Raw genomic sequence first — 144,179 nt, forward strand, 5'->3', positions numbered from 1 at the left:
CAGAGATAGCAATATAAATACAGTAGACTACAAAAGAGAGATACAGTGTCTACACCAAGACAGAGATAGCAATATAAATACAGTAGACTACAGAAGAGAGATACAGTGTCTACACCAAGACAGAGATAGAGATAGAAATAGCAATAGAGACCAGGGGAGAGATACCTAATGCAGTATGTTTACAATCTAAACCAAGACACTTGACCTTCTTCTCCTTTACCATGTCACAGAAGTAATATATTGTGTAAAGAATGAATGGCCGTTTATTCAATTAAATAACACAGTATGTGCTGTATAGGTGGTAGTTTTGCTAACACAACCAGATTGAATCAGTACTGTATTGGTATAAACCACTATACTGTACATATACATTTCTATATTGCATGATCACACAAAATAGACTGTGAAAACTGTAAATGCAACAAACAGACATGTTGGTTATTTGCCATAAAGGAAGCAGTTGTTATAAACTAATGACAGAGTACTTCTAATAAAATATATGTGCCAAATTTCACAGTATATAAATGATTTACCCTAGTTTAGCTCATTAAGATTCACAGGCAACGCTAATGATAACAGTCATCACAGAAAGAGGCACCACCACATGTTTATTCATTCACAGCAGTCACATTATTCACAGCAGTCACATTATCATTCACAGCAGTCACATTACAGATTCAGGTGTCAAACTGCCTCTGACTCCCATTACAGTGACAACAGGAGAGCATGGACCTTTTCCATTTCTCCCAATGCTTCTTGGTTTCACTATTCCTCAGCCTGGCTGCCACTAATATTTACATGAAATAAAATAGCTAACAGGATCCCTTCATATCATCTAGGTTGTGTTAAAGACAGTGTTATGCATTTCTTTTGAAGTGTGGCACGGCAGATAAGCCTCAACTGCTTGAAGCGTGCAACTTTGAAGTTGTCCTCCGTTGCTTCGCCTTCTTATAAGTGGTGTTTATTCAGATGCGGTGATGAAATCAAATATATGCTGAACAGTAAACGGCATGGTGGATAGACTGTCTGCCTCGGGATATCTGAAGTTATAGATGTGTTTAGCTACAGTCTATTTTGAACCTTCCTGATTTACTTACATGAGGTATATAGTTGGCTATGTTGTTGAAGAAGTCAACGTGCATTTGAAAGAAAAGATTGCACCCTGTAGTTTAGACGTTCTTGAATTCTAAGTTCTGTATAATACAGGAATAATGTCGTGGTAATTGTACAGCTTTGGGCATAGTACTTCAGAGGAGAGATGGGAAGTATCTCTGTTACATGTATTTAAGATACGTATTTTAATTACTTCTGAGTATTTTCTATACCATTTCTTTATAGCGGCCCCGTTCACCCTGTATTGCTATCAAAAGTCTGGTGGCAGGACCAACAGGACCCTGAACAGCTTATACCCCCAAGCCATAAGACTGCTAAATAGTTAATTCAATAGTTAACCAACCAGGACCATCTGCATTGACCCTTTTTCCACTAGCTCTTTTTCTGCTACTTTTTATTATCTATCCTGTTTCCCAGTTATCCCTAACTATACTGTATGTACATACAGTATCTACCTCCATTACCTCGTACCCCAGCACATCAACTAGGTACTGGTACCCTGTGTATATAACCAAGTTATTGTTACCCATTGTGTATTCATTCCTTGTGTTATTATTTATATATTTTTTGTCTCTGCATTGTTAGGAATGCAGTAAGCTTTTCACTGTTAGCCTACAGTCGTGGCCAAAAGTTTTGAGAATGACAGAAATATACATTTTCACAAAGTCTGCTGCCTCAGTTTGTATGATGGCAATTTGCATATACTCCAGAATGTTATGAAGAGTGATCAGATGAATTGCAATTAATTGGAAAGTCCCTCTTTGCCATGCAAATTAACTGAATCACCCAAAAAACATTTCCACTGCATTTCAGCCCTGCCACAAGAGGATCAGCTGACATCATGTCAGTGATTCTCTCGTTAACACAGGTGTGAATGTTGACGAGGACAAGGCTGGAGATCACTCTGTCATGCTGATTGAGTTCGAATAACAGACTGGAAGCTTCAAAAGGAGGGTGGTTCTTGGAATCATTGTTCTTCCTCTGTCAACCATGGTTACCTGGAAGGAAACACGTGCCGTCATCATTGCTTTGCACAAAAAGGGCTTCACAGGCAAGGATATTGCTGCCAGTAAGATTTCACCTAAATCAACCATTTATCGGATTATCAAGAACTTCAAGGAGAGCGGTTCAATTGTTGTGAAGAAGGCTTCAGGGCACCCAAGAAAGTCCGGCAAGCGCCAGGACCGTCTCCTAAAGTTGATTCAGCTGCGGGATCGGGGCACCACCAGTACAAGGCTTGCTCAGGAATGGCAGCAGTCAGGTGTGAGTGCATCTTCACGCACAGTGAGGCGAAGACTTTTGGAGGATGACCTGGTGTCAAGAAGGGCAGCAAAGAAGCCACTTCTCTCCAGGAAAAACATCAGGGGCAGACTGAAATTCTGCAAAGGGTACAGGGATTGGACTGCTGAGGACTGGGGTAAAGTCATTTTCTCAGATGAATCCCCTTTCCCGATTGTTTAGGGCATCCGGAAAAAGCTTGTCCGGAGAAGACAAGGTGAGCGCTACCATCAGTCCTGTGTCATGAAAACAGTAAAGCATCCTGAGACCTTTCATGTGTGCGGTTGCTTCTCAGCCAAGGGAGAGGGCTCACTCACAATTTTGCCTAAGAACACAGCCATGAATAAAGAATGGTACCAACGCATCCTTCGAGAGCAACTTCTCCCAACCGTCCAGGAACAGTTTGGTGATGAACAATGCCTTTTCCAGCATGATGGAGCACTATGCCATAAGGCAAAAGTGATAACTAAGTGGCTCGGGGAACAAAACATCGATATTTTGGGTCCATGGACAGGAAACTCCCCAGACCTTAATCCCATTGAGAACTTGTGGTCAATCCTCAAGAGGCGGGTGGACAAACACAAACCCACAAATTCTGACAAACTCCAAGCATTGATTATGCGAGAATGGGCTGCCATCAGTCAGGATGTGGCCCAGAAATTCATTGACAGCATGCCAGGGCGGATTGCAGAGGTCTTGGAAAAGAAGGGTCAACACTGCAAATATTGACTCTTTGCATCAACTTCATGTAATTGTCAATAAAAGCCTTTGACACTTATGAAATGCTTAAAAATATTATTCAGTATTCCACAGTAACATCTGACAAAAATATCTAAAGACACTTTGTGAAAATTAATATTTGTGTCATTCTCAAAACGTTTGGCCACGACTGTACACCTCTTGTTTACGAAGCATGTGACAAATATTTTATTTGCATATTTAATGTAACGACTCTCGTGGGTTGAAGAATGAGACCAAGGTGCAGCGTGGTAGGCGTTCATGATTTTTTATAAAACTGAACACCGCAACAAAATAACAAAGTAGAAAAAACGAAAGCGAACAGTTTTGTCAGGTAAACAGATACTAAACAGAAAATAACTACCCACAAAACACAGGTGGGAAAAAGGCTGCCTAAGTATGATTCCCAATCAGAGACAACGATAGACAGCTGCCTCTGATTGGGAACCACACTCGGCCAAAAACAAAGAAATAGAAAACATAGAATGCCCACCCAAATCACACCCTGACCTAACCAAATAGAGAAATAAAATGGCTCTCTAAGGTCAGGGCGTGACATTTAAAGACATGGTATATGGGGGTGTAGTGAGATATCCAATGGGCTGGACGATTCTCTTCTCATCACTCATCTTGAAAACATATACTAAAAACGTGGAAATCAATCAAGCCGCCATCATTAACACAATGGAAAAATCGAATGATTTATTGTTGAAATATTGAAAGTGCGTGGGCTACGAAGAGAAACAAAATGGTTCAGTTTCAGGCCATGTAGCGGAAAGTGAAGCGGGCGCTAGAGATGGGGTTGTGTACTAGTGGGTCTGGGCAGCTGTGATGTTTGTATGATGTTGTTATTTGTATTTGTTGTATTCTCTATAAAAGATCAAATCAAATGTATTTGATAAGACCGTCTACTAAATGAACAAAACAAACTAAACAATTGCAAAGCATGCTGAGTTTTACTTAAATGAGCTCCACCCCAAAACAAGGCCAATGGCAGTACCCAGTGTGCTTTGCAGTTGTTCACTTTCACATATACTGAGTGTACAAAAGATTAGGAACACGTTCCTAATATTGAGATGCACCCCCTTTGCCCTCAAAACAGCCTCAATTTGTTGGGACATGGACTACAAGGTGTCGAAAGCGTTCCACAGGGATGCTGGCCCATGTTGACTCCAATGCTTCACACAGTTGTGTCAAGTTGGCTGGATGTCCTTTGGGAGGTGGACCATTCTTGATACACACGGGAAACTGTTGAGTGTGAAAAATCCAGCAGCGTTGCAGTTCTTGACCCACTCAAACCGATGCGCCTGGCACCTACAGTACTACCATACCCTGTTCAAAAGCACCTAAATCCTTTGTCTTGCCCATTGACCCTCTCAATGGCACACATACACAATCCATGTCTCAATTGTCTCAAGGCTTAAAAATCTAACCTGTCTCATCTACACTGATTGAAGTGGATTTAAGGTGTTTATTCTGTTGTACGCTCAGTGTTTGCATTAACGTTTTGGTCATTTAGCAGACACTCTTATCCAGAGTGACAGTGCATTCAACTAAGGTAGTTATAGCAAGTAAGATGTTTCTGTAACCGTTACTGAGAATGTTGTTGCTGTTCGGCCGGCTACTTGCAAATGTATTTTTGTATTTTAAAATACAAAATACATGTATTTTAGTTAAATACAATACTTTGCAAAATTATGTTTTATTTTACTTAGATACATTGGTCTTTAGTGTATTTTGTAGTTGTATTTTTGTAATAGTAATTTGTAATTGATGCCCATCCCTGCTTCAGAGAAACATAATGTAAGTATTTTGCCTGTGTCATGGACAAAACATTATCCATATTTATGAAATATGTTTAGGTACCAGAATCTCAGAGTCATTTTCAGTAGTTCTTATTTATGGTGAATGATTTGCAGATAGAATGATGGTGTCGTGTCGTAAGATTAAAAGTTGAACGTGTTTTGATGAGCTTTCTTTTCATCCTCTTTTTTGTTGAGAAGAAACCTCGAGAGGAACCAGAGAGACTCAGAGGGGAGTCTCATCCTGGATACAGCCAGATGTTGTCAATCACGATCTCAACCCTTTCATGTTTTAATTTAGTCCCGTTTCAATTGGACCATTGGGGAAGTTTCTGTAGCACACAAACACGCACACACACACACACACACGCACACACACACACACACACACACACACACACACACACACACACACACACACACACACACACACACACACACACACACACACACACAGCTCATTAACTGGCCCTGGCGTATACAAGTTGATACCCAGTTAGCTTAGCCCCCACGTAGGGGAGATGGGACAGAATGGAGCCCACAACAGAGAGCCATTTCCTTTGATATCCAATTCTGCATCATGTTGTATGCAGTGACACTCCATCAGATTCTTCAGACAAAATAATAGTAACCATTTTTTGCAAAGGCAGTCGTTACACAGTTACAGCTACACAGCATTCAGAGGTTTATAAATCATTGTGATAAGGAACTTATCTGAGTCTTAGGGTTTCTTTCAATACGCGCACAGTGTTTGAGTCCCAAATGGCACCCTATTCCCAATATAGTGCACTACTTTTGACCAGAGCCCTGTGGAGAGCAGTCAGTGATGTCAATTGACTAACCCAGGTTATGGAATCAGATACCTTTCTCTCCAGGTGTCTACTTGGAATCACAGTATGAGTAACAGACAGAGACCCAAACTTACTGTATAGCATGACAGGCCCAATAATGCAAACGACAGACAGACAGTTGCGTGGTACTTATCATTAGTTCTGCCACAGCCTTAACGGATGCTGACAGGTGCTATGGCTGTGGAAGCCAAATGAGTCAGATCAACACACACACAGACACAAACACACAAACGCACACACACACACACACTGTAATGAATTGTTGTTTTACAGGGTTAATGTAATTCCAACAGCTGGATGTCTGTGAGAGATGAACACTATCGATTTAGTTCCTGCTTATGAACAGTGGAATATATTAGAATACATTACAACAAATAAACAAACAAACTAACAAATAATAATAATAATACAGTAATATGTAATCTGTAATCTGAAAATAGTGTTAAAATCATATGAGGCTTAAAACCTCAAAAAGTCTTAGCCATTGAATTTGTATTGAATTTGGCTTTTACTACTATAGCCCAGAGAAATGCATTGAATAACACATTCATAAATGGCAAAGAATCATAAGGAATAAGGTTTTGAAGTGTCTGTCCTATATCTAGGAGATATAAGAAAGCTCAGGAAATATTGTAGTTTTTTCAGACATATATTTAACCCATTATTTTTCTTGTCACAAAACTGTTGTCACGCCCTGACCATAGAAAGCCTTTTTATTCTCTATTTTGGTTAGGTCGGGGTGTGACTAGGGTGGGTAATCTAGGTTGTTTTATTTCTATGTTGGCCTGGTATGGTTCCCAATCAGAGGCAGCTTTTTATCGTTGTCTCTGATTGGGGATCATATTTAGGCAGCCATTTCCCCACTGTGTTTTGTGGGATCTTATTTTTGTGTTGTTGCCTGTGAGCACTTCAGAACGTCACGTTTCGTTTGTTCTTTATTGTTTTTGTGCGTTTCATTGAATAAACATGTGGAACCCATATCACGCTGCGCGTTGGTCTGAGTATGCTTACGCCGATCGTGACAACTGTGATGAGAAGTGAAGGGGGAAAAAATGTAACAGCAATGGGTTGTGGTACTTGGAATATTATTTTTTGCAGGATAGCACTTCAAAAAAAGTGGCAATATTTGGAGAATAAAGTGGCAGTTATATTTCTAGATTAAAATAGGGGATTTGGTTAACTGTTGCTATACGCACCATCGTTGAAATTTCTGCAGTTAGATGATTTGGTTAACTGTCACTGTGTGCGCCACAGTTGAAATGCCTGCAGTTAGATGACCTGGTGAAATTATACTTTAGAATTGGCTTTAGTAACCAGGAAATCCTTTCTCTTTTGGCACATAATAATTGGGGACCTGACCGCCACAAGGAGTCGCTAGAGCGCGATGAGCCAAGGAAATCCCCCTGGCCAAACCCTCCCCTAACCCGGACGACGCTGGGCCAATTGCATGCCGCCCTATGGGGCTCCCGGTCACGGGATCGAACCCCAGGTTGCAGTGGCGCCTCAGTGCCTTAGACTGCTGAGCCATTCGGGAGTCAAACTTCCATTACTATAATCTAACAACCAACCGGTCTAGCCTCTAGCCTCTATAAGGTGAGTAAGTGGTAGCCTATGTTAGCGGTGTAGCTGAGACAAATTGCCTATGACGAAGACGATGCCCCTGTTGTGGGATAACCTATGCATCCTTCATTCCCCCTATCCTTGAAGACATCACCGATAGATGGATTGTGAAAGGAGATACAGTATTACGCTAGGCTATCAACCAAGTCATGCCAGATCAGTGATTATTTATTTATAGCCGACAGTTGAAGTCGGAAGTTTACATACACCGTAGCCAAATACATTTAAACTCAGTTTTTCACAATTCCTGACATTTAATCCTAGTAAAAAATCCCTGGTTTAGGTCAGTTAGGATCACCACTTTATTTTAAGAATGTGAAATGTCAGAATAATAGTAGAGAGAAGGATTTATTTAAGCTTTTATTTATTTCATCACATTCCCAGTGGGTCAGAAGTTTACATACACTCAATTAGTATTTGGTAGCATTGCCTTTAAATTGTTTAACTTGGGTCAAATGTTTCGGGTTGCCTTCCACAAGCTTCCCATAATAAGTTGGGTGAATTTTGGCCCATTCCTCCTGACAGAGCTGGTGTAACTGAGTCAAGTTTGTAGGCCTCCTTGCTCGCACACCCTTTTTCAGTTCTGCCCACACATTTTCTATGGGATTGAGGTCAGGGCTTTGGGATGGCCACTCCAATACCTTGACTCTGTTGTCCTTAAGCCATTTTGCCACAACTTTGTAAGTATGCTTGGGGTCATTGTCCATTTAGAAGATCCATTTGCGACCAAGCTTTAACTTCCTGACTGATGTCTTGAGATGTTGCTTCAATATATCCACATAATTTTCCTGCCTCATGATGCCATCTATTTTGTGAAGTGCACCAGTCCCTCCTGCAGCAAAGCACCCCCACAACATGATGCTGCCACCCCTGTGCTTCACCATTGGGATGGTGTTCTTCGGCTTGCAAGCCTCCCCCTTTTTCCTCCAAACATAACGATAGTCATTATGACCAAACAGTTCTATTTTTGTTTCATCAGACCAGAGGACATTTCTCCAGAAAGTACGATCTTTGTCCCAATGTGCAGTTGTAAACCGTAGTCTGGCTTTTTTATGGCTGTTTTGGAGCAGTGACTTCCTCCTTGCTGAGCGGCCTTTCAGGTTATGTTGATATAGGACTCATTTTACTGTGGATATAGATACTTTTGTACCTGTTTCCTCCAGCATCTTCACAAGGTCCTTTGCTGTTGTTCTGGGATTGATTTGCACTTTTCGCACCAAAGTCTCTAGGAGACAGAACGCGTCTCCTTCCTGAGCAGTATGATGGCTGTGTGGTCCTATGGTGTTTGTACTTTTTGTACTATTGTTTGTACAGATGAACGTGGTACCTTCAGGCGTTTGGAAATTGCTCCCAAGGATGAACCAGACTTGTGGAGGTCTACAATTTATTTTTCTGAGGTCTTGGCTGATTTATTTTTATTTTCCCATGATGTCAAGAAAAGAGGCACTGAGTTTGAAGGTAGGCTTTGAAATACATCCACAGGTACACCTCCAATTGACTCAAATGATGTCAGTTAGCCTATCAGAAGCTTCTAAAGCCATGACATCCTTTTCTGGAATTTTCCAGGCTGTTTAAAGGCACAGTCAACTTAGTGTATGTAAACATCTGACCCACTGGAATTGTGATACAGTGAATTATAAATTAAATAATTTGTCTGTAAACAATTGTTGGAAAAATTACTTGTGTCGTGCACAAAGTAGATGTCCTAACTGACTTGCCAAAACTATAGTTTGTTAACAAGAAATTTGTGGAGTGGTTGAAAAACAAGTTTTAATGGCTCCAACCTAAGTGTATGTAAACTTCCGACTTCAACTGTATATAGACTATCATCATTTATCTAATAGTTATCTAATAATATCTCACCTATATTTCCATAAAGAAAGAGAGAATCCATCCATTAATATATTCGGTAACACTTTACTTGACACCCAGCGCCATATTAGCACCATACACATTATGACACGGTCATAACCATGTCGTAGTATGTCATTACAGCTGACATAAACTGTCATAATATGGTCATAACACTGTCAAGACAAATATATTTACACCTCTTGTGACATATATTGCGTTATTTTATGGCTGGTTATGACACCTGCATAAGAGTGTCAAAACCCACATTTATTTAAATGTGTTTTTTCCCTGCCAAGAAGTTTCCTTTCATTTGAAAGTTTGTTTCTTAAGTCCTTTGTTGCTGTTGTAATTCACTCTTTAAAGTCCTGTTTGTTTTTCATCATGTTTGAAATAACTTGGAGAAAATACACTTCATGACACTGTCATAAAGCATTATGATCATCCTGTGTCACTTTACTTCGACAAAGAAAATACACTTAATGACACTGTGAAGAAGCATTATGACCATCATAATCATATAAGCCAGATAGGCCTATCAGTCAAAAAGAGGGTGTCTTGTCCTGCTCCTGAAATCTGCTCCATTCATCTCAGTCATCAGAAATAGAGCATTGAGGTAGGTGCATACACATCAATGTGTATGCAATTACAATGATAATTTAACATGGTCAATTTCAGAAATGTTTTAAAAACATTAACATACTGTTGACAAGTACGCTATGGTGTAATTTTTTGCCTTGTGTGGTAGGTTTTGTGGGTTTCGACACTCTTATGTAGGCGTCATAACCAGCCATAAAATAACGCAGTATATGTTACAACAGGTCTAAATATATGTGTCATGACAGTGTTATGACCATATTATGACAGGTTATGACACGTTATGTCAGCTGTTATGACATATTATTATTATATTATGACATGGTTATGACTGTGTAATAACGTGTTATGGCGCTGGGTGTCAAGTAAAGTGTTACCATATATTCAAACAGTGCCTCAGATTAGCTAGTTTGCGCATGCAGGAGTGGCCCTTGAGTTGCCTCTCCTCCCACAGACACCTGCGTAAAACCCCTGCTTCATTGTTCATTCCTCCCACAGCCATTGAATAAGCCATTGAATAGGCCTATAATTTACTTTCACTATAACGTACGATTAGCCTACAGGTTACTGTTCTCAGTTTAGTGGGCCTCTATAGGTTTATAATGTGTTGCAAAATAGAAGTGTTGTAGCGAATTTGGAGAGCAGCTTGACATGGGACACATACACACGCATAGCCCCCGGTCTCCAGGATCCCAAGATAATTTGTTTTATTGGGTGTGCTCACGTAACCTACAGTACGTGGCCTTTGTTTGTGCTCATAACACACCATGGCTGTTAAAATAGTGTATGCCTATAGTTTGAAATTGCCAGGGGGGAAACTTGGTGTGTGTTGTTGTGTGTGCGTGCGAGTTATTAGATAATTAGATTGATAAGCGTGAGTGAATAGTGAAGCTTGTTTGAATGAGTGTTTTAGATCATTGGATTGATGGCCATCTGTTTGTTTTGTCCCTACTTTTTACTGCCCACACACACACACACCTGCAATCACATACACACACAACCCGGCTGTCTCTACCTATGTATGTAACCATGGTTCCTCCTTCTGAAAATATTATTATGTGCTAAAAGAGAAATAATTTCCTTGTTACTAAAGCCAATTCTGAAGCATAGTTTCACCAGGTCATCTAACTGCAGGCATTTCAACGGTGGCGGGTGTGCACAGCAGAAGGGAGCCAGGGAGACATGCACTTCCCTTACGTTTATCTTGAAATATAACTGAGACTTTATTCTCTAAATAAAATGTTGACTATTCTATAAATAAAATGTTGACTTTTTTCTCTAAATATTAAGTTTTTTCTAGAAATGTTGCCACTTAATTCTCAAAATGTAATTTAGACTTTATTTTCAAAATATTGTCACTTTTTTAAAGTACTATCGTGCAAAAAATAATAAGCCAAGTACCACCACACGTCGCTCACTACTTGGCCCTAATACTCTTCCGTACAAAACTACCTCTATACTTCCATTCGATTGTATGGGTTACCTTCAGATGAGTCCAGTGACACTTGTGGGGGTCATAGTGTTGTTTTTGTTATTTAGTGTTCTGAGTTAAATAAATTTAACATGGACACTTACCACGCTGCGTTTTGGTCCGATCTTGACTACTCTTCATCAGACGAAGAGGAATATCGTTACGGTTATCGTTATGGTGTTCGTGAGAGTCTCCCCTTTCCATAGAGTGGTTCCTAATAGTTAGGAATCTACAGATGTTTTCGTGAGAAGACCCATTTTCGGGATGTCTCATGGTCTGACAAACATCGCTGTAGCTCGGTCACTTTCCAACGCAGATGCGGAAGGCCGCCATGGGCGGATGCGGTGGATTGAGACGCAGGTCATGCAAAAAGCCTGATATCTAGCTTACATTGATGGATTTTTAATGGGGATTTTTTTATTTTGGCACTTAGATTTACTCACGGGTGCATCAATAGACTCTTAAGGATTTTAAATAACTAAACGTCCTACTCTATCTTTACCCCATTTCATACAGGATTTATTGTGACCTTAGACCTCCCAACTTAGGAGGAAATCAACATTGGAACAAAAACACTTCACTCACATCTCTGGAGTGACAGATGGACTGTGGCCCTCAGATGGTGCTTTTCGTAAACACGACACCTCAGTGCCTCAGAGCTGACATGTGCTATCCCGATCAGTAATTGGACAGATTTGTAGATCCTTCCGCATGATTGGATCCGTGGCAGCGGTGCGATGATGCGGCTCAAGTAATGGGCCACTGTGAATCGCCTGGCACATATTGTCTGGCCTCCCGTGGAGAGTTTGATTCGGACAAAAAGACCCCTGATCTGTAATGCACATTGGTACATATGGAATAATGGGTGGATATTGGGAAGGCTAAACACTTTAAAAATGGTAAATAAAAATGAAAGATTGGCCCCACATTTTTTGCCCATGAGGCTTAGCCATAAGATAGCCTCAAAGTTTGAGCACATTCAGAAATGTCTGTTTCTTTGAGACTGTAAAATCTGCGTTAGGCTGGCATTAATGGTAAAGGATATACATTAGCTTTGATGGCACTATAATCACCATGGCACACAGCCTTTCCCTCCCCTGATCCAGACAATACAGACAGCTAGAGAACAGATATGTCATAGTCCTGCTTTAAACTGGATATTTTGACATCTCTCCATCTCCTCTGTGTACCTTTGATAGTTAGATCTTTCCGTAATTACACCCAAACTGAATGGTACCATTAGAACCATGGATGGAGTGTCTAAGTGTTTGGTGTGTTTGTCCTCATTGACTCATATGCCATGACTGTAGATTAGAATAGAATAGACAGGAGAGATACATTTCTCGGCATCCCACGGCATTACGATACTGGTCAAAATGTTGTCTTGACTACACAGGAAAATCGGAAGTGTTAAACTAACTCGCTGTTAATGTAACGCTTGTCGTGGTTGGAAGAAGAGGAGGACCAATGCGCAACATGCTAAGTGTCCATATTGTTTTAATACGAATAATGAACACTGAACAAAAACAATAAAACAACAACCGAACACTCCTGTACGGTGAACCACAACACAGTACAGAAAATAATCACCCACAAAACACAATGAAAAACAGGCTACCTAAATATGGCTCCCAATCAGAGACAACGACTGACACCTGCCTCTGATTGAGAACCATACTAGGACAAACACATAGAAATAGAACAATAGAACAAAACATAGAAAAAAAAACATAGAATGCCCACCCCAACTCACACCCTGACAAAACTAAAATAAAGACATAACAAAGGAACTAAGGTCAGAACGTGACAGTTAAACTAACTCGCTGTAGTGTTAATTTTAACACTTTTGCAGTGCGTATATGCATCCACTCTCAACAGAGTGAATTTCACGCTTTCAAAAATGTTAACATTTAGACAGTGTTTCTGTAACCCTATACAGAATAGAAACCGTACACTGGCTGTGTGAAATTCACAATACACTGGAGTGAATGAATTAGTATTTCACTCTACTCTGGAGTGAAATATAATGCAATGGCGTATGGAGTAAAGCCAAATTTGCATATTTCCCAGGATGCCTTTTTTTTTGTGAATTGTGGAGTTACCACCCATGGCTGTATTTGTTAGTGGCACAGACATGGTTGTTAAAAACTTTACTTTTAAAGGTCCTAGGTAAATGTTATAAGTAAAATTAAACTATAAAAATACACTATACATTACATACTGTATATCATAAGGACTTTGTTGCCCAGTTTATCCTAACTCAGTGGTGTTAGGAAACTCTTGGCTTAAAGGCCACATCAGGTCTGCATATCACTTTATGCTGGATTGCAAAGTGATATGATGTGTAATTCCTATTGGAATCCAGATAGTGTTAGGGTATCCAAACGTTGGAATTTTTATTATCCCGCAACCCGCATTCAGAATGACTATCAAGATTGGTAAAGGAGACTACCTAAACCCATTTAAACTGGAACAACCATTTCAGTAATGGGTATAATAAATCAAACTAACTGATTGGATTAGTTTACAAACATTTTTGCTATTTATCTTTGTGTAGCATAAGATTAATTGATTGACTAATGTACATGCAAAAACAGATATGAAAATAAATCCAAAAAAATAAACCCGCAATAGAGCATGCTGGGAAATATGATAATGACGGGCTTGGATTTGATGGGACTGTTTTATGATCCACAATGTAAAGGAATAACTCTGGTTATTAACACCAACACTGGTGGTTCTTTTACACCACTGAGTCTTAATTTCAATCTTACAGAGTGAATTTAACTCCTGAATCAACACTAGAAATGTAACAATGAAAAATCAACACTGGCCAATTCCTATTCATTTTCATTATGTGAACCTAAAGACTCCAACAACAGAACAGTCGTTGACATCAGCTTTGATTGATAATTTGGTGGAGTCTTTGGAAAACACGTGCATAAAATTGAATTGAATATGAATGTTGCATGCATATCTCTCCAAATACTTCCAACAAAATTACAATAATATAGATATCTGGACTGCATGGACAAGAGTGTAGAGTAGACTGATGTGGTTGACGTCAGCTTTGATTACTGTGTTCTGTTGTAGGAGTCTTTAGGACACATGCAGGCGTTCACATAATGAAAATGAATAGGAATGGTGCGTATCTCTCCAAAGGGCACTAAAGCTGACGCACGACTCTGACTGCGGTGAAGATGACTTGGAGGCGAATCTAAAGCTCGAACAAGTTGCTCAGAGTCATTCACTGCGGATGCTGAAAGGAGAGATGAAAAGCAGCAACGTGCGTGCGTTGTCACTCCTCTTTCCATCATTTGCTGCCCACGGTGAAAAGCGGCGCGGCTGCTGCTGCGCACAAACACACAGACCGCCGCGTGCGCTCCCTCCAAACCACACGTTTTCATCTCTATCTCGTTCATTCCGGTTCCAGTGACCAACCGGGGGTGACAGAACACGGCTCTGTGAACATCACCATTCAGCAATGCCTTATAACGAGCATTAGTGGCAGTAGGAGAAATGTGGGGCTGACAGGAGCTATGGTCAAGCTGCTGCGCTAGGCTAGGGGCGAAGAAGGCGGAATGAAAACAGGTTGCGGGGCTTTCTCTCAGTGAAGTGGATTGTTAAATGTTCCTTTCTCTTCCTTTGACGAACATGCTTTATTTTCAGTTGGTGATCATGGCGGGGACGGTCATGCTGGCATACTACTTCGAGTACACGGACACGTTTAACGTGCACGTCCAAGGGTTCTTCTGCTATGACAATGCCTACGCGAAGCCGTACCTCGGACCGGAGGAGTCCAGCGCGATCCCTCCCGCTCTACTGTATGCGCTCGTGGCAGGGGTCCCAACACTTGTGGTGAGTTTGTCTATATTCACTATTTCTATGACGTGGGTATATTTGAATCGGCTCCTGATTTATACTGTTAACATTTTTCTGAAAAAACTCTACCAGAGGTTAACGTTCATTGGCTAATTTCAGTTACAATTGTTTAATTTGCTTGTCTATTGGAAATTAACTTGCATAATGCAATCGATGAAAATAGACTGTGCTTAGAATATAAATCACAACACTTGCAGACAGCAATTGATTCCTGTCTCGAGTTGCCATAGCAAGCAATTACTGTAGCTTATACAAGTTGCTTTAGACTGGTATTTCATGTTACTGGCCCTCAAGAAACTGTACTCTGTATCTTTAAATCAGGATCGATTAATTCATAGATACATAAAGGCCTAGATCAAATATGCAAATGAGTTATAACGTCAGCACAATGCTAGAAGTCTTACATCAGTGGTGGCACAACACACATGTATAGGGGCAATAATACTCAAACATATTTAGGTGCCTACATATGATTAAACTTTCCCTAGGCTCAATTATACCACCTTGGGGGCCATGCCGTCTTTGATGCCAGACAGGCTTTATTAGAATGTCCTGCTCTATTTTATGGTTTCATTAACTAGATTATGTCCTCATTCCATTCAAGCTGTCAACATGGAGCTTCTGCACTTTTGCAGACAGTATTGTGCGCCCCAGATGTCACCCTATTCCCTATATAGTGCACTGCTTTTGTTTTGACCAGAGGGCTCAAGTGTAAAGTAGTGCACGGGAATAGGGTGCCATTTTAGACCCTGCATAGGTCTGTGGTCTATGGCAAGGGTGTTCTAGTCCAGGAGTATTCAACTCTTACGAAGGCCGGAGCCTGTTGGTTTTCTGTTCTACCTGATAATTAATTGCCACCATCTGGTGTCCCTAAATCAGTCCCTGATTAGAGGGGAACAATGAAAAAACACAGTGGAACAGTCTTCTAGGTCCAGAGTTGAGTTTGAGTGTTCTAGTCAATAGGTGATGTAGTTCTAGTGATACTTTTTTCTTAAAAAACACCACTGACTATTTATTGTATATTTATTTTATTTTATTGTATATTTTATTGTATATTTTCCAGTAATAAGTCAGGCTATGGCTATAGTCCAGTTATTTTTATACAGTATATGCATGCTTGGTACTGACTGTACACAGAGTTCTTCCTTTTTTGACACCTTTACCTGACTTTTCTTGCATAGACAAATAACAACACCCACATGCTGCGTCCCACACACTTCCAGAACAGTCAGGAACCTAATATAGAAACCATAGATAATATAGCAGGCTCTATGACAGAAACCCTCTCCTTCAAAGCACTGCAGAATGCAGGCTAATACATCAGGTGATACAACCATGATAATTCTGTAGGCTATACTTAATTATAATGTAACCTTTATTTAACTAGGCAAGTCAGTTAAGAACAAATTCTTATTTACAATTACGGCCTAGGAACAGTGGGTGCGGGCGGAACGGCAGATTCTTGCCTTGTCAGCTTGGGGATTCGATCTAGCAACCTTTCGGTTACTGGCCCAACACTCTAACCACTAGGCTACCTGCCACCCCAAGTATTGCACCCTATGCTTGACTCTTACCACCCCAGATATTTGGTGAAGGATTGTGTCTCAGGCTAATGATCACAATTTGTAATCTATTTAATAACAAGGTTTAATAATGCTTTAGAGCAGCGCCTCAAGTCTTGATTATAAGGTGTTGGGTGTCAAGTTTCTGTATTTGAAAAGTGTTGAAAATGAAGAAGGGTGGTTCTTTCTGCAAGCCAAACCCAATATGGTTTCTGGCCACTGTTCTCCATGCACAATGACATTCATGCCTCTGCAGATGACAAGTATTTGATTGACAGGATGCTCATAGGGGACATTCCCTCTAGCCTACAATGCTGTGGTTGTTCCCTATTCCTGAAAGAGGTTATCACTTTGGAGACTCACTGGCATATTTTAGAGGTTGCTGCTTGTCAGGATTCCCTGTTGGACTGAGTGTGGTTGTAAGTGACTCTTCTTTCATGTTATGTTTTGACTTGGGGCGTCTCCAGTCTCCAATGCATTCAGATGCATTGTGCTTTCATTTAAATATTTCAGATCCCATCTGCCATTTTTCCATTTGTCTGACATTTTTTACTCTTTGTTATGTGGAGGATGGTGTTGAGACATATGATTATGTCAGTGTTGTAGTGTAACTGTGATGCTCATGAACAACCTTATGTGCTTACAGCTCACTTATGTTGAGGTTATCTAAAATATACAATTGTATTATACTAAAAACGTTTTTTTGATAGATTCTATGTTGAAAATCTAGTCGTTATTTGAGATAGCACTGACCGAATATGGGATTTTGTGGTAACAGGTACACACACGTACTCATGATGCACACACACACACTAAGCCAACTGACTGAAAGTGTCTGTAAGACGGATGATGACCTAAGCAGATTCACACATTCAGTTCCAGCCCAGGCTGGATGAAAACCTCTCTTGCTGCCACATAGTGTGTGTGTGTGTGTGTGTGTGTGTGTGTGTGTGTGTGTGTGTGTGTGTGTGTGTGTGTGTGTGTGTGTGTGTGTGTGTGTGTGTGTGTGTGTGTGTGTGTGTGCGTGCGGGGGATCTATTACAAAGTAGTGTTGGCAGAGAAGATACTGCCTCCTTAAAATGTGCTGCTCAGAAATGTCTTATTGGATTTACAGTGGAAGTAAAACCAGAGGATTCTGATTGGTCGGCAGAAGGTGTACTGAAGTTTAATAGACGTGGGGTTGCCTATATATTGTAATTGGTATGTACAGCAGGTAGACACTGAAACTGTATATGCTGCAGACTTTCTTGCCACCTTATTCCCTATGCAGTGCACTAGTTTTGACCAGGGACCATTTGGGATAAAAAGCAGTGCACTACAAAGGGATTAGGTTGCCTTTTGGGACACAGCATAGATTGAGCAGGGCAGTTTCAGTGCGCTATAGTTGTTACGTCTACCATACATAATCCCACATACAATATCCCTTTAAATTGATCTTTTGAATTAAGAAATTGGTCCACTGCCATTTGACATAATCAAAACCACCCAGAAATATTAATGTTTTAAAATGATCAATTTGTTTGATAATCGCCAGACATGTAAACCACATTAAGATGTAAATACTCTTATCGTTTAGATTAGAAGTATCAGGTTATAAGTATTTATAAGTATGGTGTGTGTGGATCATATATTGGAATGTGACTATTAAGAGTTTATAATCAATGTTTGATTAATGTCTTTACATGGGATTAGAGAATGTTTGCGCTTTTGAATTAGACAAAAAAACATGACCACGAACATTGTGGTCGATTCTAAACAAAAGAAAACAACACACACACACACACACACACACACACACACACACACACACACACACACACACACACACACACACACACACACACACACACACACACACAGCCATTGTTAGTGCCTAATTTAATGACATTCAGCGGATAAACTGATGAGAAATTTGATTGATTGCAGTTTAGCCAACACTGCATATTGGCTATTGAAGTCTGGGGTAAGTTTAAATCCAGTCGTGCTTTGGCCTGGAACACTACATCATGGTACATAGTGCACATGGTATTCAACAAATGTCTGCAGCACTAGACCTGTTGCAGTTAAGTTTTAATTAAACTTGTACTTGTTATTCTACTTACTTATCCAGAGGTGCAACACAGTGTAAGATACTGTATTTCTACAGACACGACAGCACAGCCACTAATAAATACTGCATTCTCCCTACACTGCAAAAGTTTGATCTCAGACGCAGTTTACTCAGAACTTCTCACCACTTGAATAGAAGTGGTGAAATTTGTAGTGAGGTTTTTTAGCAGAGCATAGCTGAGTGGTGGTGAATGTCTTTAAAACAGTGCTCGCTTCTTGACACACCACTTAACGAGACAGCATGAGTAATGTAAGGTAGAGATACAGTGCAGTCCTTGTGCTTATTCCTACCGCCTGATTGAAACATTCTGCAATTTCTGCTAAATGGGTTTGAACTTTTTGGGTGAAAAATACAAGTTCTCTCAAACTCTCACCGATTTCTTTATGATGTCATTCATTCAAAGAGAGTACTACTGTTCTAGTTGTTGATTTAGGCCGCATTGAATGCTTTGAATTCCGCGTATTTGGTATGTAGGGCAATGTTATCTCCTTCTTCATAGCTCATAATTTCAGTTTGATGGTGGATTGATGAGTATCATGGTATGTAGGTTGGCTGTTGGCTACTGAAAATAAATAAATCATTCTCATTTTTCTTCCAAGCCGATCAGTGATTCTGTTCTGCTGCAAGTCCTATTAACCCCTGGGGTTTGGTTGTAGTTTAAAAAAAACGTACGCTCAATCTCAACCGCCATCTTTTATTTATGACCCATATGCAAATCTCCATCTTCGTTGAAGAACATGTGATTAGCATTTCAGGGCACACAATGGTTTAGCTTAGGGCTATGAGATATCATTGTGTGGTGGTGATGTGCTTAAAAAGTAATGAGAGCGAGAGAGAGATGGTGGGAGGGGAGGGGACTTAGCCCAAGAGCAAGGAGCAACAACACCCACAGCTAGCTAGCTAACTTTCAAAGGATTAATATTCAGAGTATATATATCCTTCCTCATATGAAACACTTCAATAACCCTCAATAATAACCTCCAATGTGATGGATCTGGCTCATCAATATGGAATACAGTTGGACTGATGGCTGCCTCGAAGCCTGCCTGCCTGACTGTCTGACTGCCTGACTGACTGCATGGACAACTTCAAATATCCTTCGTCCAGCCAGTGACTTAGCCTCTCAGTGCCAAACGTATTAGGATACAATGGACAAATTGGTCACACCGGGTGTACTACTTCAGGTCTACATGAAGACATATTGAGTCATACTGGCCTCTTAAGCCATCAGAGAGAGGGCTGGTTAAAACACCATTTTGCTCTCCTCTCACCCTGGACCTGACAGGCTTTAGAAGTCACAGGGAAACTGGGACAAATGGCCTAAGTCGCTAAGGGAACAGTAGTTGGCATTTAGCGGCTCCTCTATGTGTATGTGTGTGTGTTTGTTTGTGTGTGTGTTAGTGCTGAGAAGGACGTCTAGATGGAGACGTGGGTGGCCTGTTAGGCCGTGGCGGTCGTGCTCCCATGTCAAGGTGATGTGATGCTAAGTGATGTTACTGGGACGGGGTAGCAAAGTGACCGTTACCCATCTGCATCTCAGCTCACAGCTGTGTGTGTGTGTTTGTGTGTGTGTGTTAAACTACATACCTCTGCATCAGCATGGGGCAATGTTAGTATTGGAATCCACATCAATGGTGGCGCACGCACGCACACACACACACACAGCACAAGGGTCAGTTTGATAGTGTTAAAGACAGTATCGATTCAGGGCCAGGCCGAACACCAACCAGGAAATAAATACATTCACATCACATCAGCAAAACGTAGAACGCCAGCTGAGCAAAACGCCATAAAACAGCCTAGTAATGTCAGTCTAAGCAGACACAGACAGCCACACTAACTCGTTTAACTGCTGTCCTCATAATACTTAGAGACTGTAACATACTGGAATTGCTTTTGTTTGTAATTTAAGCTTTAGGCACTGTGGTTATGGAATAAGAAGTGGTATTGTGATTGTGACAGGGTGAGCAATGCAGTTTGTGTCATATCTTAGCATGAAGCCAATTTAACTCAGAGAATTATCAGTAAATGAAGATAAGCTGCTCTACAACATAATGTCTGGTTTCAGTTCTATCAGCCAGTTATATGTACTACATACTAAGTCCCCTATAAGTTATAAGTGCTATGTGCAGTGCCTTCAGAAACTATTCACACCCCTTGACTTTTTCCACATTCATTTTATAATGACTTCCCGATCTCTGTACCCCACACATACAATTATCTGTAAGGTCCCTCTGTCGAGCAGTGAATTTCAAGCACAGATTCACCCACAAAGACCAGGGATGTTTTCAGGCCAGGCCAGGCTTCCAATGCTTAGCAAAGAAATCAAATTAAATAACATTTTATTTGTCACATGCGCCAAATACATCAGGTGTAGACTTTACTGTGAAATGCTTACTTACCACCCCTTTCACAAGAATGCAGAGTTAAAAAATAAGAAACATTTGCCATTTTTTAACGGAAATAGTAACACAATAAAATAACAATAATGAGATTATATGCAAGGAGTACCAGTTCCGAGTCAATGTGCAGGGGTATGAGGTAGTTGACGTAATATATACATGTAGGTAGGGGTAAAACTGACTAGGCAATCAGGATAGAAAATAAACAGAGTAGCAGCAGTGTATGTGAAGAGTGTGAAAGAGTGTGAAGGTGTGTCTATGTGTGAGTGTGTGTGTGGCGTCAATATGCATGTGTGTTTTGTGTGTGTGAGCGGTGCATGTAGTGTGTGTGTGTGTGTTGGAGTGTCAGTGTAGTATATGTTATAGTGTGAGTCCTGTGAGTGTTCATAGAGCCGGTGAAAGACAGCCAGTGCAAGTAAAAAGGGGGTCAATGCAAATAGTCAGGCTAACCACTTGATTAACTGTTAAGCAGTATTATAGCTTGGGGGTTGAAGCTGTTCGGGAGCCTTTTGGTCCCAGACTTGGCCCTCTGGTACTACTTTCCATTTCGGTAGCAGAGAGAACAGTCTATGACTTGGGTGGCTGGAGTCTTTGACAATGGGCCTTCCTCTGACCTTGCCTGGTATAGAGGTTCTGGATGGCAGGGGGCTCATCCCTAGTGATGTGCTGGGCCGTACGCATTACCCTCTGCAGTGCCTTACGGTCGAGTGCCAAACAGTTGCCATACCAAGCGGTGATGCAGCCAGTCAAGATGCTCTCAATGGTGCAGTTGTAAAACTTTTTGAGGATCTGAGGGCCCATGCCAAATCTTTCAGCTTCCTGAGGAGGAAGAGGTGTTGTCGTGCCCCCTTCATGACTGTGTGGTATGTTTGGACCATGATAGGTCCTTAGTGATGTGGACATCGGGGAACTGATGTGGACACCGGGAAGCTCTCGACCCACTCCACTACAGCCCTGTTGATGTGAATGGGGGTGTGCTCGGCCCTCAGTTTCCTGTAGTCCACAATTAGCTCCTTTGTCTTGCTGACGTTGAGGGAGAAGTTGTTGTCATCGCACCACACTGCCAGATCTCTGACCTCCTCCCTATAGGCTGTCTCATTGTCGTCTGTGATCAGGCCTACCACTGTCGTGTCGTCTGCAAACTTAATGATGGTGTTAGAGTCGTGCGCAGCCGTGCAGTCAGGAAATCCAGGATCCAGTTGCAGAGGGAGGTGTTCAGTCCCAGGGTTCTTAGCTTAGTGATGAGCTTGGTGGGCACTATAGTGTTGAACGCAGAGCTGTAGTCAATGAACAGCATTCTTACTTAGGTGTTCCATTTGTCCAGGTGGGAAAGGGCAGTATGGAGTGCAATATAGATTACGTCATCTGTGGATCTGTGAATTGGAGTTGTTCCAGGATGTCTGGGATAATGGAGTTGATGTGAGCCATAACCAGCCTTTCAAAGCATACATATGTGAATGCTATGGGGAGATTTAGACATGTTTTTAGACAGGTTACCTTTGCGTTGTAGGGCACAGGGACTATGGTGATCTACTTGAAACATGTAGGTATTACAGACTGGGTCAGGGAGAGGTTGAAAATATCAGTGGAGACACTTGCCAGCTGGTCAGCTCATGCACTGAGTATGCGTCCTGGTTATCTGTTTGGCCCTGCGGCCTTGTGAATGTTAACCTGTTTAAATGTCTTACTCACATCGGCTACGGAGAGCGTGATCACTCAGTCGTCCAGAACAGCTGGTGCTCTTATGCATGGTTCTGTGTTGCTAGCATCGAAGCGTGCATAGAAGGCATTTAGCTTGACTGGTAGGATCGACTGAGCAGCTGAGAGCTGGGTTTTCCTCTGTAATCCATGATAGTTTGCAAGCCCTGCCACATCAGATGAGCATCAGAGCTGGTGTAGTAGAATTCGATCTTAGTCCTGAATTGACGCTTTGCCTGTTTGATGTTCCATCGGAGGGCGTAGCAGGGTTTCTTATAAGCTTCTGGATTAGTGTACCACTACTTGAAAGCGGCAGATCTAGCCTTTAGCTCAGTGCGGATGTTGCCTGTAATCCATGGCTTCTGGTTGGGATATGTACGTACGGTCACTGTGGGGATGACGTCGTCAATGCACTTATTAATGATGCCGGTGACTAATGTGGTAAACTCCTCAATGCCATCGGATTAATTCTGGAACATATTCCAGTCTGTGCCAGCAAAACAGTCCTGTAGCTTTGCATTCGCTTCATCGAACCACTTCTGTATTGAGCGCGTCACTGCTACTTCCTGTTTGAGTTTTGTATGCGTCTCTGTGTGTGGAGTAAAGGTGATCTAGAGTTTTTTTGCATCTAGTTGCACAGGTGACATGCTGGTAGAAATGAGTTAAGACAGATTTCAGTTTTCCTGCATTAACATCCCTGGCCACTAGGAGCACTGCCTCTGGATGAGCATTGTCTTGTTTGCTTATGGCCCAATACAGCTCGTTGAGTGCGGTCTTATTGCCAGCATCGGTTTGTGGGGGTAAGTAAACAGCTACAGCATTATTTTATAGTATGAAGAATGCAATTGAACATATATTAATAAAATAGAAAGGATATGTAATGAGAATTTTTTATGTTTGTGTTTTTCTCATTTCTGTGTTCTATTTATGTGCTGTTCTAATAACCAATTTCTGTGTTCATGCAAGTGGCTGACTGAAAGAATCCTCACTATCAGTAGCTGAAATTTGGCAGTACGCCCAGACCTTGTTTTGAGAACGAGAACAAAAGATATCTCAGTTTCAAGGTCTCAGCTAAGAGAGAAGAAGCCTCGTGAGGTATTGGTCTGTCACATGTTATGAACCAGTATTGGTTGGTCACATGAATGAAACAAAACGTTAATGATGAATTAATTATGCTAAATCATGCAAATATAACGTTTCTGTGTATAGCCATACAGTGGGGAGAACAAGTATTTGATACACTGCCGATTTTGCAGGTTTTCCTACTTACAAAGCATGTAGAGGTCTGTAATTTTTATCATAGGTACACTTCAACTGTGAGAGACTGAATCTAAAACAAAAATCCAGAAAATCACATTGTATGATTTTTAAGTAATTAATTTGCATTTTATTGCATGACATAAGTATTTGATACATCAGAAAAGCAGAACTTAATATTTGGTACAGAAACCTTTGTTTGCAATTACAGCGATCATACGTTTCCTGTAGTTCTTGACCAGGTTTGCACACACTGCAGCAGGGATTTTGGCCCAATTCCGAGGTGCATATTGAAGAACTGTCCACATACACATACTTTTCGTGAGCCAACACGATGAGTAGGCCTACCGAACAGCAAAAGCCTATGTCAATCTACTATCCCCCATAGTACAAAAGTTGACCTATTCTATTCTGTGTGAGATTGTCTCAGACAGTTGTGGGATGCGATAGATCCCAAATTAATTCAACCACTAGCATCAAAAAAACTGTTTTAAGCAATGAGCCTGACACAACAGATTAGAAGGTTTAGCTTAAAATGTTGATAAACTATTTCGCTTATATGCTGCGCTTATAAGCGCAGCAATGCGCACACGGTAGTAGGCTATAAGCAACAATATTCCATTAGCAGGAAAACACCATTCTCAAAAGTGACCACGAATGCGATTATGTATGTATTGCTATAATTATAAAGGTGCATTTTTATGGTGAAAAATATCTTCCCCAAACTTGAAACTCACGAGCTGTGTATGTATGCCACTTAGGCTCTACACTCGTTGTAAAGCAGATTAATGTGCTTGATTTGAACCTCTACAGTGTCGGTGGGTGCACAGTTATGAACTTGAAAATGTATTAATAAACCAATTAGGCACATTTGGGCAGTCTTGATACAAACAATTTTACAGAAATGCAATGGTTCATTGGATCAGTCTAAAACGTTGCACATACACTGCTGCCATCTAGTGGCCAAAATCTAAATTGCGCCTGGTCTGGAATAATACGTTATGGCCTTTCTCATGTTTTTTTCTTTGTATTATCTTTTACAAGATTTAATGTGTTATATTCTCCTACATTAATTTAACATTTCCACGAACTTCAAAGTGTTTCCTTTCAATTGGTATCAATAATATGCATATCCTTGCTTCAGTTCCTGAGCTACAGGCAGTTAGATTTGGGTATGTCATTTTAGGCAAAAATTGAAAAAAGGGGGTGCATCCGTATGAGTTAAGAAGTTATTTGGCCTCTTCACAGACCTTATCAAAGCATATAGGTCTATGGGCTAGGCTACATGATGTGTGCGACTATGATTTGGGTATCATTCACAAGTGATAATATATCATTCACAAGTGATAGGCTAATATTGTCACGCATCACACTATTCTTGATTTAATCTTGTATTTACATATATTAAATAATATATGTGTGAGATTTGTTTTGATTTAGAATTGACCGTTATCATGCACCTGTCTCGAAACAGGGGCCACGGAAAAAAAGACATGTCTTCTATGCCCTTAAATAGTGAACAGAGGACGCTTTTCACGTGGTTCATTTTCATGCCAACCAGATAGGCTATACTCCTGTTGTAAAGAGAAGCAATGTGCTTAATATTAGGAAAGTTGAGAAATAAATATAGTAGGCCTAGCCCATAGAAAGCTTATAGGATCCTGCTCTTTTTAATAGAGGCCATCACTCTGTTTTCTCACGCAATTGCATATCCTATAGAAATGTTGCGCAACATGAGCTCATAGGCTCTCATGAAGTGTTTGATTAGATTTTCGATTACATTTGCAGTGATGTCAGAGTGATTAGAGGAACAATAGAGTCCGGAGTACCAGGCAGTTAGCAAGTTTGGTAGGCTACCAATGACCATATAGCAGCATCAGAGCTTGGAAAAGCCTAATTACCGTGACTAAATGATCACGTGGAATCGCTTGCCATCAAGACTCGTGACCGCCCACGAGGCGGTAATACAGTCACCGTAACAGCCATAAACAGGACAGTAAGTACAGTCATGGCCAAAAATATTTTTTCAAGTAACTCACAATTTTCCTCAAAAATAAGTTGAAATTGACCAAAGTACTTAGTCTCCACAATTCTTTATTTCACTGTTAATATTACAGAACCTTTTTTTTTTATTCAGAACTTAATATATCCATTTAATCAGAAAATAAACAGAAATGGCATTCACAAAATTATTGACACGCTAGACTTAATATTTGGTAGCACAGCCTTTTGTCAAAATAACTGTAATCAAGCGCTTCCTATAGCCATCGATGAGCTTCCTGCACCTCTGTACTGGCAGTTTGGCCCACACTTCTTATGGGAACTGCTCCAGTTCTCCCAGATTTGAAGGGTGCCTTCGCCCAACTGCTGTTTTCAGATCTCTCCACAAGTTTTCAATGGGATTTAGATCTGGACTCATTGCTGGCCACTTCAGAACAGTCCAGCGTTTTATCTTGAACCATTCCTGGGTGCTTTTTGAAGTTTGTTTGGGGTCATTGTCCTGCTGGAAGACCCATGACCTTCAACGGAGACCCAGATTTCTGACACTGGGTCTGACATTGCGCTCCAAAATGCTTTGGTATTCTCCTGATTTCATGATGCCATGCACACGTTCAAGGCACCCAGTGTCAGAGGCAGCAAAGTAACCCCAAAACATCACTGAACCTCCTCCATGTTTGACTGTAGGGAAGGTGTCATTTTCTTTGAAGGCTTCATTTTGTTTTCTGTAAACAGAGATGGTGTGCTTTACCAAAAAGCTCTAATTTGTTCTCATCTGTCCACAGGACATTCTCCCAGAAGGATTTTCTCATGTTTCGGTGTGTTTTTGCAAATTGCAGTCTGCTTTTATTATGTCTCTCTCTCTCAGCAGTGGGGTCCCCCAAGGGTCTCCTACCGTATAACCCCCTTTCATTGAGTTGACGACGGATGGTGCGAGTTGAAACTGTCGTACTTTGCGTCTGAAGGTCAACTTGAATCTATGTGGCAGTTGATGAAAGTGCTTTCTCCACCATTTGAACAAGGATTAAGCTAACATTTAGTAAATTATTCAGATTTGTTTGTCTTGTTCAACTGCAAACCAAAGACATACATACATGGATACCAAAATATGTTTTAATTTCAACAGTTTTCTGGAAGAAATGTTGCATTATCTTAAAAAAGTGCAAGGGTGCCAATATTTTTTTGCCATGACTGAATAAATAGAATAAATGCTAGGATCAAACCAAACTCTACATTATTTCAAAGATGTGACAATTTTTTACTTCATGTATGCTTTTTAATGCCTGTTGTAGGCAGTGGATGTTATTGCCTTGATGATGACAGATTGTAAAGTAGATAACAGATAGCAATGATTCAATACCATTGGATAAAACTATCCCCAATGGTGGTTAATATCAGACCAGGGTTCACATACTATTTCAGGTATTTCAATTACTTTTCAATACATTTCAAAACAAGTATTCAGACAACCTTTATTTAAAAAAACAAGTAGTTAAATAGTAAAATGCATTTGGAAATAAAATTGGAAAGTATTTGAAAATACTCAAATACACTGACTCAAATACACTCCAATGCATTTAACCCATGTATTTGAAAATAGTATTTGAAATAAGTATTTTAAAATACTTTAAAATACAATTGTGTTTTTTTTTTTTACAAAACAAACATTCAAATACTCAAGTTAAAGTACTTGTTTTGGGCCTTGAATTTGAAAAGACTCAAATACACAGAAAAAAAGTATTTAAATAACAAATACATGTATTTGAACCCAGGTCTGGTTCATACCAGTTCAGGTCACAAGGATCACAGTGTAGTAATAATACTGTGTAGTATAGTCAATGAAATAGCTATGCTGCTGTAGCATAGTATTTTATATCCTCATTAATCAGATTCTTTACTATACACCCTTAAAGAGATATTTTGAAGCAAACAAAAGAAACATGAGACAGTGAAGCACATAAAGAATGTTGATGAAGTGGCGTAGTTGGCCTCGAGAGCAGTACAATGTGTGTAACCTAGATGTAACCGATTCTGGTAGTGCTAGGCCTCAGTAATGACCTGGGCTGTTTTGTTCCCCTGAGAGGAGGAGGAGGAGCAGGAAGAGGAGGATGAAGGCTCTTTATCACTGTATTCTTAACTGGGACCTGATACAGCAGACCTTAGCTTTTTCCTCCTCTCTCTTTCTTTCTTTCTTTCTCTCTTTTTCTCTCCCTCTCTCCCTCACTCCCTCCCTCCACCAGAGTAGTGTTAAATAAATCACTCATGGCAGCAGCACCTGTGCTAGGGGGGAAACAGTACAACCCTAAGCTCCGGTGTTGAACCCTTTCACTCCCTGGCGGCCCGGCGGCCATTCAGTACTGGACTCCCTGACAGGTCCTGCTGCATCTGTGTGGCCAGTGAAGCGGAAACAGCAACCTGGGAACCTGTGTGTGTGTGTTTGTCTGCGTGCATACGTGTGTGTATGGTCTTTGGAGCCACAAGGTTGCAGGTTTAAAGGGACAGTGTGAGATTTCTGAAATCAAGCACTTTTTCTACTTACCTAGAGTCAGATAAATTCATGGATACCATTTTTATGTCTCTGTGAGCAGTTTGAAGGTAGTGTAGCTTTGCGGTCCATTGCTAATTAGCAGTAGCGCAATGGCTGGAAGTCTACCGAAACAGACTGGAAATGTATTTATAGCTATTTAAAAAGTGATGTGCCCAATTGATACATTTTAAATAGGACTACAATGATAGCAAACCAAACACTGCAAACCCATATACTAGGGATCTAACAATTCACTGATATGCATTATCCCCTGTTCAAATGTTTAAGATATGTGTGTCTGCGGAACCCAACATATATCCAAATGTAGCATGCATATGTCAGAAAATTGATTCAAATGTTACAAATCGCCAGTTCACTAAAATGTTTTGCTCATATTACTTTCTTACTTCGTTTCTGAAAATACTTCTCATCTTGCGTCCTCTCCTTCAGTGTCAAACTAAGCATGTAACTGTGTTGACAATCTTTGATCTACAATTCATTTTGCATGCTGAGCTTATTCAAACTGCACGCTGTGCACAACTTTGTGTGCTGACCAATGAGAGGTAGGCCTGTACCTGATCTTGCACATCTGCGAGTCACCTACAGGATTCAGATTTTTGTTAAATGGCTTGCGCGATAGTAGGCTTTATTAGTTGATTGACAACCAATGTAATTTTCTAGGTTATCAATATCAGATGTACTGTTGAAAATTGTGCTTTAAGTAGCCAAAGATACCTGCAAGACACAAATCTAATCTGACTATACCTGCTGATTGGGGTTTACTGTCGTTAGATTTTAGATATACAGAGTAAAGGTGATCATTTCATAACAAGAAGAGTCATCTCTTTTGCTACCCACACTGCATGGCCGAAGTGGAGGAGAAGAGAAGCTCACTCCTAAAGACTTCCAAACATCTACAGTCGTGGCCTAAAGTTTTGAGAATGACACAAATATACATTTTGTCTGCTGCCTCAGTGTCTTTAGATATTTTTGTCAGATGTTACTGTGGAATACTGAAGTATAATTACAAGCATTTCATAAGTGTCAAAGGCTTTTATTGACAATTACATGAAGTTGATGCAAAGAGTCAATATTTGCAGTGTTGACCCTTCTTTTTTAAGACCTCTGCAATCCACCCTGGCATGCTGTCAATTAACTTCTGGGCCACATCCTGACTGATGGCAGCCCATTCTTGCATAATCAATGCTTGGAGTTTGTCAGAATTTGTGGGTTTTTGTTTGTCCACCCGCCTCTTGAGGATTGACCACAAGTTCTCAGTGGGATTAAGGTCTGGGGAGTTTCCTGTCCATGGACCCAAAATATCGATGTTTTGTTCCCCGAGCCACTTAGTTATCACTTTTGCCTTATGGCAAGGTGCTCCATCATGCTGGAAAAGGCATTGTTCGTCACCAAACTGTTCCTGGACGGTTGGGAGAAGTTGCTCTCGGAGGATGCGTTGGTACCATTCTTTATTCATGGCTGTGTTCTTAGGCAGAATTGTGAGTGAGCCCACTCCCTTGGCTGAGAAGCCACCCCACACATGAAATGTCTCAGGATGCTTTACTGTTGGCATGACACAGGACTGATGGTAGTGCTCACCTTGTCTTCTCCGGACAAGCTTTTTTCCGGATGCCCCAAACAATCGGAAATGGGATTCATCAGAGAAAATGACTTTACCCCAGTCCTCAGCAGTCCAATCCCTGTACCCTTTGCAGAATTTCAGTCTGCCCCTGATGTTTTTCCTGGAGAGAAGTGGCTTCTTTGCTGCCCTTCTTGACACCAGGCCATCCTCCAAACGTCTTTGCCTCACTGTGCGTGCAGATGCACTCACACCTGACTGCTGCCATTCCTGAGCAAGCTTTGTACTGGTGGTGCCCCGATCCCGCAGCTAAATCAACTTTAGGAGACGGTCCTGGCGCTTGCCGGACTTTCTTGGGCGCCCTGAAGCCTTCTTCACAACAATTGAACCGCTCTCCTTGAAGTTCTTGATAATCCGATAAATGGTTGATTTAGGTGCAATCTTACTGGCAGCAATATCCTTGCCTGTGAAGCCCATTTTGTGCAAAGCAATGATGACGGCACGTGTTTCCTTGCAGGTAACCATGGTTGACAGAAGAAGAACAATGATTCCAAGCACCACCCTCCTTTTGAAGCCTCCAGTCTGTTATTCGAACTCAATCATCATGACAGAGTGATCTCCAGCCTTGTCCTCGTCAACACTCACACCTGTGTTATCGGGAGAATCACTGACATGATGTCAGCTGGTCCTTTTGTGGCAGGGCTGAAATGCAGTGGAAATGTTTTGGGGGCATTCAGTTAATTTGCATGGCAAAGAGGGACTTTGCAATTAATTGCAATTCATCTGATCACTCTTCATAACATTCTGGAGTATATGCAAATTGCCATCATACAAACTGAGGCAGCAGACTTTGTGAAAATTAATATTTGTGTCATTCTCAAAACTTTTGGCCACGACTGTACTCAAAATTTTGAGGTGGGGGTGAAATCCAATGTTGTGCTAGATATTCATTAGCAATGTCATTGACAAATATTGGTAGAGTACTAGCTCAAACAGTTTTAATCTGCAAAAATGTGAAATGTATTAGTGGGTGATTTCAGATCAAAATTGGGTGGACAAAAAGCAAACATTGCACCCCCCCCAAATCAGATAATGGGGTGGTAGATGCCCATTTTCCCTTATGGCTCAGCTCAGGTGCCTAATTATACCATAGACATACATCATACATCAGATCCAGCTCAGAGAGGCCCAGCTCATGAGCTCCATCAGTAGTAGATTTTAATTTAGAATGAAAAATGTATGTGTTTATGCAACAAATGTTAATGCCTCAAATAGTATCGTATCGCATTGAACCAAATCGCATCGATTTGCTCTCTAATCAAACCGAATTGCACCAAATCGTTTCAAACTAAAACGTATCTTTCCTGTAACCTATTGGAGCCCATGCACCTAGATACGTATCAAATCATCTTGAAAGGAAAGATGCATACCCCTACCATCTACAGTATTTAATGAGTTTAGCACTCCATATCTCTCTCTCTCTTCCTCCTCTCTCTCTCTCTCTCTCTCTCTCTCTAGCTTCCTCTTCACTCTCTCTCTTCCTCTTCTCTCTTTCTCTCTCTGTTCCTCTTCTCTCTCTCTCTAGCTTCCTCTTCTCTCTCTCTTCCTCTTCCCTCTCTCTCTCTCTCTCTAGCTTCCTCTTCGCTCTCTCTCTCTCCTTCCTCTTCTCTCTCTCTCTAGCTTCCTCTTCTCTCTTCCTCTTCCCCCTCTCTCTCTCTCTCTCTCTCTGGCTTCCTCTTCTCTCTCTCTCCCTCTCTAGCTTCCTCTTCGCTCTCTCTCTCTCTTCCTCTTCTCTCCCTCTCTCTCTCTTTCTTCCTCTTCTCTCTCTCTTCCTCTTCTCTCTCTCACTCTCTCTTCCTATTCTCTCTTTCTCTCTCTGTTCCTCTTCTCTCTCTCACTCTCTCTTCCTATTCTCTCTCTCTCTCTGGCTTCCTCTTCTCTCTCTCTCTCTTTTCCTCTGCTCTCTCCCTCTCGCTCCTCACCGTCTGTCACCAATGGCAACTGCAAATGTGATTATAATTATACAGTTTTACTCCTCTGTAAATGTTAACAGCTCAAGGATATCACCTTTTTAGAATAACCTCTCATCCCAACCCATGGATTGAAGAACCAGGCATCGACAGGAATTATCTTTTTGCCTTTAAGCTATACTGTAAATTCCACCAATGAAACATACATGCTATCATTAGTTTTTGTTTTTAACAGTGTTGGAATCATATTATTACACCCACTCTAGATCATCAGTGTTGAATTAGGGGTATTTTGTATAACTGACAACACCCACTGGGTTGTAATTCTGTTGATAATCAAGTGTACTGTGTCAAGCTCTGGCTTTAAATAGGAATTCACCTTCTGCCCACCTTTTAACCCCAATGACCACACACACAAACACACTCACATGCACGCACGCACGAACACAACAGACACACCAAGACACGTGCACACACGCACGCCCACGCACATACACAGATGCACACAAACAAGTGTGTTCTCATCTCTCAGTAACTAGAAGTGCCTTAAGTAGAGCCCTCCTCTCCTTCAATATGTTTTCCGTTAATACCGCGGGTGCTTTGCAGATGTCAGCCATTGAGAAGTGTACATAGTCTCTCAGAGAGATTATGGTGCTGTTTTGTTGTGTTTGTATGTGCGTGTGTGTGTGTGTGTTGGGAGTTACAGTATGTATGGATTTACCGACTAAACCATATTTGATTCATGATTCAACACTTATAAGAATATACTCATTTGTTTATCATCCATTTGTCTTCTCTGTTCCCCTTTCTTTTCTAGATCATGATCTCAGAGACCGTCCTGTTCTTGATACAATACTCGTCCAAAGAGCTGGACAGTCAGGAGAAGACCATGCTGACAGGAGACTGCTGCTACCTCAACCCTCTGGTGCGCAGGACCTTTCGCTTTCTGGGTACGTCATACAGACTAAATATTATCGAAACATTAGTCAACTTTGTGGCTCAGTTGGCAATTGTGCAATGGCAAGGTTGTACTTCGGATAAAAGCCTCTGTGTCACGCCCTGACCGTAGAGAGCTTTTTATGTCTCTATTTTGGTTTGGTCAGGGTGTGATTTGGGTGGGCATTCTATGTTCCTTTTTCTATGATTTGTTTTTCTGTGTGTTTGGCCGGGTGTGGTCTCTGATTGAGAACCATACTTAGGTTGCCTTTTCCCACCTGTATTGGTGGGTAGTTGTCTATGTGTAGTTGCATGTTAGCACTAGTTGTTTATAGCTTCACGTTCGTTTTGTTATTTTGTTAGTTTGTTTAAGTGTTCTTCGTTTAATAAAGAAGAATGTATTCCAATCACGCTGCGCCTTGGTCTCATCGTTACGACGAACGTGACACTCTGCTTATTGACACATATTGCATATATTAAATTCTCTCTGTCTTGTCCTTGAAAACTAGCTCCTTATGTCCAGTGTCTCCTCGTACAGAAACGCACACTGTCACGTGCCCTGAGGGGAAAGAGTGGGATCCTTAGGAAAGGAATGGTACAGTACTGTATGTAGTCTCCTCGCCTATGCTCTCACGCAAACGTTCCTGTTTTAGATAAGACTACAGAAACCAAGAGGATTATCACGCTGATCCCCGAGGGAATACTCCTCCCTCTCTCACTCTTTCCTGTTAAATCTTCAATTTACACCACAATTCCTCTCACTGTAACAATTCCTTAATGTTATGAGCTTTCAGTCGCAGCTAAACCTCTCTTTACTCACTATACAGTGAGTAAAGGGAAAGTGAATTAATGTTGCTCTAAATTACATCTACAGTTGAAGTCGGAAGTTTACATACACTTAGGTTGGAGTCATTAAATCTCTTTTCAACCACTCCACAAATTTCTTATTAACAAACTATAGTTTTGGCAAGTCGGTTAGGACTTCTACTTTGTACATGACACAAGTCATTTTTCCAACAATTGTTTACAGACAGATTATTTCACTTATCATTCACTGTATCACAATTCCAGTGGGTCAGAAGTTTACATACACTAAGTTGACTGTGCCTTTAAACAGCTTGGATGATGATGTCATGGCTTTAGAAGCTTCTGACAGGCTAATTGACATAATTTGAGTCAATTGGAGGTGTACCTGTGGATGTATTTCAAGGCCTACCGTCAAACTCATTGCCTCTTTGCTTGACATCATGGGAAAGTCAAAAATAAATCAGCCAAGACCTCAGAAAAAAAAATGTAGACCTCCACAAGTCTGATTCATCCTTGGGAGCAATTTCCAAACGCCTGAAGGTACCATGTTCATCTGTACAAGCAATAGTATGCAAGTATAAACACCATGAGACCACGCAGCCGTCATACCGCTCAGGAAGAAGACGAGTTCTGTCTCCTAGAGATGAATGTACTTTGGTGCGAAAAGTACAAATCAATCCCAGAACAACAGCAAAGGACCTTGTGAAGATGCTGGAGGAAACAGGTACAAAGTATATATATCCACAGTAAACCCAGTCCTATACCGACATAACCTGAAAGGCCGCTCAGCAGGTAAGAAACCACTGCTCCAAAACCGCCATAAAAAAGCCAGACTACGGTTTGCAACTGCACATGGGGACAAAGATCGGACTTTTTGGAGAAATGTCCTCTGGTCTGATGAAACAAAAATAGAACTGTTTGGCCATGATGACCATCGTTATGTTTGGAGGAAAAAGGGGGAAGCTTGCAAGCTGAAGAACACCATCCCAACCGTGAAGCACGGGGGTGGAAGCATCATGTTGTGGAGGTGCTTTGCTGCAGGAGGGATTGGTGCACTTCACAAAATAGATGGCATCACGAGAAAGGAAAATTATGTGAATATATTGAAACAACATCTCAAGACATCAGTCAGGAAGTTAAAGCTTGGTTGCAAATGGGTCTTCCAAATGCACAATGACCCCAAGCATACTTCCAAAGTTGTAGCAAAATGGCTTAAGGACAATAGAGTCAAGGTATTGGAGTGGACATCACAAAGCCCTGACCTCAATCCTATAGAACATTTGTGGGCAGAACTGAAAAAGTGTGTGCGAGCAAGGAGGCCTACAAACCTGACTCAGTTACACCAGCTTTGTCAAGAGGAATGGGCCAAAATTCACCCAACTTATTGTGGGAAGCTTGTGGAAGGCTACTCGAAATGTTTGACCCAAGTTAAACAATTTATAGGCAAAGCTATCAAATACTAATTGAGTGTATGGTAACTTCTGACCCACTGGGAATGTGATGAAGGAAATAAAAGCTGAAATAAATCATTCTCTCTACTATTATTATGAAATTTCACATTCTTAAAATAAAGTGGTGATCCTAACTGACCTAAAACAGGGTATTTACTAGGATTAAATGTCAGGAATTATGAAACACTGAGTTTGAATGTATTTGGCTAAGGTGTATGTAAACTTCCGACTTCAACTGTAAATATCACATAGGATGTTAAATGGATAACTCAGTCTAACAGGACAACTTTGCTTTTGTTAGACTGTCCGACAGTAACCCATTGGTGTTATGTTGGTGTTACAATTAGTTCTGCAGATTATGTCTGCTCCAGTAGGCAGCAGTACCTACCACAGCCACCTGCTGTAGAGGTATGGATGACTGAGGTACCTAGAGCAAAGGATTCGTGTCAGATGTTTTAAAGACATTATCATTTGGGATCAGATAGGGATACTACTTTCATCTAGGGATACTACTTTCATCTATGCCTCCCTGGCAGACTGCAGTGGGAAGGTGATAATTTCAACACAGGTCAAAGACACCTGTCTGCAGAGCATGGTGGTGCACTTCTCCAGCCCAGTGCATGTTTTACAAAGAGATTGCATGTACTTACTAATGTAAGATAGAGGTACTGTATCACAGAAATATAACATTGTTTTATCTCATGTACTATAGCTATCATGCTGTGGAAGATTACTTTCTGATTGACAGCTCTTAGATTCTGTCTCTTTTCTCATCTCTACCCTGTCCATGATTTGTTTAGTCAGTTCATATTATAGAGATGCGAGAAACACAGGTGTGTGTGTGTGGGTGCGTGTGTGTGTGTATGTGTGCGTGCGAGTCATCTCACTAGTCATCTCACGACCTGCCGTCTTCCATCCCATCTCTCTGTTTTATTTAGAGTTCCAATGATAATGACTCACTTTGCAATGCTCTGTGGGAAAATCCATTTTGAACATGCCCGAAGGTCATGACAACAAGCTCGCTCTTAACTCTTAATCTTACTTTTCCACCTGATTTGAAGTCTTTGCATTTCTCCACCCTCTCATGAACCTTGATTGTGAAAGGATAAGCTATTTAGAGTGCACCCCTCTATTGGAAGCTAGATGGAGGGGTGTTAGGAGTATAAATGCCCAGCGAGATGAAAGGCACCCTGGAGAGACACTGCTGTTGTTGTCTCACCAGGTATTTAAGGTTCAAAGCGGAGCGTTGATGTGCACTTGTTAGAGAACTCCTTAAGACATACTGTTACACAAAGGAAGACTTTGTAGTGCATATAATAACTTCACAAATAAGCCACTTCTGTTTGGAGAAATCCAACGTATTATTTCTCACTGCATCACTATTGGTCTTTGTGCGAGGTGTTGATGTTCAAGCAGTTGGCACACACTTCAGACACACATCGGTACCACACAAGACATGCAGCCAGTGGTCTCTTCACAGGCCCCAGGTCCAGAACACAGGCTGGGAGTCGCACAGTTTTAAATAGAGCCATGAATATATGGAACTCTCTGCCACCCCAGGTAACCCAAGCTAAAAACCTGATTAAAAAAACACCTAACAACACAAAGGGACTGTGAAGAGACAGCCATTTTGATATATTTTGTATTGTAATTTACACTCTATTATGTGTTGTATCATGTAGGTGGGTGGCCTTGCACGAGCCTTGGCTTGCAGCAGGAACAGCTCATAGGGTAGGAGCCATCTCCTCTTTCAAAAGCGTGAGGCAGAGGCAGGAGATGATGTAGTATTATGTAGTGTTACACTATGTATATTATGTATTTTCCAGTTGTTGTTTTTTTCTTTGGTGCTATTTTCACAAGTATGTGGTACATTTTCACAACTCTTAGTACAGAACTCCAAACTGGTCACACTTTCCTTCAAAACCAGTCATTGTGCATTCATTTGGATCGTAAACATCTCTCACCACACAACTTTTGATAAAAAATATACGTATATTGTGAAATGTAATGAGAACATTGGTTTAATCACCAAACAATATAATTATATATTTTCAATTTAGTCATTTTAACTACCAGTTAATCCAATAGCAAACAATGCAAGAAGAAGCAAATAATGTTTGGGGGGGAAAAGATGGCGGACTGAACACAGCAGTGTAGATCACCTCAAGATAAAAACGTAATATTCAATATCGGTAAGTTAGACTAAATATTAGTACTTCACAAACTGATGGGTTATAACCTTCAATCTGAATAACAAAACAAAACAAATCATAAGGCTAGAGAAGTGTATCGACAAATATTACGAAAACAAGCAACACCCAAACATGACGGAGACTAAAAAAAGAGAACCAATCCCGAAAAGAAAACCCAACTCTTCGACAGACACAGACGGTTTAATCTTTTCACCACCGGGAATGGTAAGGGTGGAAACCGATCTGTTAAAATCGATAAATGACAAACTGGGCATACTTGAATTAGTCAGTAAGGATATAAAGGAGTTGAAGGCAAGCCTCGAGATGAGTGATGAAAAAGCTGCGACATTGGAGAAAGATACAAACAAGCTACAGTAAAAGGGACAGTCAATAAGATTGAAACCGATGTTAATGAACTTAAAAAGGAGAACATCTTTCTGAGAGAAGCCTTACTTGATATACAGACTAGATCCATGAGAGAAAAACTGGTACTTGTATCCAAGAGAAAGAAGGAGAAGTTCCTGAGGGTGTAGTTAGGGAGTTCCTCCTTACAGCGCTTCAGATCCCACGCGAAGCTGTTGACAAAATCAAACTCGAACGTGTACACCATTTCAGGCAGAGAGGGCAGAGATGTGAATGCCCAATCGTTGGCAAATTTGCTTTCTTTAAAGATAAAATAATGGTTAAAAACCTGGGTAAAAGACTTGCACGAAAATAGGCATGACTGATCAGTTCCCGAAGGAAATTGCAGAACTGCGCAAAGTTCTGTATCCAATCTTCAAGGAAAATAGATTAAAAGGGAAACGTGTAGCTCTCGTAGTCGATAAACTGTATATTGATAACCAAATGTTCCGAGACACATAGCCATAACTTGGCTATTCTAAATATTACAAAGTTCACATAGAGGAGTCAAATAATGGAACACCCAATACTATCCATGGTAGGGATTGTAATAAAAATATATAGAAAAGCAATAAAATAAAACAATTGTTAAGGAAATAAACTACAACTACACTATACCATTCTAGATAGGGAATGTTGGAAAATAATTTGTTTTAGACTTTCCATTTATAGTATTTTATAAATTAATAAGACAGCATTAGAAGAAAGGATAATTAACTAAATAATACATCTTCAAATATAAGGAACTGGAACACAAAAGTACTCAATCAACATGGTAAAGATAAAACACAGAGGACATAGAAGGCACAGTATGTGGGTATGTGCGCATGTATTGTGATGGAAGGTGGGGTGTGTTTTTTTGTGTTTGGAAAAGTGTGGAGTTAAGTGAGTGAAAAATGATAGGGGTTGCAAATCCCAGAGCCCATGTGTGTTTGTGAGCAGGGGTTATGAGAGAGAGCTTTCAGTTTTGTGCAGATATGGGATATACATTTTGAAATAAATTACTAATATCTATTTATTTACTGTCCTATCATGATGGAATGGTCCCCAACCTTATACAGTACCCTGGACACCCACCTGAGAGACCCATACACTAAGGAGAAATCATTATCTGTTTTATGGGTCTACTGTAAGTAGCCTATACGCAGCCAAATGAGAAAGATGAATGTGGTCAGAGACCAACTAAAGCAGCACCGCCCCATCAAGATTCTGAGCCTGCTTGGCAGGGTTGGTCCTGCGAAGCCACAGCCCCCTGATGGGAGAGCATAATATACAAGGAAATTCTCAAAACTGCCAATGAGAACCTTGACGACCTTGTATCTAGCCGGTGGGGATTCTGGTGGGGTGACCCCACCTAGGCAGTGCTGGCAACACTAGCTGCAGTAACCCATGGGGAGGGGGTCACACTCTGACATTCTGAGAGGGGGCATGTTATTGTGGCCCTCGTGGCACACAATCATCAAAGGTCTGACTGCACAGAGATGCTTGGGAATATGGTCACAATGGGGGACCACGTGTGGGTGTGTCAGGGGACCTGACAATTTTAATAAAATCTCCCCATTTTTGCTCAATTTTGCAGGCCTTCTCATACAGCTGCAACTGTATATGCATTCGTAAATCAAGGCCTTTCTTGATTTGGACTCTGGGATACTGTTGAGCATCTGAGTTTATGGTTGTTTGTGGGGGAAAGGGATTGTGTGTGTGTGTGTGTGTGTGTGTGTGTGTGTGTGTGTGTGTGTGTGTGTGTGTGTGTGTGTGTGTGTGTGTGTGTGTGTGTGTGTGTGTGTGTGTGTGTGTGTGTGTTGTGTGTGTGTGTGTATCCCATAACTGTTGCTAGGGAGTAAAGATGTTAATGATAATATAGGATGAATCACAATAATTGTTTGCTAAAATAATAATTGCTTGCCAAAATGTAATTTTTATAATGGCAATACTGGTAAGAGGTAACAAAACTACCTACACTATTACAAATATTTGTTGGTACTTATGGAAGTTAAGATAAGCAGTTGTTATATATATATACTGTATATATATAATTTTTAATAGCTTTATAAAATACAAGTCGAGGTGAGGGCGATGGAAAAGCTGATCTGCTTCTGTTCTGTGGGTGGCACTGTGTGCTCTTTTCAAAAGGATGGGTCCCGGTCTCTCGGGGGCCATGGGATCCAGGGGGTCGGGGGTGGTCTGTCGGTCACTGGGATGACAACCCAACTCGGGATGGGGAGGGGTTTTAGCGGCTAGAATAGCGGGGACAAATTGGAGGTTTACTTAGTAGCAATGCAAATATCATGTTATAGCTATATGGACACTCAATCACTATGGTACTTTTTAATGGTGAGTTTACAAACATATATTATGATAAATAGATTTGAAACTTCTATTTCATAATGGTAAATGGTGAAATAAGTATAGCCAGTTATAATTGTAATGGTTTAGTAGATAATAAGAAAAGACGGTCAGTATTTACCTGGCTAAAAGAGAAGAAATATAATATCTATTGTTTCCAGGAAACTCGTTTTAGTTGTGTAGGAAACTGGGGGGCGAAATATGTTTCTCCCATGGGAACAGAAATTCAAAAGGGGTGATGCTATTAATTAACAGTAATTTTGATCCAAATGTGCAAATTGTCCAAACAGATCCTCAAGGTAGATGGATGATTTTAAATATATTATTGGACCATAAACAGATATGGCTTATTAACCTTTACGGTCCAAATAATGATGATCCATGCTAATATATATAATAATTTATCAACCCTACAAGCAATACAAGACCATATTATGGTGGGAGATTATAATATGGTTTTAAATACCGCTATGGACCATAAAGGCAATCACACAACAAACTATCACCCTCATGCACTTAAGGGAATCATGAATGTCATGGATATATTGGAATTAGTGAATATATGGAGGCTTAAATACACTGACCTAGTGAGATATACATGGTGGAGGCTCAATCAAGCTTGATTACTTTCTTATGTCATTCTCTCTGGCACCAAAAGTTTAAAAAAAGAGTGTTGATAGGGGACAGAATGCGGTCGGACCATCACATAATTGGCATACATATTACTCTTACAGAATTTCCACATGGGCAAGGATATTGGAAATTTAATCAAAGCCTACTAGATGATACGTTGTTTTTAACTAGGACAGAATCATTTATAACTGACTTTTTCCGACATGACATAGGTACAGCAGATCCTATTATTGTATGGTACACTTTTAAATGTGCCTTTAGAGGCCATGCACTCAGTACTCATCTATAAAACAAAAGCAATTTAGGTCAAAAGAGTCCATATTAACAAAGGAAATGCAAGGACTAACAGTACAGATAGATAGCAATAAAAACTGTACCACAGAGGCTCAGAGTAAGTTAGAGAAAAAAAACTAAAAGAAATGGAGGAACTTATTAAAGAAAGATCCAGTGTAATATATTATTAAAAAATTAAGCGAACTGGATGGAATATGGGGAAAAATGCACCACATTCTTTTTTAATCTTCAACATAGAAATGCTACCAAAAATAATTTACTGAAACTTGTTACAAATGATGAAGTCACCCATGATTCACCAAATGATATGTTGAAAGAGGATGTAAAGCACTTTAAGCATATGTTTTTGTTTCAGTCTCCTCTATCTCCACTAACCGTAGCTGATTGTATGAATTTTTTCCTTATTAATAATGTAAAATTAACATCTGTACAGAAAAACTAATGTGAAGGCCAAATTACACAGGAGGAACTTCTTGATGCAATTAAAGCCTTTAAGTCAGGGAAAACTCCAGGGCTGGATAGCATACCAGTGGAGGTATACCAAACTTTTTTTATATACTCAGAGGACTGTTATTAGCATGTTTTAACCACTCCTATATAAATAGTAGACTATCGGACACTCAACAAGAAGATCTGATTTCATTATTACTGAAACAGGATCCAAGTGGTAAATATAAAGATCCAATCCATAAAATAAATTGGAGGCGTCTTACACTTCAGTGTTGTGATGATAAAAGTCTAGCTAAATGCTTAGCGCATAGAATTAAAAAGTTATTGTCGGATATTATTCATCCTAATCAGGCAGGTTTTTTACATGGACATCATGTACATTGGACATAATATAAGACAAGTGTAAACAATAGAACACAATGACATTTCTGGGAAACCAGGCCTGGTATTCAAATCTGACTTTGAAAAGGCCTTTGGTACGACGAGTTTATATATAAATGCCTGGAATATTTCAATTTTGGAGAATCTCTTATAAAACTGGTTAAAGTTATGTATAATAACCCTAGGTGTAAAATAGTAAATAATGGCTACATCTCAGAAAGTTTTAAACTGTCAAGAGGAGTAAAACAAGGTTGTCCACTATCGGCATATCTATTTATTATTGCCATCGAAATGTTAGCTGATCAAAATCAGATCCAATAATAATATTAAGGGATTAGAAATCCAAGGCTTAAAAACAAAGGTGTCATTGTGCAATTGATGTTTAGAGGATCTAGATACTTTTTCTAACCTCTCTGTATTAAAAACAAATTATGATAAGTGTACTATATTACGTATTGGATTCTCAAAAAATACAGCTTTTACATTACCGTGTAGTTTACCAATATGATCTGATGGGGATGTGGACATATTCGGTATACATATCCCTGAAAGAAAGAAATTATTTCACTCCAATACATTTTAATAGAAAGTTAGCAAAAATTGATAAGATCTTGCTACCATGGAAAGGAAAATACCTGTCTATTTGTAGAAAAAACACTCTGATTAACTCTTTAGTCATATCACAGTTGACCTATTTGCTTATGGTTTTGCCTACACCTAGCGACCTTAAATTACATGAGCAAATATATTCTATTTGGAATGGCAAGCCAGACAAAATTAAAAGGGCCTATTTATAGAATGATTATGAATTCGGATGGCAGAAATGATGAAATATTTAAGCATTAGACCTCTCATTAAAGGTGTCAGTCATACATAGGTTATACCTAAATCCGAATAGGTTCTCTAGCAAATTAGTAAGAATGTCATGTTCAAGAATGGCCTTTTTCCTTTTATTCAGATTACAATCGCTCACTTTCGGTAATTTGAAAATGAAATTATCTCCAAAATATCTTTATTTTTAAAGAAGCCATAGAAAGTTGGTTGCAATTTCAGTTTAATCCACCAGAAAAGACAGAATAAATAATACAACAAATATTGTGGTTAAACTCAAACATAATTTTATTTTTTTTCGATTAAAAAAAAAGGTTTAATCTTTGTAAATTATATCATAAATAGGACTGGTGGAGTTTTGTCACACTTGCAGCTATTACAAACATGGAAATGTATGCTCTACCCAAAATTGCAACCAACTAATTGCAGCATTACCGCAAAAATGGAAGAGGCAAGTGGAAGGGGGAAAAAGTAAGGAACTTGTCTGTCTTAAAGACCAAAATTGCATGAAAGAAAATTGTGCTAAATAAAAATATATACCAGTTTCATTTAAGGACCAAATAATTGACAGCAGTGCTATATAGATTGCAAAATAGTTGAGAAGAGATTTTCGATGTACCAATTCCATGGCACATGGTTTATAAATTGACACACAACATGATGCCAGATTCGAAACTTAGAATTTTTCAATTTAAATTGTTATACTAAATTCTTGCAACCAAAAAAATGTTATACAGTATATATGGGTATATATATATATATATATATGGGGGATACAACCTTCCCAGCTCTGCAGATTTTGTTGCGAGGAGGCAGAGTCATTTGGATCATTTATTTTGGTACTGTCCATATGTAGCTTGTTTTTGGTCATAGGTCCAGGAATGGCTGAAGAAATACAACATTTACCTGGAGCTAACGCTACAGATAGCACTACTGGGTGATTTGAAAAGTCATAGTCAATCGATCAATAATATAATAATACTTTTATCAAAAAATGTTTTCTTTAATTTACAATCTTTATAAACTATGAGAATAGAAAGGTTCAGAACTTTTGTGAAGCAACACAGCATGGTTGAAAAATATATGTCAAATAGAAATCTAATATGGATGGTGTTGTCATGACGTTGGCCTAGGGGTAGGTTTATGACAGTCATAAATACCTCTTTCCCCCCTTTTCCCTCTCCCTACTATAACTGATGTGACATAAGAAAACCCCTTGGTTAACATAGAGATTCTGGGAACATCAGAAGTGGGGGGAAATGAACTATATTCTGGTAATCCGACCAACTGAACATATGCGGTGGTACTTAAGGTATATTATGTCAGTTCGGTTGCCCTCTGACACATTCTCATCAATGATAGAATGACATAAACTCTACTGTGGAAAGTCTAAACGTCAGAGGTATCGGATTCACATGGAATTGTTGTTTAATTCAAATGTTTGAATATGAAATTATTTGTGAAGAGATTAAATGTAATTTTAGCTTCCAAATGAGAGATTTGGATTTTCATAAATTTGGGCTTCTGCTCAACTAGGGGCCCGCCCCTGTGAAGAGACATGGGTTATAAACTTTTCAGACACACCCCTCTCCCTCCACTATAAAAGCCATTGACAAAAATATAACTTCCTGTTCCGGGTACATTTAGGATGACGATCCGATGTCAGAATGGTTCAGATAATAACTACAGAACTAAGCCAACATCAGCATGGACTTTGGTTGTAAATGGTATGAACTTTGAACTCGTATTCACTACAGAAGTGATACCTCCTAGCCGTTGAGTTAGCAACAGCTGCTACAAACGTAGGTTAGGAAGGACAGTCAGAGTATCCCGTCTACTACACACGACGTTACTCCAACGTATCCAGTGACCACCAGAGACATTCTTCAAAGGACAGAGGACGCGGGTTGGCGATACGGTCTTCCATCTACCACCAACCTACTGAAGCGCAGCTCAGAGTAAATATTTATTGCATTTTCCTTTTTCAAATGGGCGGTAATTTAGAATGCATAAGATACGGTATTTACGATGGTACAGCTTCGCCTATGTTCCAGTCTCCCGCTCTTTCACTAAAACTCAGCCCATTCCCTTTGTGTAACAAGCTGTCATATCTATTCCGCCCGCTAGGGACGTTTTTCTTTATGACGGCACTTTGTAATCAAGTTATGATTTAATTGTGTATGTGTGTTTCTGTGTGATTAGTTAGGTATTTAGTAAATAAATAATTAAACCCAATTTTGTATTGCTGATTCAACTTGTTAGCCAGGATTCTTGCAGATAACCAAGGATTTACCACTTTCAGATGAGACTGAATAAAATGACGATTAATGTGACTGCTATGGATGTAAAATATTACTAAATCTTTAAGAGTTTATTCGGAAGATAACAGCTCTATAAATATTATTTCGTGGTGTCCCTCTCTAGTTAATTACATTTACCTGATTAGTTCAATCAGGTAATATTAATTACGGAGAAATTATTTTATAGAATAGCATGTCATAGCAATTAATCTGGCATAGCCAAAGACACGACAGTGTTAAGAGATAAATGGGAGGGGTTGAATGGAGCTGAAGGGTGGGACTAATAACAACAAGATAACAAATGTAAAATATACTGTGTCTTTAAAATGCATATAGGTTCAGAACTTTTGTGAAATAGCACAGTTAAAAATATATGGAAAATATAAATCAAACTGGATGGACATCAGAAATAGAGGAAGGCTAGGTCTGAAAACAAACAAAATATAACTATTGTAAAATAGGTTGTGTCCGTAAAATGTATATAGTATGTATAAGCTGGAAGTAGAAGCCTAAGTGTTATTGTTTATTAGTTTACTCCAATAACGGGTGGGGTGGTAGGGTGTGCGGGGAATAATAAAGGAAAATATATTTTAAAACAATATGTATTTATATATAGGTATGTATATTTGTATATGTATATGTATGCATGTTTATATATATATATATATATATGTGGGTATGTGTATGTATATAAATATATATATATTTACCCCAAAAATATATGGGGGATTGGAAATGATGCAGACAATTACATTGATGGAAGCTACAATCTATCCGCAATATTAAAGCTGATCCACCCCCTGAATTAATAAATAAATAAATAAATATAACAATGTTTGATCCGCGTTTCATTTCGCCCTTAGAAGTGCTGAAAGTGATATGCTACAGTACTGTACATTACAGTAGATTACACCGTTTTCCAATTAGGCAATACACTTACGTTACCCAACAAAATTGACAGAAAATATGTAATTCCATATTATCTATCCAATGTGTAATCAAAGATGTGATCAATGAAGACATCCTCTACAATCATTTATTCCCCCAAAATAATTCTGATATAATTGCAACATAGGTGTACTGTCTGTAATCAAATGTAAGAAATGAAATTAAACAAATTAAATGAATGAAAATAAAACATAAGCATTTAACATTTAGCACGCATTACGTGCTACCTGTCCCAGACCTGTTGTTTTCAACTCTCTAGAGACCGCAGGAGCGGTAGAGATACTCTTAATGATCGGCTATGAAAAGCCAACTGACATTTACTCCTGAGGTGCTGACTTGCTGCACCCTCGACAACTACTGTGATTATTATTATTTGACCATGCTGGTCATTTATGAACATTTGAACATCTTGGCCATGTTCTGTTATAATCGCCACCCGGCACAGCCAGAAGAGGACTGGCCACCCCTCATAGCCTGGTTCCTCTCTAGGTTTCTTCCTAGGTTTTGGCCTTTCTATGGAGTTTTTCCTAGCCACCGTGCTTCTACACCTGCATTGCTTGCTGTTTGGTGTTTTAGGCTGGGTTTCTGTACAGTACTTTGAGATATCAGCTGATGTAAGAAGGGCTATATAAATAAATCTGAGTTGATTTGATTTGATTAATTTGCTTCAAGCCTGTCTTGAGCATTTGGCCATCAATTCTCAACCACATCGCAGTGAATGTCCTCAATGTTTATGCACCTTTTGGCATGGCGAATCCAAGCTTGACATTGGTCTGCATTGATGTTGTCGCATGCGTCATCCATGGCCAGTAGGAGGGTGGCACTCTCATGTGGACGGCAATCGTACACCTTCCACCTCCATGCTGCAAAAAATTCCACAATAGGGTTGCGGAAAGGAGAGTATGGGGGCAGGTTTTCTGGTCTGATGAAACCAAGATTTAACTCTTTGGCCTGAATGCCGAGCGTCACGTCTGGAGGAAACCTGGCACCATCCCTACGGTGAAGCATGGTGGTGGCAGCATCATGCTTTGGGGATGTTTTTCAGCGGCAGGGACTGGGAGACTAGTCAGGATCGAGGGAAATATGAACGGAGTAAAGTACAGAGAGATCCTTGATGAAAACCTGCTCAAGAGCGGTCAGGACCTCAGACTGGGGCGAAGGTTCACCTTCCAAAAGGACAATGACCCTAAGTACACATCCAAGACAACGCAGGGGTGGCTTCGGGACATGTCCCTGAATGTCCTTGAGTGGCCCAGTCAGAGCCCGTACTTGAACCCAATCTAACATCTCTGGAGAGACCTGAAAATAGCTGTACAGCGACGCTCCCCATCCAACCTGACAGCTTGAGAGGATCTGCAGCGAAGAATGGGAGAAACTCCCCAAATACACGTGTGCCAAGCTTGTAGCATCATACCCAAGAAAACTTGAGGCTGTAATCGCTGCCAAATGTGCTTCAACAAAGTACTGAGAAAAATGGTCTGAATACTTATGTAAATCTTATATTAAAGTTTTACATTTTTTATAATATTTGTGTAGATTGATGAGTGAAAAAAACGATTTAATACATTTTGGAATAAGGCTGTAACGTAACAAAATGTGGAAAAAGTCAAGGGGTCTGAATACTTTCCGAATGCATTGTATGTGACCCCTTCACCTTGACAGGCCTGCTCAATTTCATTGGTCTATGTCTTACCGCACCATCTTTAGACATACTGTAGCTGTTCACATGTAGATGTTTCCCCCACGTTGTCCAGGCACTTGGAAGGTCGCGCGTTGGCCGATGAGTTTCCGCCCACGGCCTGAGTTTTGGCCAGGTTGAAGCCTGCTTCATCAACACATATATACTTGTGATAGTACAAAAGTAGCATGTACTTCAAATAGTAACAGTAATACAGTATATGGTGCTGTACCTGAACATACTCGGCCCGCAGTTGTTTCACCTGGTCGCTGTTTCTCTCAAAAGGCACCAGGTAAATGTGTTTCATACATACCTGGTGCCTCTTCAAAATGCGGCCGATTGTTAGTAGGCTGATGGATGCCACATTGGCAAAGATGTCATTGTTCTCCTCAATGGCCTGCTTTGTTTTGGACAGCTATTATGCAACGGGGCCTCCCACTCTTTCTATTCTGGTTAGAGCCAGTTTGTAACAACTGTTCTGTGAAGAGAGTGGTACACGGCGTTGTACGAGATCTTCAGTTTCTTGGCAATTTCTCGCATGGAATAGCCTTCATTTCTCAGAACAAGAATAGACTGACGAGTTTCAGAAGAAAGTCCTTTGTTTCTGGCCATTTTGAGCCTGTAATCGAACCCACAAATGCTGACGCTCCAGATACTCAACTAGTCTAAAGTTGGCCAGTTTTATTGCTTCTTTAATCAGCACAACAGTTTTCAGCTGTGCTAACATAATTGCAAAAGGGTTTTCTAATGATCAATTTGCCTTTTAAAATGATAAACTTGGATTAGCTAACACAACATGCCATTGGAACACAGGAGTGATGGTTGCTGATAATGGGCCTCTGTACGCCTATGTAGATATACCATTAAAAATCAGCCGTTTCCAGCTACAAAAGTCATTTACAACATTAACAATGTCTACACTGTATTTCTGATCAATTTGATGTTATTTTAATAGACAAAAGATTTGCTTTTCTTTCAAAAACAAGGACATTTCTAAGTGATCCCAAACTTTTGAACGATAGTGTACGTGTGTGTGTGTGTATGTGTGTGTGTGTGTGTGTGTGTGTGTGTGTGAGAGACAGTCAGTGAGCCATTGCACCTGCACCTTTGATCTAATTCCAGAGCCTGTCCTATTGCTGCAGTCTGATGCAGTGAAACCTCAGTCAGCATGAAAGTTTTCAAGGCTACACAGCCTTTACCCACCCAGCCTTCCTATTCACCTCCCACCCACCACACGCATGCTGATGACAAGAAATGGGATCAATGACACTGAAAAGATAAAGCCTTTGACGTTTTTGCTTTTTTATTGAACCGTGCAAATCGAATTTCATGTATCTGCTTAATAAGAGTACGATTTCCGCCCCGTCTACAGTGCCAGCTAAGGAATTAGTTTCGCTAGCTACGTATTTCTGTCATTAAACCAAACTCCAAACGTAGCCATTTCCATGGACAGTCAACCCTGCTTATTTTTTGCTGCTAAGTGGGACAATGTCAGGCTAATGTCTTCTAAAATCCTCTGCCAAATGCTCATCTAGTGAGTCACTGTTGAAACAATACATCTGACTGAAGTATAAATGTGTCTGTCAGCATCTTCTGTCACCCCCTCCTCTCATCTCAGCTCCCTCGTTCCCTTTAAGAAAGAGTAAAGAAGAAGAGACTGAGGTGACTGGAATATGACAGAGAAAAAAACAGAATGACACTCTCAACAATAACGAAGACTTGCCTCTCTGCTCTTCCAGCTAAGTGGGTTTCAAAACTGAAAGACACATTAAGATGCAGAAACACAGAGTCTTGACAGTGATTGCAAAAGCTCCCCATTGTTGCTGCAGCATATAATGCGTCCTCCTGCCGGCTTTGTCTCTGGCTGTGTGTCTAGCGAGAGCTTGTTTGTGGAGATTTAGAGTGAAAGACAGAGCTATAAGGATCTCCTCTCCTTTGGAGAGCCCTATGACACACTGACTCTGCCTGTGTTGGTTTAAGAGCAATAGTCATGGGCACTGGTGTCTCCACATGTCTTTTGGCTCAGTGACACATTTCCGTTGTGTGTGTGTGTGTGTGTGTGTGTGTGTGTGTGTGTGTGTGTGTGTGTGTGTGTGTGTGTGTGTGTGTGTGTGTGTGTGTGTGTGTGTGTGTGTGTGTGTGTGTGTGTGTGTGTGTGTGTGTGTGTTGGTAGGTTCAGCTGGGAGATGTGCTTTGAGGATATTGTTTTATTAAGGGATCTGATGTCACTCCTGTGTGTTTGAGCATCACACTGCTTTATGCGTCCTCACACAATTCTAGAAACAAAGCTCTGTCGTGAGGAGAATGTCGTTTTGCTTATGTTTGGCACACAGGGTTGTTGCTAGCGTGCTAGGAATTTGCATCTGTGAGAAGAGACTAGTAATTTCTACTCCTACTTTCAGACATAATGTGATATTTACAGCATTTGGAATCATGCAGGGGTTGTCTCAAAATATAAGAAAGGTCACTTTCATTACAGCATGTTATTTAACCATCTCTCTGTCTCCTTTTATTTAAATATCTCTCTCCACAGGTAAAACAGTGTTTCATTACCCATTGTTATCGCTCTCTCTCTCTCTCTCTCTCTCTCTCTCTCTCTCTCTCTCTCTCTCTCTCTCTCTCTCTCTCTCTCTCTCTCTCTCTCTCTCTCTCTCTCTCTCTCTCTCTCTCTCTCTCTCTCTCTCTCTCTCTCTCTCTCTCTCTCTCTCTCTCTCTCTCTATATATATATATATATATATATATATATATATACACTGCTCAAAAAAATAAAGGGAACACTTAAACAACACAATGTAACTCCAAGTCAATCACACTTCTGTGAAATCAAACTGTCCACTTAGGAAGCAACACTGATTGACAATAAATTCCACATGCTGTTGTGCAAATGGAATAGACAAAAGGTGGAAATTATAGGCAATTAGCAAGACACCCCCAATAAAGGAATGGTTCTGCAGGTGGTGACCACAGACCACTTCTCAGTTCCTATGCTTCCTGGCTGATGTTTTGGTCACTTTTGAATGCTGGCGGTGCTCTCACTCTAGTGGTAGCATGAGACGGAGTCTACAACCCACACAAGTGGCTCAGGTAGTGCAGCTCATCCAGGATGGCACGTCAATGCGAGCTGTGGCAAAAAGGTTTGCTGTGTCTGTCAGCGTAGAGTCCAGAGCATGGAGGCGCTACCAGGAGACAGGCCAGTACATCAGGAGACGTGGCGGAGGCCGTAGGAGGGCAACAACCCAGCAGCAGGACCGCTACCTCCGCCTTTGTGCAAGGAAGTGCACTGCCAGAGCCCTGCAAAATGACCTCCAGCAGGCCACAAATGTGCATGTGTCTGCTCAAACGGTCAGAAACAGACTCCATGAGGGTGGTATGAGGGCCCGACGTCCACAGGTGGGGGTTGTGCTTACAGCCCAACACCGTGCAGGACGTTTGGCATTTGCCAGAGAACACCAAGATTGGCAAATTCGCCACTGGTGCCCTGTGCTCTTCACAGATGAAAGCAGGTTCACACTGAGCACATGAGCACATGTGACAGACGTGACAGAGTCTGGAGACGCCGTGGAGAACGTTCTGCTGCCTGCAACATCCTCCAGCATGACCGGTTTGGCGGTGGGTCAGTCATGGTGTGGGGTGGCATTTCTTTGTGGGGCCGCACAGCCCTCCATGTGCTCGCCAGAGGTAGCCTGACTGCCATTAGGTACCGAGATGAGATCCTCAGACCCCTTGTGAGACCATATGCTGACACATGCACATTTGTGGCCTGCTGGAGGTCATTTTGCAGGGCTCTGGCAGTGCACCTCCTTGCACAAAGGCGGAGGTAGCGGTCCTGCTGCTGGGTTGTTGCCCTCCTACGGCCTCCTCCACGTCTCCTGATGTACTGGCCTGTCTCCTGGTAGCGCCACCATGCTCTGGACACTACGCTGACAGACACAGCAAACCTTTTTGCCACAGCTCGCATTGATGTGCCATCCTGGATGAACTGCACTACCTGAGCCACTTGTGTGGGTTGTAGACTCCGTCTCATGCTACCACTAGAGTGAAAGCACCGCCAGCATTCAAAAGTGACCAAAACATCAGCCAGGAAGCATAGGAACTGAGAAGTGGTCTGTGGTCACCACCTGCAGAACCATTCCTTTATTGGGGGTGTCTTGCTAATTGCCTATAATTTCCACCTTTTGTCTATTCCATTTGCACAACAGCATGTGAAATTTATTGTCAATCAGTGTTGCTTCCTAAGTGGACAGTTTGATTTCACAGAAGTGTGATTGACTTGGAGTTACATTGTGTTGTTTAAGTGTTCCCTTTATTTTTTTGAGCAGTGTATATATATATATATATATATATACACTACCGTTCAAAAGTTTGGGGTCACTTAGAAATGTCCTTGTTTTTGAAAGAAAAGCACATTTTTTTTGTCCATTAAAATAACATAACATGTATCTGAAATACAGTGTAGACATTGTTAATGTTGTAAATGACTTGTAGCTGGAAACGGCAGATTTTTAATGGAATATCTACATAGGCGTACAGAGGCCCATTATCAGCAACCATCACTCCTGTGTTCCAATGGCACGTTGTGTGAGCTAATCCAAGTTTATCATTTTAAAAGGCTAATTGATCATTAGAAAACCCTTTTGCAATTATGTTAGCACAGCTGAAAACTGTTGTGCTGATTAAAGAAGCAATAAAACTGGCCTTTAAACGAGTTGAGTATCTGGAGCATCAGCATTTGTGGGTTCGATTACAGGCTCAAAATGGCCAGAAACAAAGGACTTTCTTCTGAAACTCGTCAGTCTATTCTTGTTCTAAGAAATGAAGGCTATTCCATGCGAGAAATTGCCAAGAAACTGAAGATCTCGTACAACGCTGTGTACTACTCCCTTCACAGAACAGCGCAAACTGGCTCTAACCAGAATAGAAAGAGGAGTGGGAGGCCCCGGTGCACAACTGAGCAAGAGGACAAGTACATTAGGTGCGGCAGGTGCGGCAGGTAGCCTAGTGTTTAGAGCGTTGGAGTACATTAGTACATTAGAGTATCTAGTTTGAGAAACAGACGGCTCACAAGTCCTCAACTGGCAGCTTCATTAAATAGTACCCGCAAAACACCAGTCTCAACGTCAACAGCGAAGAGGCGACTCCATTAAAAGTCCACAAAAAATGTGTTTTTCTTTCAAAAACAAGGACATTTCTAAGTGACCCCAAACTTTTGAACGGTAGTGTATATCTTTCTGCCTTTCAGTGTGCCTTCAATAATGTGTGATGAGTGTCCTTTTAGACCTCCTTTCCGTTGCAGACTTCATCAATCTATCCACACAGTATGACAACTGATAACCAGAATCTAGGCCAAATCCATCGCCCGCTCTCTCTAGGAGTGTACACGTTAAGCATCTAACAGGTGTCTCTCTCTCTCCAGGAGTGTACATTTTCAGCCTCTAACAGGTATCTCTCTCTCTCCAGGAGTGTACACGTTCAGCCTCTAACAGGTATATCTCGCTCTCTCTTCAGGAGTGTACACGTTCGGGCTGTTCACTGTGGACATCTTTGTAAACGCGGGCCAGGTGGTGACGGGCAACCTGTCCCCCCACTTCCTGACGGTGTGTAAGCCCAACTTCACGGCCCTGGGCTGCCAGCACGCCCTGCGCTACATCAGCCACCAAGAGGCCTGCACCGGGAACCAGGAGGATATCCTGCGTGCACGTAAAACCTTCCCCTCCAAAGAGGCTGCTCTCAGCGTCTACGCAGCTCTCTATCTCGCGGTGAGTAGGAACCTATGTACCAAAGATACATGTTGAGAGAGTGAGTGAGTCCCTGTTACAACTGCTCACTAATTACATGTAATAACTATGGAATACATATTAGGATTATATAGTAGTAATAGAAATACAAAGTAGGCTTTCGGAACTGTATAGACATCGCTGGGACATCTAGGCGTGAAAGGGTAATTCCAAGATTCTGTGAGGGACAGGCTTTTGAACATCTTAATGATTGAAGTGGATTTAGTGAGTAGGCCCAATAGATGCCGGTCTTGGATGAGCTGGAGTTCTTTGATGGCTATGAGTCAGACTAGATGCGAAGAACACTGCAAAATATATCCTGGTAGTCTCTAAACCTGTGTAATCTGTTCATCAATTCTTGTCAGATTGGCCTAGGCTGTCATGTCTCAAAATGTTGTTTTTGTTTTGGACGCTGGTTTCGAGTCGCAGCCTTTCATTGGTCGAAGAGTGTCTGAGGGTAAGATGCAATTGTTTGAAGATTTCACATTTGATATTTCACTTTTTTCAATCAAATTTGTTCCATTACCCACACAGTATGTAGATCAACTTTCTCTATATTGTTTTGGTCTGAAGGGTGGGTGGGCTGTTTACAGATGGACTATGTACAGCTGCAGCGATCGGTAACCTGCTCAGATAGCTGATGTTTAAAGTTTGTGAGGGAAATATAAGTCTCCAGCTTCAGCGATTTTTGCAATTCGTTCCAGTCACTGGCAGCAGAGAACTAGAAGGAAATGCGGCCAAAGGAGGTGTTGGCTTTGGGGATGACCAGTGAGATATACCTGCTGGAGAGCGTGCTACGGGTGGGTGTTGTTATGGTGACCAGTGAGCTGAGATAAGGCAGAGCTTTACCGAGCAAAGACTTATAGATGACCTGGAGCCAGTAGGTCTGGTGACGAATATGTAGCGAGGGCCAGCCGACTAGAGCATACAGGTCGCAGTGGTGGGTGGTATAAGGGGCTTTTGTAACAAAACGGATGGCACTGTGATAGACTGCATCCAGTTTGCTGAGTAGAGTATTGGAAGCTATATTGTGTTGATGACATCGCAGAAGCCAAGGAACGGTAGGATGGCCAGTTTTACTAGGGTAAATTTGGCGGCGTGAGTGAGGGAGGCTTTGTTGCGAAATAGAAAGCCGATTCTAGATTTGATTTTGGATTGGTGTGATCCGATTTACAAAAATGAAGTAACTGTAATCAGCCTGGATTACAATTTTTTAAATTAGGATTACAGTGACATTCTTAAAAACAGCTGATTACATTTGGGATTACTTTATCAACTAAAAAGAGGACATTTGTGTCACGATCGTCAATGGGAGAGAGAGAGGACCAAGGCGCAGCGTGTGGAAAATACATCTTCTCTTTAATTGGAAGAAGGACAACGAAACAAAACAACAAACAGACGAACGTGAAGCTATCAAAAGACTAAGTGCAAACATGCAACATAGACACAGACAATTACCCACAAAAACCTAGTGCCTATGGCTGCCTTAAATATGGCTCCCAATCAGAGACAATTAATGACATCTGTCTCTGATTGAGAACCATTCAGGCAACCATAGACACAGCTAGACTTCTATACTAAACATAAACCCAACTACTCTAATAAACCCCCTAAACCTTACAACCACCCTAGACACTACAAAAAACACATACATTCCCCATGTCACACCCTGACCTAACTAAAATAATAAAGAAAACAAAGAATACTAAGGCCAGGGTGTGACAATACCCCCCCCCAAAGGTGCGGACTCCGACCGCACAAACTGACATAGAAAGGGGAGGGTCCGGGGTGGGCCCCATCATGGCGGCGGCTCGGGTGCGGGACGTGGCCCCCACTCCACCATTGTCCATACCCGCTTTGGTAGCCTCCTCCAAATGGCCACCCTCCAAATACCCCCACCTAAAATAATAGGCCTCAGCAGGACAAGGGGCAGCACCGGGACAAGGGGCAGCACCGGGACAAGGGGCAGCACCGGGACAAGGGGCAGCACCGGGACAAGGGGCAGCCCCGGGATAAGGGGCAGCCCCGGGATAAGGGGCAGCCCCGGGATAAGGGGCAGCTCCGGACTGAAGGACGGCAGCTCCGGACTGAGGGGCGGATCCTGGCTGGCTGGCTCTGGCGGATCCTGGCTGGCTGGCTCTGGCGGATCCTGGCTGGCTGACGGCTCTGGCGGATCCTGGCTGGCTGACGGCTCTGGCGGATCCTGGCTGGCTGACGGCTCTGGCGGATCCTGGCTGGCTGACGGCTCTGGCGGATCCTGGCTGGCTGACGGCTCTGGCGGATCCTGGCTGGCTGACGGCTCTGGCTGGTCTTGGCTGGCTGACGGCTCTGGCTGGTCTTGGCTGGCTGGCGGCTCTGGCTGGTCATGTCTGGCTGGCGGCTCTGGCTGGTCATGTCTGGCTGGCGGCTCTGGCTGGTCATGTCTGGCTGGCGGCTCTGGCTGGTCATGTCTGGCTGGCGGCTCTGGCTGGTCCTGTCTGGCTGGCGGCTCTGGCTGGTCCTGTCTGGTTGGCGGCTCTGGCAGATCCTGTCTGGTTGGCGGCTCTGGCAGATCCTGTCTGGTTGGCGGCTCTGGCAGATCCTGTCTGGTTGGCGGCTCTGGCAGATCCTGTCTGGTTGGCGGCTCTGGCAGATCCTGACTGACTAACGGCTCTGACGGCTCGGGACAGACGGGCGGCTCTAATGGCTCTGTGCAGACGGATGGCTCAGATGGCGCTGGGTAGACGGATGGCTCAGATGGCGCTGTGTAGACGGATGGCTCAGATGGCGCTGGGTAGACGGATGGCTCAGATGGCGCTGGGTAGACGGATGGCTCAGATGGCGCTTGGTAGACGGATGGCTCAGATGGCGCTTGGTAGACGGATGGCTCAGATGGCGCTTGGTAGACGGATGGCTCAGATGGCGCTTGGCAGACGGATGGCTCTGGCTGATCCTGTCTGGCGGAAGGCTCTGGCTGATCCTGTCTGGCGGAAGGCTCTAGCGGCTCCTGTCTGGCGGACGGCTCTAAAGGCTCATGGCAGACGGGCGGCTTTGAAGGCTCAGTCCAGACGGGCAGTTCATGCGGCGCTTGGCAGACGGACAGTTCAGACGGCGTTGGGCAGACGGGCAGTTCAGGCGCCGCTGGGCAGACGGCAGACTCTGGCCGGCTGAGACGCACTATAGGCCTGGTGCGTGGCGCCGGAACTGGAGGTACCGGGCTAAGGACACGCACCTTTAGGCTAGTGCGGGGAGCAGCAACAGGACGCACAGGACTCTGAGGACACACAGGAGGCTTGGTGCGTGGTGTAGGCACTGGTGGTAATGGGCTGGAGACACGCACCATAGGGCTAGTGCGTGGAGGAGGAACAGGGCTCTGGAAACGCACTGGAAGCCTGGTGCGTGGTGTAGGCACTGGTGGTACTGGGCTGGGGCGGGGAGGTGGCGCCGGAAATACCGGACCGTGCAGGGGTACTGGCTCCCTTGAGCACTGAGCCTGCCCAACCTTACCTGGTTGTATGCTCCCCGTCGCCCGACCAGTGCGGGGAGGTGGAATAACCCGCACCGGCCTATGTAGGCGAACCGGGGACACCATGCGTAAGGCTGGTGCCATGTAAGCCGGCCCGAGGAGACGCACTGGTGGCCAGATGCGTTGGGCCGGCTTCATGACATCCGGCTCAACGCTCAATCTAGCCCGGCCGATACGTGGAGCTGGAATGTACCGAACCGGGCTATGCACGCGTACAGGAGACACCATGCGCTCTACTGCGTAACACGGTGTCTGCCCATACTCTCGCTCTCCACGGTTAGCCTGGGAAGTGGGCGCAGGTCTCCTACCTGCCCTCGGCCCACTACCTCTTAGCCCCCCCCCAAGAAAATTTTGGGTTGTACTCACGGGCTTCCAGCCTTGCTTCCGTGCTGCCTCCTCATATCGCCGCCTCTCTGCTTTCGCTGCCTCCAGCTCAGCTTTGGGGCGGCGATATTCTCCTGGTTGAGCCCAAGGTCCCTTACCATCCAATTCGTCCTCCCATGTCCAGAAATCCTGTGTAGGTGGGTCCTGTTGCCGCTTGACACGCCGCTTGGTCCGATTTAGGTGGGTAATTCTGTCACGATCGTCAATGGGAGAGAGAGAGGACCAAGGCGCAGCGTGTGGAAAATACATCTTCTCTTTAATTGGAAGAAGGACAACGAAACAAAACAACAAACAGACGAACGTGAAGCTATCAAAAGACTAAGTGCAAACATGCAACATAGACACAGACAATTACCCACAAAAACCTAGTGCCTATGGCTGCCTTAAATATGGCTCCCAATCAGAGACAATTAATGACATCTGTCTCTGATTGAGAACCATTCAGGCAACCATAGACACAGCTAGACTTCTATACTAAACATAAACCCAACTACTCTAATAAACCCCCTAAACCTTACAACCACCCTAGACACTACAAAAAACACATACATTCCCCATGTCACACCCTGACCTAACTAAAATAATAAAGAAAACAAAGAATACTAAGGCCAGGGTGTGACAATTTGATAAAACTTTGTCAGCACTGCTGTCATTTAGCACACCATCATGACTTCTCACATGCTCTCAGAGATTCTATTGTCCTGCTGATGGCCCATTAACCCATAGCCTACAATGGTCACACCCCCACATAGATCTAGTTAACATAATACGAAGATCCTTATCAAAATCTGTCTGTTTACACTAGTGATATGTTTTTTAGCATGGGCTGCATCTCAATCCACCGCATCCACTGAAAATGCCCTTCGCATATGTGGTGAACGGTGACAGAGCTAGAGTGGTGCTTGTCAGACCACGAGACATCCCAAAAATTGGTCTTCTCACATAAATGTCTGTAGCATCCAAAACTGTTACGACGACTCAGCTCATGACCCTGGGACTGAACACCTCCCTTTGCAACTGGATCCTGGGCTTCCTGACGGGCCGCCCCCATGCGGTGAAGGCAGGCAACAACACATCCACCACGCTGACCATCAACACGGGTACCCCTCAGGGGTTTGTGCTTAGCCCCCTCCTGTACTGGCCACGCACAACTCTAACATCATCATCAACTTTGCTGATGACATGATGGTGGTAGGCCTGATCACCGACAACTGAAAACGAGACAGCCTATATGGAGGAGTTCAGTGACCTGGCAGTTATCTTTCTCTCTGCATTGCTGAAAAAGGACCCGTAAGTAAGCATTTCTCTGTTAGTCTATACCTGTTGTTTACGAAGCGTGTGACAAATACAATTTGATTGTATTTATTTTCCTCCTGTATTGTAAAAAAGCTCTTGGAAGCTATAGAAATGCATTTATTAATGTCTATATTCGTTTGACACATTTATTCTATTACACACACATTAATACATAAATAAAATGATATTACGTGAGCTAAACATAAAAAGAAAAAAAGAACAAATACATAAAAACATTTTCTCCGTATATTGTTTTTAGAGAGTACATATATTATTGTCCACACTACAATAACAAAATACTTAAATACATGTAATTTTGTCCTTGAAACATTTAGTTGAAATACTGTAGAATTGACCTTACAATATAGCTAGTTATTTGTATTATTTATTTTAAACTGTCTTTTTTGTTAATCTTTATCAAGGGTGCCAATCATTTTGGAGGTGACTGTATACTCACCTGACTAGCCTGCAGTAGTAGCGACATCATCACCCTTGACTACCTGCATTTGGAATGCAGATGTGCAGGAAGGCAGACACAGCATGCTGCAGAGAATCAGATTCTGTTCATCAGCTCCAATAAGCCTACACACAGAAGCCAGAAAGCAGAAAGCACTCGTCCACACGCACACACGTGCACACACACACTCACTAACATGCACAAACACACTGGAACAGTGTTGACTGATTCTTGGATTTCTTTAAAAAAATCTTTGCTACGAATATCAGATTTGGACACAATGTTTTGGCTGGTTGATCAAATTCCGCTTAAAAGAATATCCTTCACTGAATGCTAGCAGACAAAGCCTGTTACTTTATTTAAAGATGATCCTGCTGATTCCCCCTACTCACTCTGGAAAGTGCTGCTAGTTGAATGATTTGAGGGTGAATTACAGTAATAAGCACAGGAATGCCCTGGTAAAAAGTAGTGTACTATATTGGGAATAAGGTGCCTTTTCAGAAACAGCTTCAGTCTGCAAATCTATAACCTGTAGGGAACACAAGATATGGTCTATACATGGAATATAAGTTCCTCACTTATAGGTGGCACAAATTGGGATATGGGATAGGGAAATTGACAAGGTATATGCACATTAAATACTGTAGTATTTACTATAGCTAAAAAAGTGTAATGTTTTTGCAGACTGTAGTGTTTTTGTGGACATTACTGTAATATTTACTTCAGAGTTTTTGCAGATAATACTGTAGTATTTACTATAGTATTCTACAGTATACTACAACATTCTATAGTAACAACTACACATGATCAAGGAATACTTCAGTGTGTAGTATAGTATTCTTCAGTATATTAAAGTTTACTACAGAATACTATAGTAAGTACTCTAGTATTCTATAGTAAACATGACAGAAGATATAACATGACAGAAGATCATGACAAACATATTGATATATTTAAAATATATCATTTGAATTATTTGGCTATGAGAAAGACTGGAGTAGGACATTAAAGGGAAAACTGATCCTAGATCAGCACTCATACACTGAGACAACAGGTACATATGAGTCCTGTTCAGAGGACCACAGTCTGATGGCGGTCTTTCATAGGGAATCCTAACGTCACTGCAGACTACAGCTACAGGGGAATACACTTCCCAGATCAAACTCTGTCAGATTTTCTTATCTGTGATGGGTTAGATCATCTTAAGGCATACAGTACCTTCAGAACGTTACAAAATGGGATTAAAATTGATTTGATTTTCATTTATTTGTCATTGACAAAAAAAAGAAAATTAAATCCATTACACAAAATACTGTGTGATGTCAAAGTGGAATAAAAAGTCAAACATATATATTTTTTTATACAAAATAAAACACACATATATCGTTATCTTTTTTTTATTCTTCAAGATGTGTGAAGTTGGTTGTTGATCATTGCTAGACAGCCATTTTTGAGTCTTGCCATAGATTTTCAAGATGATTTATGTCAAAACTGTAACTAGGCCACTGAGGAACATTCAATGGCGTGCGTCTTGGTAAGAAACTCCAGTGTGAATTTGTCTCCCAGTGTCTGTCGGAAAGCATACTGAATCAAGTTTTCCTCTAGGATTTTGCCTGTGCTTAGCTCTATTCCATTTATTTTTATCCTAAAAAACTCCTTAGTCCTTGTCAATGACAATCTTACCCATAACATGATGCAGCCACCACCATGCTTGAAAATATGAAAAGTGGTACTCAGTGATGTGTTGTGTTGGATTTGCCCCAAACATAACGCTTTGTATTTTCTGCAGTATTACTTTAGTGCCTTATTGGAAACAGGATGCATGTTTTGGAATATTTGTATTCTGTACAGGTTTCCTTCTTTTCACTCTGTCATTTACAGTGGTTACTCCTTTAAAAAATTTGAATTTACACTGTGGGACTTAGAGGTAATTTGTGGTTCAGTACGGTACCCTGCGTCACCACTTCATTGCTCCAGACCAGCACAAGGGGGAGTTAGAACACTGATTATGCTTTTGGGTCCTGCTGTGTCTCTAACTGACAATGAATGGGCGACATAAACCTAAATAGAAACTGATAATTGTGCACGACTTCAGTATTACTTACTAAAACTGTTATTACACTAAAGTTTTTATTATTTTGTTAGGATTATTTTGGTCTTACTGTAGTAGTGTAGGCCACTCCCGACCGTTCACGTTATACGGCGTCTGAGTGGCGCAATGGTCTAAGATGCTGTGTTGCTACAGATGCTGGTTCAATACCCGTGCCCCCCTCAACTGGGAGACCTATGAGATGATTGTAGGTTTTTGGTTTCTCTCCCTCTAAAAACAGAAATAATTCTAAATAACATACTGGCTTTATTTTCAAATTAGTAACAATGTCTCACCCCATGTTCAAGAATGGTCATTTTCTCGCTCATTTTACATTATTTGAAAACAAAATCATCTCCAAATATTGTTCTTTTTTAAACAAAGTGATTATTATTATTAATTTAGAATGATTTAAAAGCCTGTTGGATATTCTCACAGATATATTATTAACCCTGTTATTAGCAGGACAATATATATTGGTCATATTATTCATGACTCCCGAGTGGCGCACAATGGGATTGCCTTGCAGTTCTCCAGCTGTATCCACTGAAAAAGCGCGAGGTTCAAGGCACGAGGGCAGGGGGCACGGGATGGGCCGCAGAGCCGCACACAGAAGACCGACCTTGCCACCCCGCCACACTGGCAACACTTTAAGTGGCATTGCACTAATAATGGCGCTGACAAGGGAAACATTCCCGCTGTTCTGTTATTAGTGCCAGTCTGCACGTTCAAACTAAACAATGTAACTAATAATGGCATCTTTATGTTTTCGTTAACAAAATGATGATATAAATACTCTTTCAAAATGCCGATGTTCATTTAGTTATGGATCCATAACGAATTACTATGGGAATAAATGTAACTGAATTACAGACATATACTCCAATCCTCTATATGTAATTATTGGCGGAGAGTCACATCATATTTTTCGATATACTGTAGGCCTACCGTAGGCGACATGAGTCTCACTAGTGTTGAGTCATGTGCTGTTAAAAGTGGTGTAGGTCTTATTTATTTAAAGAGCATATTGAAGTTAGAAGCAATAGCCTACAACTATTTTAGCACCGTTTCACACTGCTCTGAGACAAGCATGGGGACTGGTCTTGATAAATCAATGAGATTTTTATTTTCACTGAATCTCTGTTTGGGTATTGGTTAGATTAGAATTAGAACATTAGGGTGTAGAAATGCTATACTCTTAGTGTAACCTTTATTTAAACTAGGCAAGTCAGTTAAGAACAAATTCTTATTTACAAGGACTGCCTACTCCTTCCTCCCTGTCGGGGAATTGAACCCCGGTCTCCCAGGTGCCCGCACGACACAGGGATTCTTTAGCTAAATAGCCCAGTACTGTACTCCCGACCGTCACGTTGTACAGCACCAATATTTTCCGTACCATCCTGACGGAAGGTTTTTTTTTCGTTTTTCTTGGAATAGAAACACCATAATATTAATCAAATTAATTAAGCAAGTACCAATAAAAGTTTGGGCAGCTAGTCATTCCAGGGTTTTTCTTTATTTTTACTATTTTCTACATTGTAGAATAATAGTGAAGACATCACAACTATGAAATAACACATATGAAATCAGTTAAGAACAAATTCTTATTTAAAGGGACAACCTACTCATCACCCCAGCCCCGCCCCCCCCCCCCCCCCCCCCCCCCCCCGCCCCCGTCGTCGGGGAATTGAATCCCAGTCTCCTGCGTGTCCACATTCTCTAGTAAAGCCATTATTGAAGGCTATCAAATGCTTCTCAAAGATGCCCTCTGGTGGTCAAACTAGCACTAACAAGCATTAATGGTACCAGTGGTTCACATTTAAATAACATGCCATAGAATTCTGCGGCACCATGCAAGCTGCGCCGCAGTACGATGCAACTTTTAAAGGAGGAACCACTGTATGTTAGTATTGTGGACTAACTACAATGTTGTTAATCCATCCTCAGTGTTCTCCTATCAAAGCCATTAAACTCGTTAACTGTTTTAAAATCACCATTGGGGAAATCCCTGAGCGGTTTCCTTCCTCTCCGGAAACTGACTTAGGAAGGGCACCTATATATTTGTAGTGATTGGGCGTATTGATACACCATCCACCATGATACACCATCCAATTAATAACTGTACCATGCTCAAAGGAATATTCATTGTCTGCTTCTTTTTTTAGCCATCTACCAATAGGTGCCTTTCTTTGCAAACCATTTGAAAACCTCCCTGGTCTTTGTGGTTGAATCTGTGCTTGGATTTCACTGTTCGACTGAGGGACCTTGCAGATAATTGTATGTGTGGGGTACAGAGATGGGGTAGTCATTTAAAAATCATGTTAAACCATTATTGCACACAGAGTGAGTCCATGCAACCTATTATGTGACTTGTTAAGCACATTTTTACTCCTGAACTTATTTAGGCTTGCCATAACAAAAGGGTTGAAAACTTATTGACTCATTTTTTATTAATTTGTAAACATTTATTGAAAACATAATTCCACATTCAAATTATTGTGTATTGTGTGTAGACCAGTGACAAAAAAACTACATTTAAACATTTTTAAATTCAGGCTGTAAAACAAGAAAATGTGACTCGTTTCAGGAAAAACTAGGCGTATGTGTGCATCACTACTTTACAGGAGAAACATTTGAATGTAAACGTGTATTTTTGTCGAAATGCATTTTTTTGCAGAAATGCCTTCTGGAACATTTCAACTTTCATGGGCCTTAATAACAAACGTGTATGCCATTTGTAAATACGAATACAATTGTTAAATTACAAGCCTAGTTGGTTTAGCCATGGAAAAAGACAGGAACTTTCCAGCTAGCCATGATTGGCTAAGATAATGAATGGGCTGGACATGCCAAGAGATGAGTTCGGATTGGTCTGCCATGTAGCGCGCTTCTGTATCTAACATGTGCTGCTCAGTATGTGTAGGTAATCCTTTCTAACATGGTTATTTTGAAAGATATTTAGAAGAATTGCATAAGTGTTGCTAATGCTCTCCACTTTCTGGAGGACCCGATTTTGAAATCAGTGGACTGCCCGGTGGATGAAGAGTATGATAGCAAAGGAAATTGAGAAAATTCTGACGTTTGATTGCAAATAATGCGGAGGGAGTCTAAAAAATAACACACAGAAAAAGGCTGTTGTATAAAACACCTGTCTCCGGATTACATCTTCAAACTAAGGGCAGCCATTTGCATTGCTAGTTATAGCATAATGTTAGCTAGCTAGCTAACATTGAACCTAGCTAGTTGGTTAGCTTTAGCTACCAGCAGATTCATGCAGGGTAGTAACATTATGAGTTGGGAATATGTCAGGCCTAACAACACCCGTGACAATATATCCTCCAAACACCAGCTTCGAGGGCAATTTCACTTTAGTATAATGGGTTACCAACATATTCAAATACTGATTGTCATATTTTTATAAAAATATTATTTTGATGAATTTATTAATACTATTTCATCCTTCCACAAAATATAGTCCCGACACAAATCAAAGGATGCTACCCAAGCCGGCTGGTCATTCGTTCTATCGGTTCCGTTGCCAGAGATGCAACACAGTCATTAGGTTTTTTTGTTCTGTATCTATGGACGCGACCCAGTCGTTCGTTCTAAATGTTCCATTGCCATACTGACTGGCAACGATCTTATCCCTTGCTAGCTAGCCAACTACGGCTAACTTACAGTCACAATGCAGCCAGAATAACAGCAAAGTAGCTGCATTTGTGTTTGTTTAAGCTATTTTATTTGGATATATCCTTAACAATGAGCTAATGATGTGCAATTATGCTCTCTCGTCAGGACACTGTTGTTCGGAGGAGCTAGCCAACAACACAGCTAACACAATCACTTAAAACTGAAGCTGGAAAGTATGCGAACTAACTGCAATTCGTTTCGTTTTACCTGTTCGCTATTGACATTTCTTTGTATAGATCCATAAAAATGATGCCAGCTGATTCATGATTTCGACTGGCTGAGAAAAGCTGTCTGCCTGTCTCTCTCATCCCGACTCCCGACATGTTCATTACTATGGACAGCTGGAGATCGAATTTCAATATTGAAACAATGTTGCAAATGTCGAAGAGACAGACAGCAAGGTTTATACAAATCTCCGCTATTGAAAACCAAATGCTAGTCTAAAAGAAATGGAAGATAATGTATAGATGATTTTTATAGTGGCGATCAAGTTAATAAATTGCCTGGCTGGGCTGATGAGGCAGTGGATTGCGCAGTGAGATGGAAACGAGTAAATATGCATTTCAACATCATAGCGTTAGCCAGTGGTAACTTGTGGAATAGACACAGGCTGGAATGCAGTTTTAACCAATCAGCATCCAGGATTAGACCCACCCATTGTATAATGTTTAGCTAGCTAGCTACATGTCTAAACAAAAGACTATGCAAGTAACCATTTCACTGTACTGTTTACATCTTCTGTATCCTGTGCATGTGACAAATAAATGTTAATTTTATTTGATATAGTGTGTGCTTAGCAGAGACGGTAATGTGAAGAACAACATGACCTGCACTAAAGTCAAATTAGGATATAACGTCAGGCCAATTAGAATGTGTCCAAGTTACAACATTCTCAGTTAGAATGCCCTGCTTTTATTTTGTCACACTCGCAACCATAAGCTATTTTCTGTAATTAACTTGCCAGTAACTTGTAAATAATGATCTTGTTGTGAGTTCATTTTTCTGTAACAACGAAGACAAATTAGCTTAATTTCAGCTATATGATATGGTCATTATTTGAACTGGCTATCTAGCTAACAAGATAGAAATTAACCAAAACATTGTTTAGTTGCTTTTAGTTGCCTGGTTCGCTAGATTGAAGAAAAAGTATGTGAACCCTTTAGAATTACCTGGATTTCTGCATAAGTTGGTCATAACATTTTATCTGATCTTCATCTACATGTAAGTCACAACAATAGACAAACACAGTCTGCTTAAACTAATAACACACAAACAATTATAATTTTTCATGTCTTTATTGAACACACCGTATAAACATTCACAGTGCAGGTTGGAAAAAGTACGTGAACCCTTGAATTTAATAACAGGTTGACCCTCCATTGGCAGCAATAACCTCAACCAAATGTTTTCTGTAGTTGTGGATCAGACCTGCACAACGGTCAGTAGGAATTTTGGACCATTCCTCTTTACGAAACTGTTTCAGTTCAACAATATTCTTGGGATGTCTGGTGTGAACTGTTCTCTTGAGGTCATGCCACAGAATCAATCGGGTTGGGTCAGGACTGACTGGGCCACTCCAGAAGGCGTATTTTCTTCTGTTTAAGCCATTCTGTTCTTTTGGGTGGTTGTTCTTTTGCATCACCTAACTTAAGTTGAGCTTCAATTCGCGGACAGATAGCCTTACATTCTCCTGCAAAATGTCTTGATAAACTTGTCGATGATAGCAAGCTGTCCAGGCCCTGAGGCAGCAAAGCAGCCCCAAACCATGATGCTCCCTCCACCATAGTTTACAGTTTGGATGAGGTTGTGATGTTGGTGTGCTTTGCCTTTTTTTCTCCACATATAGTGTTGTGTGTTCTTTCCAAACAAGACAACTTTAGTTTCATCTGGCCACAGAATATTTTGCCAGTAGCGCTGTGGAACATCCAGGTGCTCTTTTGCGAACTTCAGACGTGCAGCAATGTTTTTTTTGGACAGCAGTGGCTTCTTCCATGCTGTCCTCCCATGAATACAATTCTTGTTTAGTGTTTTATGTATTGTAGTCTCGTCAACAGAGATGTTAGCAGAGGTTTCTGTAAGTCTTTAGCTGACACTCCAGGATTCTTCTTAACCTCATTGAGCATTCTGCGCTGTGCTCTTGCAGTCTTCATTGCAGGACGGCCACTCCTAGGGAGAGTAGCAACAGTGCTGAACTTTCTCCATTTATTGAGTATTTGTCTTACCATGGACTGACATTTAGAGGTACTTTTGTAACCCTTTCCAGCTTTATGCAAGTCAACAATTCTTAATCTTATGTCTTTTGTTCGAAGCATGGTTCACATTTATTTTTTATTTTTTATTTCACCTTTATTTAACCAGGTAGGCCAGTTGAGAACAAGTTCTCATTTACAATTGCGACCTGGCCAAGATAAAGCAAAGCAGAGCGACACAAACAACAACACAGAGTTACACATGGAATTAACAAACGTACAGTCAATAACACAATAGAAAAAGTCTATATACAGTGTGTGCAAATGGTGTAAGGAGGTAAGGCAATAAATAGGCTATAGTAGCAAAGTAATGACAATTCAGAAAATTAACACGGGAGTGATGGATGTGCAGATGATGATGTGCAAGTAGAAATACTGGTGTGCAAAAGAGCAAAGAAATTCATTTAAAAAATATGGGGATGAGGTAGGTAGATTGGATGGGCTATTTACAGATGGGCTGTGTACAGCTGCAGCGATCGGTAAACTGCTCAGATAGCTGATGCTTAAAGTTTGTGAGGGAGATATAAGTCTCCAACTTCAGTGTTTTTTGCAATTCGTTCCAGTCATTAGCCGCAGAGAACTGGAAGGAAAGGCGGCCAAAGCAGGTGTTGGCTTTGGGGATGACCAGTGAGATATACCTGCTGGAGCGCGTACTACGGGTGGATGTTGTTATGGTGACCAGTGAGCTGAGATAAGGCGGAGCTTTACCTAGCAAAGACTTATAGATGACCTGGAGCCAGTGGGTCTGGCGACGAATATGTAACGATGCTTCTTGTGAATAGCAAACTCAAATTTTGTGGGTGTTTTTTTTATGGGACAGGGCAGCTCTAACCAAAATCTCCAATCTTGTCTCATTGATTCGACTCCAGGTTAGTTGACCCCTGACTCCAATTAACTTTTGGAGAACTTATTAGCCTAGGGGTTCACATACTTTGTCCAGCCTACACTGTGAAAGTTTAAATTATGTATTCAATATAGACAAGAAAAATACAATAATTTGAGGGTTATTACTTTAATCACAGTTTGTTTGTCTATTGTTGTGACTTAGACGATCAGATCAAATTTAATGTTCAATTTATGCATAAATCCAGGTAATTCCGAAGGGTTCACATACTTTTTCTTGCCACTGTATACTAAATACATTTTTAAACGGATGGGTTTATTGGTGTTAAAATAAGGCTGCTGATGTCATGCAGCCTGTCGTTTTTGTGTTTATACTTTTTCATGACAACAACGAAAAGTTTAATTTCAGACGACAATAGAATGTTCATGATGTCACTGTGACAACTGTCTACAGACATGTTGATATACATAGTATAAACCAGCCTTATTCTTGAAATCTTCGGTTGTTTAGTACACTACTCACTCTGTGTAGCACATGGCCTCACATGTGAATCATTGAAGAGAGGGGTGGGGCTAAGGCTTAAGAGTGTGTGAACGATGCTGAATGGAGGTAGACAGAGAGAAGCTCTCCAGTAGGTGTACCAAAACATTCAAGGGCCATTTTCTCAAAGCTGGAATATCAACTTTCAATATCAACTTTCCCATTCTTCCTCAAATGTAGTGTATGATATACCATTTTCTAGCTCTAAGTCTCTACTTTTATCCAATGTAAAAAACACAATTTCAAATTTTGCTACATAAGACCGAATCGAGCCGGTCATTCACAAATGTGGAAAAAGTCAAGCGGTGTGAATACTTTCTGAAGGCACTGTATATCCCACGTAGCAAATATCCCTTTTACTGGTTCCAGTGTCTGACTAGTTGCCTAAAGGTACAGTTGAAGTCTGAAGTTTACATACACCTTAGCCAAATACATTTAAACTCAGTTTTTCACAATTCCTGACATTTAATCCGAGTAAAAATTCCCTGTTTTAGGTCAGTTAGTATCACCACTTTATTTTAAGAATGTGAAATGTCAGAATAATAGTAGAGAGTGATTTATTTCAGCTTTTAATTCTTTCATCACATTTCCACTGGGTCAGAAGTTTACATACACTCAATTAGTATTTGGTAGCATTTCCTTTAAATTGTTTAACTTGGGTCAAACATTTCGGGTAGCCGTCCACAAGCTTCCCACAATAAATTGGGTGAATTTTGGCCCATTCCTCCTGACAGAGCTGGTGTAACTGAGTCAGGTTTGTAGGCCTCCTTGCTCGCACACACTTTTTCAGTTCTGCCCACAAAATTTCTATAGGATTGAGGTCAGGGCTTTGTGATGGCCACTCCAATGCCTTGACTTTGTTGTCCTTAAGCCATTTTGCCACAACTTTGTAAGTATGCTTGGGGTCACTGTCCATTTGGAAGACCCATTTGCGACCAAGCTTTAACTTCCTGACTGATGTCTTAAGATGCTGCTTCAATATATCCACATAATTTTCCTGCCTCATGATGCCATCTATTTTGTGAAGTGCACCAGTCCCTCCTGCAGCAGAGCACCCCCACAACATGATGCTGCCACCCCCGTGCTTCACGGTTGGGGTGGTGTTCTTCGGCTTGCAAGCCTCCCCCTTTTTCCTCCAAACATAACGATGGTCATTGTGGCCAAACTGTTCTATTTTTGTTTCATCAGACCAGAGAACATTTCTCCAAAAGGTACGATCTTTGTCCCCATGTGCAGTTGCAAACCGTGTCTGGCTTTTTATGGCGGTTTTGGAGCAGTGGCTTCTTCCTTGCTGAGCGGCTTTTCAAGTTATGTCGATATAGGACACGTTTTACTGTGGATATAGATACTTTTGTACCTGTTTCCTCCAGCATCTTCACAAGGTCCTTTGCTGTTGTTCTGGGATTGATTTGTACTTTTTACACCAAAGTACGTTCATCTTTAGGAGACAGAACGCATCTCTTTCCTGAGCGGTATGACGGCTGCATGGTGTTGCGTACTATTGTTTGTACAGAGGAACGTGATACCTTCAGGTGTTTGGAAATTGCTCCCAAGGATGAACCAGCCTTGTGGAGGTCTTGGCTGATTTCTTTTGATTTTCCCATGATGGCAAGCAAAGAGGCACTGAGTTTGAAGGCAGGCCTTGAAAAACATCCACAGGTACACCTCCAATTGACTCAAATTATGTCAGTTAGCCTATCAGAAGCTTCCAAAGCCATGACATCATTTTCTGGAATTTTCCAAGCTGTTTAAAGGCACAGTCAACTTCATGTATGTAAACTTCTGACCCACTGGAAATGTGATACAGTGAATTATAAGTGAAATAATCTGTCTGTAAACAATTGTTGGAAAAATTACTTGTGTCATGCACAAAGTAGATGTCCTAACCGACTTGACAAAACTATAGTTTGTTAACAAGAAATGTGTGAAGTGGTTGAAAACGAGTTTAAATTACTCCAACCTAAGTGTATGTAAACTTCCGACTTCAACTGTATGTTTGAATGGACTGTTTTTCCCCCCTTGATCCATTTAGAGATGTAGGTCAGTTAGCAGTGCTATTGTTTTGTAGCTGTTAGCATTGTTTAGCATGATACTGTAAAGCACATTATTTATTAGCAGTTAGCGCCTTTAAGCTAGCTACATAAACCCATTGTATTTAATGGTTAGCATGCTACTGTAAAGCACATGTTAGAAGTGTTGGGGTTCGTTCCTTGTTCCTTATCAATCATTGGCTCATTGGTGAAATTAGCATTCTGACAATATCTTTAATTGAATCATTCAAAAACCTTTATTAATGCAATTGCAGACAGAAGTTGACAACAGGAACATAGCACGCATGTTTCCTAGTAAGTTCTGCAAAATAGAAAAGGTCCCAAGTTGCTTTTATCATGTTTGTCGTCAACCCCCTGTGATGTAACTGCCTACGTCATTACCTTCTACTCATGAGACCAAAACCATGCCTACACAGCTATATAAACAAGACTTTTAGTGTTATCTAAAAGCTTAGCAGTAAAGGTCCAAGTTGATTTATAGTGGAATGTCTGACTAATCTCTTATCTCTTACACTCCCCTGCAGAGGTCTGTCTTCACAGTCACACATTTCTCAGACAGTTTCTTATAAGAGGCAGAGATTAGAAAAGACTGGAACAATATTAAACCTTTATAATGAATATATATATATTGTTAATCGGTAGTCTAGGACCCTATAAATGTAAGGAGGGAGGGGTCTTATAACCCCTCCCCTTCTATTAATACAACATAAGCAAAATCAATTATTATAATACATCAAACATTTGGTACAGCCCCTATCATGACCCCAAGGTGAACCCCTGACAGAAGTTAGCTTGCTGCATGCTACTGTAAAGCAGCACTATGGAGATTGGTGATTACTCCTGTTATTCCCTCATTGTCTGTAGCATTATTACAGGCTTGCTGGTAATGAGCCCATAGCAGGATCAAATGCTTGGCTTGTGGACATCATCTAGAATCTGTTGTATGGGATAATCTGAATGAGACAATGTGATTGTTGTATACTGTACTGTATTATAGGCTTACCTAGTTTCTTATGGCTGAGAATGGTATGTTCCCATTGAAAGGCAGTCCAAAGACATTCAATGGCAGTCCACTCTTTGATGGTATGCACAACCAAATATAATGAATTAAGTAATTTGACTTACACTTTATGTGCAAAACGTACAGATTGTGGTTTTAAAACCTTAAGACCTCTGTACAGGATGGGTTTGACAGTATATCCAGTCAGTCAGTAGAGTATGACAGCATGCTAACTCTGTGGGAGAGATTGATCTTTGAAAGGTTGTCACTAAAGGACATTGTCACTCTTCTTCATCTCTTCAGAATATATTTATAGTGTCACACTCCCATTTAACTGACAAGCCTTGATTAGTGACAGTACAAATGTCACTTAATATGTGACATTAAATTGAAAATGTAGGTCGGAGCTTCAATCCCTGTGTAAAGCATTCTGTAAGGCTATTAGATGGTTGAAATCAAGTTGACCTCACCCATTGGGTAGATTGGATTACTGTCTCGGAGGACATTTTTGGAGGGACATAGTAAGAGTGTGGTCATGTGTGAAATGTATACGTTTTAAACAACTTACAACCCGTGGCCCCTGGGAAGGACTGTGAGCCATGCCCTTGACCTGAGTGGGAGAAAGTTTCCCTTCACACACACACACCACCACTACCCTGACCACAGTACAGTCACTGTTTTAATGAAAGCTCTGGGGATACAGTGAATCACCACATAATGGGCCGGACCATTCCAAATGTTAAGGTCAATCAGCAGTAAGACTGAACCACTATCGCCTTTTGGGGGATTTACTGGGATTTCATTTTACACACAGAAGAGGTTATCATTGGGTTTAACTGTTTTTAATCAGGTTCTTTCTGCATGGGGAGATATGGTGAAGGAGGTGGTGATGGTATTCATCATAGTTTGCTATCCTGCAGGAAGGAACGACTGTCTCGTAAAACAGTGGTTCATCAACCATGACGATGATCATCATGCTATATCACTTCTATCATTAACCCAGCGGAAATCAATACAAAATCTCTGATTTAAAATGGCAAACTTTCATAGTGCATTTTCTGCCTTTGGAACAGTGCATCATTTTTTTAAACTTGACGTCAACTCATGTCATGTAGAGATGTCATAAACTAACGCAGAGCGAGATAGAGAAAAAAATCTAATGTTGTGTATCTCTTTCTATCCCCCAGAGAAGAGAAGGAATGAAACTGGGTCAGGGTGCATGCAACCTTTGAGTCCATAGAGAGAGAGCGAGAGAGTGTGTGTGTGTGTGTGTGTGTGTGTGTGTGTGTGTGTGTGTGTGTGTGTGTGTGTGTGTGTGTGTGTGTGTGTGTGTGTGTGTGTGTGTGTGTGTGTGTGTGTGTGTGTGTGTGTGTGTGTGAGAGAGAGAAGAGGAAGCTAGAGAGAGAGAGAAGAGGAACAGAGAGAGAAGAGGAAGAGAGCGAGAAAGAGAGAAGAGGAAGAGAGAGAGAGAGAGAGAAGAGGAAGCTAGAGAGAGAGAAGAGAGAGAGAAAGAAAGAGAGAAGAGGAAGCTAGAGAGAGAGAGAGAAGAGGAAGCTAGAGAGAGAGAAGAGAGAGAGAGAGCAAGAGAGAAGAGGAAGCTAGAGAGAGAGAGAGAAGAGGAAGCTAGAGAGAGAGAGAGAAGAGGAAGCTAGAGAGAGAGAGAGAAGTGGAAGCTAGAGAGAGAGAGAGAAGAGGAAGCTAGAGAGAGATAGAAGAGGAAGCTAGAGAGAGAGAGAGAGAAGAGGAAGAGAGAGAGAGAGAAGAGGAAGAGAGAGAGAGAACAATGGGTAATGTGCCCTCAGAGCATAGAGTTTGCACTAATGAAAAATACAATTACTCATCTGCCGCTCTGACATGAGGGATTCGTTATAAAGCGTGTGGCTTCACTTCAGAGGACTACAACAAGGGAAAACAAAACTCTTAATCATGTTTCCTCTCCTCTACTTCTCCAGCCATGTAACGACAATGGGCATTTGTTTTCTCTCCGTTCGTTTAGTTACGTTTTAATGGCCATTCAATTACCTTTTAAGTTCATTTGCAACATGTTTAAATTAATTTGCAGTCACTTTTAAGTTACTTTCGACAATTTTGAGTCCCACTGTCAATATGCCATGTCATATCAGAATGATTAAAACAATTAAGAGGAGTGACAGGGCCTGTTTAGTCCTCCTCTATCATCTGTGTCCCAGCTGGGTTAGGGGAGGCACCGCTCCGGGCACTTTCTCTCTGCTTGACTCACAGGCTTCCTAATTTAGCACTGAGACAGGGGCAGCTGTGTACTCTGTGTGTCTCACTCTCTGTCTGTCTGTCTGTCTGTCTGTCTGTCTGTCTGTCTGTCTGTCTGTCTGTCTGTCTGTCTGTCTGTCTGTCTGTCTGTCTGTCTGTCTGTCTGTCTGTCTGTCTCTGTCTGTCTGTCTGTCTGTCTGTCTGTCTGTCTGTCACTCCCACACCCCACCACCCTCTTTTTTTTTTTTTTTCTGTCTGTCTCTCTCTTTTCCACCGCTACACTACGCTCTCTCAATCTGTGTCTATCTGTCTCTCCCTCTCAGGTAGAGCAGGGGGGCAAAGAGGTGACAGTTAGTTAGAAACAACACATCCACCAACAGCCCTATACCCACCTCGGATATACTGTACTTTAGATGAGAAACCATTTACTTGAATAGAGACCCAGCTCTATACAGCCCTATTCACACTGAGGACACATATATATACTGTAGCATGCAGTGATGCACTCTGTTGTTGCTGAATTAATATAGTATTGACATTCTCAAGATGTCTATGGTTCCTATATGTTGTATGCGGTCCCATTTTCTCTGTTTGAGATATGACACCAATGCCGTTACTTCTGAGTACAAGGAAGATTAAGCACTGATTTGGCTATGTGCAGTCTATCGGTATGCAGGTGAGGGTGGGAGGATGTCTACTTCTTTGGAAAGAAATATAAATATATGTACATTCCCTAGTAGAAAGCATCTAGTTGTCTATAAAATGTGAGGGAATAACAGTGAAGTTCATTGAACCATTCCCACCTTCTTCTTCCCTCTCACCAGAGTTACATCACGTGCACGGTGAAAGCCAAAGGGACGCGGCTAGCCAAGCCTGTGCTGTCCCTGGGTCTGATGTGTCTGGCCTTCCTCACAGGACTCAACAGAGTGGCTGAGTATCGGAACCACTGGTCTGATGTCATCGCTGGCTTCATCATAGGAGTGGCCATTGCTACCTTCCTGGTAAGAACCTGTCCTGCAGCAGCATCAAAATTGTCACAATGTCTGGTGTGCGTATTAGGACAGCATCAACACCAACTTCTTGGGACTGTGAGGCTGTCCTAAATTCGACACCATACCACTGAGTTGTAGAACCTGGATCAGCATCAGTATGGTTGTGTCCCACATGGTACCCTATTCCCTATCTAGTGCACTACTTTATACCATGGTGGGCTCTGGTCAAAAGTAGTGCACTATAACGGGAATAGGGTTGTTAACCCATACCCTACCTGTCAAAGCACACACTTACACTACCAGTCAAAAGTTTGGACACACCTACTCATTCAAGGGTTTTTCTTTATTTTTTAATATTTTCTACATTGTAGAATAATAGTGAAGACTTCAACACTATGCAATAACACATATGGAATCATGTAGTAACCAAAAAAGTGTTAAACAAATAAAAGTATATTTTAGATGTTAGATTCTTCAAAGTAGCCACTCTTGGCCTTGATGACAGCTTTGCACACTCTTGGCATTCTCTCAACCAGCTTCATGAGGTAGTCACCTGGAATACATTTCAATTAACAGTTAAAAGTTAATTTGTGTAATTTCTTTCCTTCTTAATGCGTTTGAGCCAATCAGTTGTGTTGTGACAAGGGATGGGTGGTGTACAGAAGATATTAAAGGACACCAATAATAAGAAGGGACTTGCTTGGGCCAAGAAACACGAGCAATGGACATTAGACTGGTGGAAATCTGCCCTTTGGTCTGATGAGTCAAAAAAATAGATTTTTGTGAGACGCAGAGTAGGTGAACGGATGATCTCCGCATGTGTGGTTCCCACAAACTTTTGACTGGTACTGTATGTAAATATATATATATATATACTCCATACTCCGACATGGCTCATCCTTAATACTTCTATATTTCTTAATTCTTTTACTTTTAGATTTGTGTGTATTGTTGTGTATTGTTAGATATTACTGCCCTGTTGGAGCTAGAAACACAAGCATTTTGCTACACCCACAATAACATCTGCTAAATATGTCTTTGCGACCAATAACATTTGATTTGATTTGACCAACCCTGCAAACTGGCAGTTGCCCCACTTAATTCCTCTGGTCCTCTCCAACCTGTCCCTCCTCGCCAAGGGTCCTCCTATGGAGTCTAAGAGCCTTTCCCCTGATCCACTGGAGCTGGAACCCCTGCAAAGCCCATTGTGCTGCTCTGCAGTTCCTCTGTATTGCTGCTCCACATAGACATGGACTTTCCCTTTCACACAGTAACGTTCCCCCATCATGGCCAGAGAGGGAAGCCAAGCATGGAGTGAAGTGGAGCAATGATCTCAAATAGGAGTTGGCTTTACGCAGATTGAAATGTGGCGAGGATGATAAAGGATTGCAGAGGCACAATTTAGATATAGACACGCGCGCATGCATGTGCACGATTATGCACAAACACTCACAAAGGATTTTACAGTGAACAGTAATGACAGTGGTTGTGTGTTTGTACTTCTGCTGTCACTGAACATTTGTCGCAATCTTCCCTTCACCTAGTTCTCCTGGTCCACTCTGGAGGTGACTGGGCCATGGGTCTGTTTCTGGCTCGGTAGTCCAGTGGAGGTCTATGAGGCTGGGGTTGGAGTGTGAACACATCTCCCTAGGGGTCCCAGATGTCTGGACCAGTCATTGGCCTTACTATCTATATCCGTACTGTACCCAGAACAGGAGAAACATAATGTGGATATTAGCAGCCACACCATTCCCATATCACTCCCATTCCTTTAAGTTAAACTCTATAAGATCCTGCCATGTTCATAACATTCCTCTGTTATTCTGCTTCAGTTCAGATCTTCTTTGTATGCTTTTATATGTACATGTCATTTTTTATTTGCTTTTATGCTTTTCCTGTTGGAAAGTGAACCTTTGCCCCAGTCTGAAGACCTTAGTGCTCTGGAGCAGGTTTTATTCAAGGATCTCTCTGTGCTTTGCTCTGTTCATCTTTGCCTCGATCCTGACTAGTCTCCCAGTCCCTGCCACTGAAAAACATCCCCACAGCATGATGCTGCCACCACCATGCTTCACCGTAGGGATGGTGCCAGGTTTCCTCCAGACGTGACGCATGGCATTCAGGCCAAAGATTTCAATCTTGGTTTCATCACACCAGAGAATCTTGTTTCTCATGGTCTGAGAGTCTTTAGGTGCCTTTTGGCAAACTCCAAGCGGGCTGTCATGTGCCTTTTACTGAGGAGTGGCTTCCGTCTGGCCACTCTACAATAAAAGCCTGATTGGTGGAGTGCTTCAGAGATGGTTGTCCTTCTGGAAGGTTCTCCTATCTCCACAGAGGAACTCTAGAGCTCTGTCAGAGTGACCATCAGGTTCTTGGTCACCTCCCTGACCAAGGTTCTTCTCCCCTAATTGCTCAGTTTGGCCGGGCGGCCAGCTCTAGAAAGATTCTTAGTGGTTCCAAACTTCATCCATTTAAGAACGATGGAGGCCACTGTGTTCTTGGGGACCTTCAATGCTGCAGACTTTTTTTGGTACCCTTCCCCTGATCTGTGCCTCAACACAATCCTGTCTCAGAGCTCTACAGACAATTCCTTCGACCTCATAGCTTGGTTTTTGCTCTGACATGCACTGTCAACTGTGGGACCTTATATAGACAAGTATGTGCCTTTCCAAATCATGTCCAATCAATTGAATTTACCACAGGTGGACTGTTGTAGAAACATCTCAAGGATGATCAATGGAAACAGAATGCACCTGAGCTCAATTTCGAATCTCATAGCAAATGGTCTGAATACTTATATAAAAAAGGTATTTCTGTTTTCGCTTTGTCATTGCGGCGCATTGTATGTTGAATGTTGAGATGTTTTTTTTTTTTAATCAATTTTAGAATAAGGCTGTAACGTAAGAAAATGAGGGAAAAGTCCAGGGGTCGGAATACTTTCCGAAGGCACTGTATGTGCAGGTGTGTTGTTTCTAACACTCTCTGTGCACGGTCTGTGCTGCATGCATGTTAGACTGTGAGACACGCGTTTGAGAGTTCCAGTAATCAGCGCTCCGCTCAGATAAGGCATGTCAGCGGATGAAAGAGATAGGGGATCCAGAGAAATAAGATCAAACCGCCTCTCCTCCTCTTCTCTCCGCCTCTCTCGCTCTCTCTCTTTCTATCTCTCTCTCTCTCTCTCTAGCACTAGGAAGCGAGATGAATAGGGAAGTGGGCTGGGCTAGGCTAGGAGAGTATGCTGTTTACTCTAAAGAAAGACCTCTTCATTAAAGCTGAACCTACCAGACTGTTGAGCGATATTAGTGCTCACTGTTCAATGCTATAAAGTACCACCTTTCCTAAATGATTCTAATTGATCAAACTTGGTGCGAGCCGAACACATTAGATCCCTCCATTTATATCTTATCCTTCTACTTCTAAGGTTTCCATTGGTTATCGTCTAAGGAGAGTTAACCTCGTGTGATTTGAATAATATTGAATGTTTTCTATTCTTAAAATCCATATACATCTATATACATCCATATAGACAGAGCATCCTTGCTGCCTCTCAGGATTGCATTGAAATGAAAGAAGTGTAGATCGATTTAACTCTTATTGTGGAATGATGCTATTGTTTACCGTTCCAAGGTTGGTGCTCAAGCATATGATTGATCATCAGATGCTACTTTAATGAGGTGTCTCAAATTCACATTAATTGATGATCTGATTGAGTAAAGTCATTAATCTGTCGGAAGTCGGTTCATATCACGGCGGATCAAATTGAGAATCGAGGGCAGACAGGCTTATATTAGAAGTGTTTTACTTAGGGGTCTCCCAAGTGGCGCAGCATCTCTGTGCTAGAGGCATCACTACAGACACCCTGGTTCGAATCCAGGCTGTATCACAACCAGCTGTGATTGGGAGTCCCATAGGGTGGCGCACAATTGGCCCAGCATCGTCCGGGTTTGGCAGGTGTAGGCTGTCATTGTAAATAAGAATTTGTTCTTAACTGACTTGCCTAGTTAAATACAGGTAAAATAAATAGTGACTGATTGTAAGTCACCTCATTAATGAATCATTAAAGTCTTCCTTAAACAAGAAGTGCAAGAGGAGATATGAAAATGTGAGAAGTAATACAGATATATTTTTTCCACTACAACACTATGGCATCGCTGTGTCACAGCCCCCGGTCCCTTATGTTGTAATAGCTGAGTAGCATACTGTAACAACCCCCAGCTTTAGGGAGTGCTGGAGTTAGCTCATTTGGGACTGTAGATATCTTTCTCCTTGCCCGATGGTAAGGCGCCCGGAGTTCCAATACGACCAGTGCTCATAGCTACACCCACCGTTGGGAAGAACTACCCTCTCTGTCTTCCTCTCCTCTCACTCTAATACCACTACTATCACAGTCAACGCCATCCAACAAAAACAATGTTGAAAAACAATTGTTATTGTTGTTGATGAGTAAATGGTCAAAAAATTAATAATTGTATACATTACCCGACTCTTTGCTTTGTGCTTTTTATTGTACCAATTATCAACACCTCCCTGCTCAGTAGGAGCTAGATAATTTATTGGGAGCAATAAGCTTTAGGCTTTTGAAAGGCTTTGGAATGGTGTGTTGCATAAAGGAATGGATTGGCTTGGGGAAACGAAAGAGGAGAAAGGAAAGAAAGCAACTAATTTAGAGCAACAAAGGGCTCAGATATGTATTCTATTCTCCCCTATCACCGCAGGGCGAAACGCATCCAGTATAGAAGATGAGAACGGGAGGGAATGGCACGCACGCACACACACACACACACACACACACACATACACACACACACACACACACACACACACACACACACACACACACACACACACACACACACACACACACACACACACACACACACACACACACACACACACACACACACACACACTGTTTCGTTAACGGCAACTGTAAGATTGATCACCTCATTTTGAAGCTTAAAGCCTGGTTTTGGCCTTTACTGGAGTGTGTCATACACCATCCATTGTGAGAGCTAACTCGCTTCAGGATAGGCATGCATATCAAGCTTAAAGAGGCCAACTCTCACACATCAGACACGCATACACACATATTGGGCATGAGTGCACGTGCATGTGCGCACACACATTTTTACAGCAATTTCTTCTGGCTTCAAGCCATTGCAGATTGAAACGTCTCATTAAGGAATCATGGAGGGTAGAATCCTATATGTAGGTCTCCTTCTGTCTGTGTGAGGATGGTTATGTTGATAGAGACTATTGTACCTCCCTTCCACCCTGTGTGTGTGTGTGTGTGTGTGTGTGTGTGTGTGTGTGTGTGTGTGTGTGTGTGTGTGTGTGTGTGTGTGTGTGTGTGTGTGTGTGTGTGTGTGTGTGTGTGTGTGTGTGTGTGTGTGTGTGTGTGTGTGTGTGTGACTCCTGTCTCCCCCTGCTGTGTGTGTTCTAGGTGGTGTGTGTGGTGCATAACTTCAAAGGCAAGCTGTTGCTCAGTGAAGACCCCCCGCAGGACAACATGCCTAATGCTCCCATGATGAACATGTCCAGAGTGGAGAGCCCACTGGAGAAGTACATCGCCTCGCAGGTACTCAACCCCATGGCCTATACACTATTCCCTACTACACCCTACACCAGGGATGGGCAACTCCAGTCCTCGGTGGGCTGATTGGCGTCACACTTTTCCCCATTGAAGCCAGTTCCACTATGTTTGTTCACTCTCTAATCAGGGACTGATTTAGACCTGGGACAATAGGTGGGTGTTATCAGGTAGAACAGACAACCAGCAGAATTGTAGGGTAAGAGTTGAATACCTCTACCCTTCACCCTATGTACGCTATGAATATATTCTAGGATTGCTATACTCTTAACAAGGTTATTATTAGATAACATTTTGAAATCAGTAATATGGGTCATACTAGCTGTCCATTTGAATTATTAACAGACTGGTTTATGTGAACATGTCATTGATTAGGCTACTGACAACTAAGCTGTGTGGAGTGGATTTTAAGAATACTCTACGACCATACCCCGTTCAAAGCTACTTAAATATTTTGTCTTGTCCATGGCACACATGCACAATCCATGTCTCAATTGTCTCAAGGCTTACAAATCCTTCTTTAACCTGTCTCCTCCCCTTCATCTACACTGATTGAAGTGGATTTAATAAGGAATCATAGCTTTCACCTGATCAGTCTGTCATGGAAAAAGCGGTGTTCCTAATGTTTTGTACACTCAGTGTAACTTAAACATTCTATGCATATCCATACCACTAAACTCCTGTAGGAGACAGACGATGAGGATGAGCCTCCTCAATCGTTCAAAGAGCGCATTCTGGGGTTCTTTCGCTGGATCAGAGGCCGCTTTGGGCACTTCGAGCACCTGCAGAACACAAGGCAATAAACGTATGCACCCGTTTGTGTGAGGGCTCCGAGCCTGCCTGCCAACTCTCTGGAACACATTGGCTACATCCCAAATGGCACCCTATTCTCTTTCTAGTGCACCACTTGGTCAAAAGTCTGTTCAAAAGTAGTGCTCTATGTAGAAAATAGGGGGGCATTTGGGACGCAGACACTACACAGACAGACTGGCTGACCATCTGACCAACTGGGCCTGTTAGACAGGCAGCCAATGGGCCAAAGGAGATTCCAATCAGGCCAAGATGAATTTGACTATTCAGTGTCCATAGTATTTGGCAACTCCTGGTTGAAGTGCTTTATTTTCCTTCTTTCTCTTTTCTCTTTCTGATGAGTTTCTGTTGATATAAACTACATGGCCAAAAGTATGTGGACACCTGCTCATTTAACATCTCATTCCAATATAATGCTGCAATAACAGCCTCCACTCTTCTGGGAAGGATTTCCACTAGATGTTGGAACATTGCTGCGGGGACTTGCTTCCATTCAGCCACAAGAGCATTAGTGAGGTCGGGCACTATTGTTGGTTGATTAGGCCTGGCTCGCAGTCAACTTTCCAATTCATCTCAAAGTTGTTCGATGGGGTTGAGGTCAGGGCTCTGTATAGGCCAGTCAAGTTCTTTCACACCGATCTCGACAAATTATTTATTTAAAATGATTTATGTATGGCCTTGCTTTGTGCCTTCCCCAATCTGTTGCCACAAAGTTGGAAGCACAGAATAGTCTAGAATGTCATTGTTGTAGCTTTGTTATTGTATGCTGTTACGATTTCCCTACACTGGAACTAAGGATCTTAGGCGGAACCATTGAAAACAGACCCAGATTTCTCCTCCACAAAACTTTACAGTTGGCACTATTCATTCGGGCAAGTTGCGTTCTCCTGGCTTCCGCCAAACCCAGATTCGTCCATCGGAGCCGTTGTTCTCATAGATGTTTCCACTTCACAATAACAGTACTTACAGTTCACCAAGGCAGCTCTAGCAGGGCAGAAATTTTACAAACTGTGACGTTGCCATGTTGAAAGTATGGGCCATTCTACTGCCAATGTTTTTCTATGGACATTGCATGGCTGTGTGCTCAATTTTAAACACCTGTTAGCAACGGGTGTGACTGAAATAGTTGAATCCACTCATTTGAAGTTTTGTCCACATACTTTTGGCCATGTAGTGTATATTCAATCAGCTGCTATGACAGGTTATTGTACTTGAAGAATTAACACACAGAAGTCAACATTAACACTGTTTATGGGTGTTGATTGAATCCACATCTTCAATTTGTTATGTCATAAAAAAAGGCTAGCAATATTTCATCATTGCCAATGACACCCTCAGCAGGAAAATGACCTGTTCTAAACATAGCCCCAAGATATCTGACAACAAACTCAGCATGCACAAATGTATGCTAAAGAAACCTATTTGGAAGAAAATAACATCTGCAAATTCTAGTGACTAGCTAGTGAGTAGCGCTATGGATAATGTGATGTGACGTATTAGCAGCCTGTTCAACTACAGCAGTCAGACTGTGGTGGGGTAACTCTTCCACCATCTCTTTACCCAGCAACACTGACAAATAACTGCATCAGTCCCATTTTAAACAAACCACAACTTTTAAGGCTTAATGAAGCCTTCATAAAACCTCTATAAGGTGCTTATGAAGACTTTATGAATACCATATGAAGCCTTTACCAGTTGTAGTTTGCTTAAAATGAGACCACTGCATCTGACACGGGCTCGTTTGGTTGGTTTCAGATCTGGGCAGGAGCGGACAGGGGTTATATGGCAGTTGAACCACATTATCAAGGTAGCACATAGCTACAGTACATCCCTGCACCACCCTATTCACCCACAGCTGCCCCCCCCCCCCCGTTTCTGCATGCCCACTCCCCGCCATCCTACCCTCTTGCGTTAGTATGGGTCGTTCTAAGGCTCTCACATTAATCTTGAAGTGCCACTTTTGGCTACTTTTGAAAGCGTACTGTATGACCACTAAAATACACTCGGGTTCCCCCTCTCCCTTGCTTTACTGCCAGAGCTGTTTTGAGAAAAGCTGCCTGAAGATGACTCCCTCCCTGCTCATAGGCATACAGTACAGCATCCCTAGTCTTCATTGATGAAAGCAGCAGACGCAGTATCTATCATAATGCATTAAAGTTTTATGAAAGAACCAGAAAATAAACTGACATGTTGTTTCCCATATCCGCATGGGGGAAAACATGGGCTTGATAGTACTAGAATAGAGCAACTAGAATCTAGAGCAACTAGAATCTAGAGCAACTAGACTAGAGCAACTAGAATCTAGAGCAACTCGAATCTAGAGCAACTAGAATAGAGCAACTAGAATCTAGAGCAACTAGAATCTAGAACAACTAGAATCTAGCGCAACTAGAATAGAGCAACTAGAATCTAGAGCAACTAGAATAGAGCAAGTAGAATCTAGAGCAACTCGAATCTAGAGCAACTAGAATCTAGCGCAACTCGAATCTAGCAACTAGAATCTAGCGCAACTAGAATCTAGCAACTAGAATCTAGCAACTAGAATCTAGCGCAACTAGAATCTAGCGCAACTAGAATCTAGCGCAACTAGAATAGAGCAACTAGAATCTAGAGCAACTAGAATAGAGCAAGTAGAATCTAGAGCAACTAGAATCTAGAGCAACTAGAATCTAGAGCAACTAGAATCTAGCGCAACTAGAATAGAGCAACTAGAATCTAGCGCACCTAGAATTTAGAGCAACTAGAATCTAGAGCAACTAGAATCTAGAGCAACTAGAATAGAGCAACTAGAATCTAGAGCAACTAGAATCTAGAGCAAGTAGAATCTAGAGAAAGTAGAATCTAGAGCAACTAGAATCTAGAGAAAGTAGAATCTAGAGCATTTAGAATCTAGAGCAACTAGAATAGAGCAAGTAGAATCTAGAGCAACTAGAATAGAGCAACTAGAATCTAGAGCAACTAGAATAGAGCAACTAGAATCTAGAGCAACTAGAATCTAGAGCAACTTTTAGAGCAACTAGAATAGAGCAACTAGAATAGAGCAACCAGAATCTAGAGCAACTTTTAGAGCAACAAGAATAGAGCAACTAGAATCTAGCGCAACTAGAATCTAGAGCAAATGTCGTTCAGCTTCTTAACGACTTACTTAACCCTGCCTCATTTCAAAAGCTTTAATTTCTTCTGAGATAAAAAAATAAATACTTTTTGTGTAACTTGTCTCACGTAATTGTTTTCTTTCTTTCCTCCTTTTAGAATCACATCACCTTCGCTGAAGTCACATGACGTTGAATCGGCCGTTTTGCAAACCCATTGGACATCAACGCTCTTCACCGTCCAATCAAAAATGTAATAGTCGGGGTGCAACGCTAACTCATTATGTACGGCTACTGTATAAGGTCTGTCTGTGTTGTTGTCTTGTCGGTCCCTGTATCCTATCCTATGCCGCAGTCATGTAAAAACTCCTCAATAGCTTGATGGGAAGCTCTTTGCTGTGTTTCTCCATGTGTTTGCTGCATTTATTTAATCTATTTTTGGACTTAATCCCTAAATGAGGAAAATTGACCTGATTCAACTTGAATTAACTCGACTTGTCATTATAAGCAGAAATGCTGACACGCTGTGACCCAGATGCCACTTTATACTGTAGAAGAGAGGACTTCATCATGGAAGTGACTGATCCATTTTTCCACAATGTTGGTCGGATACGTTCTTATTCATTCTGCCATCGCTCCATGTAAATTATATTTCATCATTGGACTCTATTTTATGTACAATAAGCATTGTTACATTATCAGTATCCTAAATAATGGGAAGATAGGGAGCATTCTTTTTCTCAAAGGTAGCCTACTGTATGTTGTGTTGAATTTGTAGATGTGTAGATTCAAAAATGGCCCTGTTGCCACATACAGGGACATATATTTCAACCCCAGATTATGATAAATGTAAACCAATGATGTTGGTTAGACTTTGATTCATGTTGCTTCATTTTTATTCATGTTGCTTCACTTTTATTTATTTTGCTTCATGTGGCAGTTCCTAAAGCTGATACGCCATCACTTGGAGCTCGAAGAGGGGTTGGTTATCATCTGTGTGTCAGCGTGTGTGTGTCTCCTCTCTCTCTCTCTCTCTCTCTCTCTCTCTCTCTCTCTCTCTCTATTCAACTCTCTCTCTGGTGTGGAAGGGATACAGTGAAAGGAGCACAATGTCGCTAATCGTTTAGTAATTACTTTTATGTCTATTGTTGATACATATGAACGCATGTGACAGGGAACTGTGTCACTGTCTCACAGGCCAATATTGAGATTTGTTGTGTTATGGTGAAACGTCATTGTCTTACTATGATTCTCTCAGATATAAATGTATGTAACTGAGGTGCAACAATACCACATCTGTCACTGGTGAAATTTGAAAAGGGTCTTTCGACCTAAGACACCTCAGAGTATGCAGAAAAAATACTGCACTTTGGGATGCAAGCTGCAATTCGATCGACCAACCCCTGTCAATGCGAAAATAGTTTTAAGAGGAGCAATAACATTCATTTTGTGACGGTTTTGCCCATGAGTAGAGAAGAGCAGAGCATAATATTGATGTCCCCATTATGTTGCCCCTGAAATCTATATTTTTGTAATGATCACTAAAGCACTTAACTATCATAAAGGACACAACAACACAGGAACATGATAACAGCACCACTTTAAAATCAAGCTTGACTCAAAAACGCAGGCAAGATGGCCGCCCATACCGCTGCTGCTTGGAAAATATACATAATTATGTCTAGAACATTCAGGATTTGTAAAATCTGCTAACATGTGCATTGCAAGACCTAACGGTTAGTGTTATTATATTCAAATGATGGAAAAAGTGAACTGTATAAAATGTACACATACTGTAGGTCAATATCCTTCTGTCAGACATTATGGCTGTCTATTTTCTTATGCTTGTGCACTTTATGTATGTGTGTGTTTGTTCACAAAAAGTACAGTACATGTGTTAATGGACTAGTATTACTTTAACATAGCTATACCATGTTATACAAGTACACATGACTATGTTCCGATTTTTTTGTACTCTGACTTTAATATTTCCTCTATTTATGTTGTATTACAACCTCTACTGCATACTCATACATTTGGTTACACTACATACTCATACATTTGGTTACCCTACATACTCATACATTTGGTTACACTACATACTCATACATTTGGTTACACTACATACTCATACATTTGGTTACACTACATACTCATACATTTGGTTACACTACATACTCATACATTTGGTTACACTACATACTCATACATTTGGTTACCCTACATACTCATACATTTGGTTACACTACATACTCATACATTTGGTTACCCTACATACTCATACATTTGGTTACCCTACATACTCATACATTTGGTTACACTACATACTCATACATTTGGTTACACTACATACTCATACATTTGGTTACACTACATACTCATACATTTGGTTACACTACATACTCATACATTTGGTTACCCTACATACTCATACATTTGGTTACCCTACATACTCATACATTTGGTTACCCTACATACTCATACATTTGGTTACACTACATACTCATACATTTGGTTACACTACATACTCATACATTTGGTTACACTACATACTCATACATTTGGTTACCCTACATACTCATACATTTGGTTACACTACATACTCATACATTTGGTTACCCTACATACTCATACATTTGGTTACCCTACATACTCATACATTTGGTTACACTACATACTCATACATTTGGTTACACTACATACTCATACATTTGGTTACACTACATACTCATACATTTGGTTACACTACATACCTTTTGGTTAAACTACACATTCATACCTTTTTGTTAAACTACACATTCATACCTTTTGGTTAAACTTTTGGTCCATAGACAAGACTTTCATGCAACCTAGCTACTGATCTTTTTTTTAAATGACCGTTTTTTCTTCTTGTTCTTCCCTGGTTTGAAGTCAGACTGTTACATTGTCATTATTTAGCATAGTGAATCATTTTGTATGGATGTTGTTGATATTCTGGTCACCCAGTTGTTTTACCAAACTTCTATTTCATTCCTTTGTCTTTTTATCATGACCTTTTACACTGTAGACAAAATTCAATTTACAGTCTTGGAATAAAAAATAATTATATCAAGATTGCTCGCTCCTCCTATCCATTCACTAACCTACTCTGAATACTAAATATCTTGCTATTTGCTTGAGTCAAGTTTGTCTGTTGTGAAGGATATGTTGAAACTCATCTCCAAATTGTCCTTCTTCCCTGACATGAGACAGATTGACTGACCTACACTGTAAAAGATGCACAATGTGCAGTAGGGTGACATCACAGTCTGTTGGGGACTTGTTCTGCCGCTGGTTCCTTGACTGACTCTCGGAGTCCTACGGAAGACAGACAAGAAAACAAACAAACAAACCATCCATCACAAGAGAGAACAAGCGGCAGAGAGCCATTTACAACAGTCAGTCACCAGAGTAGAGATACATGCTGTAGAACAGAACATTGCTGAAGCTGTTGTCTGCCTCCCAAACGGCACTTTTGACTAAATCCCTTAGGGGATTTGGTCAAAAGTAGTGCACTATATAGGATATAGGGTGCCATTTGTGACACAGATTTCCCTCATTCTATAGAAACTCCTGGAACACTGATCTGTCTTATCTGTCCCCTGTGGGACGTATCAAGTGTCTTGGAGGAGTGCTGATTAATGATCAGTTTAGCCTGTTAGATCATCTTTTAATAACACTACATAGATGTGGGGATCTGATCCTAGATCAGCACTCCTACTCTGAGACATTTGATACATACAGCCCGACATCTACAGGTGCACAGAGGCCACTTCTGCGGGGGTTTCTCTCTCTGTGACTTACAACAGCATTCCCACCTCTGGTAAAAAAAAAAAACACATGGGAAAGGAATTGGTTTGTTAACTTAGTCTGTCGGAAATACTTAAAGTGCTATAGTAGCGCTTATTCGAAGGAACATACCAGAAAAAAATATATATGATACGTGATGATGTGACAAATACAGTCCATTTCATAGAGAAGAGAAAACAGAGTCTCTCAGACTTACTATTACTGTCACCATACAATATCCACTCTGAATGAGGAATGATGAGTTTGAAGGACTTCTCTGCATGACTTTGAAGTGCCTCTGTCGTTCTGAATACAATGTCTTCAATTGACAAAATGGCACCCATTCAATCTCTATGCGAACATTCATCCATATGTGAACTTCAAATCTTCAAAGACTTTCCAAGCATATGTGCCGTTTGATCCACTTGATCCACTTTGTGTTGCCATGGAAATTAATGATGTATTTGACCAAATGGATCCTGGGGTTTCTAAAGAACCTATAGAGTTATTACAAACCTATTAGAATGTACTACATAAAGAAAGACATTCATATTCTGGTCTTGAATCGTGTTCACTTGAAGCAATTCTAAATATAACAATGTCCTTGTGATCTTTGTTGCGAGCTGAAAGCACCTGTTTCAATTGAGACTGAAATGTTTTGTAAAGGGTGCTGCTGAGAATACTTAATGTTTGACGAGAAAGCCGGAAGAATAGTAGTATTATTACAGTAAAGCAGGATGTCATTATGTTTCCATTCACAGCCATTTACATAGACGAGAGATATTAAAAAGGTATCAATGTGGTCTTCATTTAGAATTTAGATTTTCCAACGATAATTACGTTCCAATTTTATTTGGAGGTGAAGAATACAGGAGTGGTTGACAGATGGGCAGCTTCTGTTATGCACATGCAACTAGTAAATGATGGTGGCAGCACTTAACTGGCAGTACTGAGCTGACCTGCCAGTCTGGCAGGATGTGTACAATCTGAGTGGAGTGACAGAGAGAGTCGCCATGGAGCTGTGGAAATACTCACCCAAGGCCATGTCGATCCTTCACCCCACCGCAAGGATTCTTCTTTGGGCATCTGTCTCCCTTTTCCAACCCCACCTCCACCTCTCTGGTCTCTCCTGGAGCCGCTGACCTTCCGTCCATGCTGTTGGCTGGCTCCTTCGCTGTCTTTAGCACAGCCAGAGAGCCCAGTATCTGGAAGATGTGTCTGGGTTTGGCTGCTCCTGGATACACCAGAACCACAATCACTATTATGCAGAAGGCTGGTGAGACTGTGGCTGTCAACTGATGCCCCAGAGAACTTTCTCACTTTCCAGGAGTGGTGTTCTGGTTGACCGACCCACACCTGTGCTCCGGCGTCCCCGACGGGCTTCCCAAGCAACCTCCAACCCACCGGTCTGGTTCCAGTTCCAGATGTGGTCGGGCTCACATGGTTCACACAGTTCATCCTAGAGGGCATACGTCGGCACAGCTCCAGTATCTCACAGCCAGATGCTCTAATTGTGTTTTGGAGGTTTGGCAGGATTCTGGAAGGGAGCCGAGATGGTTCAGGGTTCTGTGCCACCATCGCCCTACACCGCCATGGCACTGCTAGTTCCTCTGCAGACTGCTCTACACACGAAACACATGAAGAGGCTGGGCCCCAATGGGACCTGGTCAGTGAAACACATGAAGAGGCTGGGCCACAATGGGACCTGGTCAGTGGCAGCAGTCGCTGCTTCAGTCTCTGTTGTTTGATGTTTGTTTGTTCAGATTGTGGTGAGGAACATTTTTTGCTTTCAGCAACTTTTCTATTCTTCTGAGGCGGAGGATCGTCGACGCCCGTTTGGGAATGCGTCTGAGCACAGTTGGAATTGGACGTGTTAAATCTCTCCCAGCAGGGGTTAGTTTGGAGCTGTCTGGGAGATTTCACTGGGAGAGGAACGAGATTGGCAGTGAGCTTCTCCTCTATCTCCATCCCATCCCCCACTTCTTCTACTGCATAGGACCATGGCCCAGTTATCAAATGGGACGACACTACGATATTCCTCACATCCAAACATCTGCAGTTCAGATTTAACTCTCTTCTAACCCTCTGGCGTCCGTGAAATTCATTCTCATCTGGGGGAGAAAAAAATTACGGGAGAATGTTCATGTTTACAGCTCTAATCTTGTCACACTACTCAGCTGTGGGAGTGTGTTAGACTACAGCACGAGCCCTCGAACCAACGCATTGAAATCAGTTCATTACAAATGCAAAAGTGATAGAAGACAAAGTGAATAATTTACATGGAGAAAATGCCATCGTTAGGGATTTAATGATAAAACAGGATAGATATGTTTGTTCTCAGCCATACTACAAAGTCTTGACACCAATGTCAGTGATGTTCACCCTCAGCCTTTTCGCTGTGTTTAGATCACACACATTCTTTAGAAAAGAAATAGCATAGGAAAAAAATTCCCTCAAGCAAACAGACCCAAAAGCCAAAAGAGTGTTACCACCCTTACGGAAAAACCACATGAATTGCACGTGATCTCATGTGAAGTTAATGTGATAACATTAAGCTACATGTGAAAACAAGATCTCATGTGAAATAAATGTGACAACATGGGGATGCAAAATTTCACCAACCTTTGAACATTTTGAAAGTTTTTCAAATGTGAAACTGCAATATCACATGTAAATCTGCTATTCACATGTGAGATTCATGAAAATATATTCATGAAAATATAAAATGGTATGGATGTTTTAAGGTAAGTGGTACGCTGTTCAGCTAAAATAGTGTAAACATCTTGAATCAATATGAATACACTTGACATGATCACTTAGTGCTGACTTTTCAAAAGGACCCCACCTGGGATTTAAACTCAAAACCTCTGGATTCGGAGTATGCTGATCTTTTTCCTGCACCACAAACCCCACCACATTCTCAGGAGTCACCTACACATTCACTACCTATACTACATTTCTAAGCAAAAGAGTGCCATCTCCACTGCTATTTTACTAATCAGTTAATCTGACTATTCTCTCATCATTGATTTCATGTACTTATTTCAGCAATTTGAGCGTTTTCTGTATAGTTGTCTATCACTATGATAAAAAACAGCATTGAGTCTTCTTGGGTATGTCGCTACAAGCTTGGCACACCTGTATTTGGGGAGTTTCTCCTATTCTTCTCTGCAGATCCTCTCAAGCTCTGTCAGGTTGGATGGGGAGCGTTGCTGCACAGCTTTTTCAGGTCTCCTGAGATGTTCGATCGGGTTCAAGTCCGGGCTCTGGCTGGGCCACTCAAGGACATTCAGAGACTTATCCCGAAGCCTCTCATGTGTTGTCTTGGCTGTGTGCTCAGTGTCATTGTCCTGTTGGAAGGTAAACCTTCGCCACAGTCTGAGGTCCTGAGCGCTCTGGAGCAGGTTTTCATCAAGGATCTCTGTACATTGCTCCGTTCATACAGTATTTGCCTCGATCCTGACTAGTCTCCCAGTCCCTGCCGCTGAAATACATCCCCACAGCATGATGCTGCCACCATCATGCTTCACCGTAGGGATGGTGCCAGGTTTCCTCCAGACGTGACGCTTGGCATTCAGGCCAAAGATAATCTTGTTTCTCATGGTCTGAGAGTCTTTAGGTGCCTTTTGGCAAACTCCAAGCGGGCTGTCATGTGCCTTTTACTGAGGAGTGGCTTCCTTCTGGCCACTCTACCATAAAGGCCTGATTGGTGGAGTGCTGCAGAGATGGTTGTCCTTCTGGAAGTTTCTCCCATCTCCACAGAGGAACTCTAGAGCTCTGTCAGAGTGACCATCGGGTTCTTGGTCACTTCCCTGACCAAGGCCCTTCTCCCCCGATTGCTCAGGTTGGCCGGGCAGCCAGCTCTAGGAAGAGTGTTGGTGGTCCCAAACTTCTTCCATTTAAGAATGATGGAGGCCACTGTGTTCTTGGGGGAACTTCAGAAATGTTTTGGTACCCTTCCCCAGATCTGTGCCTCGGCAAAATCTGTGTCTAAGAGCTCTACGGACAATTCCTTCGAACTCATGGCTTTGTTTTTGCTCTGACATGCACTGTCAACTATGGGACTTTATATAGACAGGTGTTCCAAATCATGTCCAATCAATTGAATTTACCACAGGTGGACTCCAATCAAGTTGTAGAAACATCTCAAGGAAGATCAATGGAAACATTTAATACATTTGCTAAAATTTCAAAAAACATTTTTCACTTTGTCATTATGGGGTATTGTGTGTAGATCGCTGAGGATTTTTTTTATTTAATCAATTTTAGAAGAAGGCTGTAACGTAACATAATGTGGAAAAAGTCAAGGGGTCTGAATACTTTCCAAAGGCACTGTATAGTGTATGCGTGATGTTCCAGGGACATCTTAACAACTAATCTTTGTTTGCTGGGCATCACCTGTGAAATCTCGTGAAAACATTCACATGTGAAACTTCATGTGAAATATCATCGCATGTGAAGTGTTCCAAAACCACATGGTTTGACATGATTTCACATGTGAAAGGTTATTTGATCACAAGAAAATCTCAAAACATGAACATTTCACACGTGAAATCATGTGTTTTTTCCATAAGGGCTTGCAACCTTGATCTAAATAATTCCCCCTAAATATTGCTCTCTTCATTTTTGTATACTATTCCATTATAATCCTCATCAGTAGAGAGCAGTGGGTCTTTTCCCATAACCATATCCCCCCCCCCCACTGACTGGATCAAGTTACAGATTGAGAGAGCCCCATTTGAATGGCTGACACAACCTGGTCCTGTTGCAGTCATGATGAATCACTGAGCCTGACTATAATTACAGTGCTCTGTCCACACAGGCCCAAACACTGATCGATGACTTACTCAAGCCAAAGGCTGTCTTCCGGAACAGTAGCTTGGTTGGTCCACCACAGAAGGCTCTGGACAAGACATCTCTTAAAGCTCCCATCCCACCACAGGATAATAAATTAGAAGTGTTTTATAGACAAGGGCGCACTCCATTTAACCCCTCACCTGCTGCAGTGCAGGTGAGTGTTACTTTTAGGATACTATAGGGACAGTACTTTTTGGTACAACGGCGTAATATGGGGACAGTACTTTTAGGTACAAAGGTGTAATATTGGGACAGTAATTTAAGGTACAAAGGTGTAATATTGGGACAGTAATTTAAGGTACAGAGGTGTAATATTGGGACAGTAATTTAAGGTACGGTGTTTCTGAACGTAGCTACATGTACAGCCCCGGTAATATATATATATATTTTTTCCTCCCCAATTTCGTGGTATCCAATTGGTAGTAGTTACAGTCTTGTCTCATCGCTGCAACTCCCGTACGGACTCGGGAGAGGTGAAGGTCGAGAGCCATGCGTCCTCCGAAACACAACCCAACCAAGCCGCACTGCTTCTTGACACAATGCACATCCAACCCGGAAGCCAGCCGCACCAATGTGTCAGAGGAAACACCGTACACCTAGTGACTTGGTCAGCATGCACTGCGCCCGGCCCGACACAGGAGTCGCTAGTGCACGATGAGACAAGGACATCCCTGCCGGCCAAACCCTCCCTAACCCGGACGACGCTGGGCCAATTGTGCGCCGCCCCATGGGCCTCCCCGTCGCGGCCGGCTGCGACAGACCCTGGGCTCAAACCCAGAATCTCTGGTGGCACAGCTAGCACTGCGATGCAGTGCCTTAGACCACTGCGCCACCCGGGAGGCCCAGCCCCAGTAATATTGGTGTATCTTTTTTTTTGTGACCTTTTTATTCAGTTTAGTCATTTTTCGTTTTTAGAGGGAGGTTACATGTACAGAACCAATCAAATAAATACATTCAAGTTAACCCAAACCCATTCCCCCCCTCAGTCCCCATCCACCCACCCGCATCCTCCCTCCCCACCCGGAAACCATACTATTTATCGCAGCAGTGCTGCCTGCCAGCAGTAATCTTCTCTGATTGATTAAGAGATTCAAGGGGCTATCATCGTTAAGTAAAAAATAGATGGAAAGCATTGAATATCTAAAGTGGAACTGACAGTGTTTCAGCAACGTGAAATCTTATAAAAATCTGTTCCTATACATCCCCAGGAAGAATATGACATCTTTTTTTACAAGTGAGCACTTAGATATGGCCATTTTCTGGCACTCATAAATTCATAGAATGTTTGGGAATCACGTAGAGTAAGGCATTTGTGAAAATTCTATAGCAATATAGAGTGGGAAAGCGGCTGTGCGATCATACAATTGATAGACACTGTAGTAAATAAAACCTAATATAAACATCTGTCTTGTCCAGGACCAGAGTTTATGCAGACCGGTGCGCCATAGCCAATCAGAGCTACAGTAGGCCTTTATGTAACTAAGCCATTTGCCACACGGGCCTGCCATCATTCACTTTGAACTGGACTGTGTGTATACAGGCATTAAGACCTGCCATCATTCACTTTGAACTGGACGGTGTGTTTACAGGCGGTGGCAACAGCGCAACTTTAGATCATCAGAACGCATTCACCAAAAGCCACAAAATACACCTGAATGGATTTCTGCAAATATGTAAATACTACAGGAGTCCTCTTAGATTTGGGAATTTTACAGCTTGTCTAAAACCACATTTTGACAACTGAATGGGAACTTGCCTGCCTGCCCACTCATTTGATCGATGCCAAATACATTTGATTGACAACAAAGTTGTTCAAGTGTGTCAGAGTGCGCAATAGGTCATTACTAATTCAGAGAATTGTCAGATGTCTGTTCTTAAATTCAGAGCGTTCCGCTCTCCGAGCGTTCAGGTGCACACTGCACTATTGACACTGGACTCTCTGGCCGAGGAGTAGGGTTGATCCAAGCGTTCCTCACAATGTTGGCAGTCAAGCACACAAGTTAACTGGCTAAAGTTGGCTAGCTTGCTAGCTATTTCCAGTGAGAGAACACCTCACTCTCAAATGAGAGAACACCTCACTCTGACCATTTTACTCGGCATAGCAGAACTGGTTAGGCTGTTTTCATGTTATCTAGAGCGTGAGTGACTAACTGTGCTGCTGGCAACAATTGAATAACTTTTTTTTGCCAGTCATATTCAGCGGGTGTTGCGTGTTTGTAAATGCATCAGTTATATTGCACCCTGGCACACTCAGATGTGTGCTCTGAAATCGGAGTAAGTCAGAGTGAATTTATGAACGCAAGAGATATGCTAACTGGATAACAGTCATTTAAGTTCAGCGTAGCTAGCAAAGCGATTCACATTTCTTGCTAGCTAAACAAAGGACACCTGCATCTCTAGCTGTAGCCACCAAAATATTATATGAGGGGAAAGGTAACATGATATCTTCTCAGCAGCTAGCTGGCTAGCTAGCTAACGTCAGGCTCCGTGATTTTAGCTTGCTAAATAAATAGCTAGATAAATAGATACACTAGCCTATTAGCCACATTATGATTGACCTAGGATCATTGCCCGTGTTAGTTTGATTGTATTGACATTCCCAGCATTAGTTACATTTGTCCATTTATGTCCAAAATATTGAGTCATTGACACTGAAACAGTGCATTCCAAATGGGTGGAGGCAGCAAACAATGTACCAGGCCAGCTGTGATTTACAATCTGATAGGAATATTTTTTGAACTAATGTACCAAGAAATATATTGGTGAATTATATTAATCATGCATTGAACTGCATCCATATATTCTTCCAACAATTCTGCCTTACTGTACGTCATGGAATTTTGTGCCGAAAATAACCTATTTATAAAACCTCTTATAAAGTTGGTTTTTGTTGCATATTCTTTTTGACTGATATTATGATTGTCTGTTTATTGGCTCCAATTTCATTAATATAATTAAAATACTATATGCTAAACCCTCAGCTAACAGTCAATATCTGCTCTGTTCCATTCAGAATCACTAGCAGTAGACAAGGCGATCCAATTTTGCCTCTGCTATTCTTATTATCCATGGAACCCCTGGCCCATGCAATTCGTCAATCGATAAAAATAACACAAATTTCTCAAAAATATACTGATGACTTCATCTCATTATACGCAGAGTGATATTTTTATATATCTAGACAATGTATCTCAATCGCTCCCAAACACATTGAAGCTCAGAGATATATTTAGCTTCATCTCAAGTTATAAAATGAATCTAACCAAATCAGCCCTACTGCCTCTCAATACCCCGATGGAGGACTCCATCTCTACTTATGGAATCCCAATCGTTTCCCATTTTAAATATTTGTAAGTAGATATAATTCCCTTTTGAGATAAAACCATTGCCAGCAATTTTCACAGAACACTCAATTCAATCCGACCTCAGTAGATGGAATAATATCCCAGTTGCTTTAACCGTCAGAATATCTATTGTCAAAATGAATATACTGCCATGGCTGAATTTCATATAGTTCAATGTTTCCCATGACTCCCCCTTCTGGCTATTGAGATAAAATTCATAGTGCGGCTTAAAAATTTATATGCCAAGGTAAACGATCCCGGATAAAATGTAGAAAGTGGGAAAGATGTAGGACAATTCGTACCAAACTTTACATTGTATTTCCAGACACGAGCATTTAGCTCCATCATAAATTGGTTTACGTCCAACCGGCCTCACAACCGCAAACAACGTATAACCACGGCAACCCAGGACCTCCACATCCGGCTTCTTCACCTGTGGAGTCGTCTGACACCAACCACTCAGACAGCTGATGAAACTGTGGGTTTGCACAACCAAAGAATTTCTGCAAAACTGTCAGAAACCGTCTCAGGGAAGCTCATCTGTGTGCTTGTCATCCTCACCATGGTCTTGACCTAACTGCAGTTTGGCATCGTAACTGATTTCAGTGGGCACTGGCACACTGGAGAAGTGTGCTCTTCACGGATGAATCCCGGATTCAACTGTAGCGGGCAGATGGCAGAATGATGCTGATGTCATTTTGTGAACAGAGTGCCCCATGGTGGCGGTGGGGTTATGGTATGGGCAGGCATAAGCTACCGATAACAAACATAATTTCATTTTATCGATTGCAATTTGAATGCACAGAGATACCGTGACGAGATCCTGAGGCCCATTGTCGTGCCATTCATCATCGCCATCACCTCATGTTTCAGCATGCAAGGATCTGTACATAATTCCTTTAAGCTGAAAATCTCCCAGTTCTTCCATGGCCTGCATACTCACCAGACATGTCACCGATTGAGCATGTTTGGGATGCTCTGGATCGACGTGTACGACAGCATGTTCCAGTTTCAGCCAATATCCAGCAACTTCGCACAGCCATTGAAGAGGATTGGGACAACATTACACAGGTCAAAATCAACAGCCTGATCAACTCTATCTTAAGGAGATGTGTCGCACTGCATTAGGCAAATCGTGGTCAGACCACATACTGACTGGTTTTCTGATCCACACCCCTACCTTTTTTAAGGTATCTGTGACTAAAGAATAGGGCCTAAGGAATTTAAATTGACTGATTTCTTTATATGAACTGTATTTTCTCAAAAGTGGGGTTACAAGTTTTATCAACTTTCAAAGCAGAATAACTTTCCCATTGTTTCTCAACTGCAGTGTATGATATACCATCTTCTAGCTCTGTGTCTCTTCTTTTATCCAATGTAAAAAACACAATTTCAAATTTTGCTTCATAGGACTGAATCCAGGTGGTGGGTCACAAATATCCTCATTGTTATTAGCAATATGGTCTAAATTAAGTCAAAAAAATGTAATAAAGGAATTGTGCGGAAGCCCATAGGGGACTGACAATCTATCCTAAACAGTTTAGTCCATAGGGATGCAATGTGCTGTAGCCCCACAAGGAAGCAACCCCAGTCTGTATGGCACTTCAATATGATGTCCATTGTTCATTAATTTGCCGTGGAGTCATCATTGTCTAAATACCCTGGAACATAGGCAATATAATAATAACGAAGTCCAATCTTCAGCAACAACAATAATAATAGTGTTCCTTTTACCCCATTGAGGGGGTGTCCTCATCATTGTCTTATGCTGAGGGCTGCATCACAGCCATAAGCTAGGCTGCGTGATTGTGCGTGGATAGCATACCTGAATATTGAGACAGCCAAATTGGGGTTAGCCTAAATCTGTCGGCTCATCCCTTTGTCTGTTGGGCTTGATGTGCTTATAGAAGAAGTCTTGAACCTCCTTGGCAGTAGAAAACGTGTTTGTTGTATTCTGGAAGGTCAAGATGAGTTTTGCAGGGTGGCTGAAGCAGCATCTCTAATATTGGTATTTCTGAATGTTGCTACATGTACAGGCACAGCAATATGGGTGTTTCTGTTCATAATAGCTGCTTCCTGGTTCCACAGTATCATTTATCCCAGCAGGTGAACCAACCCACACAGTGTCACTCTGCAGTTGGGCCTATCCCCCCCCCCCCACCACCCCACACACACACACACACACACACACACACACACACACACACACACACACACACACACACACACACACACACACACACACACACACACACACACACACACACACACACACACACACACACACACACACACGCACACACGCACACACACACACAGTACTGGCTATTGCACTCTCTCCTGCTGTTCATACACAGAGCCACATTAAATAAGAGTGCCATAGGGACGTCAATCAGTCAAAAAACGTGCACGCAAACACGCACGAGCATGCACACACATGCACACACATCCGCGGGCACACACACAAACAAGATACAAAAAAAACATGGGGACATCTGTCGGCATCTGTTGACTACCTTTATGAGCCATTCATGTTACATTTACTGAACACGATGATGTGTTTTCCTTTTATTCTGGTTTTATGGAGCTTTGCCATTACCCAATGTTCAGCTTCGCTTCCAGGAAAGGCAAAGGCTGGAATCAGGATTTTGAGGTTTGTTATGATCTGAGACTGAATGATGGTGACTGAGTGAAAAACTCTGATTACTTACCGCTGGGTCCATTATCTGGCTCGGAACCCTCCCAAGCACTGCACAGAGGATTCTTCTTCTCTCTTTTCATCTTTTCTGAGAAGAGGGATATGGAGAAAGATAAGGAGGCGCCACAATCAAAATGCATTCTGAAAACCCCTGTCAATTAGGTTTCAAAACATCCCAGCAGTTAAGTCTTCAAGTATGTCACGTGAACAACATAGGGTTTTAAACAAGATGATGCTGTTGTAAATAGTGCTATGAAAACATTGGAAACACCTCTGGAAACACCTCAAGTACAGAACACTCAGAAGCTTATTTTCAGAATGTGAGAAAATACTATCTTTATCCCTTGTAAGTCCTTGCTCATTCATTGTATACAGCTCCTCAACATTTAATTTAAACTTGAATGTGAACAGTAGATGTATAGCAGATATGCCAAACTTTCTCCATTGTCCTCACAATGGCTACCACGGGTGTAGGGTTGTATTGTTGTGTTGGTAACCGCTTCTCTGGTCTAAACCTCGTCTAACTGGCTGACTGCCATTCTAAGGAAGTTTGTTACAAACAGCAAAAAGCTGTTTATAATGCTAAACAGCCTACCAATAGTTTTCTCCTGGTGTTGGTATTTGTACTAAATGGTTAGAGAAGACGGGCAATCTGCGATGATATCAGATTGTAGAAGGCAGGGTTACCCAGACTCAGTGGGCTTGTCCCAAATGGCACTATAGAGAATAGGGCTCCATTTGGGACGCACACGCTGTCTAATAGAAGCTCATTGAAGAAAATCAGAGCGACACCAATCACAGTGGAAATACAGCAGGACTTCATCATGTGCCTAGCGGGTCCAGTTGATTATGTCCTATTACGTCAGACGGAGTCTGGTCTTCTGCCTTTAGGACAAACTCTGTACACTGACCAAGATTTAATATTCTGATCACATTAGAACATCTGCTATACTTTTCCACGTCAGCACTGAATGAAAAGCACACAAAATGTATTTTATGATTTATTTCGATAGCATGACTAGATGAGATAAATGACTAAGTGTTTAGTTCCTAGAAGTGAAATGTTCCATTGCTTCATCATGTTGTATACAGGCATATTTTGACATATTGAAAAAATCACATCCAGAGACCAAAATAGACAAATAAATAATAAGAAAATATAAGGTTCTACCTTTCCCCCCCTTTAGGCTGTCCTTTGCCAGAGCCCATCTCTGTCTCTCTGTCATAACATTCTCCTGCTGTCTGCACATTGGAGCGTTCCAGGGATTTGACATGACCACGATGCCTGCCAGCGACTGCCATGCATCAATTTCACACCCACCACTCTAATTACCGCAACACACAACAGAAACCAGGAAGTTAGCCACAGTTACAGTTGGCTTGACGCTCCGAGCCAGAGGGATCAGAGAGAGAGAGGAGAGGAGCTGGTGCAGGTATTTTAATAAGACAAAAAATGAAATGGAACAATACAAGTTCCTTCTGTCTGTTTTTTCTCTGTTTTCTCTCTTTTCCTCCCACCGCCTTCCCCACTCCCCTAAGACTCTTTTTTCATGAACACCGCAATAGAGAGCTTCAAAATCCATTCAGTAGTGTATGGTAAGCTATACCTCCCTCTCTCTTTTCACCTCACCACCAGTGAAAGCTCTAAGCTATTTGAAGTGCTAGATGTAGAGGCAAGTGCACGTTCTAATGACTGTGTGAGTGACACTGCGCCAACTGGGCTGTATCACTCTATATGTGTTAACTATCCATCTCTGGAACTGTACACACCACAGGTTGGTGGCACCTTAATTTGGGAGAACGGGCTTGTGGTAATGGCTGGATCGGAATAGGTGGAATGGTATAAAGTACATCGAACACATGATTTGATGCAATTCCATTCTCTCCATTGCAGGCATTATTACTGTATGAGCCATCCTGCCCTCAGCAGCCTACACTGTAGCACACCTGATGCTGGTGATGATAGGCACTCCTGTTGCCATTATAGCCCTCTTGTATAAATCAAATGCAAATGTTTTCACTAGGAGTAACTACGTGACTGTTTTGGGCACCAACTGTCTAAAACAGTGTGTTCGTGTGCCCATCTCTGCTCTCCCCAAAGCAAAAATGTCAATGTTTGTATTGCGTAAACACAGATGATGTCTTCTGAGAGGCGTATATGTCAAAAAGATAAAGTATTGTTTATTGAACACCGTCTCTGTGAGAAAGCCCTCCAGTCAATGCATTGTTTGATTTATATCAGCTTTATTCTTTTGCTAGTTGGTTTTATTACTGATTTCATTGCTGGTTGTTGCACTGGTATATTTATAGCCTATATTTCATGTGGTTGTTATGTGATCATTGAATGAGTAAGATTTTCAATGCATCCATTAAACATGGCAAAGAAACTTGAACACATCCATCCCTCAGTCATTAGCAGTCTACATTTGTGTCCCAAATGGCAGCCGATTCCCTTTATAGTTCCCTACATTAAACCAGATCCCTACGGGCCCTGGTAAAAAGTAGGGCACTATAAAAGGAATAGGTTGCCATTACGGACACATACTAAAAGAGCTAAACCTCTCCATTCATTCATCAGCTTCCTGTGTCTCCATCTTGATTAATGTTGAATCAGATAGCGAATGGAGGAAGACTCCCCCTGCACCCCTCTGTTTGACCCGGCAGTGGGGCAGGCGGGCGGGAATCTTGGAAAGCCCTGCCATACTACCATGCTTGCTCACAGCCTCGCATCGCATGGAAGTTCTTCTGAGCTACTGGAATATTCATACCCACATGGCAGGGCCAGCGTTCACCACAGCATAGCCAGAGAAAGAAATCTGGTTAAGTGTATCCTAAATAGCACCCTATCCCCTATGTAGCACACTACTTTTTGACCAGCGCCCTATGGGTCCTGGTGAAAAGTAGTACACGAAATACAGAATAGGTTGCCATTTCAGGTGCAGGTTGTCTGTTGAGGTGGTAAATGATGTGTCCTCCTCACCTCAGGGGTAAACTATTAGTTATTCAGAACGGCTTGATCAAAGGAACCAGTTGGAACTGTGGAGGTAAAGGAGTCCATGAGAAATCGCCAAACATGGTCCATAGTTTAAACTTGATTAACACACACACGCAATCTAATATGATATTCTAATGGGATGCTTTGTAACACTGTATTGACGCCAGTTCTGATGTGTCCCAAACGGCACCACATTCCCTTTATAGTTCACAACTTTTGACCAGAGCCCTGTCAGAAGTAGTGCACTATATAGGGAATAGAGTGCCATTTGGGAAGTACCTCTGGTTATAGCTCAGCTCTTGGTTTAAAAAGCATGTGCTTTTCTTTCCTCTCGTTGCTCGTTCTATATTCAATAAAGTGCAGATAAAGGGCCTAATTTCAGGGCACTGTTATTTTGAGGGTTCTTTAAAGTTTAATGTGATTAGGCCTTTAGAGTGGGTAACCTAGTTAAGCAGGGAACATGCATTTCTACTCAACTGTCCATTCTCACACACGTACAGCATGAAAATCCCCCCAATTGACAAAGCAAAACAAAATGTATGCCATAAAAAAAAACTATTTTCGATTACAATTTGCACTATGACGTTTATAGTAGAGAGATTCTGGTTTGATGTAACGAGACACTGCTGTGAAAATGTATTATGCATTATATTTCATGATCAATGGAAAAGATTGCATTTCTCTGAAATTTAGCATGGTTTTCTTTTCAGACGGTAGTGTTCGTCATAAGCGTCGCAGATCGTAATATCTTGAAAAGCACCTACATGAAAATAACATTGATGTCGCTGTTAAGACTAACTACAAGCCAATAGCTTAGGCTCCATAAAACACCATGCACTGAGAAAACGCAATGTAGCAATCCATTTTATTATGCCAACATCTTAAAAACCCAATTTAAAGCTTTACAAAGAGAAAAATGTGTATAGTAAAAAACAAAAATGTGGCACTCTAGTTTATTTTCTGTTATCAAAATACCATAGTGAGTCATTGTAAAACAGGTAAACAAGTAAAGTATGTCATCGTATTGCTGTGAAAATCATGGTGGATCCATCAGTGTACTCAGTATATCTACCCTCAGATCCAGGGCTGTACATACAGAAGCCCTAAGGCAGCGGCTGGCTGATCATGCATATTTAAAGATCTCATATTTATCACAGTCTGTGCTAAAGTGACTTTAAAGTGAAGCTTCATTGGAATGATTAGGTTTAAATTCCAGGAGTCCTCCGGGTTGTGCTGGAAGATGTCTTTGGCTGTGCCCTCTGGATAGGGGGTGGTGGGCAGAGGGTTGTGTAATAGAGAAGAAGTGCATCGTGGGGGTTAGGGGGTGTTGTCTCTGTCAGTCTCCTCGCTGGGTTCTGTTCTCTGGGAGAGAAGGAAGGTCTCCCACACTGCCAGACACTGGAGGAGAGAACACCCACATCATCAGGTTATGACAGACCGGTAAGACTCACACACACACACAATCATTCAGTTGAAAAGGCAGGTCTGTGAACTTTCGAGCCAGTCAGTATGTTTCCACACATCAATAAAACCTTCCGCTCTGTCATCTAAACTTCCAAAGTAATAGCTGTCTGTTTAATGGCCGCCGTAAGTCAGACACACATGGCATGCCTCAATTCAGCAGCCAATTTCGTTCACAGGCTCCGGCTGCTCCCTGGACTTCTGTCTCATCTATTTGTCACTTGACAAGGTTGTGATTAATGTTCTGACCAAAACAGAGCCAAGCACCCACCCAAACAGCCCTATTCCCTCTGTCTCCATCCTCCCCTCTCCAGCCAACATCTAAACATCCCCTTCCCGTTCTCCTCTCACCCCAATCTTCCACACCCACCCAACCCTTCACTCCACTCTCCATCCTTCTCTCCTCTTCCAAACCTAGCCAACATGACAGTGGCAAGAGGCTCTCGTGGGTAGCCATCTGACTGCCATGTCACTAGTGCTTAATCATGATGACACCTTCACCACGGGACACAGACTCAGTCTGACCTTTACCTATCAGCCTCACTGACGGGGCCCAGAGAAGGCAGAGCTAACCAGAGTTTGGACATAGCTGCTTTACACAATAGGTTATACAGGGACAGAGCGCAGGGCTAACCAGAGTATGGACAAAGCTGGTTTATACAATAGGTTATACAGGGACAGAGCTAACTAGAGAGCCGGAACAGAGTTGCTGTACACTAGAGACCATGGGTTATACAAGGACAGGGACAGAGAGCAAGCAGTGCTAAGTACAGCACAGGGAGGGGCGAAAAGCGAGGGGGCGGAAAAAGTTACCATAGACTAGACCAGGGGCCACAAGCTTTACAGAGCACAGGGACAGAGCTGCTGTGAGCTACACGGGGTACACAGAGCACACGAGCAGGGGGAAAACATTGCGAATAGCAGATTTGTCTGTCTGACTCAGCAGCTGGCTAGAATACTAGATGGGAGCAGATGCACAGAGCTGATCACAGGAAAGACCAAGACACAGAGGAAAGAGGTGAAACATTGGCTGACAAAATAAAAAATACATGTTTTTTACTTCCACAGCTAACTCCTTGGAGTTGAGTTCATTCAAACTTGAACGTTTATACTTAATAGAGTATGTTGTGGGATCAATCAACAGGTTTGAATAGTACTTATCAAGATAAGACTGTTGTTTAAGGATTATTGTGGTTGAAGAAAGCGATACATAGTTAGTGCAACTTATCCTTCCTTCCAGACGGAGTGTTTGAGCCCTCAAATACAGATAAGACAACAGACTGTTGAATAAAACATTCAGGGGAAATCAGGCGACAGCTAAATCCATTTAAAGACACGACTGGGAGAGAACTACAACCCTGCCGCCAACGCAGCATTCTTCCCGGAGATCCAAAGCCCTTTAAGTTCATACCTTGCAGAGGAGCTGTGAGGATGACTGTCTGATTGAAGCAATACTAAAAGCCTATGGCAGCACAGTGGGAGGCAGAGAGAGGAACTTCACACCTGAGCACTGTAAAGGACAAGACACCATAATGAGCGGTTGGCCATCCCATCGCCTCTGACCACAGAACATCGGCCATCATGTTGAATCGCCAACTGTTCGTCGACACCCAGCAGGTGATCCTCCTGTGCACGACCGATGTTCATTATGGTGTCTCATTTCATAACTTCTGCCTTCACACATAATGCCCGGTGCATCTTTAGTATGACATGACCAACATGTACAGGTACCCGAACTATAACGAAGTGAATAATTGGACCCAAAATTGAAGGGTATAATCTGTCCTTGGTCCCAGCACGTCTGGACTGACGTGTGCACTGACGCAGAGCTCCACGGGGGTGATAAGTCGCCATCCAATCAGGGGTGGCTATCGGTGCATTACCAAAGAGGCAAATGTCAATACACACTCTACCGCCGACAGGGGAGTGCCTGTGTGTGTGTGTGTGTGTGTGTGTGTGTTTATCTGGTAGAGGAGCTCCATCAGTGCTGGTCCTGACACAGCCTGTGACAGCTCCAGCTGAGGTAATGGGTCCGGTGTAGCAGTGTGACTAGCACGCTAATTAAGGAGATTGTTAAGGGGGGGAAAAGACCGCTAGCCTCGTTAACATCATTAGCTATACTCCTTTTCTCCCTCTAGGCTCCAGTGGTTTAGCCGGAAGACAGGTAAACGGAGATAATCAGGCTGCATTACATATGAACACCAGTGGCTGCAAACATGCACACACACCTTTATGCACAAGAGCGGCCGCACTAATCCAGAAGAAAGTTAAGGACTTGAGCTCAGCACAGACTTCCTTCACGTCAATATTCAGATACTCAGAAGAGTTGAATTGACTGTCAATGCCATGGTAGAGGTGACAAGAACAAGGTAGATAATTGCTGCAAATCTGGAACACCACCTTGTTAGTAAAACCATGTCTAGTTGAAGAAACAATATCATTGAAGAAACAGTAGTTGCTATGGAGTAACCATGGCATTCCTCTGATGTTGCAACCTGACAGAACGAGGCACAGTTGCTGTGCTGTATGCAGAGAGGGTACAGTGATGAACAGGCAGATTCTAAATCTAATGCAAATAGAATTCATAGTACACCAACAAAGGACAATTAAGATTAGAATAGATAGATATCTAAAATATTCCTATATTCCTCTCCGTCAGCGTTTATGCAGAGACACGATATCTGTAGGAAATAATAAATCCTGTTTACAACCAATTTGAGAGGGCATTGGTTTGGAAATAAAAAAGGTACAAGGTGGTTACAGTCATAGAAATATAATCTCTGGTCTGAGGGGCTTTTCACATTCTAGTAATAATATGTCTATATTACAGTACAGTAATTGTCAGAGAACTGAAATACGACCTCTGTGTGACCTAGCTCTGCGGCTCTGGGTATCTCAGTATGGTTACAGTCATGAGAAGATTGAATGTGACAGGTATGGAATAAAGTATGGAAAATGGGTCTATAACCCTCAGGCAAACTGATGATTCAGACAAGCATGCACCCTGAGATTTATCCAAGCCCATAATTGATGTTAATATTCCATCTCAGGAAGAGCAAACACCTCACTGTGTCCTCCGAGAACAGCCCTTTCCTCTGTCTCTCCCCCTTTCCCAGTCCGAACCTCCATTCATCTTACTCCTTTCATCCCCTCTTCCTTCCCCCAGTTCCTCCATTTAACTCCTCCCTTTATCTACCCCTCTCTGTGTCACGCATCCATCCCTGCTCTCCTTTTCCGTCTCGCCAGTAGGGCCAGGTTATTGCATTGGCGGTACCACAGGGTGAAGAATGCAGTAGGGTGATAGTGCGAGGTAGATGAGGGGCACAGAGCATTCCCTCCCAGGCTTACTGCTGCCACCTCTCATACCTCTCACCCTGGATTCTCAGTGTCGAGTGCGGACCTCCTAGACTCTCCTCTTATTAAAGGTCTTACATGAATCATTCACAAAGCCCACAGCACACATCATCCAGCCGCGTTCAACACCTGAATCAAATTAACTAAAAGTTTATTGGTCGCGCACACAGTTTAGCAGATGTTATAGCGGGTGCAGCGAAATGCTTATGTTCCTAGCTCCTAAGTATGCAGGAAAAAGTCAAACAAGTACACAAATAATTAACAAGTAAAAACAAGTACAAAAAAAGTGTGAAATCAAGAAAGTTGGGTTGTTAAATTGGATTAATCCCAAATGGCACTAACGGTAATCAAAATGCAACTTATACATAGTGCCTTTGGAAAGTATTCATACCCTTTGAATTTCCACATTTTATGTTTTTGCCTAAACTCAAAATTTTATTGATCTACACACAACAACCCATAATGACTGAGAAAATGTTTCTACAAATGTATTGAACATTAAATACAGAAACCTAATTTACATAAGTATTCACACCCTTGAGTCAATAGATTTTAGAATCACCTTTGGCAGTGATTACAGCTGTGAATCTTTCTGGGTAAGTCTTTAAGAGCTTTGCACACCTAGATTGTACAATATTTGCACATTATTCTTCTAAAAACTATTCAAGCTCTGTCAATTTGGTTGCTGATTATTACTAGACAGCCAATTTCAAGTCTTGCCATAGATTCTCAAGCAGATTTAATTCAAAACTAACTAGCCCACTCAGGAACAATCACTGTCCTCTTGGTAAGCATCTCATGTATATTTGGCCTTGTGTTTTAGGTTATTGTCCTGCTGAAAGGTGAATATCTCCCAGTGTCTGTTAGAAAGCAGACAACCAGGTTTTCCTCTAGGATATTGCCTGTGCTTAGCTCCATTCTGTTTCTTTTTATCCCCCAAAAACTCCCTAGTCCTAGCCGATGAAAAGCATACCCATAACGATGCAGCCACCACCATGCTTGAAAATATGAAGTGGTACTCAGTAATGTGTTGTGTTAGATTTACCCCCAAACATATCACTTTGTATTCAGGAAGTTAATTTCTTTGTTACATGTTTTGCAGTTTAACTTTAGTGCCTTGTTTGTATTTCTAATGGATCCCCATACTCTTCCTGGGTCCAGCAAAATTAAAGCAGTTTATACAATTTTAAAAACATTACAATACATTCACAGACTGTGTGCACAGCTCGGTGCATTCAGCATGTCAATACCTCTCACAATTACAAGCAATGATGAAGTCAATCTCTCCTCCACTTTGAGCCAGGAGAGATTGACATGCATATTATTATTATTAGCTCTCTGTGTACATCCAAGGGCTACCTGTGCTGCCCCAATTAAAAAATGTCCTAAGTCCTTTTTGTGGCACTTGACCACATGACTGAACAATAGTTCAGATGAAACCAAACTAGGGCCTGTAGGACCTGCCTTGTTGAAAGTGCTGTCAAGAAAGTAGAGCAGCACCTTATCATGGACATACTTCTCCCCATCTTAGTTACTGTTGTATCAATATGCTTTGACCATGACAGTTTACAATACAGCATAACACCAAGCAGTTTAGTCACCTCAACTTGCACAATTTCCACATTATTTAGTACAAGATTTAGTTCAGATTTAGGGTTTAGTGAATGATTTGTCCCAAATACAATGCTTTTAGTTTTAGAAATATTTAGGACTACCTTATTCCTTGCCACCCACTAAAACTAACTGCAACTATTTGTTAACTTTTGCAGTCATTTCAGTCACTGTAGTAGCTGACGTGTTGAGTCATCCGCATACATAGGCACTCTGGTTTTCCTCAAAGCCAGTGGCAATTCATTAGTAAAGATTGAAAAAGTAAATGGGCCTAGACAGCTGCCTTGGGGAATTCCTATTTCTATCTGGATTATGTTGGAGGCTTCCATTAAAGAACATCCTCTGTGTTCTGTTAGACAGGTAACTCTTTATCCACAATATGGCAGGGGGTGTAAAGCCATAACACATACGTTTTGCCAGCAGCAGACTATGATCGATAATGTCAAAGGCCGCACTGAAGTCTAACAAAACAATCCCCCCCAATCTTGATATCATCAATTTCTCTCAGCCAACCAGTCATTTGTGTAAGTGCTGTGCTTGTTGAATGTCCTTCTCTATAAGCATGCTGAAAGTTTGTCGTCAATTTGTTTACTGTAAAATGGCATTGTATCTGGTCAAACCATTTTTCCCAAAAGTTTACTAAGAGTTGGTAACAGGCTGATTGGTTGGCTATTTGAGCCAGTAAAAGAGGGCTTTACTATGCTTAGGTAGTGGAATGACTTGCATCATCCAAGCCTGAGCGCACACACTTTCTAGTAAGCTTAAATTGAAGAGGTGGCAAATAGGAGTGCCAATATCTTCCGCTATTATCTGCAGTAATTTTCCATCCAAGTTGTCAGACCCTGGTGGCTTGTCATTGTTGATATACAATATTTTTGTTCACCTCTTCCACACTAAGTTTTCGGAATTTAAAATGACAATGCTCGTCTTTCATCATTTGGTCAGATACACTTGGATGTGTAGTGTCAGCATTTGTTGCTGGCATGTTATGCCTACATTTGCTAATCTTGCCAATGAAAAAAATCATTAAAGTAGTTGGCAATATCAGTTGTTTTTGTAATGAATGAGCCATCTGTTTCAATTAATGATATAGCTGAGTTTGCCTTATTTCCCAGAATTTAATTTAAGGTGCTCCAAAGCTTTTTACTATCATTCTTTATTTATCTTAGTTTCATAGTGTAGTTTCTGCTTATTTTTATTCAGTTTAGTCAAATGATTTCTAAATTTGCAATAAGTTTGCCAATCAGCTGTGCAGCCAGACTTATTTGCCATTCTTTTTGTCTCATCCCTCTCAACCACACACTTTTTCAATTCCTCATCAACCCACTGGGATTTAACAGTTTTTATAATAATTTTCTTAATGGGTGCATGCTTATTAGCAACTGGAATAAGCAATTTCATAAATGTGTCAAGTGCAGTGTCTGTTTGCTCCTCATTGCACACCACGGACCAACAGATATTATTTACATCAATAACATAGGAATCACTACAAAACTTATTGAATGACCTCATACACTATATTAGGTCCAGCCTTTGGAACTTTGGTTTTCCTAGATATAGCTACTATATTGTGATCACTACATCTGATGGATCTGGATACTGCTTTCAAGCACATTTCTGCAGCATTAGTAAAGATGTGATCAATACATGTTGATTTAAATTCCTGTGCTGTTTGTAACTACCCTGATAGGTTGACTGATAAAAAATAAAAAATAAATGGTTCAGGTAATTTTTTTATTTAATTAGGCAAATCAGTTAAGAACAAATTCTTATTTACAATGACGGCCTAGCCCGGACGATGTTGGGGCAATTGTGCGCCGCCCTATGGGACTCCAAATCATATACCTCTCAGGCTTCATTCTGTTCACTGTCATTTAGGTTAGTATTCTGGAGAAACTACAATGTTGTTGATCCATCCTCAGTTCTCATACCACAGACAAACTGTTTTAAAGCCACCATTGGCCTCATGGTGAAATCCCTGAGCGGTTAGGAAGGACTCCTGTATCTTTGTAGTGACTAGGTGTAATAAAGCTCCCCCCCCCCCCACCCATCTACCAATAGGTGCCCTTCTTTGCGAGGAATTGGAAAACCCGCCTGGTCTGTGTTGTTGAATCTGTGCTTGAAAATCATTGTTAAACACAGTTATTGCACACAGAGTGAGTCCATGCAACCGATGCGAATTGTTAAGCACATTTCTACTCCTGAACTTATTTAAGCATGTCATAACAAAGGGGTTGAATACTTGACTCAAGAATATTCAGCTTTATTTTTAAATTTGGAAACATTTCCATAAACATTATGGCGTAGTGTGTGTAAACCATTGACAAAATCTCAACTTAATCCATTTGCAATTCAGGCAGTAAGAAAAAGTCAAGGGGTGGGAATACTTTCTGAAAGCACTATGTACACCGAAAATAATTTCCACAAGACATACTAAGAATGATACGTACAGCAGTAGATATATTAGTGAGCATTGTCAAGATAGATAAATATGTGGTGTGTAGAAACAGTGTAATTAAATACAAAGTACAGTAGTAGAAATATTACTATGAGCCACATCGGGAATACAATATTTGTGAGTGTGTGTCTACGTGTTTGTGACTTTGAGGTGTTAAATCAAATTTAATTGTATTGGTCGCATACACATATTTAGCTGATGTTATTGCGCGTGTAGCAAAATGCTTGTAAAAACTGATTTCCGGCTATATGTAATAAAAGAAAAAAAACATTCTGGGCTAATAATCTAAGAAAAAAACAAAAAAATACTGCAAAATTGTTTAGGAGCTAGAAGCAGAGATGCAACGTCTATAGGTGCCATAGCAAGGATGTGGGTGTGTGTGTAAGATAGCGTGTACGTGTGTTTTGTGTGAGTGTGCGTCACCTGGTAGACTGCTGGTGATAGGGTAAGTCCAGGAAAGTTTACAAGCCGAACAAGCCTCATTGGAATGATGAGTTAAGAAAAACAGCATGTGTTTGATAAAAGACTTGGCCTATTCAAACAGATATCAGAGAGTGCAGTTATTACATCTTGAGTAGATACAGGCAAGAAACATTCAGTTCTGTAACCAAAATAAATAAGTTAGGACCAAAACGACATAAGAAAATTCCAATGGAAGTCAGGGAAGAGCAGGGGGGTGAACTCTGATATTACACAGGTAGTTCATGAGTGGGAGAAAAGGATTGCTAGTTTGTTCTCAGATAACAAACATGTGCAATATTTTGAGGAATAATTTTATAAAAAGACATGTTGCCTGAAAACGCAGCCAGCCGCGACCGGGAGACCCCTGAGGCGGGGCACAATTGTCCCAGCTTCATGAATATGCTACCGATTGGTTTCCCACACTCAGGTGTAAAACAAGGAGACGCCTTAACACCGCCTCTGTTTGCTATGTTAATGAATGATTTAGCTAAATAAATTAGTTAAATATTGGAGTAAGATATGATGAAATGCTAAGTATCCTCTTACATGCTAATTACATTATTTTGATGGCAGAAACTGAACATGACCTGCAGAAATACTGCATTATGTACAGTCAACTGGTTGAAAAGATAGAGACTAATGATCAACCAGAAAACCCACACAGACATTGCATTTTACAAACCCAGGTACTAAGATAAGTGCTTTTCGGTTTGGTTTTGGTGAAGAAATTCTTGAGTATACTAGCTATTTTGTTGCTATTTTGTTGAACATATAGAAAGGTCATATGTGCCCTGGCCGACTTAGCAAGTAGAGCTCTTGGAGTAGTAGGGACAACAAAAACACACTCAAAGACATTGATTATGCCACGTATTCCAAACTGTATCAGACATGCATGTCCTGTTCTGGACTTTTCAGCAGGAATGTGGGGTGCTAAGAGGCATCTAAAAAACAAACATCTATAAACAGAGCAGTACGTTATTTTTTAGGTATCGACAAGTTTGCACCTTAACTGGGAACATGGGCCGGGAACCCTGTGAGCTGTGATGGAAGGCATTTGGTGAGACTTTGGAATAGACTGTTGGATATACCAATTGCCAGAATACCCAGCTAAATTTTTAATGGGATCTATCGATAGGGGGAGCCTGGGCCACTGAAATGTCCGACCTTTTCCAACAGTGACTGAACAGTTGTACAAAAACCAAAATAAGGGAGTCATAGGTGCTATTAAAAAACTGATGATGCAATATGAAAAGAAATGGGTGTTGGAGATGAATCATCAACCCAAATTGAGAACCTTTTGTTTGATTAAGGTTGAATGTGTGCAAGAGATAATTGTAATAACTCCACTGGTAGACGTGGACATATTTAGATGTATGTTTGTGGTATTGTTTGATTTTGTTTTAGGAGTACTGTACATGGCCAAAAGCTGAAACATTTAATTCCAAAATCATGGGCATTAATATGGAGTTGGTCCCTTCTTTGCTGCTATAACAGCCTCCACTCTTCTGGGAAGGCTTTCCACTAGATGTTGGAACTAGAGGTCGACTGATTATGATTCTCCAACGCCGATACTGATTATTGGAGGTCCAAAAAAAGCTGATACCGATTAAAATCGGACAATTACAACAATACTGAATGAACCCTTTTATTTTAACTTCATATAATACATAAATAAAATCTATTTAGTCTCAAATAAATAATGAAACATGTTGAGTTGGGTTTAAATAACACAAAAACCGTGTTGGAGAAGTAAGTGCAATATGTGCCATGTAAAAAAGCTAACGTTTAAGTTCCTTGCTCAGAACATGGGAACATATGAAAGCTGGTGGTTCAATATTCCCAGTTCTTCAATATTCCCAGTTAAGTTTTAGGTTGTAGTTATTAGAGGAATTATGACACGTAGACTATTTCTCTCTATACCATTTGTATTTCATATACCTTTGACTATTGGATGTTCTTATATGCACTTCAGTATTGCCAGCCTAATCTCGGGAGTTGATAGGCTTAAACAGCGCTGTGCTTCAAGCATTGCTAAGAGCTGTTCGCAAACGCAGTAAAGTGCCGTTTAAATGAATGCTTACGAGCCTGCAGCTGCCTACCACCGCTCAGTCAGACTGCTCTATCAAATCATAGACTTAATTACAATAAACACACAGAAATACGAGCCTTTGGTCATTAATATGGTCAATTCCGGAAACTATCATTTCGGAAAAACAAAACGTTCATTTTCAGTGAAATACGGAATCATTCCGTATCCTGTTGAACGGGTGGCAACCTAAGTCTATATATTGCTGTTAGATTGCACAACCTTCAATGTTACGTCATAATTATGTAAAATTCTGGCAAATTAATTACGTTCTTTGTTAGGAAGAAACAGTCCGCAACGAGCCAGGCGGCCCAAACTGTTGCATATACCCTGACTCTACTTGCACTGAACGCAAGAGAAGTGACAATTTCCCTAGTTAACATTGCCTGCTAACATGCATTTATTTTAACTAAATATGCAGGTTTAAAAAATATATACTTGTGTATTGATTTTAAGAAAGGCATTGATGTTTATGGTTAGGTACATTCGTGCAACGAATGTGCTTTTTTCGCGAATGCGCTTTTGTTAAATCACCCGTTTGGCGAAGTAGGCTGTGATTCGACAAATAAACAGGCACCGCATTGATTATATGCAATGCAGGACAAGCTAGTTAACCTAGTAATATCATCGACCATGTGTAGTTAACTAGTGATTATGTGAAGATTGATTGTGTTTTTTATAAGATAAGTTTAATGCTTGCTAGCAACTTACCTTGACTCATTGCAGCCACAAGGTCCTTTTGACACTGCACTCACGTAACAGGTGGTCAGCCTGCCATGCAGTTTCCTCATGGATTGCAATGTAATCGGCCATAATCAGTGTCCAAAAAGGCCAATTACTGATTGTTATGAAAACTTGAAATCGGCCATGCCGATTAATCGGTCAACCTCTAGTTGGAACATTGCTGCGGGACTTATTTCCATTCACCTACAAGAGCATTAGTGAGGTCAGGCACGGATGTTGGGAGTTTAGGCCTGACTCCAAAACAGGTTGGTATAATGGTGAAGACTATGTAACTATTGTGACCTCGAAGAAATAGAAAATGAAATAAATGTTATCCTCTATTGCCTTTTCTACCACGATATACACTTGCTCTTATTCCAGAAAGCCTAACAGATGTACCCTGGCATTATGTGGCTGAGCCATGAGAAGAAACTGAAATAGTTTGTCCATTGTGTATTTCCATTTGCGGAATTTTATGATAAAGCCTAGAATAAAGGAAAATGGGAGACCTATAATTAAATTATAAAAATATGCAAATGGAAAGCATGTACAGTTTATAGATTGTGTGTAGGCCTGTCTCACACTTGAACCATCTCTTTGTGTCAGACTTGTTTTTGTATTTATCTATGTATTTTTACTGCTCTAGGGTTATAATTATTGCTTGGATAACCTTATTTACGATTATGCATTGATTTATGCGGTGTGCAATGCACAGAACACCGGAATAATTATTACTAAATTATCACAGAGAATTATTGTAATGTTTGTTAATGTGTCAATTAATCCCATAAGGGATGGGTTGCCAACTGGCACGGAAATAACATGTCATTCATACATTCAGCAAAACAAATAGATGGACACCACCATTCAAAAACTGCAACTCGTTTTTTTAAACGCATTACCCTACTTCAATCAACCAGTCCATTTTGTATCTGTCTCAGAATGCAGAATAACAATGTCCCAATGTATTTCTCCCATGAGTTGGGCAAGAGATGTGTTGGTGGAATTTCGGGAGAATTCTCCTTACATTTCCTTTGTTAAAATCCCCAGCTACAACGAATGCAGCCTCGGGATATGCTGTTTCCAATTTATTCAAAGTCCCACCACTTCAATCCCTGACAAAGGACGTGTCCCGACTGGCATTACTTTTAATCAGAGTCCTATTGATCCTCGTCAAAAGTAGTGCACTATAAGTATAATAGAGGACAATTTGGGATGCAGAGAGTCTTTACTTGGTGCACCAATTCGCCAGCAAGAACCAATCAAGACAAATTACCTCTGTTTCTGCTACACAACAAACCCATTGCAGCTGAGGACTCGGTCTCAAAGTATCCCACAACGGAAGAGGTTTTTCCCACACTATATTGCATTAAACAAATGATGCTACCTTCAGGCCATACAAGAAAACATATGAGCGATGGGCTTATCGGATATGGATCTTGCCTAGACAAGACTCCATTCTTGCAGGGTAATAATCAGGGGTGCAACTTTCACTGGGGACGTGTACCCTACACATTATGAAATTGCATTTTTGTCCACCCCAGTTTTATAATTGGAATGTGATACAAAACAAGGCAACGGACCTTGCGGACATCTCCGAGCAGCCGGGTAGGATGTTTGGAGTGTTTATCCGACTGGATAATTATTATATATTTTTTATAATAATCCCCCCACTTCTAAAACCAAAGTTGCACCCCTGGTATTAAAGGATGAGTTACTTGAAGCCATGTTCATATTCAGTCTAGAGGATCTAGATCAATTAGCATGCTGCCTTGTATTCCTACAAGTACACAAAACTAAATACAACACCAGCCTCCAGCAAACTTCTGATGTGCAGCCAAGAAAAAAACTACTTTCAAATCGTCATCTCAGTAAGACTATTTGAATAGTCCCAAGTAGATGGTTTGTAGATGTTCAGTAGACGTTAAATACATGTAATCTGTAGAGAATTTATAATCGGACCAGCTAAATAAAGTGTGACCGTCGTCTCTTCAATTCATTTGCGCCTCAATATACGCACCTTGTTAGAGAGCAAGGTAATGGCTGTATTCGTTTCCCAAATTTTGTCGCAAACAAAAATACTTGTAGAATTGTCCTTCATAAATGATGCTACATTGTGAATCACATGATACAGTACACTCCTTCCCCATAACTTTTTCTTTCATGGGATTGAGGTGTATTAGCACATCTGGAACAGATAGTCTGACTGTACACTCTGGGCTGACCTCACAGGCCTGATTAAGACAGAACACACTTATGTCCTCCACCTGTCCCTCGCTCACTTTCTCTCAATCTCTCTGCCCTCTCTCCCACCTCCCTCTCTCTATGCTTAAGCGGGTTGTTTGTGTTGAGCCCAGCCTTGGGGCGACTCGAATAGCATGATGAGTGTGTCACGTTCTGATTTTCAGAAGCCCCCAGGGAGGTTAATTTTTTTTTTTTTGAAAGTAACCACAGACATACTTAAACACAAGGTCTTCCCCGAAACCTTCCTTTTATTCAAATGGATAGCTCAGTTAAGTTACAAAACGTGCAGCAAAATGTTAGTTTTTTTGCCTGTTATGTATAGCAATTTTACCCCAAAATAAAAACCCCACGGCCTTAAGATGATCGTAGAGGAACCGGCCTAAGAAAGTCATCTCTAATACACTAAGGTGAGTTGTCGGCTTGTTCACTTGGAGTCAAGTTCTCCGTTTATAACTGGCGTCAGACATGAGTGGATAATTGTAATGTATTTAAGGTTAAATTGTAGGCTACATAGTGCTACATAGTTAACATGATGAATATGAGCATCAAACATTGTAACATGGGCTGCTGCGGTACTTCTTTCAATACCAAACCATTTCACCTAAAAAGTGTCCGTATCCATCTAAAGCATGTCATGCCAGCATTTACAACAAAAAATCTCCATAAGTTCCCCTTTAAACAAAGTTGCCAGATGGTTTCACACGGTGTGAAGAACCCCTGAGAAAAAAGCAGACATACAGTACCAGTCAAACGTTTGGACACCTACTTCAAGAGTGCACAGCTGTCAAGGCAAAGCTATTTTGAAAAACAAATCAAAATATATTTTAGATTTAACACTTTTTTTGATTACTACATGATTCCATGAGTTATTTCAGTGTTGATGTCTTCACTATTATTCTACAATGTAAAAAATAAAGAAAAACACTTAAATGAGTAGGTTGTCCAAACTTTTGACTGGTATTGTACATTACCACACACTTGTACATAACTCTTCAAAGAGTTATACCCCTTATTGGCCATCAGCAGCATGTCAGAAAGGGGAAGTTGAAATGTGACTCCTGTTTGAAGGCTGAGGGTGTCAAAATATGCCAACAGTGTCAACCACAGTGAATGAGAAAGTGTCAATCCATTAGGACTCTAGCCACCACGCAACTCCCATCAACCTTAGCTTCTAAACTTCAATATGACGCATGTACAAATTCACTGGGTCCCATTTTGTTCTTTCTGCTAAAATATAACTTCAATGCTTAAAGCTGCAATCAGAAGTTAAATTTAAAAAAAAAAAAAAAGTGTTCTCCCTGACGCTTTTTCGGTAAAAAGCTGATGGATGGTCTGGAGAAATGTAACCACTCAAATTCAGAGCGCTAGGGGTGGTGAGGAGTATTTTTCTCTGCTCTGCTGATGTGTAAATAAAAAATATACTATTCTTTTGGGATTTATCGGCCAATATGCTGAGATGGTATTGAAGAAATTAGTTGTTTCATCTTTATGTTGTGATTCAAAATATATACTGTATATATTTATTCAATAAAAGGTTCATTTGCCTGCCAATTTATTTGGGGCTAATTCAGCACCTGAGTAAGGGGAAACTCAAAACGCATTAGCTAGATCACCAACTTTAAATATAATACCCACTGCTAGTAGCCATGTATTAATCTAACAGTAATGTCCAAACAAATGTTGTAACCTACCACCCAATGAGGCCTATGCACTCGCAATGGCCAATGCGCATTTTGCTCGCTCTAGCTGCCATTGAGCTCAAAATTGAGAGTTGTACTTTACTGTTTGACCAAATCATGGTTTTAGCCTCCTAATAAATAGAACGTTTTGAGTGAGGTGAATGAACGTGCATCTCGCACCGATGAGACCAATACATTTTTTTTTACTCGCACAGCCAAGTCAAAGGGCCGCAAATTGCAACTAAATGGTCGCAGTCTGGAGCCCTGCCACTGAAGCGCAAGGCTCAACTTCACCACTTGTTTTGGTCCCGTAGCTATCCCACAGATCATTTGTGCGACTATGTGAGAGAAAAGTTTTGCATTGCGCTCATCTCAATGTCTGTGGCGCTGCTTGTGGCAACATCATATCGCTGAGTCAGTTTCGTCATAATAGTTTAAAATAAATGTGCACTATGGGAAACAAACATGTTTCTATTAGAAGCTAAGGCCAATGGGAGTCACGTGGTAGCCACAGTCCTGTGGTTGACAGATAAAACAGTGTCACTTCCAATAAGTCACAGAAGCATGGCAGGGAGATGACATGCATGTAGACCTACAGTAGAGCTGAAGTAACAGTACACGTTTCTGTAGTTGAGCACAAGTTTGTAAAGATGTCAGACGGAATCATTGAAAAGACTATGAACCTACTGCAATAAAGAATACAGACATATATGGCCAAATGTATGACAATGTAAGAGCCTTCATGCCCATTCCAAGAAAATGAGTTGTTGCTCAACATTCAGAAAAATTTCAGTGGTGGAAGAGACCCTTTGGAGATGCTGCAGTGTGCTTGGGGCTGCTGTGTGCTCTTCTGCTGGTTGGGATCACAGGCCAGTGTCTACTATGGCGTCATTGGTCATTACTCTACAGAGAGACCAGCTACAGACCAGTTACAACAACCTGACTAAAGACAAAGACCAGCTACAGAATAGTTTTAAAATGATGACCACCGAGAAAGATCAGTTCAGGAATAGTCTAAATGCCACGACTACGGAGAGACCAGCTACAGATCAGGCTTAGGTTCTGCGAGAATCCCTGTCTGGACAGATGGTGGAAGATTGGCACCAGCTGTTATGTCTCCTCCAAGAAGAACACAGGTGGGGTTGGTCAAGCGGAATGCATAGCAATGGGTGCTAACTTTGTAATCATAAACAGCAGAGAAGACGGATATTCATCCATGATGGAATGAAGAAGAATGTCTGGATTTGTATCATTAAAACAAGGGAACCTGGGTGTGTGTGTTGACAACACACCATTTAGAACTGCAAATTGGATTGAAGGGGAACAAAATAACATTAATGACAAGTGTGTTGAGATCTCACAGGCAGCATCAGACCCATTAAATAGATAGTTAGTCAATGTAGTCAAAATAACTGTGTTCACACAGTAATTATAATAGCTACTGTAAGCCCTTATCTTATGGAGTTGCATTGGTTATCCATGAGAGGTTTAAGCTGTATTTGTTTCCATTTGATTTCTTTAAAGAGGCCAGAGCTATGTGGAGTTTGCCCACTGGTCATCAGGCCCAGAGGAGTGGAGTGGTGGTTGAATAGGCTCCAACTGTGGTCTAACTAGATAGGTTACATTATTGTATGCATGTAACAATCTAATGATATATTTAAATTACCCTTCAAAATGACAGAACATTCTTTTTTGCTTCCATTCTGTTGTATATGTACCCTGTGTACAGTCTGCTTTATTAAATACATATCTAAAATGGGAATAAAAAAAAAACGATAGTTCAAAAGGATAGTTACACATTTTACTTGTCACGTCTCTTCTTTTTTTTATCACAATGGTGCCGTAACGGCAGCCAGAAGTTGATCATTCGTGTAAATGTTGAACATTTAGGTTTTTTTTTAGGATTGTACTTTTCCCCCCCTCATCCACTGTTTAACACCATATTTAGATTACAATCCGATCATCTTGATGGCGAAACCAGTTTGTTTTAGCTGTGAATGGGACTGTTTGGGACATTGCCATGAAACCGGCTCGAGGTTGAGGAGATGAGGACTCCGTACTGAATACCCATCGGAGGTATTGGAGGATAAGCTACATATCAACTGAGCCAAGTGGCTATACATGGAAAGGCATTACGTCGGTGACTGCGAGATTCATAGCTGAGGCTCCTGGACTTGTCCGTGTCTGACTGATCATCTGAATCCCCTGCCTGCTACCGTGACGCTCCCTCCACTGATAATATTGACGTCCCTCCCTCCACTCCATCCCGAACTGCTTCAATCAACTCTTCATCCATCACTCTTGATTTTCCTCTAAATAAATATTTATTATTGTCTGTATACGGCAATTCAGCTTTTAGCTAGATCAAATAAACAAACATTCCTAAACCTTACCATCATTGACATTTAGCTTTGTTTTAGATAGTTCACATCTTGGGTTGCCGACTAACCAATGTCCACCAGTGGAGGCTCCTCAGAGGAGGACCATCCTCCCCAGTGAATTTCATAAAACATATTTTATAGTGAAAAATTAAAAAAGTGATACTTTTCAGATAAAACTACACTAAATATATTCACATCAACAAACAATTGATTAAACCACACTGTTGCAATGACAACAGCACTCTGTAGGGTAGCACCATGGTGTAGCTGGATGACAGCTAATTTCCGTCCTCCTCTGAGTACATCGACTTCAATACAAAACCTAGTGGGCTCGTGGTTCTCACCCGTTTCCATAGACTTACACAGTAATTATGACAACTTCCGGAGGATGTCCTCCAACCTATCAGAGCTCATGCAGCATGAACTGACATGTTGTCCACCCAATCAAAGGATCAGTAAATTAATCTAGTACTGAAAGCATAAGCTACAGCTAGTTAGCACTGCAGTGCATAACATGTGGTGAGTAGTTGACTCAAAGAGAAAGACAATAGTTGAACAAATTCATTCCTGAAAAATTAAGGAGATGCAAGAGAAAGAGAGCTAGCTACATTATTATTATTATATATTTTTTGTTCACTTAGCTAGCCAATGCAGCTAGCTAGTTTAACCTACTCAAACACCTGGCTCAAACAGAGAAGGATGTTATGTTAGCCAGCTGGTAATGGCTATCCAACACTAGAGCTCTTCCATGCCAAGGTAAGCTTCTGGTTTTATAAATGTATTGCCACCGGGGCCCGCCATTGCGTAACTGTTAAACAGCTTGTCAACTGTACTGCATGATTGTAGCGGGTTTACTAACGCGTTAGCTAATATGGTGACAACGATGTAGGCTGTGTGTAGTGGTTAGCGGTGATGATATGTTTGGAAAGGTTTTTTCGCCTCGTCACAGACAGCGGTTGTAATGTGCACTGAAGTCCACAACCGAAGGGAACCGGTGAGAGGAGAGCGCATAGATGTGAGAAGGAATTATCCAACGATCAAAGGGATCATGCTGTTTGCATGTGGCTGCTATGAAAGTGACCTGTTTTTTTTGTGTGTGATCAGGGGTGTATTCATTCCGCCGATTCTGTTTAAAAACGTTTTTTTAAACGGAAGCAAATGGGGATAAACATAACTGAATTTGTCCTCGTTTACAACTGTAGGACTAATGATTACACATTAGATCAGCCAGATGCAGGCAAGATTGTGCAAGGTGGTATTGAATGTGTCACCTTGATTACTCAAATTTCTCTCGACCTGTGCACCTACATCGTAAACTTTCATTCATAGGCTAGGTTGTAGCAGCCTCATGATGGGTATAAGGAAAATTTGAGTATCACGTAGTAGCCTAAACCTATCAATGTTACAGAGCTGGGTGAATGAAATATGAATATCAGTCATCCAATATGCTAATAGAAATAAGGCCATGCTCATTAAATAAAATGATCGTCCTCCCTCATTTTAAACGTCACCGACCGCAACTGATGTCCACATACTATTTACGATATCCATAAGATGAAGCATCAATTTATTCTGGAATTATCTGCATTGACAACCTCTATAAACTGACAGTAATTAGTGAGTGTGAATAAAAATGAAGTACTACTTCCCTCTACTGGCAGTTGTCCAGACAGTGACTAGAAATACACAGCACAGAGAACCATATTTCTGCTGAAACTGCATTGAATGATTTACAGTTAAAATCCATCCCAAAAATATCTATAAAAGATACATTGTAAATTACCACTAACAACTTTAGTTGTGTAGATTTGTCTCTCATTTCCCCAAAATGAATCAGTCAGGGGAGTTCTCTCCCTGACACACAATTGTTTTAGTCTCTCACATTCTCTCCAAGTGCTTTTCCATTTCTCTAATTTACCTTTTTCTTATTCTCTTCCATCGCCCCCAACTCCCACTCTGCTTATACCAGTCACACCGCCAACCCTGCTTCTCTTTCTTATTCGACTCATCTATCCAACTCTTTCTCCCATATCAAGTGGCTCAATCCAACTTTCCCTCCATCTATCCATCCCACTAACCAGTCAGAGTATCTTGTATCTCACCTTCTCGTAGTAGTCTACGTTCTTCTCTGCGGTGGAGAAGAAGGCTGATTTGAGGTCTCCTCTCATGCTCCTCTGCCATCGGCCCCAGTCCCCCTTCAGAGCGTTGTTGGCCCATTCCACACGGTCCTCCAGTTTATCAATCTCCTCCTTCAGCTAACACACACAATCATCATCATCATCCTCCTCCTCCTCCTCCTCCTACCAACATGACATATTACAGTGCAATATCCCTTCACATCAACCACATCTTCACATCAACAACCTGGACATACAGAACACTTGAAGCAAGAAGACCTTCACCCAAAGACCTCACGTGACAGGGACAGTTATATTTAAAGACAGTGGCCATGTCAGAATACCCATACTTGCATCCAAAATATACTGAACAAAATTAAAACGCAATAATGTCAAAGATTTTTACTGAGTAACAGTTCATATAAGGACATCAGTCAATTGAAATAAATTCATTAGGCCCTAAACTTTGGATTTCACATGAATGGGCAGGGGTGCAGCCATAGGTGGGCCTTGGAGGGCAAAGGCCCACCCTCGGGGAAGCCAGGCCCAGCCAATCGGAATAAGTTTTCCCCCACAAAATGGCTTTATTACCAACAGAAGTACTCAACACACCCATTGAGACGATCCCACTTCTTGATGTGCCACACCTGTCAGGTGGATGGATTATCTTGGCAAAGGAGAAATGCTCACTACAAATTTGTGCAGCAAATGAGAGAAATAAGCTTTTTGTGCGTATGGAAAATGTATGATTTTTTTTATTTCAGCTCATGAAACCATCACTTTAAATATTGTGTTTATATTTTTGAACAGTATAGTTTAAAATAACAAAAAGGTTATTTTTCCTCAAATGTTGTGCACAAATTTGTTTACATCCCTGTTAGTGAGCATTTCTCCTTTGCCAAGATAATCCATCCATCTGACAGGTGTGGCATATCAAGGAGCTGAATAAACAGCATGATCATTACACAGGTGCACGTTTGGGATGCTCTGGATCAATATCCAGCAACTTCGCACAGCCACGGAAGAGGAGTGGGACAACATTCCACAGGAGAAAAAAAACACCACCTGATCAACTCTATGCCGAAGGAGTTGTGTTGCGCTGCATGAGGCAAATGGTGGTCACACCAGATACTGACTGGTTTTCTGATCCACGCCCCTACCTTTCTTTAAGGTATCTGTGACCAAGGGATGCATATCTGTATTCCCAGTCATGTAAAATCCATAGATTAGGACCTAATGAATTTATTTCAATTAACTGATTTCCTTACATGAACTGTAACTCAGTAAAATCTTTGAAATTGTTCCATGTAGCGTTTATATTTTTCAGTGTAGTATGCAGTTTAAGTATGTAGTACGCTAGTATGGGTATTCGGACACAGCCACCGTGCCCCTGAAAACTGCTGATGAATAGCTTCTGGTCTGATGGAAGCAGAGAATAGTCTCACCACGCAGAGGCAGTAGTAGTAAATGTAACATAGCGTTATACTCGGATTCATAGGCTGATTGAGATTATTTCCTCCTTGGATAGCTCCCAAATCAGGCTTTCCAATGATAATACATTCGTCTTGTCATTTCATTGACATAAAAACGAAAACCTTTAAGCTAGTGGTTTATTATTTGGCATATCCGATGGTTGTGTACGCACACGTGTGATCTAGCCTAATGATCAAAACTTGTGAATGTTTATCAAAGTTAGCTGGCTAACGTACTAATCCAGTTTGGACAGTTGACATTTAAAACATATCAAAAGGTAGACTATACATCAATGTTTATCCACGTTAGCTAATAATGCTTTGTGATCAAGTAAATGTTTATCAAAGTTAGCTGGCCAACTTTGCTGCTCCTGCTACTTTGTGACACACACACCCCTCTGGAGAGCCATCTCTCTCAATGGTTCTGTTTACTGCAGTGTTATTGATTCATCAGTTCTCTCATGGTCCTACCTAACCAGCCCAATGCCTCAGTCTCTCCTCTAAACAAGCACTTCCTCTAGAGTACAACAGTCTCAGTCCGTAGCCCTGAAACACACGACTGTATCAGAAAACACACACAGAGGAAATTATTGAATAATTAATCAGATACACAGGGAGAAGACACAGGGTCCTGAGGGAGACCTCGCTGTCAAATTAGCAGTGCTCAGATATGCATGGCTCCATTTGAGACTAGGTGGATATTGACAGGTGGAGCTGATAAGGGTTGTGCGGCGTTGGCACTCCTGCTCTGGTCCTGTTAAGAGGGGATCGATGCGAGACTTTACGGGGTGTGTGTGTTGATTAGGAGAGCTTGTCAGGTGTAACGAGGGAGGTTGGGGAGATAGCAGCTAAGCCTTTAACCCCGGTCTCAGTCTATGTCTGGACCAGCATTTATCTCCCAGGTGGCAATGTGGACACATCATTAGGAACAGGGACACACACAGGGTCACACACACACACGGTCACACACAGAGGGTCACACACAGGGTCATGCGCGCACACACACACAGGGCCGCGCGCACGCGCACACACAGGGCCGCGCGCACGCGCACACACAGGGCCGCGCGCACACAGGGCCGCGCGCACGCGCACACACAGGGCCGCGCGCACACACACACAGGGTCGCGCACACACACGCTTATGTTAACCTTTTCCATAATTACAACCCAACAGATTACCCTTCTCAAATCATTATAAGTTGGGTGGAAAGTGAACAATTGACAGAAGACGTTTCATATATTTTCTGTGTTTTGTTTCTTGACTGAAGCATCACTGCCATCTATTGGTTCAAATAGATTACAATTTTATGTCCAGCTGTTTCCCCGTTTCATGCACCTTGGCAAGGCTTTGAGAAGAGCACGATACATCCTCTCTCCAGACCTGTTGTGCTGGGAAATGAAAATATGGCATCCTGCTTCAAACCACAGCCAGTCCGTGTTAAATGCACTATCTATGAGTTAGGCCAGAACCAGCATCCAACGAACCCAGCCAAAGTGTTAGAGGTTAGGGTCAGGATAACCTAGAACTACTGTCCAGGGAACTATGTACAGCACAAACAAGCTGTTAGAAAAAGGGGAGACTTGCTCAACCACTGCTTGCTTGAATGGACAAGTCGATAGTTGGTAGCATTTTAAGTTCTGTTAATAATTAAATTGTGTTAATAATTAGCTTATTTGACTTTCTAGTGTCATATTTTTGCTCATTTTGAAATAGCTAACATCTCAACCATATCCATTCAGCAAAGGGAAAGCTCCACACAAAGCCAAGTTAAGCAGAAGCTGGTGAGCCCATAATGTGTAGTACAGTTGCATGTTGGCATGCCCTACAGTCCGCTGTACCTCTTCAATCTCCCCATCAAGTCTCTCCTGCCTCTGATGTCTGGCTTCTTCAGGGTTTTTACCCAGCAGGCTCCCCCACACAAAACCTAGATCACTAGACTCCTCCAGTCACATCACAGGAAGGTCAGGATGTCACAGAGGTCAGAGGGCAAAAGCCACAACAACAGGAACAGGAATGAATGCTCATGTCCGCATGGTGAAGTTGCCCTTAGATGCTGATCTTGCATCAGTTTTGTCATTTTCTCAGCTAAAATGTTAAGGTTAGGATTGGGGAAGCTGATCCCAGATCTGCTAATAAGCAGTGGCATAAGAACAGTAAAGTACAAGATGATGACCGCACTAATAGACCCCGTCTCATTTCGACTATCTTATACATAATGACAGAAAAAGTTCAAGTTGTCAACATATGTTGTATATGCCTAGTTGTTTATATGACATACTATGGGTGGCATACTACGTCAGACTGTCACATGAATGTAGCCTAATCTTATTTTGCATATAGCCTTTTCAGGTGAAACTACATGATAGAGCTCTAACTCAGTTATTGTGTTTATTAGGTGAAACACTGGGACCTGCAACAAAAGCACACAGTAAGTTTGACATTCTGACTCATTCACAAAGTACTGTAAACCTTATCCTCACAGTCCTTCATTGTTCTAGAACTCTAGATTCCATTGTTTCACACACACTATTACAGTGCTTTGTTGGAAATCCATAGGTGATTTCTTAGCCAGCTCTCTAATTAAAATCTCAGGGTAAAAAGGTCACTGCTAAGCTAGGAGGGAACCAGGGACACCCACAGGACTGGAACAGCAATAATCCTTAACAGTTCTGTCCACTCTACCCCTTTCTGTTCTTTATTCTCCATCCATCTCAGATCTTACCACCAGTCAGTGGCATTTCGATGTAAGACGTCGATAGATGTGGGAGTTTTCATTACGCAACGATTATCAAGGCTTTATTAGACAATATTTACCACCCAGTTTCCTGAAGTGTGCCAGGAGCTCAAGAGGGACATCCTGAACTATCCGGAGATATTTAGATAATCCTCAGAGGAGGCCTTTTCCAATATCGCCAAAGCTCCTCCTCTGGCTTAAGACAGCTTGATTTAAAATGAGAGGTGACGAGGAGGCAGTTCACGCAGCACAGCTTTATTGCTCCTAATCTCTGGGAAATTGCACTGAAGCATCAGGTAGGCCGCCTGATGGCTTATAGAAGGTACATATAAGATATCATAGAATAAAAACGTACCTTTCCTAAACTAACACTCGAATCCCCCCCAGCACTGATTTTGCTAATAGCTACTGTGAGGAAAAACAGACTTACTATGACTGAGATGTGGTTGTCCCACTTAGTGTATACATCTTAAGATAACTAACAAAGTTGCTCTGGATAAGAGCGTCTGCTAAATTACTTACATTTATAAAAAGTCAATATTGCACTTACTGCATCTCGGTCAACTTTCTTGGTGGCCAGAGTTTCATTCTTGGCCTCAAATTCAGCCTGAATGTTATCCCTCCGTCTCAATACAGCCTAGAAAACAGGAAAATAAAATGATCTAGGGGTGATCATGGCTTATTCCTGAAAATCCAACAAAAAGATGCATTAGGCTTGATATTATGTACACAGTAGGTATGTTTGTGTACGTAGACTACGTAAATATGTGTGGGTGATGGGGGCAAGTTAAGTCAAAGCCTTTCATGTTTCATCAACATTACAGGTTTAGCAAGTACTGCACAGTTCTGGGCTGTCATTTGGCCTCTTAATGACATCTAAACGCCACTTAACAGCTGGTTAAACAACTTCCATTAATTAGTCTCTTACGCCAGAGGAGCTGACTTACCTTGAGTGTCTCAGCACACAGGACATACTCGTGTAAAACAGGCACCAGGGTGTCTGAGAGATGGCCGACCTGTTCCTCTGTCTCTTTACAGCACCTCTCTATGCAGCCGGCTACACCTTTTAACTGCTCTGCTAACTCCTCCTCCGAGCCCGACCACAGGGTGTAGGTGGGTCCGTACTCCTTTAGCTCCTCCAGGTACTCTGAGACATGAACAGGGATATGTACTGTCAACTACCCTACCCACAATGCCCTACCCTTCAGCTCCTCCAGGTCCTTTGAGACCATAGAGATAGAGGACTCTGTTTTAGCATGGGCAGTGGCATTGATGACTTTCACCATTTTGAAGTAGTCAACTGATTGGAACTTCCTATGGGTTAATGAAGGATGACAATGAGCAAATATTCCATAACCGGAGGTGGCTGTAAATAGCCAAGCTTGGCTTTATACCTGTTCATACACACTCCAGGTGGCAGTATGCACCATTTCCGTTTTTTACCAACTCACAGATGTAGAAGAAAATGTACAACTTCAAAATAGAGATTGCCTCAATGTCACTGCACGTGCGGTCAGACACCATAAAGGGACAGATACAAAGATCAAGAGTACTCTATCATTCTCTATGTTTGAAATGGAGCGATTTACAAGTCTGATTGAAAACACTACATTCACATGTAATTCAGTGTGCGTACCCATAATAGTATAAACTAGTTAGTTGGTATGTTTATCTGTGGTCTTACCTTTCTGTTCTTTGACGATCCTCTGGGTGACTTTGTCCAGGCAGCTGATCTTGTTGCTGAAATCCTCTACGTACTCCTGGATGGCGGTGAACTCCTCTGGCCGGTTCTTCACCCCTCTGACAGAGTTAGCCACCGCTCGCACCGTTTCCCCCATCCTGCTCAGGAACCCCGGTCCTTGCTTCTTATAGGTTGTCAGCTCCTACAGGGACAGACGGAAGGAGAGACGCGCAAGCATGCACACACCAACACAAACAAGTGTCAAATAAAGGCTTTAGAACAAACAATGATCCGTGACAAAGTCCCATCCTGTAGTATGGCAGATTTCAGCTAATTATATTCCTTGATCTTACTTATGCTTTACATTGGAAGGAGTGAGATTTACATAATATTGATAGATATAACATTGATAGACAAATGATGTATGTCAGAGACAGATACTGTATCCTATCCTTTCATTGTAACAATAACATGTGCTCTAGACTAGAACATTCCACTGTCATCAAGCTACAGAAATGGCTTCCATGTCACATTGACCTTGGATTAAATGTTATGTTCCACAAACTCAAACAGCACACCAAATGCCTGATCAGATGAGGAAAAACCCCCTTCAACCTAAACTACAATCCAGTGGTGGTATCCCTGTTCTCATTGAGGCCAAGGCCTAATGTTATGTCCTGACATAAGAGTATAATATGCGTTGGCTAAACTTGATCATCTTAAGAACAGCACCCAGACATCTAACTGATTACTTTCCCCGTGTTAGGGATACACACAATCACAGCACCAGATCAGGTGTGCTTGGAAAGCTACTTTCTTGTATACTGGAGCCTTAGAGTGGAATGAGTTGCCTCTGCCCATAAAAACAACATCCTCTCTGGGCAGCTTTGAAAATAAAGTTTAAAAAACGGTTTGATGTCTTCTGTGCCCATATGAATACAATCCAGTGGTGGTATCCCTGTTCTATGATGTAACTGCAATGAGATCGATATTTTTGTTTTATTATCTCGCTGTCACTGTGTTCAACCGTGTTGGATCTTGCCTAGCCATCTTGTTACAAGAAGACCACAATGGGAGTAAGTCCCAGACTTTATTGTGTGTTATCCTCCATGATTTTACTCATGTGCGTGTATGTCTTTTTCAAGTTGGGTGCTTGTTTTTTTAGTTTTTTTAAATGGTACAACAAAATGTATACACTAAACCGTAAACTGATAACATGCTAAAGACACTGGGACAAGGGAGGCATTCATTCAGAGTTAAAGTCTAGGCATTAAACTAGTAGGCTAATCAGGTTTAGTGGTAGGGCATCGTGACTATACCATGTGCAAGTTAGACTAGCTTGACGTAGCAGGTGTGTGTGTAGTCTGACTGCGTAACATCTGTCTTTTGTGTGCTCTGAAAGCTTTTATGGATTATGTGTTTGGTGCACGTTTAACTATGCGGTTGGTATATGCTTGCTTACCCAGGCCTGAGCACTAAGGAAGACTTTGAAGTCTTCACTGCAGGACAGAATGGGGTGATCAGCAATACGATTAAGGAACTTGTGGAGAGCTTTCCTCCGTGTCGCGATGAAATCACCATTGAACCTCTCCACCATCCCCTTCACCACAAACTTCTCTGGCAGAGGCTGAGGACAGGAAGGAAGATTAAAACGGAGCTCAGAAATATGTACAGTGGATAGATAGTATGGAGTTTAACCAAATTCTCAGTTCCTTCACAGGTCAGACACTACATACATGAACAATGAGAGTTGAGTGGGCCTCCTCCAGTTTCCCTTTGAGCCAGAGGAAGTCTTGGTAGCGCCTGCGGACTTCGTACTCAGAGTTGTCAAACTCACTCCGTGTGGTCTGAGGCAGGCAGAGAGAGAGAGAGAGAAACACAGTGAAGACCAGATTAACTCAATTCTATTGGCAAATACAGTCTAGTAAATACTGTACAATCGATGCAATTCCATTTCTAGAAGACATACAGTACATTACACACCCCCCTCACCTTGGTCAGAACTCTGTAGGTGATGAAGGTCTCAATGGCAGTCACATGACTCTCTGGGTTGTCCACAGTAATGAAGATGTCTTTAGAGTCACCCTCCTCGTCCTCCTCAAACTTACACTGGTTGACCATGGAGCCTGGGGATGTCTGCATTGAGGCGTTGAACATATTCCCGTCTGCAAGAGTCGAATCCTAGAAAAGCAAATCATGAAGGGCAGAACTGATTTAGATAATCTGGAGGAGAAACCCAGAACCAAAACGCAGTACATCGTGTAAGAGACTGTTACACAACACCATCTTGTGATGTGACGACCACATGTACCTTCACAGCTAAAAAGCCCTTTCCCTTGCACTTTAACATTAACTTGCACCAAACATTTAGTGTCCAATCAAATAATGACCCAACATGTGGTTTCCATTTCAATATCAAAGACACACCTTTATTGAATTGCTGCATATATTAATTCTAACAATTACTTCTAAGTTTTACCATTTGAGTTTTTGCAGTTCTTTTCTGGTGCCTTGTCTGCAGCACAGAGGCCAGGTGCACTTGTTAGAGAGCATGCCGCTAATTGGCAAGTCCAATTATCCTGAAATGGAGGGGCGTGTTAGGTGATACCACCTCCGTCCAGCATAGGGGAAATGGAGTTCCCCAGTTTAAAACATTATGCTAGAATTTTCTATTCAAAATGCATATATTTAAAACATATCATAATAATAAATATGCTTAAAATCTGGTTTATGCTCAAACATTTAAGAACAGATCCTTGATCGTTTATTTGCATCTTTGTAGCCTACCTGCCTCAGATATTTGGAACTCGCCCTCCCTGTATATTCTGTGCTCTAACATTATGGCTCGAGTTAACCCTGTGTGTTGAGCCTGTTCTGCCACGCAGACCTCACACATTTATCTATGTTTGAGATAAAATGGCGGGGGAAGAAATGGCAGCAGTTTTACGGGCGCCCAACCAATTGTGCTACTATGTGTTTTTCTTTCCGTGTTATTTGTAACTTATTTTGTACATAATGTTTCTGCAACCGTAACTTACGGCAAAAAAGAGCTTCTGGATATCAGGACAGCGATCACTCACCTCGGATTAGACAAAGATTTCTTTCTTCAACAAGCAAGACGCACAGGACATTCTCCAAACACCCGACAGGGCCAACATCCCCATTATTTGCAAGAGGAAGAAACGCAGGTACAGAGGGCACAGAGCGGGATGCCTCGTGAGGATCCGCAGAAGGCGAGTGGGAAAGCTGCCGTTACCGTCAATATTACTCGCCAACGTGCAATCATTGGACAAAAAATTAGACGAGGTACGATCACAAATATCCTACCAACGGGGACATCAAAAACTGTAATATCCTATGTTTCATGGAATTGTGGCTGAATGACGACATGGATATTCAGCTAGCGTGATATACGCTGCACCGGCAAGAAAGAACAGCACACTCTGGTAAGACGAGGGGGGGTGGTCTGTGCATATTTGTATACAACAGCTGGTGCACGAAATCTAAGGAAGTCTCTAGATTTTGCTCGCCTGTAGTAGAGTATATTGTGATAAATTGCAGACCACACTACTTGCCTAAAGAGTTTTCAGCTATACTTTTCGTGGCTGTTTATTTACCACCACAGACAGATGCTGGCACTAAGACCACACTCAGTCAGCTGTATAAGGAAATAAGCAAACAGGAAACAACTCACCAAGAGGCGGCGCTCCTAGTGGCCAGAGACTTTAATGCAGGGAAACTTAAATCAGTTCTTCCAAATTTCAATCAACATGTTAAATGTGCAAAAAAATTCTAGATCACCTGTACTCCACACACAGAGATGCGTACAAGCTCTCCCTCGCCCTCCATTTGGTAAATCCGACCACAACTCTATCCTCCTGATTCCTGCTTACAAGCAAAAATTAAAGCAGGAACCACCAGTGACTCGGTCTATAAAAAAGTGGTCAAATGAAGCAGATGCTAAATTACAGGACTGTTTTGCTATCACAGACTGGAACATGTTCCGGGATTCTTCCAATGGAATTGAGGAGGACACCACATCAGTCACTGGCTTTATCAATAAGTGCATCGAGGACGTCGTCCCCACAGTCACTGTACGTACATACTCCAACCAGAAACCATGGATTACAGGCAACATTCACACTGAGATAAAGGGTAGAGCTGCCGCATTCAAGGTGCGGGACTCTAACCCAGAAGCTTACAAGAAATGCCCTGTGATGAACCATCAAACAGGCAAAGCATCAATACAGGGCTAAGATTGAATCATACTACACCGGCTCCGACGCTCATCTTATGTGGCAGGGCTTGCAAACTATTAGACTATAAAGGGAAGCACAGCCGTGAGCTGCCCAGTGACACGAGCCTACTAGACGAGCTAAATCACTTCTATGCTCGCTTCGAGAAAAGCAACACTGAGGCATGCATGAGAGCATCAGCTTTTCGGATGACTGTGTGATCACGCTCTCAATAGCCGACGTGAGTAACACTTAACTTCTTATGGCTGCAGGGGCAGTATTGAGTAGCTTGGATGAAAGGTGCCCAGAGTAAACGGCCTGCTCCTCAGTCATAGTTGCTAATATATGCATATTGTTATTAGTATTGGATAGAAAACACTGAAGTTTCTAAAACTGTTTGAATTATGTCTGTGAGTATAACAGAACTCATATGGCTGAGAAAAAATCCAACCAGGAAGTGAGAAATCTGAGGTTGGTCGATTTTCAACTCATCGCCTATTGAAAACACAGTAGGATATGGATCTGTTTGCACTTCCTACGGCTTCCACTAGATGTCAACAGTCTGTAGAACCTTGTCTGATGCCTCTACTGTGAAGGGGGGCCGAATGAGAGGGGAATTAGTCAGGTCTGCCATGACCTGACCATTCTTTGACCATGCGCGTTCACATGAGAGGGAGCTCTGTTCCTTCGCTCATCTGAAGTCAATGTAATTCTCCGGTTGGAACGTTATTCAAGATTTATGTTAAAAACATTCTAAAGATTGATTCAATACATCGTTTGACATGTTTCTACGGACTGTTACGGAACTTTTGAACATTTTGTCAGGTTTTAGTGAACGCACTTTCCTGACGTTGGATTTGTTTACCAAACACGCTACAAAAATAGCTATTTGGACATAAATGATGGACATTACCCAACAAAACAAACATTTCTTGTGGGAGTCCTGGGAGTGCATTCCGACGAAGATCAGCAAAGGTAAGTGAAGATTTATAATGCTTTTTATGAGTTTTGTTGACTGCACAATTTGGTGGGTAACTGTATGGCTTCCTTTTGTGGCTGAACGCTGTTCTCAGATTATTGAATATTGTTCTTTTGCCCTAAAGCTTTTTGAAATCTGACACAGCGGTTGCATTAAGAACAAGTGTATCTTTAATTCTATGTAAAACATGCATCTTTCATCAAAGTTTATGATGAGTATTTCTGTTATTTGACGTGGCTCTCTGCAATTTCTCCTGATATTTTGGAGGCATTTCTGAACATGGCGCCAATGTAAACGTAGGTTTTTAGATATAAATATGAACTTAATCGAACAAGACATGTATTGTGTAACAAGAAGTCCTATGAGTGTCATCTGATGAAGATCATCAAAGGTTAGTGATTAATTTTATCTCTTTGTGCTTTTTGTGACTCCTCTCTTTGGCTGGAAAAATGGCTGAATTTTTCTGTGAGTTGGTGGTGACCTAACAATCGTTTGTGGTGCTTTCGCTGAAAAGCTTATTTGAAATCAGACACTTTGGCGGGATTAACAACAAGATTACCTTTAAAATGGTATAAGATACATGTATGTTTGAGGAATTTTAATTATGAGATTTCTGTTGTTTGAATTTGGCGCCCTGCACTTTCACTGGCTGTTGTCATATCGATCCCGTTAATGGGATTGCAGCCATAAGAAGTTAAACAGGTCAACATACACAAGGCTGCGGGGCCAGACGGATTACCAGGACGTGTGCGCCGGGCATGTGCTGACCAACTGGCAGGTGTCTTCACTGACATTTTCAACATGTCCCTGATTGAGTCTGTATTGCCAACTGTAATACCAACAAGGCAACCTGCCTAAATGACTACAGACCCGTAGCACTCACGTCCGTAGCCATGAAGTGCTTTTAAAGGCTCGTCATGGCTCACATCAACACCATTATCCCAGAAACACTAGACCCACTCCAATTTGTATACCACCCAAACAGATCCACAGATGATGCAATCTCTATTGCACTCCACACTGCCCTTTCCCACCTGGACAAAAGGAACAATTATGTGAGAATGCTATTCATTGACTACAGCTCAGCGTTCAACACCATAGTACCCTCAAAGCTCATCACTAAGCTAAGGATCCTGGGACTAAACACCTCCCTCTGCAACTGGATCCTGGACTTCCTGACGGGCTGCCCCCAGGTGGTGAGGGTAGGTAGCAACACATCTGCTGCGTTGATCCTCAACACTGGAGCCCCCCAGGGGTGCGTGCTCAGTCCCCTCCTGTACTCCCTGTTCACCCATAACTGCATGGCCAGGGACGACTCCAACACCATCATTAAGTTTGCAGACGACACAACAGTGGTAGGCCGACGACGACGAGACAGCCTATAGGGAGGAGGTCAGAGAGCTGGCCGGGTGGTGCCAGAATAACAACCTATCCCTCAACATAACCAAGACTAAGGAGATGATTGTGGACTACAGGAAAAGGAGGACCGAGCACGCCCCCATTCTCATCGACAGGGCTGTAGTGGAGCAGGTTGAGAGCTTCAAGTTCCTTGGTGTCCACATCACCAACAAACTAGAATGGTCCAAAGAGGGCACGACAAAGCCTATTCCCTCTCAGGAAACTAAAGATTTGGCATGGGTCCTGAGATCCTCAAAAGGTTGTTGCAGCTGCAACATCGAGAGCATCCTGACTGGTTGCATCACTGCGTGGTACGGCAATTGCTCGGCCTCCGACCGCAAGGCACTACAGAGGGTAGTGCGCACAGCCCAGTACATCACTGGGGCTAAGCTGCCTGCCATCCAGGACCTGCTGCCTGCCATCTTTAGTTTCCTTAGAGGGAATAGGCTTTGTCGTGCCCTCTTTGGACCATTCTAGTTTGTTTTAAACCTACACCAGGCGGTGTCAGAGGAAGGCCATAAAAATTGTCAAAGACCCCAGCCACCCCAGTCAGACTGTTCTCTCTACTACCACACAGCAAGCAGTACCGGAGTGCCAAGTCTAGGACAAAGCCTTCTCAACAGTTTTTACCCCCAAGCCATAAGACTCCTGAACAGGTAATCAAATGCCTACCCGTACCATTTGCATTGTGTGCCCCCCCCAACCCCTCTTATGCAGCTGCTACTCTGTTTATCATATATACATAGTCACTTTAACTACACATTCATTATGTACAGACTACCTCAATTGGCCCGACCAACCAGTGCTCCCACACATTGGCTAACCGGGCTATCTGCATTGTGTCCCGCCACCCACCACCCCCTCTTTACGCTACTGCTACCCTCTGTTCATCTTATATGCATAGTCACTTTAAACATATCTACATGTACATACTACCTCAATCAGCCTGACTAACCGATGTCTGTAAGTAGCCTCGCTACTTTTATAGCCTCGCTACTGTATATAGCCTTGCTACTGTTTTTCACTGTCTTTTTACTTCTTTACTTATTGTTCACCTAATACCTTTTTTGCACTATTGGTTAGAGCCTGTAAGTAAGCATTTCACTAAGTTCTACACCTGTTGTATTCGGCGCACGTGACAAACTTTGATTTGAGGTGTTCGAACAGTTTTACTTTAATTCATTTATAGACCTTTAAGTACCCTCTTTATGCACTGTTTTGTTTATTTCTCTTACTCAGTAGAAAATAAAACCCTTATCACCCTACTCAGTTCTCTCATTGCCTGCTTGGTCAACCATTCTCAATGTATTTTATAAAGCCCTTTTCACATCAATAGTTGTCACAAAGTGCTTATACAGAAACCCTAAAACCCCTAAGAGTAAGCAATGCAGATGTAGAAGCACAGTGGCTGGGAAAAACTCCCTAGAAAGGCAGGAACCTAGAGAGAAACCCAGACAGGAGCTAGGCTGAGGGGTGGCCAGTCCTCTTCTGGCAGTGGCGGGTGGAGATTAGAGTACATGGCCATTTAGGCCAGATCGTTCCTCAAGATGTTCAAACGTTCATAGATGACCAGCAGGGTCAAATAATATTCATGGTGTTTATACAGAGTGCAACAGGTCAGCACCTCAGGAGTAAATGTCAGTTGGCTTTTCATAGCCGACAATTCACAGGTCGAGACAGCAGGTCAGAAAGCGGAAGAGAGAGAGGGGTCAAAACATCAGGTCCGGGACAAGTAAGCATATAATTTGTGACAATTTGTGCATTCATCACATTGATGGGTCAGGTAAGTTTAATGCATTTATCATCTGATGTCCTCAGATCCTATAAAATGGCTAACAGTCCTACCTACCTGTAGACTATCCTACCGAGTTTGTTTGTGATGTCTGATAAGGAACTTTCAACTGTCAGTTTTATTTAATGGTCCTTGAACTTTGTCAAGAAATATGGCATCATTTGCAAATGCTTTGTCTTTCCACAATCCGAGGTCAACAACCAGTGGTAATGTCGCTGTCATATTCAAATCATGGACAGGCCATGTACAACATGCAAACGTTTCAGCGGACTTGAACTGATGTGCCATTGTTCACAGGCAGCAGCACGACACGCTTTTATCATTGTCCTTTCATGACACTTCCTGTAATAACACTGAACTGAGAGGCTACTGTGGTCAGCAGAATGCATAGCCTGCTGCCTAGGCTACTCCCCTGGCTGCGATGCGCACTGCAGAACAATGGGGACAGCACAAGCTGAAACAACAACGATGTAATTCTTAACTGCTTTCTCTGTGATGTTCCAAAAAGAATAAGCTACAAATAAACATTAATTCGATTTAGATCAAATATGCACTTGATTTGATTCCCTGTCGCCTCATGGAATTTCTTAGTTGGCACCATGAGTGGCTTTCTTGCTGCAAGGCAGAAAGTTCATTGCAAAATGTGTCTGATTCTTCTGCTAGTCTGACAGATGAACTTCAAAAACCCTGTTAACTTAGTTGTGTGATCTTGGCAGCCACAACTTTCATCCAGCAATGATCATGCAACAGTCAGATTTGGCAACAAAATGTGACAAGAGTATCAAAAATATTGCTACATTAGACAACAGGGGCATCATGCAGCCCAACAATCTGAGGGGGCACAAAAGTGAGGATAACTGGGGGGGTGATCCGGAGGGAGTCTAGGCTAGAGGTCGACCAATTAATTGGAATGGCCAATTAGGGCCGATTTCAAGTTTTCATAACAATCGGTAATCAGCATTTTTGGACACCGATTATGGCCGATTACATTGCGCTCCACGAGGAGACTGCATGGCAGGCTGACTACCTGTTATGCGAGTGCAGCAAGGAGCCAAGGTAAGGTGCTAGCTAGCATTAAACTTATCTTATAAAAAAACAATCAATGTTCACATAATCACTAGTTAACTACACATGGTTGATGATATTACTAGTTTATCTAGCTTGTCCTGCGTTGCATATAATCAATGCGGTGCCTGTTAATTTGTCATTGAATCACAGCCTACTTCGCCAAACGGGTGATTTAACAAACATTAGTGAAAAAAGCACTGTGTACCTAACCATAAACATCAATGCCTTTCTTAAAATCAATACACAAGTATATATTTTTAAACCTGCATATTTAGTTAATATTGCCTGCTAACATGAATTTCTTTTAACTAGGGAAATTGTCACTTTTCTTGCGTTCTGTGCAAGCAGAGTCAGGGTATATGCAGCAGTTTGGGCCGCCTGGCTCGTTGTGAACTGTGTGAAGACCATTTCTTCCTAACAAAGACCGTAATTCATTTGCCAGAATTTTACATAATTATGACATAACATTGAAGGTTGTGCAATGTAACAGCAATAGTTAGATTTATGGATGCCACCCGTTAGATAAAATATGGAACGGTTCCGTATTTCACTGAAAGAATAAACATTTTGTTTTCAAACTGATTGTTTCCGGATTTGACCATATTACGACCTAAGGCTCGTATTTCTGTGTGTTATTATATTATAATTAAGTCTATGATTTGATAGAGCAGTCTGACTGAGCGGTGGTAGGCAGCAGCAGGCTCGTAAGCATTCATTCAAACAGCACTTTCGTGCATTTGCCAGCAGCTCTTCGCTGTGCTTCAAGCATTGCGCTGTTTATGACTTCAAGCCTATCAACTCCCGAGATTAGGCTGGCAATACTAAAGTACCTATTTGACTATTGGATGTTCTAAAATATGAAATACAAATGGTAGAGAGAGAAATAGTCCTATAATAACTACAACCTAAAACTTCTTACCTGGGAATATTGAAGACTCATGTTAAAAAGGAACCACCAGCTTTCATACGTTCTCATGTTCTGAGCAAGTAACTTAAACGTTAGCTTTTTTACATGGCACATATTGCACTTTTACTTTCTTCTCTAACACTTTGTTTTTGCATTATTTAAACCAAATTGAACATGTTTCATTATTTATTTTAGACAAAATGTATTTTATTGATGTATTATTTTAAGTTAAAATAAGTGTTAATTCAGTGTTGTTGTAATTGTCATTATTACAAATATATATATTTTTTAAAATTGGCCGATTTAATCTCAGTTTTTTTTGGTCCTCCAATAATCGGTATCGGCGTTGAAAAATCATAATCGGTCGACCTCTAGTCTAGGCCCACGTCTGTAAATTGGAGAATTTTGCTTTTTTCAAACACCTGAAACACCCTTTTCCTGCAATATACAGTCATAATCATTATGCTTAATTCGATTTTTTTTTTTTTACTTTTCTGCACATCTAAGCATACCTCTTGAGCTCTCTGACTGGTGGTTCTTTTTTTAAGAAACAAAATATGCTTCTCTGCATTTTTGCTAAAATCTGGGTAATCGCTGAGGTAAAAAAAAAAAGTAACCTTTATTTAACTAGGCAAGTCAGTTAAGAACAAATTCTTATTTACAATGACAGCCTACCGGGGAACAGTGGGTTAACTGCCTTGTTCCGGGGCAGAATCACAGATTTTTACCTTGTCAGCTCAGGGATTCGATCCAGCAACCTTTCGGTTACTGGCCCAACGCTCTTACCACTAGGCTACCTGCCGCCCCAAATGAGTGTTCCCTTATCAATTTGTTCTGCCAAAACCAAACCACTGAAGTCAGTTAAGAACAAATTGATGACTGCCTACACCAGCCAAACCCTAACACGGAGAACACTGTGCCAATTGTGCGCTGCCCTATGGGACTCCCAATTACGACAGGTTATGATACAGCCTGGAATCGAACCAGGGTCTGTAGTGACACCTCTAGCAAAGAGATGCAGTGCATTAGACTGCTGCGCCACTTGGGAGTTCAAAAGGTTGGTTCGGTTTCAGTTCTATTATTACAAAATAATAACTTTTTTAACATTAAATGCACTATGCAGCATTATGAAGGTTGAATGCTGTAACACAGAATAAAACAATTAATAAAAGTCCCATGATGGTAGTGACTGCCCATTACTGTGTATCACTTATAAACCATAATTTATTCACATTACTTTAATAAAATATTTCAGGTTGTTGTGTATATTACTATTTTTTTTAATGACTTATTTAATTCCAAGTCATCATCTCATCGCTATAGAGCTGCTGCCTATTCTGTCTGATAAAAATCACTATTTTATTAGTTCTTCAAAGTAAATAAGGCATACTTTTAGGACTGCTGAATACGATTTATCAATCACTTCGATCATGTATTTTCAGGTAGAGATACATCGCGAAGCAACCACTTTCTATACTTCTTGATCAGGCATTCTTCAGTCTTTTACATAGGTGTAAAATAAATAGACCGGACAAATAGGCACGCATGGATTATGGTCTTTGTAGTTAATTACCAGATTTTCTGCACTAAACTATATAGAACTTCGGGCAGTTGGAAACTACAACACCCTTCAAGTTCGGACAGTTTGGGCTTGATCTGATATAGCTTTGGAGAAACTGCAGCGCAATGTGCAAATTGAGTTCACAAAAAAACTAAAGTAAATAATTCCAAATAATTGAACTTTGGTCAATTAGTTGTTTAAAAAAAGAACCAACATTCAGTTAATCGTTCAGCACTAACATTTAGTAATTGGCATGCCATCTAAGATAGAAAAGTGAGCTACTCTAACTTCAATGATTGCCTGAAATGGTAGCTAGTTACAACTTTGGGAGATTGTGAACCTTACTGGGCTAGCTAAAGACAACTTCATAAAATTGCTAGGTGGCTAGTAGTATCAGAGAAACAAACATTTTTTTTTTTTTAAGTGCAGGACTAATCTAAGGGGGCACGTTCCCCTTATGTGCATGACGCCTCTGTGTATGGCAACAAGATAAAGTATGCAGTGTTCAAAACAACTGGGAACTTGGAAATCTCTGACTTCCGACTTCATTGCGTTGAAAACAACTGGGAACTGGAGGGGGGGGGGAAAGTTCCGCCTGAGAAAAATGTATTTCAACGGTGATCCAACTCGGGAACTCGGGCCTCTTTTAGAGTTCCGACTTTCCGAGCTAAAGATCACACGTCATGATTTGACCTCGTATTATTACGAGTTCATAGGTTTTTGAACGCGGCATTAGTCCTAATGATATTTGCATGACAGCGCCTGATCGAGTGACCTTTGAAACTGACAAAAACATAACTAACATCAGCAGAGAATTCAAAAGGGTAATACTGTTTCGAGCCAATGTCTGATATAAAATATACTTTTAAGATGCAGTCGGGGTGCATTGATGTAGACTACGTAAAATACAGTGATTTAAACTGGTAAGAGATACATTTGACTATTCAAGTGGAAAGTACCCTAACAATTCACTTTCCTGCCTAAACTTCATTGGATTTACAAAAGCAATACAACCTTCCCTGAACGATTAACTCACCACTGAGTGTCAAATGTAGGCTATCCACGTAGCACAGAAATATCGCATTCAACCCCCTGCGCCAACTCAGTTTCTAAACTTCCCTGTACGTTCCACAATAGTAGGCTAGTGTTGTTTTTACCTTGCTGAAAACTTCTAAATCGTCGTCCTCGTCTAGATCTAACATCTGTCCGGAGATGTCGGCAGGTATTGTATTTGTTTGGGTGGGGGACACAACAGCGTCGATAGTTCTACTCATAGCTGCCCAGATTTACACAGACAATGTAGGCTACGGGGACATCATCAGCAGTCGCTGCTGCTGAAACTCAGTATAATTTCAGAATTTGAGTGAATTCAATTTACTGCGCAGAAACGGAAGTACCACTGGAAAGGAGAGGGTTGGCCACGGATGAGTTGAATTGGATAGGTCAGGATATGGATATCTGACATCTCAGATAATATCTGTAAAAGTATGTGACATCAATGTTATATGACATAGCTACGTGTCACTGTTATGAATAGAAGAAGCAACAAAATGTAGCCTTTGATGTCCATGGTAGGAGAGTATGACTACATGTGATGACTGTGACCTGTGTGAAGGATGAAGGACTAGCATTAATTTGAATAGCCATGGATTTACTTCTATAGTCTTTTATGGCAGGTTTTTTCGTGGGCAGAGACTAATTACCACAGCCAAGTCATGAACCCCGCCTATTTCTATAATGTATTTTCTTAAAATGTGACTTTAACCCTAACCCCACTGCTAACCTTATACCTAACCCTAACTTTAAATTATAACCCCAAAACTCATTTTTGTTTTCATACATTTTTACGATATAGGCAATTTTGACTTTGTGGCTGTGGTAGCTCGCGGAAACCGTGGGCAGAATACCTAAACATAAAAAGCAGTTGAACAATCACGCGACATTTGAGTCCTGCGTTACCCGAGATGAGGCTGGAATAGATATTACAATATTACAATATTGCTACTATAGAAAGTACATTGCAATTATTATACAGGTAGCATTTTTATTTTAAAGTCTTAGGCTACTGGATGCGTTGGTGTTTATTGTTTCTCTAAGATAAGTTATTTATCTTTAAATCAGAGATTTGGTTTGTCAATAAAAGCGTACAGTAGTAGCCTAAATCAGAGATTTGGTTTTTCAATAAAAGCGTACAGTAGTAGCCTAATACAGAATATGTTGCTGATTTGTTGACCTGGACCTCACACATCCTCTACAACTCCAAGCAGGGATATTTTTAACCAAAAGATGTCACTGTTGCACAAAGGATATTCTTTATTTTTCTCCGGGGTAGGCTATGTGTCAAAACTGAAAGCAATACAGAGAGAGAGGGGCATTGGCTATCTGATTCCAAGGTGTCAGGACGTTATTATAATTACGAAATTGGATCTGGCTCCTGAAATGTTGTCCGTTTCACGGGGATAAAATATTTTAAGGAGTGTGTCAATGATCGTTTTCAATGGCCACAAGATGTAGGCTACGTTTCTATCCCCAAATACTTGTGTTGATCAATACAAATTAATGGATAATTTGAAAGTTAATAATTCATAGTAGGTTTATGCAGCAAAACATATCACAGCTTCTCCCCCTTTTTCTTAACAACACACTATTTATTTAATTGTATTTATTTGACCTTTATTTTTCCAGGCAGGTTAATTAAGAACAAATTCTTACTTACAATGATGGCCTGGAGTATAGCCATGACTGTAGTCACTACATACAACAGCCTCTTTAGCTTTAAAACATAATGTTTGCATGCTGAACGCATGATGACACCAACACACTACTATTGGTCTAGTGAGAAAAAAGGCATATTCAAATGCTCTCTCTTATCTGTACATTTTGAAATGTACATGATAATGATGCTGGGTGACACTCAAATATTGTGTCAATTTCATTCCCGACGGGCATAAATTCCCACATGCAGGCAGAGAGAGAGGCAGGAAGCCCTTGAAATGGTTCCATTATCGTCCTGCGTACCCTTTCCACCAAGCAGGAAAAGGAAGGCCATATCCACAGCAACTATTCAGATTAGAAGGTATTATAATGATTCTACAAAGGTCAGGGTTTTGTTGGGTGGAATCTAGAGCACATACAGGCAGCACATTCATATTATCTGACTGGCGGCTGCCATTTTATATTTCATATCATTTGTCTGTTTATCGCTGATTGATTTCCAGATGCATGTGAAGAATGTGTATTTTTGAGGCGTGATGACAAAAAGTGTAGGAGCTTTTGAAATAGGCTGCGTTACAGTATGTTACTATTTTTCCACAGTAAAGTTGCTAAAATGGATTAATATAATGCTTTGTTGATTCAATAACTTTGCAAAATATGGTGACGTTTTAGTAAAATATAACATTGAATGCTTGGGCTCTTATCTAATGCAGATACATAATAAGCACCGTAATAAAATTACACGGTGAAAGTGCACCATTTTCATCCATCACCATTTAAGAGTGCTTAATACTAGAGATGCCATCATGCCAGTGGCA

At 41.4% G+C, this 144,179-nt stretch overlaps 2 protein-coding genes across 4 annotated transcripts; one reads left to right on the forward strand and one right to left on the reverse strand.

Moving 5' to 3' along the window:
* Positions 1-14,757: 14,757 nt before the first annotated feature.
* On the forward strand, positions 14,758-87,627 carry LOC120028146 (phospholipid phosphatase-related protein type 5-like). Its single transcript, XM_038973347.1, has 6 exons — positions 14,758-15,179; positions 33,124-33,256; positions 53,462-53,712; positions 74,886-75,062; positions 80,494-80,628; positions 84,703-87,627. Exons 1-6 carry the CDS (start codon positions 14,949-14,951, stop codon positions 84,730-84,732), a joined length of 957 nt encoding a protein of 318 aa, XP_038829275.1. The 5' UTR covers positions 14,758-14,948; the 3' UTR covers positions 84,733-87,627.
* Positions 87,628-103,091: 15,464 nt separating this feature from the next.
* Positions 103,092-142,004, reverse strand: snx7 (sorting nexin 7). Of its 3 annotated transcripts, XM_038972762.1 has the most exons (10): positions 141,804-142,004; positions 130,699-130,887; positions 130,443-130,553; positions 130,169-130,333; positions 128,710-128,908; positions 127,973-128,172; positions 127,576-127,662; positions 126,130-126,231; positions 122,805-122,957; positions 103,092-103,641 (listed from the first exon to the last, which is right to left on the reverse strand). In XM_038972762.1, exons 1-10 carry the CDS (start codon positions 141,918-141,920, stop codon positions 103,561-103,563), a joined length of 1,404 nt encoding a protein of 467 aa, XP_038828690.1. In that variant the 5' UTR covers positions 141,921-142,004; the 3' UTR covers positions 103,092-103,560. The 3 variants fall into 3 exon arrangements, with proteins under 3 accessions (XP_038828690.1, XP_038828691.1, XP_038828692.1); XM_038972763.1 differs by lacking the exon at positions 126,130-126,231; XM_038972764.1 differs by lacking the exons at positions 122,805-122,957; positions 126,130-126,231.
* Between the last annotated feature and the right edge of the window lie 2,175 nt (positions 142,005-144,179).

The sequence above is a fragment of the Salvelinus namaycush genome, chromosome 33 (assembly GCF_016432855.1).
Source record: "Salvelinus namaycush isolate Seneca chromosome 33, SaNama_1.0, whole genome shotgun sequence".
NCBI classification, from domain to species: Eukaryota; Metazoa; Chordata; class Actinopteri; order Salmoniformes; family Salmonidae; genus Salvelinus; species Salvelinus namaycush.

What these genes read in the sequence shown, in the direction of transcription:
- LOC120028146 (XM_038973347.1), top strand. Translation starts at nt 14,949, where the DNA reads ATGTTCCTTTCTCTTCCTTTGACGAACATGCTTTATTTTCAGTTGGTG. An exon ending in TGGCCATTGCTACCTTCCTG is followed by an intron (nt 75,063 to 80,493) that starts GTAAGAACCTGT and finishes TGTGTGTTCTAG; the next exon opens with GTGGTGTGTGTGGTGCATAA. An exon ending in AGAAGTACATCGCCTCGCAG is followed by an intron (nt 80,629 to 84,702) that starts GTACTCAACCCC and finishes TCCTCCTTTTAG; the next exon opens with AATCACATCACCTTCGCTGA.
- snx7 (XM_038972762.1), bottom strand. Translation starts at nt 141,920, where the DNA reads ATGAGTAGAACTATCGACGCTGTTGTGTCCCCCACCCAAACAAATACA. An exon ending in TGTGTGCTGAGACACTCAAG is followed by an intron (nt 127,663 to 127,972) that starts GTAAGTCAGCTC and finishes CCTGTTTTCTAG; the next exon opens with GCTGTATTGAGACGGAGGGA. An exon ending in ACGTAGACTACTACGAGAAG is followed by an intron (nt 103,642 to 122,804) that starts GTGAGATACAAG and finishes TCTCTCCTCCAG; the next exon opens with TGTCTGGCAGTGTGGGAGAC.